This window comes from Macaca nemestrina, chromosome 8 (assembly GCF_043159975.1).
Source record: "Macaca nemestrina isolate mMacNem1 chromosome 8, mMacNem.hap1, whole genome shotgun sequence".
Classification (NCBI taxonomy): domain Eukaryota; kingdom Metazoa; phylum Chordata; class Mammalia; order Primates; family Cercopithecidae; genus Macaca; species Macaca nemestrina.
Genome location: NC_092132.1, coordinates 128,055,471 through 128,199,649, shown reverse-complemented (window position 1 = coordinate 128,199,649; position 144,179 = coordinate 128,055,471). Strand labels below are relative to the sequence as shown.

The 144,179-nt window shown below is 39.8% G+C and overlaps 2 protein-coding genes and 1 pseudogene across 5 annotated transcripts; 2 read left to right on the top strand and 1 right to left on the bottom strand.

Annotated features, from left to right (window-relative positions):
- The first annotated feature begins 27,022 nt into the window (after nucleotides 1-27,022).
- On the top strand, nucleotides 27,023-108,473 carry LOC105482032 (protein phosphatase 2 regulatory subunit Balpha). Of its 3 annotated transcripts, none has more exons than XM_071068481.1 (10): nucleotides 27,023-27,172; nucleotides 29,021-29,095; nucleotides 77,123-77,217; nucleotides 92,598-92,763; nucleotides 97,913-98,025; nucleotides 98,717-98,894; nucleotides 100,236-100,400; nucleotides 101,286-101,455; nucleotides 103,878-103,969; nucleotides 107,471-108,473. In XM_071068481.1, exons 1-10 carry the CDS (start codon nucleotides 27,166-27,168, stop codon nucleotides 107,748-107,750), a joined length of 1,341 nt encoding a protein of 446 aa, XP_070924582.1. In that variant the 5' UTR covers nucleotides 27,023-27,165; the 3' UTR covers nucleotides 107,751-108,473. The 3 variants fall into 3 exon arrangements, with proteins under 3 accessions (XP_070924582.1, XP_011740195.1, XP_070924583.1); XM_011741893.2 differs by having other exon boundaries at nucleotides 27,042-27,172; nucleotides 77,120-77,217; XM_071068482.1 differs by lacking the exon at nucleotides 27,023-27,172 and adding an exon at nucleotides 27,771-27,789 and having other exon boundaries at nucleotides 77,120-77,217.
- A 7,346-nt stretch (nucleotides 108,474-115,819) lies between these two features.
- On the bottom strand, nucleotides 115,820-119,955 carry LOC105482030 (protein SDA1 homolog; annotated as a pseudogene).
- Nucleotides 119,956-120,143: 188 nt separating this feature from the next.
- On the top strand, nucleotides 120,144-141,596 carry LOC105482031 (BCL2 interacting protein 3 like). 2 transcript variants are annotated; one of them, XM_011741891.3, is made up of 6 exons: nucleotides 120,144-120,276; nucleotides 128,215-128,398; nucleotides 132,193-132,265; nucleotides 138,664-138,767; nucleotides 138,889-139,038; nucleotides 141,026-141,596. In XM_011741891.3, exons 1-6 carry the CDS (start codon nucleotides 120,177-120,179, stop codon nucleotides 141,072-141,074), a joined length of 660 nt encoding a protein of 219 aa, XP_011740193.1. In that variant the 5' UTR covers nucleotides 120,144-120,176; the 3' UTR covers nucleotides 141,075-141,596. The 2 variants fall into 2 exon arrangements, with proteins under 2 accessions (XP_011740193.1, XP_011740194.1); XM_011741892.3 differs by lacking the exon at nucleotides 120,144-120,276 and adding an exon at nucleotides 127,384-127,489.
- Nucleotides 141,597-144,179: the final 2,583 nt, after the last annotated feature.

Genomic DNA, 144,179 nt, shown 5'->3' with positions numbered 1-144,179 from the left:
TTATTTTACATACATATTTTTCAAGGTAAAAATTTATATACATTAGCCTGATGTGGTGGCTCACGCCTGTAATCCCAACACTTTGGGAAGCTGAGGTGGGCAGATTGCTTGAGCCCAGGAGTTCAAGGCTAGCCTAGGCAACATGCCAAGACCCCATTTCTATTAAAAAAAAAAAAAATTATATGCAATAACATGCACAAATCTTATCAGGATCCTTTTTTTAAAAAAAATTCCCATCTTGTTTAGGAAAAATCTGGATCTATTGCCTCCCAAGTGTAAATGCTATTGTCGGATTTCCTGCTGTTTGCTACCCTGAGTTGAATCATCCTTCCCCTGCTTTAGGTTTAGCTGGGAGAGGAGGAATGCTTTTGTTCTCAGTCAGAAAGCATTTGGGATGTCAAGTCTGGCTGCCACATTGTTATGCACTCACAGTGAGATCCAGATCCAGGTATGCCTCCTTCAAACCATCTCTGTGGGCAACAGTCAAGAGCCTCCTTCCAAAAGGGAAGCTCAGAACCCCTTAGCCATGTCCCACTCCCCAGATGACCTGGCAACCCCCACCTGAATGCTCACTACTCTTGAGTCGGCTGATTGGGCCATTGTTAGTATATCCAGCTCTCATTTACTTAGTACCAATACGTGCCAGGGAGTTGCCGAGACTTGATCTCATCTCAGAGAGATCCGAACTTATAAGACTCTCATTTCCCTTTACAAGCTGGAAAACAAAATATAAACTTGTCTTCCATCTCATGGCAGGAGATGAGTCAGCAGAACAGGAAATTCTCCTTGCACAAGCCCTTCTGATCCCGTGGGTTGGGTGTGTGTGGTATCGAGCAGGGGCTGGGAAGGGAGCCGGCTCCTCTCCTGGAACCACTCTGAAAGGTGAACAATGCGAGTTGGCCGGTGAGTTCAGAACTGTTGACACACAACTTGTCAATTAAAATTGTCCCAACACGTTTTGGGGAAAGCTCAGTTGCTTCCAAATAAGGAACAGGGCAAATAAGGAAACTGGTTGTTGCCAATATCTAGGTGGCTTCAGAATGCAAGAGGTTAGAGGAGTTACTGCCTATGAAACTCAAGATGCACTTGAGCGGCAAGCCCAGTTTTGGCAGATGCTTAATGAAAGATGCAACTTAAGGTGGGTTTCAAGGAAGGCCTTTAATGCCACAAAAGCCCTGGTAATACAAGTATGCACATGCAGCGAATTGCAGAAGGAAGAGAGCTCTGGGGTCTGGAAATGTCTACAGATGTCTACCACTCCTGGCCCAACCTCTAACAACCCTGCAGTCCCCCGAAGAGACTAGTCTGGTGTTACTCCTAAGGAGGTGAAACTTGGGATAAGTCGTTTAATTTCCGTAGACCCTCATTTCCTCATCTGCAAAAAGAAAGCATTAAACACGATGAGCTCTTCCATTGCTGAATCCTGTAGCTGCATTGCAAACTCGAATCAGTTTATCATGACCCCACTTTTTCTTTTCTTCCATGACTTTGCCAATGAGATGATGAGGGAGAAATAGCTGAGGCTGGCTGTTAGATCAAGCAGGACTCTTTAAAATAACTAGTCTGTGGGAATCAGGCATTGGAGAGGGAGAGAGAGAGAGAGAGAGAGTGTGTGTGTGTGTACACATTTCCATTAGGTGGGGCAAGGAAGCGGTTTTTGCAGTGTAGAAGGGGAAGCATTCAGTCAGCTCTAAATGTTTCAGCTTTGCAGAAAATTGCACGCAGCCAAGAGAAAGGATTCAGATTTTTGCACAGGAGAAGGAGGTGGGGGAGGAGTGCATGAGCTGAGATTCCAGCTCTGAATTCAAAAAAGGATAAGAATGCAGTTAGAAGAGTAGGCTGAGAATGAGGCAAGAGGTAAAAATATGCCAGGGCTTTTAAATAGGGTGTAGCCAGAGCTGGTTCCATCCTACTCTTCCACTCTGACTGGCTTTTTACATTCAACTGGCCTTCCCCTCACCCCACCCGGACCCATTCTAAATTCTTTCAAGGCTCCGATCCCCCTCCCACCTCCCCCACAGAGAAATTATATAGGAGCCAGGGAGGAAGTGACACATTTTCCTGCCTGAATGGAGCAAGCCCCTGAAGCAGTGTCTCGGCCTTTCTGCAGTCTTATCTCACCCTGGCCATCGCAGCCGCCTGGTTCCTCACACAATGCTTTCCTCTGGCTGAACCCCACTGATGACTAGAACAGGGAGCCTAGGGAGGCTCCCTGCTAGAGGTTTGGGGCATCCATACAGGGCTCCAGTTCCTCTCACATGCAACTTCCAGTCAAATATCAACGCATAGAGCTTTGTTAGACCAACGAACCACTCAGAGCCCTGCCCCTGCCCCTCGGCGTGTGCTGGATTCTTGGAAGGTAAAGTAGGAGAATCCCCAAGTTGGCAATCCTCGATGCGGAATTTCCATGCCAGATCTCTCACTTCTTAGCTATGTGACCTTGGGCAAGTTACCCAGCCTCTCTGAACCCTTGTATCTTCATCTGAAAGGAGAGATTGGTAATAACAACTGCTTTGCAGATTCTAAGGAGGATTTAATAAAGGAGTGGATAAGATGTGCCAGAAGCATTGGAAGTAGTGGAGAAGTTTTGCTCTGTCACCAAGGCTGGAGTACAACGGCACAATCATGGCTCACTGCAGCCTCGAACTCCCAGGCTCAATCAATCCTCAGTCTCCCGAGTAGCTGGGAGTACAGGTGCATGTCACCACACCCAGCTAATTTTTGTGTTTTTTGTAGAGACGGTGTTTTGCCATGTTGTCCAGGCTGGTCTCGAACTCCTGGCCTCAAGTGGTCTGCCTGCCAAGCCTCCCAAAGTACTGGAATTACAGGTGTGAACCATCATGCCCAGCCCTTTATGGCAGTTTTTATCAGGACCTTCACACTTAATTTTATGCCACTGTATCGTAGTTCTCCCAGTGGCACCAAAAACTTAAACCAGCATTCCAGTCTAACACCTCATTGGTAGCTCCCAAAATGAACAACTAAATGAGAGTAACAGAGTAACAGAGTAACAAAACTACCTAAAAATGAAGACTGAAGTTAAAAACATCATGGGCAACAAGAGCTTCTAGTTCTCTCCAGTACTGAACTGTTTTGCTTGGTTTTTTTGAGACAAGGTCTCTTTTGTTGCCCAGGCTGGTCTCTAACTCCTGGTCTCAAACAATCCTCCTGTCTCAGCCTCCCAGATAGCTGGGACTATAGGTGCATGCCACAGCACCCAGTGTTTTTGCCCTGCCTAGTATCTCTACTACATAAAATTTATCTTATTGGGCTGGAATTAAATGTTTCCATACTGTCTCTTACAAGACTAGAGTCTATCCTGTTCAAAACATGGTTTATTTCATAGTTCGAAAATGCATATCTTTCTTCATTTTCTCTCAGAATATTAAAATATCATTCCTCCACCCCACCCCCACCTCTAGCACTTTCCCTACCCCCTTTTGAGGGAGCATGGTCCTGCTAACACCTTGATTTCAGACTTCGGGCCTCCAGAACTGCAGCAGAATGCTTCTAGAAGGCAGGCACATGCCTCCTTTATCTTTGTATCTCCAGAATTTAGCCTAACAGAATACCTAGGGGGTAGGTCAACATTGGCCTCTTCTGTTCACTGGTGTAGTCCGTGCATGTGACATGGTGCTGGCACGTGTGCTGCCTGAGCACTGTGGGATTTCAGGGCCTCAAGCTCCTCATCCGTGTCAGAGTGTTTCACTGGGGTCGGTGGACTGAGTGCTCTAATCCTGGCTCTCCAATGGGTCACAGCAGAATTGGGCAGATTTGAAAAGATAGATTCCAGGCCGTGCACGGTGGCTCACGCGGTGGGTAGATCACCTGAGGTCAGGAGTTTGAGACCAGCCTGGCCAGCGCGGTGTAACCCCGTCTCTACTAAGAATACAAAAAATTAGACGGGTGTGGTGGCACACTCCTGTAATCCCAGCTACTCAGGAGGCTGAGGCAGGAGAATCGCTTGAACCCGGGAGGCGGAGGTGGCAGTGAGTCGAGATTGTGCCATTGCACTCCAGCCTGGCAAGAAGAGCAAAACTCTGTCTCAAAAAAAAAAAAAAAATAGATTCCTGAACTCCATTCCTGAATAATTCAATAGGTCTGTGGTAGGGCCTAGACTTTTGTACTTAAGGAAAAAAAGAAAAAAAGGAAGGCTGGGCGCGGTGGCTCAAGCCTGTAATCCCAGCACTTTGGGAGGCCGAGGTGGGCGGATCACAAGGTCAGGAGATCAAGACCATCCCGGCTAACACGGTGAAACCCCGTTTCTACTAAAAAATACAAAAAACTAGCCAGGCGAGGTGGCGGGCGCCTGTAGTCCCAGCTACTCGGGAGGCTGAGGCAGGAGAATGGCGTGAACCCAGGAGGCGGAGCTTGCAATGAGCTGAGATCCGGCCACTGCACTCCAGCCTGGGCGACAGAACGAGACTCCGTCTCAAAAAAAAAAAGAAAAAAAAGAAAAAAAGAAAAGCTTTCCAGATGATTCTGGAACAGGACAAAACTTAGACCTCACTGTACAAGATGTTTCCAACAATTTTGTAAGTAACATGATTATATATGTCATTTTGACTGATTTCAAAAGACTCCAGGCCATCAGAGTGTTTTTCTAGGCTGATATGTGAGTATATAGAGCTTAATTTAAACAAATGGTGCCTCGGGAGGATTAGTGATCACGCACCCTTTAAACCAATGTAGTTTTTAAATCTTGTACTTAGCAGGGTTACAGAAAAACTGATTTTTTTTTTTTTTAATCAGAAGTTCAGGAGAACTGATTTTTTAAATTTTTATTTATTTATTTTTTTGAGACAGAGTCTCACTGTACCACCCAGGTTGGAGTGCAATGGTACTATCTTGGCTCACTGCAACCTCTACCTCCCAGGCTCAAGCAATCCTCCCGCTTCAGCCTCCTGAGTAGCTGGAATTACAGGCAGGCACCACCACGCGTGGCTAATTTTTTTATTTTTTGTAGAGATGGGGTTTCTCCACATTGCCCAGACTGGTCTCAAACTCCTGAGCTCAAGGGATCCACCCACCTCTACCTCCCAAAGTGCTGGGATTACAGGGGTGAGCCACTGCTCCCAACCCAAGAACTGATTTTTTAAATAAATAAATATTCATACATATTATATACCTCTTTATGTTCAAAATAAAAAATGTATTTTTTATTTATATTTTAATTTTTTTTGAGATAGAGTCTCATTCTGTTGCCCGGGCTAGAGTGCAGTGGTGCCACCTTAGCTCCCTGCAAACTCTGCCTTCCAGGTTCAAGCAATTCTTGTGCCTCAGCCCCTCCGACTAGCTGGGATTACAGGCACCTGCCACCACGCCCAGCTAATTTTTGTAATTATAAGTAGAGTGGAGGTTTCAACCATGTTGGCCAGGCTGGTCTCAAACTCCTGACCTTGAGTGATCCACCTGCCTTGGCCTCCCAAAGTGCTGGGATTACAGGCGTGAGCCACCACACCTGGCCCAAAATAAGAAATTTATTACATATTTTTTTCTGAATTGCTGAACCAGACTTCTCAGAAGAAAACATAATTTAAAACAAATTTTTTTTGTAATTGGGCAGCCTCCCAAACCAGAATCAATTTAGAGAGACTCCTTTGTAATTTCAAATTAAATAAAAGTAAATTGTTCCAAATAAAGAACACGGTGTCATCCATTATTCAGGTAACTGTCAGCTAGGTGCCTTCAAGGCAGGACCTGAATGAAGCTGCACCTGGATCCTACATACATGTGTCACAAAATGCTAAAGGGCAGGGGGGTGGGGGTGGGGGATGCCGGGGGACGCACCCCCCCTACAGGGTTTTGTTTTTATTCAAGGGTAATCTCTACTTTGGTGATAATAGGACCAATTTAGATTCACAAATTAGATAAGAAACCTGAATTAACTCCCTGGGGTTGTTTGACTTTATTCCAGTGCTGGTTTTGTTTGTTTGAAGACAGGGTCTCACTCTGTCACCCAGGCTGGAGTGCAGTGGCACGATCACAGCTCACTACAACCTCGACCTCCTAGGCTCAATAGAGTCTCCCACCTCAGCCTCCTGAGTAGCTGGGACTACAGACATGCTCCACCACGCCCAGCTAACTTTTGTATTTTTTGTAGGGTTTCACCATGTTGGCCAGGCTGGTCTGCAACTCCTGGGCTCAAGCGATCCTCCTGCCTCAACCTCCCAGTGCTGGGATTACAAGTGTGAGCCACCGCATTCAGCTCCAGCAATGGCTTAACACATCTTTTAGATTGATGTCCCAGGTGGCCACTGGCCTGCCTCTTTGCACCTCAAGTGCTAACTAGATAACAAAAGGTCACTTCTGCACCCTCATAAATATATTTTCTCACTCTCCCAGGTCAGTGTTTTAGACTTGATTGTACAACTGTGCAGGCTGGGGAAGAGGTCAGGGATGGAGGAGGGAAGTGGGTCTATTTTGAACTGCATCAAATTCCCTCCCAAGTGACTGGGGGAGGAGCCCAATGGAAAGCTCTAGAGAGTCTGCTTCTCTTAGTGGGGAGGGTGGGGGCCAAGGGAGAGTCCGAAATATGTGCACAAAGGACGACAAAGCCTGCAGGCGGACGCACCGCCAAAGACGTGGATGACAGCCAGGCACAACACCGGCCAAGTCGGAACGGGACAAAGGAGGCGTTGTGCTCATCTGTTGAATTATCCCAGCATGTTCATAGCTATTCTTTGTTTTTCTTTTCTATTTTGATGAAAAATGTTGCAGTTTTTTACCTTGTCACTGAACAATAACAAACTTGTGACATTTTATAACACACAGGCGATTTAGTAAATTTGTGACCATTCTAGGGTGTTTCTGACACTTACAGAAACATGTTTTGGTCTTGTGGGGCAGCAGGGTGTTGCTTGTCTGCCTTTCCGTGTCCCCATGCTTTGTTTATGTCACTGTGTGGCTTCCAGTGCCAACATGGCCAGATAAGATCAGTTACATGGCTGCAAGATCCCCAAGGATGGTCTCTTTGATGGCAGTGGAGGGCATAGACTTCAATACTGCTGCCCACAGGGCTTCCCGAGAGCAGCTTCCTAGCAAGTCACTGGCAGAGCAATTGCCTGCCACCCAGTTGCAGGAGAAAGCTCAGGATTTAACAGTGCACTAAGTTACAAAACTTTGGCTGAGGGAAACAATGAGACAGGCACAGATACCATGCTTTCCGTCCCTTTTTAGATGCTGGAGTGATAGGATGGAGATCACAGATATTTTGAATGTGTCCACAGAGTTTATTTCTCTGGAACGGCCAGACGTTTGCCCTGAAGGACATCCAAGTGCCTTCCACTTTGAGATCCAAAGCTGCAAAGCGCATTTCCACACGTGGCCTAGAGGAGATGGCTCCTTCTGTAACAAGGAGGACTCAAATTTAGACGGAACTATTTCTGCAGGGCCCACGGATGGGGATGGTATAAAAGGACACAGGTTTCATGATGGTACTTGCAGACTTTCTTCAGAGGGATTCAGTCCAATCACAAGAAGACTGGGGGTGAGACTGGGCATGGTGGCTCACATCTGTATTCCCAACACTTTAGGAGACCAAGGCAGGTGGATCACTTGAGGTCAAGAGTTCAAGACAAGCCTGGCCAACATGATGAAACACCATCTCTACTAAAAATACAAAAATTAGCTGGGTGTGGTGGTGTGCACCTATAGTCCCAGTTTCTCAGGAGGCTGAGACAGGAGAATCTCTTGAACCCAGGAGGTAGAGGCTGCAGTGAGCCAAGATCACACCACTGCACTCCAGCCTGTGTGACAAAATGAGACTCTGTCTCAAAAAAAAAAAAAAAAAAAAAAAAAAAAAAAAGACTGGAGGTGAGTTAGTCTTCCAGGTAAAACAAAAGCTGATTGCTTGTCATCATCAACGTGTAAACCAAAAATAAAATTCTAAGCGGCTCAACTAACAGACTCCTCTCGGCCAATGGCATTCGAAAGTTAACCTGAAACACTGGTTCAGGCCATAACGGGATAGGCTGGGGTGTCGAACTTGCCTCATACCCTGTTCCCTTTTGGAATTCAGGCACAGTTGACCAGCATTAATATTAACACAGAGACCTTAAGACTGACAAGACACACTCTTTATAGCACTAAGATACCCCCAACATGAAAGAGAGCAGGCCCTGAAATAAATCGAAGCATTTTACCTCAAAATATATTTATTTAATACATTTAGAAATGACCCTGCCAAGCTGTCTCATGGGGAAAACCTGCATTCTGTAGAGAATTCCTTTCCCTTTCTGGGTCATTTTCCTGGTCCAGGAGAAAATTAACTGAGTCTGGCACCTTCTAAAGTCTGATTAGAGACATTTACTGGCCGGGCGCGGTGGCTCAAGCCTGTAATCCCAGCACTTTGGGAGGCCGAGACGGGCGGATCACGAGGTCAGGAGATCGAGTCCATCGGCTAACACGGTGAAACCCCGTCTCTACTAAAAAATACAAAAAAAACTAGCTGGGCGATGTGGCGGGCGCCTGTAGTCCCAGCTACTCGGGCAGCTGAGGCAGGAGGATGGCGTAAACCCAGGAGGGGGAGCTTACAGTGAGCTGAGATCCGGCCACTGCACTCCAGCCTGGGCGACAGAGCGAGACTCCGTCTCACCAAAAAAAAAAAAAAAAAAAAAGAGACATTTACTATGGGTTCCCTCTGAAGCCTGCTACCTCGTGGCTTCATCTGCATAATAAGATGCATAATAAGAACCTTGGTCTCTAAATCCTTTATCTTTTTTTTTTTTTTTTTTTTTTTTTGAGACAGAGTTTCCTCTTGTTGCCCAGGCTGAAGTGCAATGGCACGATGTCGGCTCACTGCAACCTCCCCCTCCTGGGTTCAAGTGATTCTCCTGCCTCAGCCTCCCGAGTAACTGGGATTACAGGCATGCACCACCATGCTTGGCTAATTTTGTATTTTTAGTAGAGATGGGGTTTCTCCATGTTGGTCAGGCTGGTCTCGAACTCCTGAACCTCAGCTGATCTGCCCACCTCGGCCTCCCAAAGTGCTGGGATTACAGGTGTGAGCCACCTCGCCCAGGCTTACAACCCCTAATCTTAACCCAGGCACTCCCTTGTATTGATTCCAAGGTCTTTAGGTAATAACTTAACCCTTTCAACTAACTGTCAATCAGAAAATCTTTGAATCCACCTATGATCTGGAAGCCCCCCTCCTCCCACCACCCCTTCTTCCTACTTCAAGTTGTCCCACCTCTCCGGACTGAACTGCGAACCAATGTACTTCTTACGTGTATTGGTTGATATCTTACGTCTCCCCAAAATGTATAAAACCAAAAGCTGTAGCCTGACCACCTCGACCATGTTCTCAGGATCTCCTGGGGCTATGTCACAGGCCACGGTCACTCATATTTGGCTCAGAATAAATCTCTTGAAACATTTTACAGTTTGACTCTTTTCATCAACAAAGGTTTGGAGTAACAGTATCACTTTTCTTCAAAATCATGTCATCCTTGGCCACTTAGGAAATTGTTCATGTTCTCAGCAGCAGCTTTGCAGTGGTGTGATCATGGCTCACTGCAGCCTCAAACTCCTGGGCGTAAATGAGCCTCCTGCCCCAGCCTCCTGAGCAGCTAGGACTACAGGTGCACACCGTCATGCCAAGCTAATTTTTTGAATTTTTTTTTTTTTAATAGTAATGAGGTCTTGCTATGTGGCAGAGGTTGGTCTTGAACTCCTGGACTCAGCGATTTCTACCACCTCAGCCTCCCAAAGTGCTGGGATGACAAGCATGGGCCACCACATCTGGCCTGGCAGTAACTTTTAAGTGAGGGGAAAGAAGCCCTTTGTAAATAAACAGAACACATTTCATTGCATCTTATTCCAGTTCTCTCAGCTGGAGTGTTGTCACCTTAATTTATCCAATTGTATTGTCATCCTAAATTTCTAGCCCAGTAATAATGGTAAGGAGGATGAAAGGTGGCACTTCCTCTGCAGCAGTGACATTTTTTCAAAACATTCATTACCCTTTGGCCAGCCTGTCATCTCACTTTTGTGATGTTTAGTTAAGGATGGACCCTGGAGTCAGACTATCCAGGTTTGTATCTGATGTATCTGGATTTGTATTTGATGTCTATTACTTGAGGGACCTTGTAGAGTGCCTTACACTCTCTGTGCTGGTTTCATATTCTTCCCAGGAAAATGAGGGTGATAGTACCTACCTCATAGGGTTGTTTTGAGGCACAAGTGAGAATGTGCGTGAAGGGTTAGATGTGCTAGCACCGTTAGAAAATGCAAGGGAGTTTTTTGCTGCTTGTGTTGCTGCTGCTGTGATTCCCAATCCACCTAGTGAGCACCAGGAGCAAAAACTGGCCATGCTGGGCCAGTCACGGTGGCTCATACCTGTAATCCCAACACTTTGGGAGGCCGAGGCGGGTGGGTCCCTTGAGGCCAGGAGTTCGAGACCTGCCTGGCCAACGTGGTGAAACCCTGTCTCTACTAAAAATACAAAAATTAGCCAGGTGTGATGGTACGTGCCTGTAATCCCAGCTACTTGGGAGGTTGAGGAACGAGAATCGCTTGAACCTGGGAGGCAGAGTTTGCAGTGAGCCGAGATTGCACCACTGCCCTCCAGCCTGAACAACCGAGCAAGACTGTCTAAAAAAAAAAAAAGAAAAAACTGGCCATGCTGATGCTTTACATAGCCCACCTGTGGGATAGGATGGACATATTAATCCTATTTAATTAGGGAACAAAGTCTAAGAAAAATGCAACACTTTACTGCAAGTGAACTTTTAACAAGGAGGACTGATTCACAGGGACTAACCTTAAAGGGCCAGTATTCTACCAATACTAGGGTATTTGCCATCCCAAATACATTATCTTATATGATTTTTCTCTTTCCAGTAAATCAGTGGTTCCTAATATTTTAGGTCATGGACTCCTTTAAAAAAATCTGATGAAGCCAGGCATGGTGGCTTATACCTCTAGTCCTAGCTACTTGGAAGGCTGAGGTGGGAGGATTGCTTGTGCCCAGGAGTTCAAGACCAGCCTGGGCAACACAGTGAGAAGTGAGACTCTCATCTATTACCCACCCCCCCTCAAAAAAAACGTTGATGAAAACTATGAACTATGTGCCCTCTGCTCAGAGCAGTGCATATTCACATATGCACAGATTATTTTGCATGCAATAGCATGAGGTTCACTGACCTCAAGTTAAGATCCCACCGCTATGGACATGGGAGAAGTAGAAAAAGAAAGTTCAGGAATGGACCTTCTTTCCAAAATTCTTTGAGGCACATCTCCATGGTGGTTGTTTCAAATGTCAAGTTCTAGGGCCACACTTTCATAAGATGAACCTTGGGATTCAATTATTTTTTCCATTACTTTTAACTTATTCTCTTGCAGTGGTTCTCAGCCTTAGTTCTATGTTAGAATCACACATAGAGATTTTTTTTAAAAACCCCAATACCCAAGCCACACCCTAGATCAATTAAGTCAGAATATCTGGAGGATGGGACCAAGGCATCAGTAATGTTTAAAGCTCCTCAGATGATTTGAGTGTTCAGACAAGGTTGAGAAACACAGCTCTACTGCCTCTCCTTAATTAAGAGAATAATTCAGTGGATCTGGGCCTTCCAGCCCCCTACAAATCCCCGTTTTTCTTTCCAAATCTTTTCTGTGTGGGGTATGCCATATTTCTCTTTAAGCTAATAACTGGCTTTCATCTCCTGTTATTTAGTATGTCACAAAGACGTGTATTGTTCAACTACCACTTAAGAAAGACTTCGTTTAACTCCGAGCTTATGATGGGGAGAAAAAGAAGCAAAAGGAAAAGCACATGCTGCTCAGGATTGTTAAACCCCATCCAATCTCATAAGTATGCTTTACCAAAAGAGCCGAAGACAGAGAGGAGGTGGTGGCAAAAATAAATAAATAAATAAAGATGATTTTGAAGAGGTAGATGACCCAATGAAAGCTGCATGAGTGGAGAAGTCCAGAGAGACGAGGCAGAAATATCTAAGGAGTGATGTTCCTTTCATCATAGGAGGTGAAGATTGAATAGGTGGGATTTGAGTAGCCCCCAAATCAATTCTTTTTTCTGGTAGAGTCATAATTTTAGAGGCAGAAGAGACCACTGAGATACACTAGTCCTGTGTCTTTCAGTCCTCTTTATCCCTGCCCTAACCAGCTGAGGCCTCAGACAAAGACATCACCAACCTGAGAAAGCAATCCAGGTTGGTGATATCTCTGAGGTCTCGGCTGATTGGGGCAGGGATAGCGCCAGGCATAGTTAGGTCTCCTGAATTTAGGGTGTTCTCCCACCTTCCACAGTGATAGGCTGACAGAGGCTCCTATGGCTAAGAGACACTAGGTGAGCAGAGAAAGCTAATAGAACATATTAATAAGTTGACCATAATTTTTTGTGTCTAAACCTAGACACTTTTAAAGGTAAAGGAGATGTGTTAGTTCATTGGGATGCTATAACAAAATACCATAAGCTGGCCAGCTTATATGCAATAGAAATTTATTTCTCACAGTTCTAGATGCTGGGAAGTCCAAGATCAAGCACTGGCCAATGTGCCATCTGGTGAGGGCCTACTTTCAGGCTTATAGATGGCACCTTCTGTGTCCTCATATGTAGGAAGGGGCTAGCTAGCTCTCGGGGGTTTCTTTCATAAGGGCATTAATCCCCTACATGAGAGCTCCACCCTCATGACCTAGTCATCTCCCAAAGGCCTCACCTCATCATACCATCATTTTGAAGGTTAGGATTTCTGCATATGAAGTTGGTTCTGGGTTGGGGTGCAGAGAAGGGACACAAACATTTGGACCATAGCAGGAGACAACAGGTAAACCTGGACTTATTTCTCTCTAAATCCATTTGCTGTCTTTCTTCATTTTTACATAATCGGTCACCTCACTGATACTTCTACCATCAATACTACTTCTATGAAAGAGTGACTCTTAGTAGCTGTACAGTGACCTTGTACTCACCTGTGGGTTCTTCCAGGGGAGAATTCTGAGCTGTCAATCAAAATAAAAGTGTCCTGGTTCTGACTCCCGTTACTTTCCTCTCCATTTCCTTGCTTCCATCTGGATCCAAGCATTCTTATACGGTAGCAATATGGACTCTTGGGAGAAGGGCTTCACAAACATACTTGCAGTGGTATTAAGGTCTCAGATGTGTGTGTTCTGCCCCCTCTCCACTTTCTTCCTTGTGGAAGCTTTCTGCTTGTGAACCTCCATTCTGCCTGGGGCCTCTCTGAGCTGACTTCCCTCTTTCCCAGACAAGCGGTGTTGCTTCCCAGGTGAGCACAATATTTCTCCTTTCCGCAATAGATTTTTCCTTGTTGAAAAGGCAGTGCTTTGATTTCTGTGACTTTTTTGCTTGTTAAAAGACAGGTCTGTCCTCTTTTCACACAGGGTCCAGTTTAGCTCTGACTGGATTTAGTATCCACCAAACGTTGATCACCAGCAACAATGGCACCTCTAGTCAGTTTTCTGTAGGTGCTGTTCTTAAGTTCTTGTGTTAACAATGTACTCTTCTGGAACCTTCTAAGAACAGAGTATCATTTCTTTTTCTTTTTCTTTTTTCCTTTTTGAGGCAGGGTCTTGCTCTGTCACCCAGACTGGAGTGCAGTGGTGCAATCATGGCTCACTTGACCTCTGGGCTCAAGCAGTTGTCCCACCTCAGCCTCTCAAGTAGCTGGGACTATAGATGCACACTACCACGCCCAGTTAATGTTTACATTTTTTGTGTAGAGGGGGGGTCTCACTTTGTTGCCTAGGTTGTTCTCAAACTCCAGGGCTCAAGTGATCTGCCCGCCTCTGCCTCCCAGAGTGCTAGCATTACGGCTATAAGCCACCGCACCTGGCCTGAGTAGCATTTTCTTAAATGAAAGGAATGCTGTTTCCAAATGGGCTAGTTAAACATCTCTCCTGTAGCACCTGTTTTTTTCCCCAAGGAGTGCAAGGTAGTTACCAGACTCCAAGATACTTGGTAAGCCCTTTTATGATTCTTCTGATATGAAGTGAATTCCTGCTATAAAACTCTTGAGATAGTGGTTTTGGCGACTCCATTTCCAAATCAAAATAGGGACCAATCAGGAACAGGATTCAATTAAGGTTACACAATCCCTATGACATGTATATATTTCAGTTATCAATACTTTCCTATTCACTTAAGCGATGGCTACTTCATCTTCAGCTCTCCTAACATGGCAGCTAACTAACTCAATCTTCTGAGTTCTTTGTGGCTTACTCACCATTGGCACTCCTCGGTCTGCTGTCACTGTAGGCTCTTGTGATGTGGAAGTACCTTATGCCCATTTATTCTTGGACGTGTCGGTACCTGAGCTACAGTACTGTCTCCCCACTTCGGTGGAAATGTTACTGCCTTATCATGTGGTCTTGATGTTTATTAGTCTCCCGTCCCTTACACAAAGCAGTATTTTCCCCTGGATAACTTTCTTGAGGCCACGAAACCTGTTGTGATAAAAGAGGTTACATTATGGAAGTGGGTACCCGTGTCAGAGGGAAATCTTAGCTTTGGAAAGAACTCTGGCAGGAACATAGATGGGACACTCTAGAGAATCCTCATATGACCTTCAAAAAGAAATCGTACATTTTTCCCTCTGCAACTTGGTAGGGACTGAGAACTTTGCTGTGGTGGAGGAGGTTAGATTGTGGAGGTGGGTGCTTCAAATAGCATTTGCAAGGTGGTGTCTCATCTAATTTCCCTTGCTGAAAGCAACTTGAAGTCTAACTTTTGTTATAGCTTTATTGTCTTCCAAATTAAGAGGTTATTACATTTAAATTTTTATTGCAAAGCTACCATGTCAGAGAGGTTTCTGCAGATCTGTTAGGTGTAAGCTGGATTTGATTCATTAAGCTTTCAATTTTCTCTAAGGCCGTGTTCAAGTGTTTCTGGAAGCATTCATAACCTTTTTTTCGGGGAGGGTGGGGGAGTCTGTTCTAAAGATGAGGGTACAGTAAAGTCATACTAAGACATTTGGGGTCCTCATGGGTGAGTTTACATATTTCACCCCCAAGGAATTTTTACTTTGCCAGTTATGGTTTATTTTTAAAATGTGTTTGAAGACACGTCTTCTGGATCAGAGTACAGTACAAAGATAAACGGTATGGAATAAGCAGCTTGGTGGGATAATGTAAGAAGCATTAGATTGAGTGGATTGAGAGCCAAAGACTGGCTCCCAGCTCCCAGCCTCTCCTCCATTTAGCTGAATGAACTGCATGCAAGCTACCAGCCTTTAATAACAAATGCCTTAATCTCTTAAAACCCCCATTTCCTCGTTTCTCTTATGAAGGTCTTTGAGATCATGCACATGACAAACAAAGTTAATATACTGGCCAAATGCAGATTATTATTGTTGATTTTGTTGTAATAATATAATATTTGAAACCTGAATTATGGTAGAAATGGAAGTGGGCAGGGCTTTGGCTCACTCCAGAATTTGGAAGACGAACTGAGGAAGCTCTGCGTTGACATCCCTTTTCTCCATATGTCCAGGGGCTTCCAGTGCTCAAGGCAGCCTCAGTCAACGTTGGACCAGGCTTGGTATTCACAAGTGCTGTGGTTGAGATAGGCCTTTGTGAAGTGTATGCCAACATCAAAGGCTAATTTCCAGACGGTTAAGTGGCCATTGAATTTTTGTTGCTCTGAGGGGTCTAGAAGCAACATGGGCTGAACTTGGATATGATGGAACAAGATGCAGTAATCCATATTAAAGAACTCATAGGTTCTTGAGTTTATCAGATCCAATAGCTAGTGCAAAACTGATTTAGAAGGTCAGCAGAAGCACATCATAGAATCTAGTATTTAGGATTGAATGCCCCATAGCTAAGACTGTGTGTACATAAGGTATTGGGGGTCATGGAAGTATTGTTTCATCAGTGTTGTCAATGAGTCCAGTGGAATAATGAAGGACAGTGCAGAATCTCCAGTCATGGGGCACTGAGGAATTGCCCATGACTTGCCACAGAATGCCCTGAGCTAGACATAAGTGAATAATGGCAAGATACAATAAACCTAATGTAATGGATGTCCAAAATGAGGTCAAAGCACAGAAACAATAGTTTAAGCAAGTCCCAAAGTGCATTATCAAGCATTGGGGCAGAGCTGTGGGCCAACTTCTAGGGGAAATATGGGAGCAAATACTAGCTGGCAGTACAGTTAGAAATGCAAGGAACAGTCTGTAGCATGTCCAAATAGATCTTCATTGCAGCTCAAAAGCAACCTTTATTTGAAATCATAGATTTGTTTTGATGTCGGTTGGTTGGTCTTCATTCATGACTACACATATTCTAACATCACTATTTCAACATCTCAATAGGAAAAAGGTTCACAACCAATATACAAGCATATTTCAGGGAACATCCTAAAATTGAAATTTTAAATAAAATGGTTAGAGTTATCATGGAAAGGAAGGTAATTGTACATGGAACATGTCAATGAGAGGAAATGCTTTAGGGTAAAAATACACTAATTAGAGAGGAAGGCTGATATAACTGTGGGCAGAGATTTATGTATGTGGAAGTCAGTGAATCCACAGGTGGTAGTGTGCTGGTAAATGTTTGATAACCAGCTTTCTGGGAGTGTGGGGGACCCCCAATTTCTAGCATTTGTTGATTTCTGAGATATAAATGTTCCCTTTGTAACCAATTTCCATCATACAGATATAATAGATGTGAATAACCCAAGAGCATAGATAACAGTAAAATATAGTAAAATAATTAGTGATGAGTTTTGAATATTTATTACCTTTGTTTATAATATAATTTAATTATAAGTTTATATAATTTAATCTGTATTAATGTCTTTTTTTTTTCTCTTTTTTTTTTTTTTTGAGACAGAGTCTCGCTCTGTCGCCCAGGCTGGAGTGCAGTGGCCGGATCTCAGCTCACTGCAAGCTCCACCTCCTGGGTTCACGCCATTCTCCTGCCTCAGCCGCCTGAGTAGCTGGGACTACAGGCGCCTGCCACCATGCCCGGCTAATTTTTTGCATTTTTAGTAGAGACGGGGTTTCACCATGTTAGCCAGGATGGTCTCGATCTTCTGACCTCGTGATCCACCCACCTCGGCCTCCCAAAGTGCTGGAATTACAGGCGTGAGCCACCGCGCCCAGCCTAATGTCTGTTTTTAACAACAAACTCACAAAATTCCTAAAAATTTCACAACCATCTCTTTTGAGCTAGTATGAACTAGCTCCAGCACACCACTGCCTGTGAGTGAAAGGACATCGGAGCATCTTTAGGGAAAGATGGAAAGGGAAAGGGACCAGGTGTGGTGGCTCACGCCTATAATCCCAACACTTTAGGAGGCCAAGGTGGGTGGATCACTTGGGTTCAGGAGTTCAAGACCTTCCTGGGCAACATGGTGAAAACCTAGCTCTATCAAAAATATTTAAAAAATTAGCCAGGCATGGTGGTGCTGGCCCGTGGTCCCAGCTACTCAGGAGGCTGAGGTGGGAGGAGAAGTTGAGCCTGGGAGGCAGAGGTGGCAGTGAGCTGATATCGCAGCACTGCACTCCAGCCTGCGTGACAGAGTGAGATTCTGTCTCAAAAAGAAAAAAAAAAAAGACAGAGAGAAAGGAATAGCCATGAAATATTTTGTTACTTACAAGGAAGAGACAGAGAAAGGTGGGTTCAGATTCTTCTTCATATAAGTTAATGCATAACTGTAGAATGATTTTACTTAAATAATGCTCATTAATGATCAATGTCTTTTGTCCCACAGGCATGGGAAATGCTTCATATTATAGCTCATCTGCCGCAGATTTACCATGTACATTAAAAAATCACATAGTGAAGAATCTGTTACGCCTAGTGTTGCCCAACTTTTTTGACTGTAAAACGCTTTATTCCCCACAGAATACTTAATATCTCATGGCAGATCAGTCAAGAAACTGCTCAGTAGGTTGGTTGTAAGTATCCTGTCCTTCAACCTTTGTTATTAATGACTTCAGACAAGTTATAGTGTGTGGATCAAATCTTTCGTACCATAGGAGATAGGCTAAGTCAGTGATTCTCAAATGTGACCACACATTAGATTCCCCTGGAGGCTTCTTAAAAGACTTAATGAATCAGAATCTTCAGAGTTGGGGCCCAAAAAGATCTCTCTTTAAAAAGTTCTTCCCATTATTCAGCTGTGAATATAAAATAAAATATGTTAAAAAAAATTCTTCCCATCAGACAAGGGTGCTACTACCCATAACATTTTTGGCAATACTTTTTTCTAATAATTTGTCAATGTGTTCTGAAAGAGTGCAAATTGATTGATTGATCGATTGAGACAGAGTCTTGCTCTGTAGTCCAGGCTGGAGTGCAGTAATGCAATCACAGCTTACTACAGCCTTTACCTCCCTGGTTCAAACTATCCACCCACCCCAGCGTCCCAAGTAGCTGGGACTACAGGCACATGCCACCATACTAATTTTTAAAAATTTTTTGTAGAGATGCGGTCTCCCTATGTTTTCCTGGTTGGTCTTGAATTCCTGGGCTCAAGAGATCCTCCTGCCTCTGCTTCCCAAGTTGCTGAGATTACAGGCATGTGCCACCGCACCTGGCTGCCTATAAATTTTTGAGCATGTAGTGTGACTGATATTAAATTGGGAATTCAGGAAACTTTAAATATAAGAACTTATCAATATTTTAAGATTACATATTTGAAATCCTCTTTTTTTTAATAATTTTTTTTTTTTTTTTTTTTGAGACGGAGATGGAGTCTCACTCTGTTGCCCAGGCTGGAATGCAGTGGAGCGATCTCGGCTCACTGCAAGCTCTGCCTTCCGAGTTCATGTCATTCCCCTGCCTCAGCCTCTCCAGTAGCTGGGACTACAGGGGCCTGCCACCACGCCCAGCTGATTTTTTTATTTTTAGTAGAGACGGGGTTTTACCGTGTAGGCCAGGATGGTCTTGACCTCCTGACTTTGTGATCTGCCTACCTCAGCCTCCCAAAGTGCTGGGACTACAGGCATGAGCCATCACACCCGGACTTAAATAATAATTTTTTAAATTTTATCATAAAGACAGGGGTCTCACTATATTGTCCAAACTGGTCTTGAACTCCTGGGCTCGAGTGATCCTCCTGCCGTGGCCTCCTAAAATGCTACAATTACAGGCATGAGCCACCACGCCTGGCCAGAAATTCTCTCTCAAAAAACATTTTGCCACTAAATTTTAAACTGAAGTCATTAATTCTCTAGAAAGAATTACAACTACATGGCTTTTTAGATATTCTGTACAAATTGTTTATATTGAATAATAAAATCTCAGTGATGAAGGAAATAATACAGAATAACATAAAACTTTATCTGTGTTTGTTCAAGTATTTACCAAGTTCCTACTATGTTCTGGGGACTATGTATCCATAAAAAAAAAAAAAAATGACCTATTGGGAAAAAGATTAGAGAGATGTGTGTTAACAGATGTGCATGGGAAAAGACTCGATCGAAATATAGGGAGGTGCAGTCTGTGTGATTGTCAAATCCAAGGAAGTCTGGTTTGTAGAAGAGAACAGGTATAATCATCAGGCCTGCATCATTATATTTAGTTCTGGGTATCACTATTTGAGGCATTTGGAACAAGTACACTATATGTAGAGGGTATGAGATACAGATGAGATACAGAGATTAAAGATGGGCTGATAAACAAGCTTGGAAAAAGCTCATTGATTATTGTAAAGAAGAGAAAACTTGGGAGATGTAGTTATATTCCAAGATCTAAATGACCTTCATGTTTACACTGAAGAGGGCTCAGATGGGAGAGCCAGGGTCTGCTGTTTAAAGTTGCAATGAACATTCATACCATGATATTGAAGGTATTCATTTCTGTACAATGTACAATGTAAGGCAGAATTACTCTGTGATTATAGCTCTCTAAGAACAGAATGTGTCTTAGTTCTCAGTTACTTGCAAGTTTTAAGCCTAGGCTGAATGAGCACTGAAGGACATGTTAAATAAGGAATTTAAGTATCCATTATGACAATTGGGTTAGTTAACGCCTGAACTACCTCCCAACCTTAAGCCTGTGTGTTTCTGTTATACATGCATAAAACACACACTTGTGTCATGGCTAATAAACTCAAATGCCACCTAAACAATCTGCAGCATGGGCCTAGTGTGGTGGCTCATACCTGTAATTCCAGCACTTGGGGAGGCCGAGGCAGGTGGATCACATGAGCTCAGGAATTTGAGGCCAGTCTGGGCAACATGGCAAAACCCAACATTTATGAAAAATACAAAAATTAGCTGGGTGTGGTAGTGCACACCTTTGGCCCCAGCTACTTGGAAGGCTCAGATAGAAGGATCTCTTGAGCCTGGAAGGTCAAGGCTGCAGTGAGCCATGATTGTGTCACTGCACTCCAGCCTGGGGGACACAGTGAGATCCTATCTCAACAACGACAAAAAATCTGCAGCATGGACATACACTCATTCTTCAAACAAATAGGCTATTTCTATAATAGTTTAAAATTATAGGACATTTATGATCATTCAGTAAGCAACACTGAAAATACATTTCAGAGATAATATTTACTTTCACAAAGTTTGCATTTTATACCAAAGACATATTCAGGTTATACATTTACAGGATGTACCTGCCACAAAAGTATAATACAACATTTTTGGTTGCAATTTACAAACAGAAGGTAATTGCATGAACTTACTAATGTTTCCTTCGTTAAAAGACACTGTTGCAATGTACATTGCAATGTAATCATGAAGTAATTCTGCCTTACATTGTACACTGCACAGAAATGAATACCTTGAATATCATGGTATGAATGTTCATTGCAACATTGCACACTGTTAAAAGACAAAGACAAAATGTTTCTCTATTTTATACTAAAACCATGGATTAAGTCACATCTGTGCATACAGTTATAATGGACTACAACTTTCACTTTAAGGTAGAAAATCGGTAGCATAGATGTTATCAAGCTCTAATACCAGCATTAGAATGAATTTTCATAATTAAGTTTATTCTTTCCCTTTAATATATATTAATTATAGAATATTTAGAAAAACGCAAGTGTCAAAGGAGAAAAAATTACCCATTGTGTCACTTTACTGAGAACACCTTGGTGTATTTCCTTCCCTTCTCTTTCAGCTGTGCATATTTTGTGTTTGTTTGTTGTACATACTTGTGATCATATTGTATCTATATTTTGTATCCTGCTTCTAAGGCACAAGCAATGTCCTCTGTTTTTACAAACATTTTACTACATGGTAATCCACCTGGTAGATTCTTCGTTATTTTATAATGAGTTCTATACCTTGAATATCATGGTATGGATTGTCTTTATTGTCTATTGGGAAACTGACTTCCAGGCCAAATGTGTAGCTATTAAAAAAGTAGGCCAAGAACGGTGGCTCACGCCTGTAATTCCAGCACTTTGGGAGGCTGAGGCTGGTGGATCACTTGAGGCCAGAAGTTCGAGACCGGCTTGGCCAACATGGTGAAATCTGTCTCTACTAAAAATACAAAAATTAGCCAGGCGTGGTGGCACATGCCTGTAATCCCAGCTACGCAGGAGGCTGAGGCAGGCAAATCGCTTGAACCCCAGAAGCAGAGGTTGCAGTGAGTCAAGATTGCGCCACTGCACTGGGCAACAGAGCAAAAACTTCATCTCAAAAAAAAAAAAAAAGTATATAAAAAACTGACAAGTGCTTATAACTTTCCCTGTAAAGCCCTTGCAATTGCTTCAGGTGAGAAGGCATAGCTATGGTGGGTTTGTCAAAATTCTAAACTGCAACCATTTTTAATCAGGGACCTCTCCTCTTTCTCTTGAATTCATGGACTTTCCTGGATACCCCTCGGTCTAACTACCTAGAGGAGAAAAGCAGCTGAAAAGTGCCACTTCTCATTTAGTGTGTGTGGGGGTGGGATGGGGGCGTGGGTTGCGTTCCTCTCAACTCCAAACATGCTTCATCGAGGAAAAGAGTAACTTTCAAATGTTTCTTCTTTGGTCATCTACTATACTTTAAAAAGCTGTCTTGCAGTAACCCATGGCTAAGTCCTGCTGGCTCCATCCTGCTGGTGAGATTGTGAGGGTCTTTAGTACCTTTCAGCTCAGACCCAAAGCAGAGCACTTCCAAGACAAACAGTCTGTCTAGAACCTCACCAGGAAATTCCAGAGGGTGTTTTCCACCTGTTTGTGCCTAACCTGAACTCAGTTCTGCAGGAAACTTGAGTTTGTGCATCTTCTATGTGGCCAGGTGTTGAAGTTCTGGCTAGAGGCTCACATGAAAGAAAACTGGGATGATAGCACGTGGATGAGGGAATGGTGTCCTATGGGATCCTCTTGGATAATATGTATTCAGGAGACAAAGGACCAGGTGGAAGTAGTTGGGATGAATCTATCGGTAAGCAACTTACATATTTGAACAACTGTTGCCTGACAAATGTAGATCGGGATGACTGAGATCACTGTAAAACATCTTTCTTCCAGAGTTGAGGGTGAGTGACAACATTTATGATATGGCAAGCATCGAGGAGTCAACATTTCAGTGCTTTTCTTTAAGCCAGAGAGATTTATTCATTCATGCATTAATCCCACAAATTATGTGGCTGGTGATATGGGAATGAATGGCATACTTCCTACGCTCAAAGAACTCAGTGTAGTAACAGACAAATATTTAGATAATTTGAGTGTGGTCCAGAAAGACAGAAGTGCATTGGATTTTATAAGAATATTGAGTAAGGGTGCCCAGCCCAGCTTAAGGTGGGTAGGAAATGGAGAACAATGTCAGAGAAGCCTTCCTGGAGGAAGTTACATTGGAATTGTTTTTTAAAGAACAGCAGTTTTACTGGCTGAGAAAGGAAGAAAGATGGCTGCGTGGGAGTGTTGGGGCGGGGGTGGCGGGATGTGTGGGAGTGTTGGGGTGGGGGAGCAGGCTGTGTGGGAGTGCTGGGGCGGGGGGGGGTGGGCTGTGTGGGAGTGTTGGGGTGGAGGTGGTGGGGTGAGTGGATAATGGTGCCCAGGAAAGGGACAGCATCAACCATGCTATGGAGGGGATATGGAATCAAGACTTGTGCCTGGCAGCACTATGTTTGAAACGCTAAATGGACATCTAGAAATGTCACATAGGCATGTAGAGGTGTGTGTCTGCAGTTCTGGGGTGAAGGCGCAGCTGGAGATCTAAATTTAGCAGTCCCTGGTATATACATGGTATTACATGGTATTTACGTAAGACTAAATGAGGTTGCTCAAAGAATGCGTAGTTACACAAGGGACCCCAGTTTGGAGGCTGAGGAGACAGATCACCCTAATATTTATTTATTTATTTATTTATTTATTTAGAGACAGGGTCTTGCTGGGCTGCCCAGGCTGCAGTACAGTGGTGCGATGATGGCTCACTGCAGCCTCGACCTCCTGGGCTCAGGTAATCCAGGTAGCTGGGACTACAGTCACGTGCTACCACACCTGACTAATTTTTTGTACTTTTTTTTTTGTAGAGATAGGGTCTCCTTTTGTTGCCCTGGTTAGTCTCAAAATCCTGGGCTCAAGTGGTCCTCCCACCTCAGATTCCCAAAGTGTTGAGGTTACAGGTGTGAGCTACTACTCCTGGCCACTACTCTAATATTTAGAGGGTAGTCTAGGAGGAGGAGCCAGCAAAAGAAACTACAAGGAATGGCTAGACAGGTGGATGGGTTGGGGGGGTGACAACAAAGTGTCAAGGGGAAAAAAGAGTCTCAAGAAGGAGGGATTGATGGATGGTTTCAAATGCTGCTGGGAAATAGAGAAAAATTAAAACAGAGAAGTGACTATTGTAGTAACGTAGAGATCATTAATGACCTTGACAGAGGCTATTTAAGTGTAGTGGTAAGGTCAGAGGACAGAGTGGAAGGTAGAGCTGCGTATGGTGGCACATGACTATAGTCCCAGCTACTAGGGAGGCAGAGGCAGGAGGATCACTTGAGCCCAGGATTTTGAGGCTGCAGTGAGATATGATCATGCCACTGCACTCCAGACTGGGCGACAGAGCTAGACTGTCTTTAAAAAAAAAAAGGTTTTTTTTTTTTTTTTTTTTTTTTTTTTGAGAGGGAGTTTTGCTTTTTGTTGCCCAGGCTGGAGTGCAATGGCTTGATATCAGCTCACCGCAATCTCTGCCTCCCTGGTTCAAGTGATTCTCCTGCCTTAGCCTCCCAAGTAGCTGGGATTACAGGCATGCACCACCACACCCGGCTAATTTTTTTATATTTTTAGTAGAGACGGGGTTTCTCCGTGTTGGTCAGGCTGGTCTTGAACTCCCAACTTCAGGTGATCCACCTGCCTTGGTCTCCCAAAGTGTTCGGATTACAGGCGTGAGCCACCATGCCCAGAAAAAAAATGTTTTTTTAAGTGGAAGACAGATAAGGAAGTGAGATGGACAAGAGCAACCCTTGACTCTGGGCTAGCGGGTGTTCTGGCCCCTCCTCCTAAGGGTCATTCTGATGAAAGGGAGGTGGCTTATGGTCCTCTGAAAGGGCTGGTCAGGGCCCAAAAAGAGCCAGGTCACTTATACCAGGGTGCCAGGGTGCACTGGCCCTTGATTATCAGACTCATGTCAGCCCATTCCACAGGCATGCAGTACCCTCAAGGCTCCACATAATGTTCTTAAAACAGCACCTGGCACATAGTTGGTGCTATATAAATTTCTGTTATAATTATACCAGTTTCTAGGCAAGCTTTATCGGCTTCTAAGAACAAATCATTTATGTAAACCAAATCATTTTCAGGGTATGTAAAGTCTATATTCTCTTTTTCTGTCTTCCTTTCTCTCTCTCTCCTTTCGGGGTTCTGGTTAAGATGGAGAGCTCTCCCTGGAGAGTCTGGGATTGAACCACCAAAGAAGGGTAGAGCAAACAAAAAGGGAAATAAATGAAGGCATATCCAGAGAAATACATTTATGGAAAACACCAGCATTGAAGAAAATACAGCATGCAGTGCATTGAAGTATTGTACCTGCTGTACAGGTAGCAAAAGATAACAGATAGAGGGTGGATTTTTAGTTTTGGTTAATTCATTGGTAAAGTGGGAAATATTCATGCAGAAATGGAGGAATGATCATGCAGTACTGCAGTGGTTCCTTTGGAGGAATTTTGAACGTTGCATTACAGTTCAACTGTCCTGGAAATGAAAAATATGGTAGAAAGCAGAGATGGTGGGGAGGATGTGTAAATATCTTTAACTCCCCCTTCTTGGTCTCCAAACACCTTTATCATTCCATTCAGCCTTAGGCCAAATTCTGGATGCTTTTACAGGTGTTTTTCATGTGTAAAACGTGCATATCTATCTCCTAGGAGCATCGTGGAGATGGAATGAGATATGTAAATTATGCTGTATATAGCAACTGCATCATTAGAGCATCTTTCAAGAGAAGTGCACATCCCCTCATAGCTGATGACTGGCATTTCCTGTTCATTTTTTTCCTTCTACCTCTTAACCTTACTGACGATGCTTTCAATACAAATCTAATAACAACGGCAGCTAACATTTATCATGTGCTCAAATTAAGTCATTTCATCTCCCCAACAATCCTATCAGGTAGGACTGTCATCTTCATCTCCTGAGCTTTGGAATCACATTAGGCAGCCTGGCTTCAGAGTCCAGCACTTTTTGTGTTTTTGTTTTTGTTTGGACAGGATCGCATTCTGTCTCCCAAGCTGGAGTGCAGTGGTGTGATCACACAGCCCACTGCAGCCTTGACCTACTGGGCTCAAGCAATCCTCCAGCTGCAGCCTCCTAGTAGCTGGGACTATAGGCACGCCATCATACCTGGCTAATTTAAAAAAACTTTTTTTTTTGTAGAGATGGGTCTCCCTATGTTCTCTAGGCTTAACTCGGAACTCCTGGCCTCAAGCGATCCTCCCACCCCGGCTTCCCAAACTGCCGGGACTGCAGACGTGAGCCACTGCTCTTAAACGCCCAGCTCTTAAGCACGCAGTACACCACGTTTAGCTGGAGAGACGCCAGGTCACTTCTTGGGCCATACCCTTCTCATCACAAACTCAGGTTTCTCTTACAAACCACCCTTAGTGCCTGCAGTGCCCAGGACTCCTGCCTTGGTTCCTGGGGCCCACGCGAAGGTGACTTAACTTACCTAGATGGAACCAGCCCAATGGTGTCCCTCTGAACACCGTGAACTTTCACCCCGGCTGAGCAGTAAGTCTGCCCCGCTCTCCCTTTCTTTGCGGCCTCAGGGCTGACCCAAAGTGACAGCCCTTTTTACTTACTCTTCCTTTTTACTTACTTTCCTAAGTAGTAGTGCGAGTATTTTTTTTTTTTTTTGATGCGGAGTCTTGCTCTGTTGCCCAGGCTGGAGTGCAGTGGCGCGATCTCGGCTTACTGCGACCTCCGCCTCCCGGGTTCAAGCAATTCTCACACCTCAGCCTCCCTCGTGGCTGGGATTACAGGCGCACACCACCACACCTGGCTAATTTTTGTATGTTTTTTTAGTAGAGATGGGGAGTCACCATGTTGGCCAGGCTGGTCTCGAACTCCTGACCTTGTGATCCGCCCGCCTCAGCCTTCCAAAGTGCTGGGATTACAGGCGTGACCCACGGTCCCCGGCCCTGGTATTCCTAAAAGACGTAGGACCCCACGAATCCCTGCAGGCGAGGACGTAAACTGGACTGCTGAGCCCGCCCCAGAGCTCCCGCGCTAGTGCGAGAGGCTGGGACACTGCCAGGTGCATACAGCCGCGGCCTGGCGCAGGCGGAGCGGGCAGATGGGGTGCCGTGGCCAGACGCGGGAGCGGCGCAGGCCCCGCCGGTCCGGACGCGGAGGGCGGGGCACGAGCGCAGCAGGAAGGGGGCGTGGCCAGGAGCAGGCCCGGCCGCTCCCCCGCCCCTCCCCCTCCGCTCTCCGCCCCAGCCTGGCAGCTCCGCCCTCTGCGTGACGTCACTGGCCAGGCCAGCCGGCGCCATTTTGAAAGTGGAGTCGCCTACCCCTGCCGCTGCCGCCGCCGCCGTCGCTGTCGTAGCCGCCGCTGCCGCTGCCGGAGAAAGAGCACGAGCGGGGAAGCCCCAGAGTGAAATCTAGCATCCTGCCGGCTGGTCTGCCCGCCCCTCCTTCCTTTTCCCCCGGCCCCCGTCCCCTCCCCCCGCAGGTGCCATCCGCCGCCATCCGCCCTCTCTACCCCCCCATCCCCAGGTGAGGGGGGTGAGTTCAGGAAGCGGAGACCCCGAGGAACCCAGCAGGGTCACCATTTGCAGCGCAACATGGCAGGTAAAGGAGAAATCCCCCTCGCCCCCTGACAAGGCACCGCTTCCTTCTTTCTCCCTCCATCACCCCCTAGCGACCGCCCGCGCCTCGCGCGGAGCCATAGGACGCCCCTCGGGTTTGAGGGAGTAGGGTCCAGAGGGGTGGGGTGGGGGCGGGGAGGGCTCCCAGGAGGCAAGTGGTCACAGTGAGAGTCACTGGGCTTGGAGAACGGGGCTGGCGCCGTGGCGGGGGTGGGGGTGGGGTGTGCCGGCGAGCTTGGGGTGAGGCGTGGGTGGGGCGGGGTGGGGGCGCGTGCAGATTTGTCCCTCCCGCTCGGGAGCCTGGTGGGTCCTCTCCCACCTCCCCACCTCGCCCCTCGCCTTTATTTTTTTTTTCCTGCAGGTCTTCATTTAATTTGTATTTTTTCCCCTGCTGCAAGTCGTCTTGGGTGTATATACACATTTATTTTGCACCGAGAAGGAAGAGCGCTTTACAAGTTAAAATACAATGGGGGCATATGTGTATTTTTCCCCCCACTGTGGATGCCAGCATTTTTGAGACTGGAAGCCTAAATTTTTTGTTTCGAACCATTTCGTTTCCGTTTCTTCCCTCTTACCGCCGAAGAGTGCAAGGCCTTTCATGTACAGCAAGTTGCATGAAAATAATTTAAACTTTCCGTTTAGTATGTTAGCTTTTTTGCAGATGTCCTTTTCCCAAAAGGGTTTGGTAGAGTTAGTTAAAATAGTTGCGGAGTTCAGAGATATAAATAGCATGGAGGAGAGAGATTTAGGTAGAAGCTTTGAAAGGGAGGGGAAAGGATGTAGAGAGAAAATCAGTTTAGGAATAAATTTAGCAAGGAATAGGGGTGATAGGGGAGAGAGAAGTAATGTAATTGCTTTGAGAATTCTTTTTGTACATGTTGGTCTTGCTAAATCTTTTCCTTCATGTAGTAGAATCAATTCCGGATTTAGATTCAGTTTCTTTCTCCCTAGAGCCCCAGGACATTTTCACGATTTCGACCTCAGTACTTGCACGTGAAATAGAAACATTCCGCGATGAGACCAGTTTTCCGTGCTATTATATTCATTATTTAGATAATTAAACCTTTTGAAAAAGTTAACGTGTCGGATTGACTTGTTTGCTATAAATAAGTTGCTTGTTGGCCTTGTTGAATAGTGAAATGAGATTAAAATTGTTTTGCACGAGATGACATGTTAGCGAAATGAATTCTTTGCCAGGTCCTTTGGAGTCGAGGGATGAGGTGAAGGGAGGCAGAACAAGCTTCCTTTGACAGTCTCTTTAGCAGCATTCATTTCGGTTTCTTTTCCTCTCTGTCTGGAGCCAGTGATTTGCTGGTAATGAATGCAAAGAAATGGGTGTAGTGTTTGCTGTGTGTGCACTTTGGTGATAGGGTTCATATGAATCATTACTTCTTACCCAGGCAGTAATGTTCCCGAAGTTTTCTCTTCGTTCTATGTTTCATGGTAGTTAACCTTATTAATTCTTCTGCAGGCTTTTTGTACACTTAAAAAGAAAACTCTTTAACTCTTGGTATTTACTTTTTTTCTGGTAGGTCTTGCCTGAATGTAAGGCTTTTACTGTATTTGAGAGGAGGTTTGTGAACAGATGTATAATGACCGTAGATCATGTGCCTTTAAATAATTTCATACCTGGAATGTTTGTTTTTTTCTTTTTAATACAGTACCAACTATTGGGGTCTCATCTTTTTCCAAACTGGTGCTCTTGGTGGTAGTTGTATGTGTGGGCAGAACTAGGCTGTTAGTATCATGCCAACCATGGATACCATCTCTGTGTTTACGAGAGTCAACATAAGCAGAACTCGGTTTTAATTGGTATGTTTTCTTTTTCCAGGAGCTGGAGGAGGGAATGATATTCAGTGGTGTTTTTCTCAGGTGAAAGGAGCAGTAGATGATGATGTAGCAGAAGGTAAGAAAGCGTTTAATAATGCAAATTTTGGATATATAATTTTTTCAGAAATGTTTCCTACTGAGGGATTTCCTTGAAGCCGAAACGACTATAAATTTAAGATGATTTTGTGTTTATTGTCCAAGAAATGTAAGAACAGTTTTAAAAGTTACCTTTCTGAGAAACAGCCTTAAATTTCATTTATTTATGCCTTGTTTTTATTATTTTTTCCTCTGAATTTATATGAAAGGTGATGAGACATACAAAATCCTCACGTGAAAGCTGTGAGCTGCATTTAAGGGTTTCTTTGTTATGTAAATTCCACATACAAATAAATGGCGATGCGTTTTTATGTTTGTACATTGTTTTAGATAAGTAAATTGAAATAGGTGCCATCAACATTTGGTTCAGAAACATTCTTAACAGCGTCTTTGATTTTTATGGGAAGATTTTTAACTACTTTTGAATTTGTCCACTTTGGGAGTGTGATGCTGATTGGCATATTCTGTGAAGAAATGATAGCTCAGGTTATTCGTTTTGTTGTCTTTCTGGTATTTAGGTGGATAAGACAGTAACAATGCTATGCATATATCGCTTGTCTTCTAGGAAGCGTTATTCTTGTGCAGGTAGAAACTGTGTTTGATCAGTTGAAGTGCTTACGTCTAATTTTCTCCCCATATTTGTTTACTAATGTGTTTCAGAAGTTTAAGTTTTGGAACTTCAAGGTTTTGCATTCATTTGAGATGGTCTTAGGCAGCAGAGGCATTTCCCACAAAGTTGTTGCATTGTTTCATTCCTCAGAAATGTTGACGTTTTTTAATGGTATTGTGTGTCTTGAATTACAGTAGGAATTTTCCAAACAAAACTCATAAATTTAAACATGTACTTTTGAATTTTAAAAATTTGGTGAAAATTCATAAACCTTTTTTCCCTAGATTGTGTTGTCCTCATATTTCTGACCTGTCTGTAGGGTACTCTTTTGGAGGTTTTTTTTCAGATGGTGGGTGGTAGCCGAATGCTTTTATTTGCTTGTGTCAGTGTCATTCTTAATGAAGTGTCTGTTTTAGAGTGTGGTGAATCCTATGGGAAGCCAACTGGCACAGGTTATACTTGTCATATTTTACAGAGCTCGCTCACGTTCCTTTTCTTTTGAATCCTTATCTGTTTCTTAGATGAGAAACCAGAGACAAAAGAGACTGACTGATAGTCATGCAAATAGTGTAAATCAAGGTTTTCTGATGAAGTCAGTAGTGTTTGACTTGTTTAGAGAAATAAGTCCTAACTTCAAGGGAGGAGTTGTGTATTACTCATGTTGTAACTATATTACCTGTTGAATAGTAGACACTCCAGTATTGGATCATTAGTTCTGTGCAGTTGTGTAACACTCACCAAGTTATGAAAGTGCTGTATACTTGGAAAATATTCTTTGGTTGAATTCCATTTATTCCCTTAGGAAAGTTCCCCTAAATGCTGAGCGCTGAGGGTGCTTGGTGTCTAGAACATAAACTCTGCCCACAAGGAGCTCATAGTCTGCTTGTTAAACATTAGGCAGAAAGACCACATGGCTTTATTTAATGAGAAGAAATTGATATTTCAAACTGAAGATCATTTACCTAACTAAACCAAATAGCTTGTGATATACATTAAGTCCTCCCTTAATGTTCTGTGACTTTAAGCAAAGAAAGCAAGTTCTATAACAAAAGATGCTGAGCAGAAAAAAAAGTCAAAGTTTTCAAGAACATATTGAGGTGAAGTTAGGAGATAAATCAGTTATAGTTCCCCTTTGCTGATACTTAGGTGCATTTTTCTACTGATTCATTAAATAATTTTCTTTAGAGGTTAAATATTTTAACGTAAGCATATTCTTAGCATCCTAAAACGCTGATACTTGGTATATATATTTTAGTAAAATAACATATAGTAAAAATATGACTTGTTCTAATAGGTATCATTATACAAATGTATTAAGTATAAAAATCCAATTTTCAAGTGACACCACTTTAATTTGGGTTTTTCTGCATACTAGAGTTTGAATATTATAGTCTTGTTTGTTTTACTAAGGGAAGATTTGCTTTTCTGAAGTAAAATAAGATTATTAACACATTCCCTACCACCCTACGTTTAGACTTGATTTCTTAAACAGGTTACATGTAGCTCAACTTTTACTTGCCTGTTTTCTGTTAATGATACATCTTGATTGTCTCCATATTGCCTACCTTTCTCCCGTCTACATGCGGTCAGCTGCCAGGGCATACCATTTTTACTCTGTAATGCCTTAATATTCTTTGCATACCTGCTTTCACCTCTGTTCAGGTTTCCACTCTCCCTCATCCGAGTTGCAGTAAGTTCCTAAATTATTCCCTGCTTCTTCATCCTACGTTTTGCTTGAGAGTTAATCTTAAATGCAGTCCTAGTTTTGTCGTTTTCCTCATAAGTCCACGGTGGATCACTGTATCCACTGGATTAGGAATTAAGTTCAAACATCTCAGTCTAGAATGTGTGACCTTTGTCCAATATGGCCTCTCCTTCTCTCAGTTTATTTGCTGCTATGGCTGATGACCCAGCTAAACAGATACTGTTCTTCAAAGGCGTTCTATGCTGTCTTACTTTAGGGTCTTTGTTTTTGCTGCTTCCACCTTGGAATGCCTGACAGTCCTCCCACAGTTCTCTTACCAGGATCCTGTTCATCCCTCAAATCATGCCTTTAACCTTTTTGCTAATTCTGTCTTTTGGAAATACCTGTTTTTAAAATCTTCCTTTATGGCACTTTATTACATAGATATCATATAGTACCCCACATCTCTACTGTTACGTACTACAAAGTTTAGTGCAGGACAGATTTATCTTCGTACCTTATGCAGGCATGAAAGTGCTCTGTCTAGAACAATGCCTGGCACACAGTAGTTGAATATTTGTTTGAATGAAGGAACATAAATATTACTGTTCTTAGGTTTTGAAAGGGGATGAGAAGTGGTAAGAGGATGATTGAGATGTACTTCTAGCAGTCATGGATTTAGTTATTTGGTAGGCTTTTTAAAATAAAAATTTAAAACGCTGTCTGCAGAATCATTGGTAGGCTTTTTATAACCAGATTGATGATATACAACCGTATAATACAAAGAAATCAGGAGACCTTGGGTTTTTACCCTAGCTCCAGCACAAACTAGTGTGTGTCACTGGGGATAAGTACTCCCCTGGGTTTCTGTGTGTTTAGTAATGGAATAATAAGAATGGATTAGGTGATTTCTGCTCTTCCTTGTACTTTAATCTTGTTAATTTCCAAAAGCATCTAAAAACAGCCCAAATTCTTTTTTTTTTTTTTTTTTGGTGAGACAAGAGTCTCACTCTGTTAGGCTGGATAGCAGTGGCGCAGTCTCGACTCACGCATCCTGCGCCTCCCGGGTTCAAGTGATTCTCCTGCCTCAGCCTCTTGAGAAGCTGGGACTACAGGCACACGCCACCATGTCCGGCTCATTTTTGTATTTTTATTAGAGATAATTTTGCCATGTTGGCCAGGCTTGTTTTGAACTCCTGACCTCAAGTGATCCACCTGCCTCGGCCTCCCAAAGTGCTGAGATTACAGGTGTGAACCACCAGCCACAGAATTATTACTACTGATAATTAATACTACTGGTATTATTTGAGATGCTGGACTCTCTAGAGGCCTTAAAAATAAATTATTGCTAGTAATGTATTTTATATTTTTAATTTTTCTTTTATTGAAAACTTTCTGTCATGAGACAGTAGGTAAGAGCACAGACTCAGGTGCTAGGCTACATGGTTTGAATCTTGCTCAGTCATTTATCAGTTGTGTGGTCCTCTCTTTGTGCCTGGCTGCCCTCTGTAAAATGAGGATAACAATGAAACCTGTCTTTTTTACAGTGTTGTTTTGATGATTAAATGAGTTTATACACATAAAACAGAACAGTACCCAGCACAAAAGAGCCTTATGAGGATTTAGATATTATTACTTGAACCTTCATATTATTGTTACTTTGGAGGAAGAGTCTTTGGAGTATGAGTAAATTGGGGATTTGTCTTTAAAGCCTACTAAAAATTTCTCAAAGTGAAGGAAATAGCATGTATGTGTGTTTTATACATACTCTTTGATTCCACTAATAAATTACCAAATACATTCAAAACTAACCTATAGATTTAGAGACACATATGAAGCTGGTAAAACTATGAAGAAAAGCTATGAAGTAAAAGGAAAAAAAGTACTGTAAAAAGTACTATGAGGCCGGGCGCGGTGGCTCAAGCCTGTAATCCCAGCACTTTGGGAGGCCGAGACGGGCGGATCACGAGGTCAGGAGATCGAGACCATCCTGGCTGACACGGTGAAACCCCGTCTCTACTAAAAAATACAAAAAACTAGCCGGGCGAGGTGGCGGGCGCCTGTAGTCCCAGCTACTCAGGAGGCTGAGGCAGGAGAATGGCGTGAACCCGGGAGGCAGAGCTTGCAGTGAGCCGAGATCTGGCCACTGCACTCCAGCCTGGGCGGCAGAGCGAGACTCCGTCTCAAAAAAAAAAAAAAAAAAAAAAAAAAAAAAAAAAAAAAAAAAAAAAAAAAAGTACTATGAAAGTCAGTATAGTGGCTACCTTTAAGCTGTTGGAAGGGAGTTGTGATTGGGAAGGGTAGGGGAGGCCCTTGGGTGCCATCTTGACTGGAATGGTGGTTGTACAGATGTTTGTAAAGACTAACGTGGGCATTTTTGTTTCAATTTTTGTTTTTCTTTATCTGTTAAATTTTACAATAAGAGGATTTTAGAAATCTAATACAGTACTAAAGGGTTTAGGATGGAAAATGGCAGTCCCCTACCTCCCCACTCCCTAATCCCTAGTCCATCTCCTAAGAGCAGTTGTTCAGCTCATCTGCTGGATTCCTTGGTGCATCATTTCCTTTTTGGGTATAAAATGATATTTCTGTATCTTGTCAATTTTAGCATTTCCAGCTGACTTGCTCATCTAGTAGGTGATAACTAAGCTGTTCACATTATCACCCCCATTTCTGTCCCTATTGTGCCCCAATGTTACATCACACACTATGATTAAATTGGACGTCAGTGCTTAAGTTGTTATGACCGTGCACACGTTCTCTACTGAACCAGTAGTGCTCTGCAATGTTTATTTCATCCTGAAGGTAATACAGTAATTGCTTGTTTGTTAAGTTGGCTACTATTTGTTTTTTTAAAAAAACTTAATCTGGAAAGCATGTGGAATAGTATAATGAACTCCTGTCACCCATCATTGTCAACGGCCACTGCTGCCCCATTTATGCTTCCATCACTTGACCCTTTCCCATCCTTTTGTTATTTAATAATGTAATATTTGTTTTTAAAATCTGGATTTAACAAAATAGAAAGCAAGTTCATTTTTTAAAGTCAAGCAGTAAGAAATTTTTTCTAATGATTTTGATAATGTGTTTAAATTTTGCTTGTGGAAATATTAAAGATTCAGATACATGTGGATAATCTGAAGTGTGTAATATTTGGTCAAAATAATGGAACAGGCCAGGTGCAGTGGATCACGCCTGGAATCCCAGCACTTTGGGAGGCCAGGCAAGAGGATCTCTTGAATCCAGGAGTTTGATACCAGTCTAGACAACGTAGTGAGACCTTGTCTCTACAAAAAATAAAATATTAGCAGGGTATGGCGGCGTGCAACTGTAGTCCCAGCTACTCAGGAGACTGAGGCTTGAGCCTGAGAGATGCGCTATAGTTAGACTGTGATTGTGCCACTAGACTCCAGCCTGGACAATAGAGTAAGACTCTGTTTCAAAAAAAAAAAAAAGGAACAACTTAACCATTCAAGATAGTTATTTTAATTATTTTAATATACATTTTGATTGTTTAGTAATCTTAAAATATCAGATGTTATTAAATATTTAATAATGAACCTCATCTCCATATTTGATAGTCTTACACTTTCATAGGAAATTATTTTAGGATATTATCTTATAAAGTCTGATTTTATGAAACTTGGATCCAAGTGCATTGTGTGTTTTCAACTGTTTGCTTTCTGTTTACTGTTGGTAGGATTTAGCCTTGTGGACTGGGTCTTGAAAAATATTTTTTAAATGGTAGAGGCTAAAATATGCCCAAATAAGGACATAAGTAAAAATTTGAGAAATAGTCCATATTTTGATATCACACACAATTTAATGGTTTTAGTCCATACCATATGTTTAATGCTATAATATGAACAGAATTTAAAATCATGTCTCTTCTGCATCTTTTTTTTGTTAAAGACAAAGTCTTGCTATGTTGCCCAGGCCGTCTTCTGTGTTTCTTAGAGTAGTATGCATGTTAGATTTAGGCAGTAAGGTAAGTTAGTAGAAAAAAATAGTAGAACCCTGTTGTTTTGTGGATTTAAAAATAGTGGCACGTTAGCTGTATTCCGAAACCTAATGACCTATGGTGAAGGTCTTAGTTAATATCCTTACCTTGTATGACATGTGACACTTCTTTTTCTTAACACTAGCATTACTACTGACTGAAGTCTAGTAGACCTCACTCAGTACAGTCACTTAAAGTAGTAGTGTCAATTTACCCATTAAATACCATGAATGGTAGTATCTGTTTAGCATAAAATAGTTTTCTTGCTTTATTTTGAAATACTAAGTTTTTTCACATTCATTTGACAAAAGATTATGAGAGATAAAGGCCATTGAAAACATACTGCTGAAATTTTGTCTTGTTATTAAAATAAACCAAAAATTAGTCTTGGATGTTTCTTAGTACTCTGTAATAGTGAATGACATATTAAAGTCAAGTTATTGAAAATTGTAGAATAAGCAGAATGATGAGAGGTTGAAGCAAAAATTCATAAAATCAGTGAAGAGGTTACAATATGTTACATATTTACATATAAATGTTTGCCTAGTTTATCTTAAAGTTGAGTTGTAGGAAGAAAGGTAAGTTTCTTAATGCTGTTAAATAGGAAAACTGAAGGACTGGAAATAGCTAAAAAATTTTAGCTAATATCCTCAACTATAATCTTGTTGCCCTTTAAGGCGATGATGGAAATTATAATTAAGTAATCAAGTATCCATAAGGTGCTTCCTCAGCAGACGGAAAGAAAAGTAAAAGCTGGGCCGGGCGCGGTGGCTCAAGCCTGTAATCCCAGCACTTTGGGAGGCCGAGACGGGCGGATCACGAGGTCAGGAGATCGAGACCATCCTGGCTAACACCGTGAAACCCCGTCTCTACTAAAAATACAAAAAACTAGCCGGGCGAGGTGGCGGGCGCCTGTAGTCCCAGCTACTCAGGAGGCTGAGGCAGGAGAATGGCGTAAACCCGGGAGGCGGAGCTTGCAGTGAGCTGAGATCCGGCCACTGCACTCCAGCCCGGGCTACAGAGCAAGACTCCGTCTCAAAAAAAAAAAAAAAAAAAAAAGAAAAGTAAAAGCTGGCCGGCCGTGGTTGCTCACGCCTGTAATCCCAGCATTTTGGGAGATGGAGGCAGGTGAATCACAAGGTCAGGAGTTTGAGACCAGCCTGGCCAATATAGTGAAACCTAAAAATACAAAAATTAGCCAGGTGTGGTGTCGTGTGCCTGTAGTCCCAGCTACTCAGGCTGAGGCAGAAGAATGGCTTGAATCTGGGAGGTGGAGGTTGCAGTGAGCCGAGATCGTGCCACTTGCGCTCTAGCTTGGGCAACAGAGCAAGACTCCATCTCAGAAAAGAAAAAGCCTGGGTGCAAATTAGATTTTCTATAAATACAGTGCTGTATAGTCATTGTAAGGAAGGCATGGCATGGCCATCTTGAGTAACCTAAATCTTTTGAGTGCTTAACTATGTACCAGGCATTGTTTTAGGTGCTTTACATCTATTAATTTACTGTTCTTCACAAAAACCTTGTGAAATAAGTAGACTGGTGGGAAAGTTAATTAACAGTATAATCTTGAGCAGGTGATGAAGCTGGGATTCTTACCTCAGACCTTTCACTTTTCCTAATATAATTTTATTTCAAAACTTGATCTCCTTTTAGTTCAGGTGAAAGTGTTTGATGTTGTTGAACTGCAGCTCTTGTTTATAACAAGGTTTATTTGTAATGCCTAGTAGATAATTTTTATTTTGAAGTAATCAAATATAATTTGGAGATTTATTGAATTTTCTGCTAATGGCATTCTTTTGAGACAGGGTCTTGCTGTGTCACCCTGGCTGGAGTGCAATGGCATGATCACGGCTCACTGCAGCCTCAACCTCCCAGTATCAAGTGATCCTCCTGCCCCAGCCTCCTGAGTAGCTGGGACTACAGGCACAGGCCACAACGCCTGGCTAGTGTTTAAAAATTTTTTGGTAGAGACAGGTCTCAACGTGTTGCCCAGGCTGGTCTGCTAATGGCATTTGTTAGCTGAGATGTGCTGTCTATAGATCGGTTATAAGGGCTTTGTTAACCCTCTGATGTGTGTGAAATTGTATAATTGTACATATGTGCATTTCTCTGGTCAGAGTCCATAGCTGCCATCAAAATTGATATCATGTAGTCCAGTGGTTCTCTAAGTGTGGTCTGGCAACCCCTGAACTCATTCAAACTGTCTGTGAAGTCAAAACTATTTTCACAGTAGTACTCAGATGATACTTGCCTTTTTCAGTACACTTTGCAGCAGTGGTACAGAAGCCATCTTAGCATGAGATCAAGACAGTGGCACAAAAGGGTACTTGTAGAGGTAATCATCATCACCATGTACTAGCAGTTTAAAAAACTGTCAGTTTTAAGAATGTCCTTGAAGCAGTAAAAACTTAATTTTATTAAATTCTTCTTGAACACATATCTGTTCAACGTTCTGCATGACAGAATGGGAGGTATACCTAGAGCACTTCTGCAAGGGGGCAAAGTACAGTGGTTGTCTGGAGGAACAGCATTGGTGCAGCTGTTTGAGTTTCAACTGCTGTTTTCATGGAACATCATTTTTATTTGAAATAACTGGTAAACTATGGTTATTCGGACTTGGATATTTGGTGGATGTTTTCTCAAAAGAACAGTGAAACTGTTGCTTCAGTAGACAGTGTTTGTTGCCCATGATGAAATTTGAGCTTTCAAGCAAAAATTAGAATTTTGGAAAACACGTATCTGTAATTGTGAGCTCGACAGCCTCCCAGTACTTAAAAGATTTTTTCAAGTAAAATCAGTAGTCATATTAATGAATGTGATTTTTTGATAAATATGTCAACATTTGGAAGATCTGTGGAACTCAGTGAATCAGTCTTTTACGAGTGACCAATGCATGTGATGTTAAACAGTCATATATCAGTAAAAGTGCATGCTAGAGCATTGAATTTTAATGTGACAGACTACCGATATGTTTTCACATTCCACAAACCTTTAAGAATCTACCACTGAGGAGTTTTGGTGTCGTATCAAAGATATATCCATAACTACCTGAAAAACCTATTAAAATGTTCCTCCCTTTGTAACTACATTGTCTGAGTGAGGCTGGATTTTCTTCACATATTTAATCGACAAAGCATATTGTGGTACAGTATATTGAATACAGAAACAGTTAAGAGAATCTTCATTCTGTTAGGCCAGATATTAAAGAGATTTGCAGCAGTGTAAAGCAGTGTCATTAATTTTGTTGGTGGGGAGGTGGGGGGTATAGTCATTTTTCATAAAATTTTTGTTAATGTGTGAGGTTTATTGCTATTTTACAATGAAGAAATATTTTAAAGTTTAAAAGCTCTTTGTTGTTCTAAGATTGTAAGAGTTAAGGGGATCTATCATTCAGAAAATTTGACAGTTGTTGGTTTAGTCTGTTCATAGATTTCATTTTAGTAATAATGCTTTACAAGTCTCATGAACCACAAGATAAGTGATCAGAACAGTGTACTGCTTTTGTGCATGAATGTCTTAAAAAATTGCATATGAAAGTAGTTTCTGTGACTTGAAATTGTTTCAGTCCCCTCCCTCCCTGTTCTTTTAGATACCAAATTAGATCTGCCTTAAGCTCTTTCAGCTGGTGATCTTGGTGAAGGAAGAATACCTTCAGGACGTTAAAGTATCTATTTTTAAACTTACTCTCCCTTACAGAGATTAAATACCAGTAACAGATTTGCCAGAATAAAATAATTTTTTACGGTTTTCCTCACAGTGTCTGCTCAGGTTCAACTATCAGGAACACTGAAATTCTCACAGCCTAATTTAGTGCCATCCTGGGTTGCCTGCCTCGTCATTAGAAGTGAGTTGGTGACCTTGACATTGTGTTTATTTTGAGCCCAACATGTAGCAGTTTGGTGATGTGTGGTCTGTTCTAGGAAAGAAGGCATAAAATGGGCTTGGTAACTGTTTCCCAACTTAACATTAAAGGGAAGTGAGAGAGGGAACAATGTTTTTCTGAAAATCCTAAAGTGAACAACATAATTCCATTTTAAATAGTTAAATTTCCCATTCTAAAGATGTAATATCAACTATTGCTTAATATTTTCCGTATTTTTGTGGCTGTTTTCTATGCTTGAATGCCAGAGCTTGTAGACTTTAACAGTTTTCTGTCCAGTTTTAAACACAGAATGTAATTTTAAAAAACTCAGCAAATTTTTAAAAATTAATGTGAATGTTTTTAGTTAATGTTGGCAGTAGTTGATTACAATATCATCTAGATCTTTGCTCTTGGCAAATGTGGAATCCTTGGCAAGTCGTTGAATACTTCTATATAGCACATTGCCGGGAGTTACACACTTGCAGCTTTTAGTTTCTATTGGTTAAATCCTCTCTGTATGTTCAAATACCAGATGGAGTTTTCTCTTCTGGAATCTTTGAATGATCTCTTTTTATCCAGTTCACAGGGTCTGTGGACCAGTGATCTGGTTTAAGAACTTCTGCTCTAATCTTATAGTTATGCCTATGTTTACACACTTACTGAAACTTATTTATTGGACTCTAAATTTGGAAGAATCAAGGATATTTGTATGGTAATAATGGTGTTTAGACTATTCAGGAGGGTATTTTTTCTTATCAATCCTCTTATTACTTTTTCCTGAGATGATATGGGAGGGATTAATCTTCTCTAAAATACTGGACTTGACAGATTTAGTGCATTCTCATCTTTTTTTTTTCCCACCCTTTATTAAAAACTGTCTCTCATTGGTAAAAACATTCTTAGAGGGATATATTGGATTTTGAACCAGTTGCTTATTTTATACTTTAATCAGAAGGAAATTTAAGTTCTTCAGTAGCTTGTGTTAAGAGAGAAATCAAAGTAGGTAAAAAGGATTGGGGGCAAAATTTTAAAAATTTTCTAAAGATCCAGAAGAACATGGTTAGATCTGAAACAGTGTTACTTTTCATAACCTGCCATTGCAGGCTCGTCGTAGGTCTGCTCTGCATGAAAGTAGAAATAGTACCTTTTTTTGGTGTTACCCTGTGTGTCTGTTTTTTCCTGCTTACCGCAAGGTAAGATTCTTAAGGGTAGATGACTTTCTAAGGTAACATAAGAGGAATCTTTCCTTTTGGCTAATAGAGTGGGAAGACTAATTCAAGAGAAACAGGCTATTGTAGGCAATAAATAGTTCTGAACAAATTTCTTATCAAGGCATGCAACATGCAAAAATGGTTGTTAAAGGAATTGGTAGTAGCAAAGGCATTGCTTGTTCTGTCTTTTTTCTCCTTGACATAAAGTGAGCATTATTTTTTTTTTCTAGCAACAGAACCAATTTTTAGTGAAAATTTTTAGCTACCTAATGTTTTTATGCATATTATAGAAAACACATAACATAATAAAATTTACCATTTTAACTTTTCAAATACACCATTCAGTAGTGTTAACTCTATTCATACTGTGAAACAGATCCTCAGAACTTTTTCATCTTGCAAAACTGAAACTCTATACCCATTAAACAACTCCCTTCTTCCCCTCCCCTCAGCTCTTGGCAGCTATCATTCTACTTTCTGTTTCTGCAAATTTGACTACTTTAGATTCCTCCTCCAAGTGGAATTATACAGTCTTTTTGTGACTGGCTTATTTCATAATGTCTTTAGGGTTCATCCCTGTTGTAGTATGTGACAGGATTTCCTTCCTTTTTAAGGCTGAATAATAGACCATTGTGTGTATATATCCCTTTTGTTTATTCATTCATCCTTTGATGGACATGTTGGTTGCTTTCATGCTTTAGCTCTTGCTTAAAGCGAGCTCCTAGTCTTTTTATATATATCGGGTTCTGTGGGAAGGAACGAAGTAGGTACTTTCTGTAATTAATTTGAGTAGTCTAGGTAGAACATTGAAAGTGTCAGTTTAAAGGATTTAGACATTAGTGTAGTTTTATTTTTAAAACTCCTGTTTGATTGAGTCTGCATCTCTGATTTTTATGGGGAGGGGATAGAGCTAAGGTGAGACTTTGTTCAGCCGCAAGTCAACAGGTATCTGTTGAGTTCCCAGTGCTGTGGAGAATGTGAAGGAGATAGAAGATATTGTTCCTTCTAGGTACACTGGAGCTCCATTTTATTGAAATAAACATTTCCCATAGCACTTGGCTTTTGGTATTACTCCTATTTATGGTACTGTGAAAACCTCTAATCCCATGTAAAAATTTTATGGATAATACTAGAGTCTGAGTAGTAAATTACTCTCCCTTTTCTAAGTTGATTTTATGCTGCTTGATATTGAGATGGGGATGTAGTACAAATATTTACTTGTTTCTTGGAGTTAAATTTTTGAAAGTCCCATGTTGCAGGTCTAAGACCATAAATTTGTCTTTTACTGCTTTCGAATAGACATGAGTTGGAGTTTTCTAATTAATATTTTTAGAGACTTCTTTAGGTGAATGTTTATGGTAGCCTCCAAGCTACCATACTGTGATTTTTACTGTTCTATTAGTACCTTAAACACTGAATTACTTTGCGACCCAGCAGTTCTACTCCCAGGTGTGTATCTAAGAGAATTGAAAACATATCCACCCAAAACCTGGTATATGAATGTTGCTAGGACCCTTCCTCACTCATGATAGCCAAAAAGTGGAAACAGTGCCAAGTCTCCATCAACTGATGAATGGATAAAGGTGGTGTATCCATACAAAGGTATGTTACTCAGACACTAAAAGGAATGAAGTGCTGATGATATGTTTCAACATGGATAGATTTTAAAAACATCCTAAGTAAAGGAGCCAGTTACAAAAGACCATAGAGTTTATGATTCCATTTACATGAAATGTCCAGAATAGGCAAACCTGTAGAGACAGAAAGTAGATTAGTGTTTGCCAGGAGCGGTGTGAGGGAAAGGGAGTTGAGAATAAGGGCAGTGATTGCCATTGGGTGCAGAGTTTCTCTAAGGGGTGATGGAAATGTTCTGGAATTAAATAGTAGTGATGAATATATTAAAAAGCCACTGAATCGTGCACTGATTTTGGAAAAAATACTAGTAAAACAAAAATTAAATGGGAGAAAAGTGGTAGTATTTACTCTTTTCTTAAAAATGAATTTCTAGGCTGGGCACGGTGGCTCACGCCTGTAATCCCAGCGCTTTGGGAGGCTGAAGTAGGTGGATCACCTGAGGTCAGGAGTTCGAAACCAGCCTGGCCAACATGGAGAAATGCTGTCTCTAGAAAAAATACAAAAATTAGCTGGGCATGGTGGCACGCGCCTGTAATCCCAGCCACTCAGGAGGCTGAGACAGGAGAATTTCTTGAACCCAGGAGGTGGAGGTTGCAGTGAGCCGAGATCATGTTACTGCCCTCCAGCCTGGGCAACAGAGCAAGACTCTGTCTCAGAAAAAAAAAAAAAAGAGTTTCTAGCCTGGGCATGGTGATTCACATCTGTAATCCCAACACTTTGGGAGGCCAAGGTGGGTGGATCGCTTGAGGTCAGGTGTTCGAGACTAGCCTGGCCAGCATGGTGAAACGCCATCTCTACTAAAAATACAAAAATTAGCTGGGCTTTGTGGCGCTTGCCTGTAATCCCAGCTGCTCAGAAAGTTGAGGCACAAGAATTGCTTGAACCCAGGAGGCGAAGGTTGCAGTGAGCCAAGATCGCACCACTGTACTCCAGCCAGCCTGGGTGACAGAGCTAGACTCTGTCTCAAAAAAAAAAAAAAAAAAAAAAAGGTTTTCTACAGCCAATAAACTGCATTTACAAAAGAAAAACATTCATTTTGCAGCACTATACTTCTAAGTCACACACAGACTACATTTACATCTAACTTTCCCCACTGTATTAATCAAATCTAGTTTGTACATCTGTTTTACAAACCAAATATAGGTAAAGGTTTTTGTTTTAATAACTAGGTTAAAAAAATCTAATAAAGGATGGACATGATGATGCACGCCTATAGTCCCATCTACTCAGGAGGCCAAGGCAGAAGGATTGCTTGAACCAAGGAGTTCGAGGTTACAGTAAGCCATGATCGTGCCACTACACGCCAGCCTGGGTGACAGAAAAAAAAAATTAATACATATATAGAATGGTAAATCAAGAGGAATACAACAAATGTATGCTTCCCTCTTCTTTGTCCCAGTTTCTTTGTCCTCTCACCAGAGATGCCATCACAGGTTTCTTATATATCACCCAGAAGTGTTTTATTTTGTATTTGCATATGTTTTTAACAGCACATCTTTATCATTTTGGACTTGAAAGTAGGAAAATGTATTCTAGGAATCCATGAATTATTAGGCAAGGTCTATAGGCCCCACCTTAAAGAGGATCTGATGAGTTGCCTGAGAAATTAGCATTTTCTTTTAACCAGTAGATTAAAACCATACAGATTTCTATGTGGAGAGTTACTGAGAAGGTTGTACACATTTGAAATTTACATCTAGATGTGCAATTAGTGGCCTCTAAACAAAGCTAAGTAAAATCTATAATGTCTAAGATATCCAAGTCTTTAAAAATAACAGTTTGGGTTCATAGATAACAGTTCATAGATAACTTTAAAAATAACAGTTTGGAGTCTTTGGGTTGTAGACCTCAAGTCTTTCTTCTTTCTCCACTTGAATCTGATTGTTCCTGGCAGTATGTAAAGTGACCGGTTCATTTTGGTGATTTATTTGATTAAGACTATACTACACATTATAGAATAGGCTAGATCCTAAAAATATAATGTGTGTTCTTAACTGTTCAGTTAACACGTAGGCCTTTTTGGTCACTTGTCCACCATGTCTAATTCTCAACCTAATTTCTTGGGAGTTTTGTTAATATTCCTTAAAATGCCAAAACATCATGATTTGTATACTGCTCAGATTGTATACTGCTCAGATTGATTAGAATAAAGCTTTGTTAAATTTTTGCTCTGCAAAAGTTTTTTAATCTTTAAGAATTATTATTTGTTAAAGGAAAAATAACTGATTATAAATGAGAAATTTAAAAAATAAGTGCTCAAGAAACTGAGCTGCCTATGTGTATAAGTGCTTTATATGTATTATCTCATTTAATCTTCTCACTGTAAGGATAAATTATTACTTTTATAGATGAGGAAATCAAGGCTTAGATAATGTAACTTGCCCAAGGTCACGTAGTTGGAAAGTGGGGGAGTGAGGTGTTGAACGTTGTTGGTTCTTCTCACAGCCCATGTACTATATGTAAATGAAAAAATCAAATCAAATACAGGCGTACCTCAGAGATATTGCTGCTTTGGTTCCAGATCACTGTAATAAAGCAAATATTGCAGTAAGATGAGTCACAAATTTTTGGTTTCCCAGAGCACATAAAAGTTATGCTTACACTATCCTGTAGTCTGTTAAGTGTACAGTAGCATTATGTCTGAAACAGTGTACATGACAATTAAAAAGTACATTATTGCTAAAAAATGTTAATAGTTGTCTGAGCCTTCAGCAAGTTGTACATTTTTTGCCCCTGGAGGATCTTGTCTTAATGTTGATGGCTGTTGACTGATCAGGGTGGTGTCTGCCGAAGGTTGGAGTGACTGTGGCACTTCTTAATGAGTGCCAAATGAAGTTTGCTGCATCAGTTGACAAAATATTTCTCTGTAGCATGCAATGCTCTTTAATAGCATTTTACCTGCAGTACAAGGTCTTCTAAAATTGGAGACAATTCTTTAACCCTACTGCTGCTTTATCGACTAAGTTTATATAATATTCTAAATTTTGTTTGTTTCATTTCAACAGTGTTCACAGCGTCATCACCAGCAGTAGATTCCATCTCAAGAAACCATTTTGTTTAATTAAAAAGAAACTGGTCATCTATTGATGGTATCATGAAATTGGAACAATATATCTTTAGGCTCCATTTCTAATTCTAGTTCTCTTGCTATTTCCATTACATCTGCAGTTAACTTCCTACGTGGAAGTCTTGAGCCCCTCAGAGTTATCCATGAGGACTGGAATCAGCTCCTTTCAACTCCTGTTTGTGTTGATATTTTGACATCCTGACATGAATCATGGATGTTCTTAATGGCATCTAGAATGTTGAATTCTTTCCAGGAGGTTTTCAGTTGGCTTTGCCCAGATTTAAGAGGAATCACTGTCTATGGCAGTTATAGCCTTACAAAAGGAATCACTGTCTATGGCAGTTATAGCCTTACAAAAATATATTTCTTTTTGTTTGTTTGTTTGTTTTGGAGACAGTGTCTCACTCTGTTGCCCAGGCTGGAGTACAGTGGTGTGATCATGGCTCACTGCAGTCTTGACCTCCTGGGCTTGGGTGATTCTCCCGCCTCAGCCTTCCAGGTAGTTGGGGCTTTAGGTGTGCACCACTGGCTCATTTTTTAATTTTTTGTAGAGTCGGGGTTTCAACATGTTGCCCAGGCTGGGCTTGAGCTCCTGAGCTCAAACGATCCACTCACCTTGGCCTCCCAAAGTGCTGGGATTACAGGAGTGAGCCACTACGTGCAGCCTGTATTTCTTTAATAATGCTCACAATTGTCTTGTAAGTCAGAATCACACCTTGATCCGTGGGCTGCGGAATGGATATTGTGTTAGCAAGCATGTAAACAACACCTCCTTGTCCCTCTCTATCAGAGTCCTTGGGTGAGCAGCAATATTTGGAAATGAGTCGTCTTTCTGAGCAGTAGGTCTCAACAGTGGGCTTAAAATGTTTAGTAAACAGTGCTGTAAACAGATGTGCTCTCAACTAGGCTTTTTTCTAGAGTGCAGGCAGAGTAGATTTGGGCCCTAGAATTCAGAATGGTCAATGAGCATTGGCCTCAACTTAAAGTCACCCAGTTGCATTAGCCCCTGACAGAAGAGTCAGCCTCTTCTTTGAAGCTTTGCAGCCAGGCATCAGCTTCTCCTTTCCAGCTATGAGAGTCCTAGGTGGTATCTTCTTCGAATACAGGACTGTTTAGTCTACTTTGAAAATCCATTGTTTAGGGTAGTCACCTTTATCAATTAAATTATCTTCCTTTCACTTGAACACTTAGAGGCCGGTAGGGTAAATGGCCTGATTTCAATATTGTATCTCCAGGAGGCCGGAGGAGGGGGAGAGATAGGGATAGGGGAACTGCCAGTAGGTGGAGCAGTCAGAACATACAGCATTTTTAAGAATTACATTTGCTGTCTTATGGAGGTGCTTCATGGCATTCCAAAACAATTACAGTAGTAATATCAAAGATCATTGATCACAGATGACCATAACCAGTATAGTAATGATGGAAAATTTGAAGTTTTGCAAGAATTACGAAAGTGTGACACAGAGACACAAAGTGAGCACTTACTGGAAAAATGGTGCATTTCCGCTGGGCGCAGTGACTCACGCCTGTAATCCCACCTCTTTGGGAGGCTGAGGCGGGTGGATCACGAGATCAAGAGATCTAGACCATCCTGGCCATCATGATGAAACCCCACCTCTACTAAAAGTACAAAAATTAGCTGGGCATGGTGACACGTGCCCGTAGTCCCAGCTACTCAGGAGGCTGAGGCAGGAGAATCATTTGAACCCGGGAGGGGGAGATTGCAGTGAGCCGAGATTGCGCCACTGTACTCCAAGCCTGTGTAACAGGGCAAGACTCTGTCTCAAAACAAAACAAAAAAAAGTTCCTTTCTAGCAAGGTTGCCTCAAACTGTCTTCTTTTTTTTTTTTTTTTGAGACATAGTCCCACTGTGTTGCCCAGGCTGTAGTGCTGTGGTGCGATCTCGCCTCACTGCAGCCTCTGCCTCCGAGGTTCAAGTGATTCTTCTGCCTCAGCCTCCTGAGTAGCTGGGATTACAGGTGCCGACCACCACGCCTGGCTAATTTTTTTATATGTTTAGTGGAGACGGGGCTTCATCATGTTGGCCAGGTTGGTCTGGAACTCCTTATCTCAGGTTATCCGCCCACCTCAGCCTCCCAAAGTGCTAGGATTACAGGCGTGAGCCCCTGTGCCTGACAACAAACTTTCAGTTTATAAGAAACAGTGTCGGCTGGGTGCGGTGGCTTGCGCCTGTAATCCCAGCACTTGGGGAGGCCGAGGAGGGTGGCTCACGAGGTCAGATTGAGACCATTCTGGCTAACATGATGAAACCCTGTCTCTACTAAAAATACAAAAAAAATTAGCCGGGTGTTGTGGCAGGCACCTGTAGTCCCAGCTACTCGGGAGACTGAGGCAGGAGAATGGCGTGAAGCCGGGAGACGGAGCTTGCAGTGAGCTGAGATCGTGCCATTGCACTCCAGCCTGGGCGACTGAGCAAGACTCCACCTCAAAGAAAGAAAAACACAGTGTTTCTGAAGCACAATAAAAGTATGCCTTTATAATCTCACCATTTTTATGTCACATCTGTTAATATTTGGGTATAGATCTTTCCAGCATATAGTTCTTTTTCCACTGCAAATATATATTTTCAAAATTGTTATCAGACATACAGTTTTGTATTATGTTTTTTTGCAGTTAACATATGTGAGAAGAAGATAAATGGCTGTATATTTAATTGGATCTCTAGTGTATTTCATTTAGACATTTTGGTTGTTTATAATGTTTGCTATTATAAAGATCATGATGAACATCCCTGTGAGAATCTTACTGCTTTAGGATACATTTCTGGAAATGGGATTGCTGGGTCGAAAGGTGTGATTTTTTTTTCTTTTTTTTTTTAAATGGCTTATGGTATTTATTGCCAAATCACCATAGAAAGTTGGTGTTGATTTTTCACTTCCTCCAATAGTGAATGGGAGTGGCCATTTCCTGACCTCTTGACAATACCTGGCACAATATTCACCATTCAGAAAAATCTTTTCCAGTTATTTGTTTGAGCAAATAACTGTGTTGGAGCCTTTTTGTGTTCTTTGTCTAGTTTTCTTTGGTGATGCTTTTTAAAATTTATTTATTTGTAGTATCACAGCCCTTTTCCCCTTTTGAATCATACATCGTAGTGGAGGAACGTTGGAGGGAAGCTCAAAGAAGAAATAATTTGGATCTGCATTACATGGGAAAGACTTCCTAAATGAAGTGGATTTTTTTTTCCTTTTTCTTTTTTAGACAAGCAAAGGAAACCAGAGAGTAAGGAAACAAACATTTGAGAATTGCTGTGTTTTAGTTTTCTTATCTGTAAATGGGAATAATAGTACTTGCCTTTTTGTTTAGAAGATTAAATGTACATGAATGCTTAGTTTTGGCACATAGTAAGCCTCAGAAAATTTAATTGATATAGTTATTTTGCTGTCTGATGCCCGATTAACAGAATTAACAGTTTGACAGCAGAAGAATAAAAGCCTGTTCCAGTCCACAAATTGAGATCAACTAGTTTTTGAGGTTTTGGGCACATTTTAGGCACTTCCAATAAATATACGTTACATTAATGACTAACAGTTCAGCTTGGTTGGGTTAGGCATTTGGCAAAAGCTAGGGAGAGTTTAGTTTCCCAGCTTTGTCAGAATTGGGATTAGTTTAGGGTCTGGCACTTTGACTATTAATTTGACTAATTTAAAATTATTGTGCTGAGCCGGGCACGGTGGTGCGAGCATGTAATCCCAGTTAATTGGGAGGCTGAGGTGGGAGGAGCGCTTGAAACCAAGAGTTCAAAGCTATTGTGCACAGTGATGCCTGTGAACAGCCACTGCACTCCAGTCTGGGCAGCGTAGCATGACCCTGTCTCTGAAACAATGAATGAAAATTAATGTGTGGCAACAGAAGTTCAAGCTTCTTTTTTTTTTTTTTTTTGTCTTATTTTCCCTTTTTTCTCAAGTTCCTCCAGTGTTTTATTCTTCCCTATAGTTATATATTCTGCATCTTCTCCCAAGAGTAATATAATTGGGTGGGGTGGGGTGGGGTGCACCTAGAACATGCAGGAGGGTCCAAAGCACCCTTCCCTGTTGGTGTCTGTTTCTCATAGCAGGAGGGATGGAGTTTGAGAACATCTGAAGGGATGGTGTCAGGCACACTGAAGGCTCTAAAGCATCCTGTTATTGGCTACCCTTGCTACCTAGGGCCACGTTGTAAATAGTATATTCTTTATGTTATAAATATTTTCTCTTTCTCCTCGTTCTTTTACTCAGTTGTTTGTATCATGATCTGAGTCTTTTATCAGAGTCTCAGGTAGGCTGACAAATATATTTAGAGCCCTTGGAAAATTCTACAGAAGTCTGAATAGAAATAGAAAGCAAATGTTATTGTACCAGTGAACACGCTTAATTCCCCTCAATTCCTTATTCAGAAGTATGCTGTTTTGTTAAAGAAGAGTTGTATTGGCCTGATATCAGCACTTATCTAGCTTTATGTGCATATGAATGTCCTGGGCGTCTGGTTAAAATACAGATGATGATGGTGCATTTGGGTCTTGTGGGGGAGCCTGTGATTTTTGCATTTCTGATAAGCTCCCAGTGATGCTGATGTTGCTGCTGCTGGTCCCCAGACTACACTTTGAGCGGCAAGGCAGCTTATAGCCTCTTTTTAAGGGTAAGAGAGACCTAGTATCTTGATTTTTTTACTCAGCATTTTTGACAGAATAGATAGATCTATTGTGCTGTTCTCACATCAGTTAACGTTTGTTCTGTAAATGAATTAAAACACCTCCTTGGGAGTTTTGCACTAGCTCTTAAAAGAGCAGTTTGCATCATACTGCTACATGTTAGCCCTCTCTAGTTGTTATTTTAAATTTGTATTTGAATTTCAAGTTTGGCTCAGGCTAAGACCTTACCATACTTAGCAAAGGTGTGCTTTTTGCTAGTAATTTGCCTTTAAATTTTTATCTTTGTCATTTTTCTGTTTGGTTCCTTAGCCTTGAGGCACCTGTTCATCTCAGATCAGGATTTCTCTCCCTTACCAGCTATCTAAGTTTAACGTTGTTTTAGGTTGATTTTTATTTTATCCATGTAGCTCATGTATATAGTTTTTTAAAAGTCCGTATTTCAAAATACTTGTAAGGAAAATGAATTTTCTGTTTCTGTCACCTGTCCTCATCTTGAATCCACTTTAGCTATTTCTTCTGGTATTTTTTCATATTTCTTTTTTGAGACGAAGTCTTGCTCTGTCCCCCAGGCTGGAATGCAGTGGCACCATCTCGGCTCACTGCACCTCCTGGGTTCAAGTGGTTCTCCTGCCTCAGCCTCCCAAGTAGCTGGGACTACAGCTGTGCGCCACCATGCCTGGCTAATTTTATGTATTTTTAGTAGAGATGTAGTCTCATTATGTTGGCCAGGCTGATCTCGAACTCCTGACCTCAGGCGACTTGCCCGCCTTGGCCTCCCACAGTGCTGGGATTACAGGGATGAGCCACCATGCCCGGCCTATTTTCGTATTTCTAAACTAAGTGCTCATACAGCTCTTTTTTTTTTTTTTGAGGCGGAGTCTCGCTCTGTCGCCCAGGCTGGAGTGCAGTGGCCGGATTTCAGCTCACTGCAAGCTCCGCCTCCCGGGTTCACGCCATTCTCCTGCCTCAGCCTCCCGAGTAGCTGGGACTACAGGCGCCCGCCACCTCACCCGGCTAGATTTTTGTATTTTTTAGTAGAGACGGGGTTTCACCGTGTTAGCCAGGATGGTCTCGATCTCCTGACCTCGTGATCCACCCGTCTCGGCCTCCCAAAGTGCTGGGATTACAGGCTTGAGCCACCGCGCCCGGCCATACAGCTCTTTTTAAAAGCAATCCACACATGGAAATGGTAGCTAAGAACTAACATCCCCTAGGCTCTTCCTACTGCTCCTCCCAGCATTCTCAGTATTGTTACACTGTGTTGATTGTTTAAGCCAGTGTTCAGAGTTGTAGTAGACTGGATTATGGCCCCAAAAGAAATCTGCGTCCTAATCTCTGGAACCTGTGACTGTTACCTTATATGGCAAAAGGACTTGCAGATGTGAGTAAATTAAGGATTTTGAGATAGGGCGATCATCCTAGGTTATCCTGGTAGGCTGTAAATCTGTAAGCACAAGGATGCTATAAAAGGGAGGCAAGAAAATCAAAGGGAGGAAACAAGAGATAGGAGTGATTGCAAGGAAAGGGTCACAAGCCAAGAAGTGCAGGTGGCCTCCAGAAGCGAGGAAAGGCAAGAAAATGGATTCTTCCCTTAAAGCTTCTAGAAGGAACCATCCCAGCTGACAACTTCACCTTAGCCCAGTGAAACTGATTTTTGACTCCTGGCATCCAGAACTGTAAGAAAAAAAAATTAATGATGTTTTAAGCCACCACATGTGCACTAGTTTGTTACAACAGCGATAGGAAATGAACGCAGGAGTGGACATTGTGCATATGGCTGCTGTATAATAAATTCTGATTTTTTTTCTATTATAACATTGTTTTCTTTGGGGTTAATAATTACTTTATTCATTTGACTTTTAATCTCCCATCACTGTTTTCTTTCTGCACCTTTCAAAAGCCTTCTAATGTAGTTTTCCACATGATCAGGAAGAATCAGATTATGTTCTTCATGGAGTTCTCCATCATGTTTCAGTCTGGAGTACTTCGTTTCGTTTTCTGTGAATCTATCACTAAATCATCCTCAAATCCTCTTCGGAGAGTAAATCCCCTCTTAATATATTGAAGCACATCAGATGTTCTATCAGTTTTACTTTTGCCTTAAGCTATATCCCTCCAGCCTCTTGCTTCAGTCTGGGCAGTCTGTAAGTCTGGTGCACAGCTGTTGTCCTGGGATTTTCCTTCATCATCATCATCGTGATCATCATCATTGTGGGAATTCCTTTTGCCTCTCCTATGTTGGAGCTCCTTGTTCTTGGATCCCACATCTTTTTCTTTCTTGTTTCATGCTGTTATTTTGGGATGGTACACAGTGTCCTGTGCTTTATGGGAAAGATTTCATAGGAGGTAAAATTTTTGAGATCTTACCTGCCTGGAAAATATGTCTTTATTCTACTTCACACTTTCAGGTTTGGCTGGTTAACATTTTCCCTTAGAATTTGGGAGGTGTTTCTTTTGTCTGTTAGCTTCCGGTGTTGCATTTGAGAACACTAATGCCCTTCTGTTAACTGATTTTTCCTTTCTGGATGATGTGCTTTGGTGTGGGTCTTTTTTATTAATTGGACTTGTACTCATTGGACCCTTGCAGCTTATAGATTCATTTCCTTCCGTTTTTTTCCTTCTCTGTTTTATTTGTTCTTTCTGGAACTTAACTGGATCTTGAACTTTTTGTGCTGGTCCTCTTCCCCGCCCACCCCTCCCCCACTATTTTCCATTTCCTTTTTGTTTTACTTTCTGGGGGAGTTCCTCAGTTTTGTTCTCAACTCTTTCATTTATTTTTACTATTGTATTTTTAAGAGCTCTTTTGCCCTTTGGAAATAGTGTGGATGGTGGTAGTTTTAAGCAGCCCTGGTTTTATAAATGGAGTATCTTGTCTTTGAGAAGATTAATAGGTTTTTGGGTTTGTTTTCCTTTTCTAATCTGAGCATCTATTTCCTTTGAGTTTCTTTTTTCTTATTCATATTGGTAGACTTTGGTATCTGGTGATCCTTGGTTGTCTGTCTTAGTTCTTAAGAATGAGGTACTAAAAGTAAATTAGAAGCTTTGTGTCCACTGGCAGAGATATTCAGCTTCTCTGTAGGGTGATGAGCCAGGAACCCACAGGTCAATATCTCAAGATGAGAAGGAACTTCTAGTGTCTTATCTCAGGGGGAGGTGGGGAGGTGGGATGGGTCACATCTTAAGCCTGGCTGCTGACATTCTGGGAGCCAGTAAGATCACCGAGCAACTCATGGATTAATATGCAGCCTTTCACTTAATCTTATTTTTAATTTGACCCCTCACCACCAGCTTCCTCTCAAATTGATACCTTTCCTAGGTCAGGTTCAGTTTCTCCAGGAGGTAGTCTTGTTCTCTATTTTAGAGTCTAGCTTCTCTGCATCTTGCATAGATATTTCACCCAATAGCTGTTTTGAATTTCATGCCTCACTGCAGCCCTCCAAGGTGCCTGGTGCTTCTGTGTCCTGACTTGGCAACCACTTTTGCATGCTCAGAGGTTTCACTTTATTTTGCTGAGTTTTTTGTTTTTCAGCACATTGTTGTTACCTTCCTTCTGCTGTTCCCTTGCATTTTCTTTGTTCTTATTTTAGACTGTTTTTATTAGTTTAGTGTCATTTTAGTGCAATTTAGAAGATAAATGCATGTTTTACATCTACATGTTTAACAAGTGTATCAATAAAATGTTTATAGTTTCTTTTCATTCATGTCTAGAACACTCAGTAATCACTTTCTATACAATAGAAAAGGGGAATTCACAGAATTTATATAAAAGTAGATTTGTTTTCTTAAATCTAAATTCTGATATTGTGTACTTTTCTTTTTTTTTTTTTTGAGACTGAGTCTGGCTGTTGTTGTCCAGGCTGGAGTACAGTGGTATGACCTCAGTTCACTGCAACCTCCGCCTCCTGGGTTAAAGCAGTTCTCCTGCCTCAGCCTCCTGAGTAGCTAGGATTGCAGATGGCTGCCACCATGCCTGGCTAATTTTTTTTTGTATATCTAGTAGAGACGGGGTTTCACCATGTTGGCCAAGGTGGTCTTGAACTCGTGACCTCAGGTGATCGACCCGCCTCAGCCTCTGCGCTGGGATTACAGGCTTGAACCACTGTGCCCAGCTTGTGGACTGTTTTTAATGGCCTTTCCTTTCTTCAATTAATAGCAAAAAATGATAAAAATTAAAATAGCTTTTGTCTAAGATACTAACCTTCATTTTTAGACCTAAATTTCAGGCAGGAAGCAGTCAGCCAAAAGCAGTGAGGTTTTAAACAACTTAATATATCAGAGAAAACTTTAGCTTTCTTAGATAAAAATCAGTTTATATTTTTTTACTCCTGAAATAATTTTAATTAGTACATACGTTTGTCTTAGAATGAAGACATTTGTCATAGACCTTTTGGGCTGCTGTTAACAGAATACCACAGACTGGGTGGCTTACAAACAAACAACAGACATTTGTTTCTCACAGTTCTGGAGGCTGGGAAGTCCTAGATCAAGGTACCTGCAGATCTGGTGAGGACCTGCTTTCTGGTTCAGAGACAGCTGTGTCTTGACATGGCAGAAGAGACAAGGACTTTCTCTTAGGTCTCTTTTATAGGGACACACTTATCCCATTCATGAGGGCTCTACCCTTATTACCGGATCACTTGCCAAAGACCTCCCCTCCAAATACATCATATTAGGTATTAACGTGTGAATTTTGTGGGGGACGAACATTTAGTCCATAGCAACATAAGGTAGAACATAAGATTATAGTCAGTTACTGATTGCAGGGCAACTAAAATATCAGTTTTCTATTGGGAAGATCATTTGTCTTGAAACTAAAACACAGGATTAAGGAAGTAAGGGCTTTCTTTGTTTTTCATCAGGAATACTCAGACCCTGTTACTAGTAATATAACATTTGTATTGTAGATTTAGTACTATGCTCCCTCTGCCTACCCCGCAGGTCCTTCCTGTCATTCTCCCCTTGCTCGCTGGTAGGTCTAGCCACAGGAGCTTTCTTGAGGGCTTTGAACTTGCCCCTTTTATTCTGAAATAGACCTTCCTTCGTAATCTTGACTACCCTGTGTAAATTAACTCATTTCCATTCCAACCCCAAAAGAGATGTACATTTAATGTTACCTGTTTTTAAAATATCTTTACTATTATTTGAAATGATCTTATTTATTGTTTGCTTGCTTATTGTATGTAGGCTTCTTTCTCTCCAGTTTGTGAGTTTCACATATGAGGAAATCCTGATTTTTTGTTCTGAGATTTTCATTCTTAGCATCTGTAACATTTTTAGGCACATGACAGTATCTGGCATTTAGTGGGCATTTGTTGAATGGATAAATTCTGCAGTGTGTCATTTCATTTTAAAATATATGATAACTTAGTTTTTTATTTCACTAAATGTACACTTTGTTGTTTAAAATAGGGAAATGGATTAAGCTAACAATTAGTAGCGCTTCCCAGTTTTTTGAACCAGTAAAAGGAGATCCAGACAAATCCCCACAGTCACACAAGCTAGTATATGTATTATAGACCAAACTATTTTAAAGACCCACATACATAGTGGTTCAAAAAATTAGCTTGTTTCTTTCTCATGTGACCATCAGTGGTAGAGAGGGGTCTGAAGTGGATAAGCTGCTTTTGCCAGAGATCACCCAGGATTGCAGGTTTGTTCTGCTCAGGGTCTGGGTGTATTGCTCTTGTGTGCATGGTCAGATCTGGCTCAAATCTGTGTTCTAGCCCATGGGGCAGAAAAAAGAGAGAAGGGCAAGCAGCTACTTTTTAAGGATGTGACAGAAATTTTATTCACAACCCATTGTTTAGAACTTCGTATTAAAGAACCATGCAGCCTCTAATTTCCTGTTAAAACTCTGTGTGTGTGTGGTTTTTTGGGTTCTGAGGGTGAAGGTGCCAGGATGTACCATTACTAAAGGAGACAGGGGGAAATGGCCACTCTTAGGGACGATTAGTCTCTGCTACAGCTAATAATTCTTAGAACTTATACTCAGGACTTTGTTCGATCCTCTTTCCTTTCTCCTCCCAATGTTATTATAAAAGCCTTATAGGATCCTAATTCAAATAGTTTAATGTTTTTTATGACATGAGACAATTGGAAATTTGAACAGTTACTGGATATTTCATATTAAGGGAGTGCTTTTGAATTTTTCAAGGTATGGTAAGGGTGTTTGGTTATATTGAAAATGGTGGTCTTTTAGAAATCTTTCCTGAAATATTTATGGGTGAAATAATTTGATGTCTGGATGTACATGAAATAATGTGGCATGGGTTTATAGATGAAACAAGACTGGCTGTGAATGTATAATTGTGGAAGCTGCATGATAGGTACACAGGAATTCCTATGATGCTCTTCTACCTACTTTTGTATATGACTGAAATACTCTGTAGTGAAACTTTTAAAATATCAATTTATGCTGATACCTCCAATTTAAATTGATACCGCGGGGTTATTCCTTACTTCCCTCATTCTGTATTTGTGCCTTTTGGCTCTCACGGTGAGAACCTTAGTTCCCAGCCCTGTAACTATTTTTTGTCAGAATATTAAGATGGACAGAACCTGGATATTTGATAACATTAAGCCAGTGAATTAACTAACCCTGGGTTTATTTGCCATACCTTGGGACTTTTTATGTGAGATGGCAGTTTTTTTAATTGTGGTAAAATACATATAAGGTTTACCATTTTAAAGTGTATAGTTCTGTGTCATTAAGTGCATACAAATATGTTGTGCAGCTATCACCACCATCTATCTCCAGGACTCTCTTCATCTTCCCGTGCTAAAACTGTATACCCACCAAAACATTAACTCCTCATTCCTGTCTCCCCAGCACCTAGCAACCCCCATTCTACTTTGTGTCTCTATGAATTTGACTCCTAAATATTTTATATCAGGAGAATCCTATGGTATTTGTCTTTTGTGGCTGTTACAGCGTATGTCAGAATTTTTTTCCTTAAGGCTGCATAATCTTATGTATGTACCACATTTTGTTCACTCATCTGTTGATGGACTTTTGGATTGCCTTCACCTTTTGGCTGTTTGAATAGTGCTGCTATGAACACTGATCCTCAAGTATCTGTTCAAGTCCCCGCTTTGAATTATTTTTGGTATATACCTAAGAAGTGCAGTTAGTGTAGCATATAGTATTTCTATGTTTAACTTTTTGGGAACAATCATACTGCTTTGCATAGTGGCGGCACCATTTTACATTTTCACTAGCAATACACAAGGGTTTTAATTTCTCATTAACACTTTCTACTTTTTTGTAAGAATTTTATGCTTCTAGGTCTTTAGCTCTTTGATCCACTTTGAGCTAATTTTTAGTATGATGTAAGACAAGGGTCCATTTTTTTTTTCTTTTGTGTGTGGATAACCAGTTTTCCTAACACCCATGTTTTGAAAAGACTGCTTTCCCCATTTGTTGGTCTTGGCAGCCTTGTCCAAAATCATTTGACCATATGTGCAGGGGTTTACTGAGCTCTCTATTCCTTTGATAGAACCCATTAGGGGGGATTTTTTTTATTTATACAAAAAGTGCTTTAGGGATTTTGTTAGGAATTAAGTCTTCCAATCCATGAACATGGAATGTCTTTTCATTTATTTATGTCTTTATTTTAGCTGTGTTTTATAGTTTTAAGTGTAGAAGTCTTTTGTCTCCTTGGATTAATTTATTCCTTAGTATTTTATTCATTTGAATGCTACTGTAGATGGAATTGTTCTCTTAATTTCCTTTTTGGATTGTTCATTGTTAGTGTATAGAAACAACCGATTTTTGTGTGTTGATTTTATATCCTGTATCTTTGCCAAGCTAAGTGATTTTATTAAATAAGTGCAGTGCTAAAATGTTTTGAAAATCGCCTTTCTTTCAACACCTCACCTGGAAATCTGGTGAGATCAGGTTTGACCCTTAGGCACTGTGTCTTACATGTGCTGTACAGGATAGCTGTTTGTGTTGGTTATATCCTGTACAGTCATATGTGGTAGACGTATGTGTGTGTCAACTCTCTTGTTCTCTTGAGTATTCGTCAGCAGAAGACAAAAAAACAGAATCCTGATTATTTGGCAGAGTCTACACTTTGTACTCCAGGGTATCAGATCAGAAAATATGTTGCTGCCTGATTCAGTTTTGGTTGATTCTTCCACTCCAATATCATCATTATATGTTCTCAGGAGATAGAGTGAATAAGCTATTGGGAGACGGTAAAAGAGATACATGATGTAGGGTAAGTTTTTTTAATTGTTAAACCAGAAGTGGGTATATTTTGGTTTGTGAGTTAAAATACTGCTGGTATTCTAACTTATGATTAGTCTTTAAGTATTATGTATGTTCCACAGTGCCAGGTGCCCACTGCTGGGCATGCAGTTTTAGGTACTTCTTTATAACTCTTGTTAGTTTATCCTCTCTGTGCGATTAGTTCCTACTACTGAGCAGCTGTGTCTCCCTGCCTTTTGAGATTGTAGGTATATTGTTAGTGTTGCTGTGCTTACTAAGTTTTCTAATGTTTTAAACGGTACCAAGTTTGGTGGCATTATTACTTTTTTTTTTTTTTTTTTTTTTTTAAAGAAAGCAGCAGTTACTTAAATTAACATGGTAGAAAATATCCTGGGGATTGATGGTGTAGATTAAAATATCTTTGTTTTACCCAACAATAGAATTGAATTATATGGCTAGAATGCCAACAAGCACTTCCTGTCACGTTTATCAAAACAGTCTTTTAAAGAATGTGTAGAGGGCCTTACTTAAACAAATAGCTTGTATTGACTTTGGGAGGAGGATGGTTACCTAAGTCCATGTGTTAAAACAGACAGATGACACACTGAAATGACCAACGAGCATAATAAGGAGAATTCAGTATCCTTGGAAACCCTGGAAGGGTGCCATAACTAAACTAAAAAAATTTAGCAGGAAACAGTACAAACAAGAAACATTGTGAGGGAGGTCCTTAGTGTTCATTTCTGTGGTTGTGAAGCACGGGTAGAAGTAAGTGACAGGACCTACTTTGAATAGCCAGAGTTAGAATTGAAGGGAGAGCCACTGGACAGTTTTTTCATGTATTCTGTACTTCGAAACTGGGATTAAAAACTAAATGACTCTTACCAAGAGAAGTATGACCAGCATAGAAGGAAGAGACTGGACCATGAAGCACAAAGTTGAAACTGCCCCCAAGCTGCCTTCTTTGTCAGGCAGCCTCTTAAGGTGGCCCCAGTGATCCCTGGCTTCTGGTGTTTATGTCTCTGTGTAACCTCGTCTCTCTGAGTGTTTCTGGACCTCTCGTGACTTGCTTCCACAAGTGGGGCAAGATGCTGGGATGCTGCTTCAGAGGTTAGGTTACAGAAAGGTTTTGGCATCCATGTTGGGCTGCCCTGTTTCACTTGCTGAGGGAAGCCAGCTACCATGTTTGTGTGGTTCCCTGTGGAGCTCACGTGTCAAGGATCTGTTGTCTCTGGCCAACAGCTAGTGACCTGACATCTGTCAGCAGCCAGGCACGAGCTTGGAAGTAGATTCTCCTCCTCCAGTCAGGCTTTAGGATACCTGCAACTTTGTGAGAGACCTTGAACTCAAGGCCCCCTGGCTGAGTCACACCCAGATTCCCAACCTGTTGTGAGATAATAAGTGTTTGTTGTTTTAAGCTGCTAACTTTGGGACAATTTTTAAGGCAGCAGTAGAGAACTTATATAGAAAGTAACAATGTCAACATTTCCCCTCCTAGGTCTGAGATTTGAACTTGGTTCTAAATGTGTTTTCTGGTTGAACTCAACACAGTTCCCAACATTACATAAACAGGCCTTTTTCTTTAAAGATGCATACAGAAAATGATAGACACATACAGACTCAGTAGGTACTGTAAAAGAAGTTGACCAGTGTGAGCAATAACTTCCCATGAAATAGACTTAGTGCAGGAAACAAGAGAAACTGTTGAAGTTTAAAGAGCAACTAATTAGTTGCTCTGGGAAACTGATGAGCATTTGAAAGAATCAGAGAGCAGGAAGGAGTTCTTAAGTGAAATCTGTGACTCTTTGGAGTGAAGTAGCAGCAGGGTTTTAGAAATATTCCCTCAATGCAGTGGGGAAAAGAAGTTGAAAATTGTAACAAAAATACAAGGAACACAGCATTTGTTTTCATTCATTTTCTCAGTTGCATTGTGCACATTTCAGGTGCTCAGTAGCTGTGTGTGACTAGTGGCTACTGCACTAGACAGTGCAGAATGGAACATTTCTATCATAGGAAGTTTTGATGGACAGTGCTGTGGTAGAGTGTCTTCCAGAGAACTCTGAGGAAAAAACTATGATAAACTAAGAATCCTAAATGGATGAAGTTATCCTTTACATAGGCAGTGAAACAAGATGACTTTTTATAGGTGTGCAGGAACTCAAAGTATATCACTCTGACTACTTGAGGGCGGAAAAAAAAGACTTAAACACACCTAGCTGAGTAGTTAGCATCTCAAAAGCATGATAAGTCAACTTCAGCATTGTGTAACTCTGTATCCTATTTCCCAGAATAACCCAACAGTTACGTATAAAAGTAGGGGAACATCTTCATCTTTGGTATCTGTTGAGAGGATGCCCTTCATAAGCCAAACTTCACACTGTCAGAACGGTGGTTTCAACTTAGTTCAACTCCAGAGCTTCTCCTCTCCTTTTGACAACGATAAAGCCACAGGAAGCAGCAGTTTTTAAAGACATTAATCCATTGAAACCACTTTTGCTGAAATCACTAAAAAGTCTCCAAGTCACCAAAACCAAGTTTCATTCTCAGCCCTCACTTTACTTGATCTTTAAGTACCTTTGGATGCAATTCATCACTGCCTCCTTTTAAAAACACAGTCTTTGCCTAGCTTCCAGAAAACTTCTTCCTACTCACCAGTAGTTCCTGTGCAATCTCCTTTTTTACCTGGTCTCAAGGCTTAATCCTTAGCCCAGACCTCCGGCTTTCTTTATCTATACTTATTCACTAGGAAATCACATTTAAGTGTCATGTGACTTTAAATGTCTTCTCTGAGCTGACGATACCCTAATTATATCTCCTTTTCCCTAATCTGCTGTCAGATCAATCTAGCTGACTATGTATAAAACACACACAGTTTCTTGCACAACACACTTCTGACAACATATATTAATACGTAAGTTTTTCTCTGTACATCGAGCAAGCAATCAGTTTTGCAGCAGACACTGGCTGGATGTCCTCCAATTCAGTTCCAACACTGTCTACCTGGAAATAGCATCATATTCCCCAGGTTGAGGGGGTTCAGTCCCACAAGACTGCCCCCACTTTTTCCAGTGCCAGTTGGAAGCCCCAGGTTGTTTACCTGTGCTTCTGACCAAGTGGCCATACATAGAGGTTACCAAGACCTCCTCCTTGGGTTCGATTAATTTGCTAGAGTGGCTCACAGAACTCAGGGCAAACATTTACCACTTTATTATGAAGGGCGTTTTAAAGGATGCAAATGAACAGCTACATGAAGAGATATGTAAGACAAGGTCTGGAAGGGTCCTGAATGCAGGAGCTTCCATCCCCGTGGAGTTGGGGTGCACCACCTACCCAGCTCCTGGATGTGTTCTAGTTTACCTTCCTGGAAGCCCTCCAAACTCCGTGGAGACTTCATTATGATTAAGTCATTGGCCATTTGTGATCTGCTCTGTCTTCAGCCCCACTCCCTTCCGCTTCTCTACGGCTACCACCTGAGTTTTGACTCTACTTTTTCTTAGGCTACTGCAGTAACATAGGAACCATTTCTTCTTTCTTCCAGTTTTCATACAACAGATGTAGAACCTCTCCAGTGACTTCTTATCACATGTTAGGACAAGTCCACTGCCCTTCTACCGTGGCCTACGAGGCCAGTGCCACCATTTTTCTTACAGATTCTACATTAATCCTACTGACTTTCTTGTTTGCATCAAGTTTGCCAGCCTCTTTTCTCATTAGACCAGGCCCTCTGGGATGCTTTCCTTCAACAAGTTTGGATGGCTTATTCCTATATCTTCATTTTGGTTTCTGCCTGAGTCACCACCTCAGAGAGGCTTCTTTGACCACCCTACCTGAAATAGTATTCGCCACTCCATTACTTTTTATTCTCTTTTAGGGCTTCATATTTTTAGACCACTGAGCACCACCAGATATACATATATATATATATATATATATTTTTTTTTTTTTTTTTTTTTTTTTTTGAGACGGAGTCTCGCTCTGTCGCCCAGGCTGGAGTGCAGTGGCCAGATCTCAGCTCACTGCAAGCTCCGCCTCCCGGGTTCACGCCATTCTCCTGCCTCAGCCTCCCGAGTAGCTGGGACTACAGGCGCCCGCCACCTCGCCCGGCTAGTTTTTTGTACTTTTTTTAGTAGAGACGGGGTTTCACCATGTTAACCAGGATGGTCTCGATCTCCTGACCTCGTGATCCGCCGGCCTCAGCCTCCCAAAGTGCTGGGATTACAGGCTTGAGCCACCGCGCCCGGCCCACCAGATATATTTTATTTATTTGTTTATAGTATATGTTCATCATAAGAATGTAACATCCATGGGGGCAGGGATTTTTGTTTGTCTTACTCTTCTTGTACCTAGAAATAGTGTCTAATACAGCTTCCACATGGTGTTGAGCCTGTGGGTGCACAGAAGTCAAGAATTGAAGTTTGGGAACCTCTGCCTAGATGTCTGATGTGTGGAAATGCCTGGATGCCCAGAGAGAAGTTCGCTGCAGGGGCAGGGCCCTCATGGAGAACCTCTGCTAGGACAATGCCGAAGGGAAATGTGGGGTCGGAGTCCCCACACAGAGTCCCTACTGGGGCACTGCCTCACCGAGCTGTGAGAAGAGGGCTACCGTCCTCCAGACTCCAGAATGGTAGATCCACCAACAGCTTGCACCATGCACCTGGAAAAGCTGCAGACAGTCAACGCCAGCCTGTGAACGCAGCCAGGAGGGAGGCTGTACCCTGCAAAGCCACAGGAGCAGAGCTGCCCAAGACCATGGGAACCCACCTCTTGCATCAGCATGACCTGAATGTGAGATCTGGAGCCAAAGGAGATCATTTCAGAGCTTTAAAATTTGACCGCGCTGCTGGATTTCAGACTTGCATGGGCCCTATAACCCCTTTGTTTTGGCCATTTTATCCCACTTGGAATAGCTATATTTACTCAATACCTGTACCCCCACTGTATCTAGGAAGTAACCAGCTTGCTTTTGATTTTACAGGCGTGTCATAGGCAAGAGAGACTTGCCTTGTCTCAGATGAAACTTTGTACTGTGGACTTTTGAGTGAATGCTGAAATGAGTTAAGACGTTGGGGGACTGTTGGGAAGGCATGATTGGTTTTAAAATGTGAGGACATGAGATTTGGAGGAGTTGGGGCAGAATGATAAATGGTTTCGCTGTGTCCCCATTCAAATCTCAACTCGAATTGTACCTCCCACAATTCCCACATGTTGGGGGGTACCCATGGGGAGGTAATTGAATCATAGAGGCTGGTCTTTGCTGTGCTATTCTCGTGATAGTGAATAAGTCTCATGAGATTTGATGGGTTTATCAGGTGTTTCCACTTTTGCTTCTTCCTCATTTTTCTCTTGCCGCCACCATATAAGAAGTAACTTTCACTTCCCACCACGATTCTGAGGCCTTCCCAGCCATGTGGAACTGTAAGTTCAAGTAAACCTCTTTTTCTTCCCAATCTTGGGTCTGTCTTTAACAGCGGCGTGAAAACGGGCTAATACAGTTGTATTCCCTGTTTAGATGCTGTTTAATAATATTTCATGTAAGATAAATATCTGCCTATTAATGATATTATGTGCATTCAGCTGCGTAAGTACCTGGACATTATTCTTGGCTATCGTCTGTAGCTGTCCACACTTTATCAATTATCAAGCCTTGTTTTATGTACTTTGGAAATGTATCTTAAAGTTTGTTCATGTATGACCCTCTTTGGCCTTGGCACTTTTCTTTATTTATTACATGGGTATATTGATACAGCCAACTTAATAGGTTTGTTGTGATGATTAAATAACTTACATATAGTATGTAAATTTTACTAATTTTTATTTTTATTATTATTTTTTGAGACAGGGCCTCACCTTGTCACCCAGGCTGGAGTGTGGTGGCATGATCTTGGCTCACTGCAGTCTCAGTTTTCTGGGCTCAAGCCATCGTCTCATCTCAGCCCCACAAGTAGCTGAGACTACAGGTGTGCACCACCAGTGCCTGGCTAATACTTTGTATTTTTTGTAGAGATGGGGTTTCGCCATGTTGCCCAGGCTGGTCTTGAACTTCTGAGCTCAAGTGATCCTCCCGCCTTGGCCCCCCAAAATGCTGGGATTACAGATGTGAGCCACCATGTTGGCTTGTTATGTAAATGTTACATGTTGCTGTCTAATAATAACCATATTTTACTATTACTGGCTCGGGTCACTATCGTTGCTAAATCGGGATTTCTGGAGTAACTCCAGATTGGTCTCCAGTTTTCCCTTTGCTTAGGTTCCTCCCATTTCTCAGTCTCCTTCACTTCAGTTTGAGCCGTCTAAGGTGTATGTCTGACTGGATTGCTTTTACTTAAAATTCCCAAGTGGACTCCTTTTTGACATTGGAATAAAATCTGTAAAATGTTTTGTAACATACCTTGAAGACTCCAACCATTTTCTCTAAATATTCTGCCTCTTTGTTTTCAGTTTGTGGGTGCACTGGAACAGTTCTGGTAGGAAATAAACTGTATTGGATGTGACTCTACCAAGACAGATGGACAGTGAAGTGCTTTCTGATTCTTATAGCATGGCCATAATAATCATACTTTGTAATGATTTTAGGGAGATACTAATAGCCAGATACCCATTCTAATTATAAAAATACCTTAATCAGGCATACATAGATGCAAGAGTTTCATGCTGTACTACATGTTTGTATAATCTCCTTGAGAAACTATTTACATTATACTTAATAAGACCACTGAATGAGGTGGTTTGCTTTTGTGAAGTTAGTTAGCCAGTTGGGGAACATCTAATGAAGATGATAACTAATTTGAAGTCCAGAATGCTCAATTTAGAGCTCTTCTTTCTAACATATATAACAGTTATATACCAAGGCTTATTGTCTGTTTAAAAAACCACAATTCTAGACTAAATGTATTAGCAAGTGTTTATCTTTCTGTTCTTGGTTACAGTAGGATATGGTTCCCTTCCATTTTATGCAAACAGGATATCAGATTATCCAGGAACAAGTTACAAAGAAGGGAAACTGGTTCCAGTACACGTCTTTGGAAGTTACCTTGTGGACCCTGAGAATGTGTTACAGGTGTGCCAAGATCCCTCAGCCCTTGTTAGCTGGTGCCTGAGTGGGGTCTTAGGTGACTAGAGTGCCTGGGCAGACAAGAGCAGCTCCGTCTTCTCTTTAGAGTGTGTTACGTAAACATGAAATCGAGGGTGTGCCGTGACGTGAGGAAAGTAGAAGCTCACCTGCCTACTGCACTCACGTAATAAGCGAGAGGGAGCATTTGCTACTCCGTGTCTACTGCCTCCCTGCCCTTCAGCCTCAGGTTACAGAAATAAATAAGTTAATTAATCCCAAGTGGGGAGAGAGCATTTGAAGAGTATTGAAGGGAGAGGAAGGAATGGTTGGAACCTGTTCAGTCAGGAACAGATGAGTAGGTCAAGCCTTATTCACTTTTAAGGAGGAAGGGATTCCTAAAGGACAAACTGCACTTGCTCTTCAGGGCGTTACAGTGAAACGTTCTTAAATCCTGAATATCACACATTGCTGGGAGGAGTGTCCTGCCCTTTGGGAAAAATAGCAAGAACTTCAAGCTCCCTCTAGAGGCCAGCGGTGATAAAAGAGCGTCATAGTGGTCTGTAGGGAAATGATTGTACCTAAAGCTAAGCTACCTTTCAGCAAGAAACTATTATTTTATAGATGTATTATCCAGTAAAATGTTTTCTTGTATTGGGAAGAAATTGGTACCTTTGCAAAGAAATTTGGGTTAATCATATTCTAATTAGCTATGGGGGACCAATTGTAAAGTTCATTTACTGTGTAGAAATACAGCTGAGAAGATCATGAAGATGGGTCATGTAACCTAACAAAATAGTATATTCTAACCATTGAAACAAACCAGATCAAGATGAGAACCTGATTGCTGTGCTGTTTTGGGCCAGAATGTTTTACAGTAGACCCTTGAATTGAACAGAGGTAAAGGTGATCTGTAGTACCAGCTGTGTTCTCACCTACTCCTCCCCTTCATCTGAACAAAACCAGTGAGTACCAGAAGATTAATATTAGGAAATGCAAGATGCAGGCATATGTTAAAACCTCTGAGTAAGCTGACATATACAGTTTCTTAACTTTTTTAGAGCCTCAGTTTACCAAATGATTCATCTATTATTGCAGGATAGACATTTTAGTCATAACCATGTATGTCAAGGAGTTAGTTATGGGTTTAACCCTTTGTTGTATTTAGTCCTTTTGTTCTCAATATATTTATACTTCTTTATAGAACTCACTGAGAGAGTTCAATTCTAAAAACTTAGTATGAACTATAGAATGACAGAGAAGTGATTTTGTGGTAATATTAATATGTAAGAGTTGCATTCCCAGCAGAAATATGTGAAAGTAATTGCCTAATACCTGCACTAAGTATTGCCTCTTTCTAAAAAATCTTAATCATTGCAGTGGTGTGTAGTGGCATATCATTTTTCCATCTCGTAGAAATCCATCTATTATCAAAGTTTCCATGGTTACTTTTATGCATATGGCTGTCACATATCTGTTACCTGGTTTCTCTTTCCAAGTTCTGGTAACTATTCCGTAATTCCTTGATTGTTTAATTTATACAAACGGGATCAAACGTGCTTTGTAACTTTTTAAAAACTCGGTGATACATCGTGGACTGTGTTCTTAGAGATCTGTTATTTTTTTTGTACTAGGCATGTGCAAGCACACATGGCCGGACAGCAGAGGAATATTTACTAAAATAATAGTGGTTCCCTCAGAAGTGGGGCTGAGAGTGATGATTATCCTTTTTCTACAAAGTAGTTTGTGAGATTAAAAAATGAAGTTAATTTTAATTAAAAACCTATGTTATGATAATCTCATTACAACAAGTGATCTTTAAAAATCATATTGTATATAAACACATCTGATACATAATTTGCAGTTTGCATGAGTCTGCTAAATGACTCTTCCAGTGGTGGGATTTCAGGGTTTCCTGCATTTTATTTTTTGTGAGTTGGTTAGTTTATAGTGATCATCGTATCATTTTTTATGAACGTAATGCTATCTTATTTACATATTTAGATTCCTATAAAACTTTTTAAAGTACCTTTATTGCAGTACTAATTTTAAGGTTACTAAGTAGTTGATTTAATCATTGGCTGTTAATCTTTAGCTATTTTATTGTGGTTAGACAGTATGGTGTTTATAATTTGATTTCTTAGAGTTTCTCTGTGACTCGGTGTATGTATTTAATTGCATACCTTTTTAGAAGAAGTATATACTTTTAATTTGGTATAATTTTCCTGTGTGTGTATTTGTCAGTTATATTTTTTAGGTGTTTATCCCTTCTCCCTCCCAGCTCCCATCCCTGTTCCTATCCTGTCTTCTACTACATTTTTATCAGCTCCATATTCCTAGTAACCCTGAAATTGTTAAAATCTGCGTTGGGCATAAAAATTTATGACTGTTACATTTTCACCATACCTTTTATCTACCTACCTACATAATATAAAACCCCTTTTCCTGTTTAATTCTTTTTTAAAAAATTGGACCAGACACTAGGGACATCATCTGTATCTATTAGGCATGGGTCAAGTATGCTAGCTATTTGGCAGTTTGCAGGACAGTTTTGAACAAGAAAAATTGTTCCATGGTCTGCATAGCTTAGAATATACTGCCAAATATTCATGATGCTGGAAAAAAGCTTGGTTTTTTTCGGGGGATAGAGGCCACAACTTTTTGTACCAAGGGTTACTATGTAAATCAAGGGAAAGTTATACTTCGAAGTTTTGGGATTTTTTAAAAGAATTCTTCAAATTTTGCAAAATCACATCACTACTGCAATGCTGCTAATGGATTTTGAGTTGTGGGTACTATATAACCGAGTAAGTCTACATTTATCACTGAACCCTTTGTGTTGAGTACTCTGCATACAGTGTCATCATGTCTTGAGTATTTACATTTAGTCATCATGTTTTCAAGTAGTCCCGCCCTGCCCCTTCCCAGGACTGCAGTGATAGTTACGTTAGAACACTTGATGTTATCCCACAAGTTAGGTCCTGGTTACTTTTTTCCTCCCTCTCTTTGCTTTATTTTGTTTTGATTATAGGGTAGTTCTTCAACCTCTTGATACTTTCCACTACAGTATTTAATCTGTTAGTCCTAGCCAATGTATCTTTCACTTCAAATAATGTTTTTTATTTTTAGTCACATTTTTGTCTTTCGTTTTTTATTTCTCATCATGTTGATTTATTCTTTTTTCTTTTTTTGAGACATAGTCTGGTTCTGTCGCCAAGGCTGGAGTGCAGTGGCACAATCTTGGCTTACTGCAACTTCCTCCTCCCGGGTTCAAGCGACCCTCCCACGTTCAGGCAATCCTCCCACCTCAGCCTCCTGAGTAGCTGGGACTACAGGAGCACACTACTGCGTCTGGCTAATTTTTTTTTTTTTTTTTTTTTTTTTTTTTTTTTTTTTTAGTAGAGACAGGGTTTCACCACGTTGGCCAGGCTGCTGGTCTCAAACTCTTGACTTCAAGTGATCCACTCACCTCAATGCTGGGACTGCTGGCGTGAGCCACCGTGCCTGGCCGATGATTTATTCTTGATTATACGGAGCATATTTACAAAAGCTGTTTTTGGTCCGTGTCTGCTAGGAGCTTAATTCTTTCATTTTTGTCACTTCTGGCTCTGTTTCCATTGGTTTTTCTTCTGATTATGGGTTGTATTTTCCTGCTTGTTTATATTCCTGGTAATTTCAGATTGGAAACCAGACAGTGTGAATTTACATTGTAGAGTGTTGGATTTTGTTCTAGCACATAGTTAAGATACTTGGGGTAGATTTGATCCTTTCTAAGGATCAAATGTTTGTTTTTAAATGTTGTTAGGACAAGTTTAGTCTTTAGTGCTGATTTAGCCTGATTACTAAGGTGTGACACTCCTGAGAACTCTGCCTGCTGGTGGGGATTTCTCTTCTATGGCTGGTGGGGACCCTAATTTTTCAGAGCCCTCGTATGTCTCTTCATAGATGCCCAGATCAGTATTCAGCCAAAGATTCTAAGTGAGCTGCCTGTGGATGCCTTTTTTGGGGTACTCTGCCTTTACCTTTTAGCTGCTTTAACTTTCTGGCCTCTGGATTCCTCATAACTCTCACTATGCTGTCTTGGTCCTTCCAGTCAGTAAGCAAGAGCTATACAGGGATCACTTTCTTTTCCTTTTCTAAGAGTTAACAGTTCTCCACCCGACACATCATCATTGTCCGTTGTCTGAAAACCAGTTTCATATACTCTTTTCAGTTTTCTAGTCTTTCAGAGCAGGACAATAAATTCAGGTTATCTTAACTCCTTCGTGGCCAGAAACAAGACCAGTTACCAGATTTTTAATTTTGATTTTTGTCTTTAACCTCTTGAAAGTAGTAGTAGTAAAAATTACACTTTTTTATTGGGTACTTTTTCTGTGTACCTTTGTTTATATAGTCTTAGTGTTCTTTGTTAATTTTTGTCTTTTTACTGAAATATAACAAAAAGTAGAGGAGACTGATTACCTCGTAGAGCTTTTTGGGAAGTCAGATGTTATTTGTGGAAAGATAAGATACATTATAGCCAACTTGATAAGAGCATTTCCTTCCAGGTATGAACATTTAATTTCTTATTAGAATACTACATTGGCAGCCCCGTTTGTTTGCAGATACTTGCTCTTTACACAAATGCAGCACTTTGTGACTGTATTTGGAATACAGAATTTTAAGAGATAGTGGTTACTCGTAGAATTTTCGCGAACCTCATGGTTATCTTAAGATTTATGCTATCTTGTGTTGCATGAAACAGATGTTTCTGGATTTTCAGTGTTCTTTATTTGCTACAGCAATGTTTAGAGTGTTTTATGAGTTTTAACCTTTTAAATTGTTACTGTTTCACTGTAAAGCCTAATCATATTGAGGGAAATAACAGAATAGGGTTTGTCAGCATCTTAAGGAATGGAGCCTAGATCAGCTGTTTCAAATGGCGCTTTCGGGAATCTGTAAATCTATAAATCAGATGGTTAAAAATACTTAAAACAGGTCAGACGCAGTGGCTCATGCCTGTAGTCCCAATACTTTGGAAGGCTGAGGCGGGAGGATCACTTGAGGCCAGGAGTTCAAGAGCAAGCTGGCCAACATAGTGAAACCCTGTGTCTACTGAAAATACAAAAAAATTAGCTGGGTGTGGTGGTGCACACCTATAATCCCAACTACTCAAGAGACTGAGGCAGGGAGAATTGTTTCAACCCGGGAGGCAGAGGTTGCAGTGAGCTGAGATCCTGCCACTGCATTCCAGCCTGGGTGACAGAACAAGACTGTCTCAAAAAAAAAAAAAAGGTACAAATTGATATCAAAGTATCTTTTGAAAAAAGAAAAAAATACTTAAGCAATTCCTCTCAGTTGTTTCCTCCCCTCCTTTATTTTTATTTTTTAAAAACAGGCATTTACATATTGACTTGGTCTTTGTGTCTTGTGCTGTAATTGTTTATTTTGCCTTAGGATACTCTTTGGTTTTCTTAAACATTTACTCAATCCTTTATTGGTTAATGCTTCATCTGTAGGGGTTACAATGTTTTCTCTTAGCCACATTAGGGGTGGAATTTAGAATGTGTATCACCCAGTGCCTTGAATGTAGCAGGTGCTGAATAAATATTTAAAAGTTTGGTTATAGGGACAAGCAGTAACTGTAATGTGGTCATTAATAAGTAGTATAAAGTTGATGTTGTTTGGCTCTAAATATTTTACTTGACACAGACATTTTGACAATGAAAAAGAGGCAATAAACTGAATACTTACACATTATCCCTTTTATTCATCATCCAGAGATTTATAGAATTCTGTGCTTCCACCTTATCCCTATGGTGCTAAATTTGAACCCCGAGTCTGACAGTTGATCACTGTGTGATTTTTCTTAGGCAGGTTAATCACTCTAATTTGTTCTTCTATACATTCAAAATGATACGCATATTACAGTGATGTTATAAGGATTAAGAGAATAAATGCCCACTTAGCACCGTGTTCGGCACATTTTGGTTGTAACCTCTGTATATGCTTTGGCATTAGTTTGATATGACTTTGTGTTATTTTAATGCCGGTATCCAGTTAATATAAAGCAGAGTTTGGCAAACATTTTCTGCAAAGGGCCAGATAGTAAATATTTTCAGTCTGTGCCGTCTATTCAACTTATGGGCATGGCTGAGTTCCAATAAAGCATTATTTACAAAAACAGGTGGTGGGCCATAGTTTTCCAACCTGTGACTAGAGGTTACTTTTGTATTTCTTTGTCTTTTTTGTGTGTTTTTGTTGCTGTTTTCATTTGGCAGCTTTGGTACAATGTATTTCTTAACTAGAGTATTTCAAATACCTTCAACTGTATTAAAAAAAATATAGGTAATGCAGTTATAACCCTCTTTGCATTAACTTTAATTTCTTTCAAATCACTTGAGACATAGTCCTCAAGCGGAATTATGAAATCAAAGAGAGACTCCATAAAGTACCTCACAACACAAGAGCTGAGGTATTTAGAGAATGCCAAGGCTACTAAAATTATTAATTACATCCATTTATATATACTATTTGAATTTCCCCTTGCTAATTTTTATCCTGAGAGTTACATTTTTGAACCTTTGGCTGTATGTGTTCTGTTCTGTTTATTATAGTACATAAGAAACAGAAGAGAGGTGACAATAAGGAAACGGCCTTATGAAGTGAAAACCGACCAATGACACTGTTGTCATTCCCACTACCAATTGCTCTTCCACTCACAAAAGAAAGCAATTATTTCACCTTCTGAGAGTGAAACCTGCCTGGTTGCTGACAGTTTAGAAAGAGGAGGTGGAAAAAGTCAGAATTTCATGCTGTGTAATTACCAATCCCTTGATTTGCATTAGTAGTGTATAAATAAAATTTAAGAACATTACAGTACTTTTTTTTTAACAAAAAATATTCTTATGCATTTTAAATACTGCCTTTATGTTGCACAATTTGGAAATCAATGTGTGTCTAAAATTGCTGGGTTGACTTAATGCATAGTAGGGCAGTGGACTAATATTCTGAAAGGTCCTTCTTTTTATTAACTATCAGAATTTCTTTTGTAAGATTAATACAGGCATTTTTCATTGTAAAATAACATTGTAATTGGTTATAGGACAGATTCTTTTCCTTTTAAAGAAGTGGTTTGTTCTTTGGCATTTTTGTGGTGGTGGTTTGTGAGAATATAACTCAACTGAGGTACTATATACTAAGCCATGTACAAATTCAGTATGATAGCTCTGACAATGATGTCAGTTTTTACTTTTAAAAAACATGATAGAGGGCACTGTTTAAAGGTGCAGAATTCTCTTAGTTCCAGCATTCTTGGGGTTGCAATAAAAGTCAGTATCCAGCTGGGCGCGGTGGCTCATGCCTGTAATCCCAGCACTTTGGGAGGCCGAGGCAGGCAGATCACGAGGTCAGGAGATGGAGACCATCCTGGCGAACACTGTGAAACCCCGTCTCTACTAAAAATACAAAAAAATTAGCTGGGCATGGTGGCGGGTGCCTGTAGTCCCAGCTACTCAGGAGGCTGAGGCAGGAGAATGGCATGAACCCGGGAGGTAGAGATTGCAGTGAGCCGAGATTGTGCCACTGCACTCCAGCCTAAGCAGCAGAGCGAGACTCCATCTCAAAAAAAAAAAAAAGGCAGTATCCACTCTGTAATGTTTTAGACTTGTGCTGTCCAGTCTGGTAGCCGCTAGCTACATATGGGTATCAGAACATGAGAAGAATATTTTCTAAGAGTAGATTATTTTCTAAAACCTGGATACCAGTATTTAGCCAGCCCTGTTTGGGTATAGCATGAAATGGTACCCCTGTTTGCAGGACTGTGCTTCCTCACTTTTTGCATGTCATGGCATTCCTAAAAAGCAGTGATGTTTGTGTGGCACACTGGGATACACAGCGGAGGGTGCTTATAACTAGGGCTTACAGATCTGGGTGCTCTGCAGCACCAGGTAAGACCGTACCTCATTCTTGGCACGCCAGTATGCAGTGGCACATATGGTACAAAGCTGCTTCAGAGTGCTCCCTGTAACTCATTCCTGGATGTTTTTCTTGGTTTATGAGCGGAATTTGAATGCATTCTTCCTTCTTATTTCATCATTTTTATGTGTCATATTCCCAGTGAGACTGTGAGACAATGGCATTTCACAACTTAGAAAACCTTTCAAAGCATCATCCATAAATTTAGAGATTTAGTGAGTAGCTGTGTATATGATCTTTCTTTTCTTCTCTTTTGTTTAAGGGAGAAAGGAGGAAGGAACACCATGATGTGGTGACATATTTAAATTCTGTTTTACAAACCAGGAAAATACTTTTCCTACCAGAAATATGGTTACATTAAATATATGCAGTATAAAAATCTCAGCAAGGAGACCATGAATCTGTCCATCTACCCCTCCCCGAAATAAAATTACACTGTTCAGATAAAAAGTGACTTGGTTGGCTGTTTCTAAAACTTTCTGTTTATTGGCTTTTGGCAAGATAAATAGTAACAAACACCAGTGTCTTAAGAAAATCTAAAAATTGGTAATCCATTCACCCAGTATTTATTTCCTTCAAGGATTTTATAGTGAGTTGACTTTTATTGTTTAAATCTTTGGTTCTTGTCCCTTTCCTGATGTCCAGCCACTTGCTGTTTGGGCCAGTTGTTTCTAGGATTCCTCACTCTTACACAAGGGCCCCTCTTAAAATTCTTTACCCTTGCTACAAAACTAGTTCGCTGCTAAACACATACCACATCACTTTACGCTAAAAATGTCATCATAAAATAATTGTTCCTTCCATAAGAAGTGATACATTATTGGAGCAAATGTCTTGTTTCTGTTGCATCTTGCAATCAAGTCTTTTTCTTCTCCCCATACACCCTTCACCTTTCTCTTCCATTCGCATGTTCAGTGATTACATTATAACTGGTTGTGTGAGTCCTGTCTTCAGTTTGGAATATTGTACCTACTGCTTTATTACTTGATTCTTGTTCTGTCTTATAATAAAATTGTTAAGGGCAGGGTGTTGTGTTTTGTGGTTCATACCTGTAATCCCAGCACTTTGGGAGGTCAAGGCAGGAGGATCGCTTGACGCCAAGAGTTCAAAACCAGCCTGGGCAACGTGGCAACACCCTGTCTATAAAAAATTTAAAAAATTAGACTGGCATGGTGGTCCACACCTGTAGTCCCACCTACTTGGGGAGCTGATATGGGAAGATTGCTTGAACCCGGGAGGTCAAGGCTGCAGTGAGATATGATTGAACCACTGCATTCCAGCCAGGGCAACAAAGCAAAACCCCATCTAAAAAAATAATAAATTGGCGTGGGATGTGCCTTCCCACCCCACCCTTCAGTCTGAAATCTCAGTTGTTTTACTGTAATGCTGTCCTTACTGACTTAATCATCTCTAGGTTTTCTGTATTCAGTTCACTTAAGGAATATTAAGATTTCTTCCTTAGTAGAAATTGAGCCCAGCTAGGTATGGTGGCTCTTACAAACTTCCCGCAGTTTGGAAGGCTGAGGTGGGAGGATCACTGGAAGCCATAAACTGAGACTACCCTGAGCAACATAGCAAGACCCTGTCTCTACAAAAAAATTTTTAAAATTAGCCAGGCATGGTGGTGCAGGCCTGTAGTACCAGCTATTCAAGAGACTGAGGTGGGAGGATCACTTGAGCCCAAGAGTTCGACTTGATTGCGCCACTGCACTCCAGCCTGGTAAACAGGCCTTTTTTTTTTTTTTTTTTTTTTAAATCCTGCACCAAACCTACCCATCTAACTTTACTGCTTAGCAGAGAGCATAGTCAGGCTAGTCATGCCATGGTCATTGACATTTCCCTTACTAAGTGATAGTTGTAACAGCTCATCAGCCTGATGAGGAGTTGAGGTTAATTTAAGTGGATGCAACAACTTGGACCTGGGAAAGAGATAAAATAAGTAATGGGCAACTCGGCCCATTATTCCACTGAGTTGAACAGGAGAATGAGTCTGGTATTGGTTTCAGATGTGAGCATTTCACCAAGCTGAGAGCATATTCTAGAGATCAAAGATAGGTATTTTTGGTACAGCATGGTTTTATATTCAAATTAACTAGTTCATTTGATGGTTAGGCTGAAAAACAGCAAATTATCAATGCTGTAGGGAAAATTGTCTGAGCTGTACTTACGGGAAAGAATTTGTGTCTTCAGAGTGTCTGTGTGAGGGATTTGAATTTAAAGATAATCTTGACTCTGTATGTTTGTATTCTTTGATTTTTTTTTAAATTTATTTATTATTATTATACTTTAAGTTGTAGGGTACATGTGCATAACGTGCAGGTTTGTTACATATGTATACTTGTGCCATGTTGGTGTGCTGCACCCATCAACTCGTCATTTACATCAGGTATAACTCCCAGTGCAATCCCTCCCCCCTCCCCCCTCCCCATGATAGGCCCCGGTGTGTGATGTTCCCCTTCCTGAGTCCAAGTGATCTCATTGTTCAGTTCCCACCTATGACTGAGAACATGCGGTGTTTGGTTTTCTGTTCTTGTGATAGTTTGCTAAGTATGATGGTTTCCAGCTGCATCCATGTCGCCTAACACTCAAATAAAATTTGATTCAGTATTTTTTGTCTGCTACTCTTTGCTCCTACTTATCTCCCCAAGTTGTACTCTAATGTGCTTTAAGTGCAGGGAGTTTGTATATTTTTAATCCTTTATTTGCTGTAGAAGTCAGTAGTACAGTACAGAACTCCTAATCAAACGACTTCTCAGTACTTGTGTTTGCTTTACTTACTAGCCTGGTATATTCAGTTTTACGCCTTGTGCGTTAGGTAAGCAGTGAACACATTAAGTTTATTCTTTCCTGGTAACCACTGTGATGTAGCCAGGGGTTTTTTAACCTGGTGGTGAGGTATTGTCCAAACAGTCTGAGATAATATGCACATTTTTATGAGCACTTAAATATGTGCAGTTTCGTGGGAGAGCATTTGTAACTTTTGGTAGATTCTGAAAGAGTTCAAAAAGATTAAATGCCTTGGACCTAAACAACGGAGGAAGCAAAGAAACCTTTTCAAAATCTGAACTTTAAAAAATTGCTAAAAGAAAATTATGAAATGCAGTGCTGGATAGGTTATTGGTAAAATACATGTCAGTAAATTTAAAATTTTAAAGTATATATATCGTCAGATTCTTAAATTCTTAACAGTAAGCTACTGTAGACCAAAGGATGGCTGTTCTCTTATAAAACTGACTTATTTTAAATGTATATGATAGGAGCTTTTCTAATTCAGCTTAAAGCTTTGTAGTGAAGAACTTGTTAATAACACAGTGATGAATTGTACCGTGTTATTGCTTTATCTTATGCCCATTTCTGTAATTTAGACTTTTTTTCCTTAGGAAAAGGGCTCTAGTGTGAAAAAGCAAGAAAAAAACCTGACAGTTTTATTTGATTGTGACTGTGAAGTCAGCACCGAGTTGGTAGAATCCATGTGACATGCCTGATCCTAGTGGCCCTGTAGTGTGGTGGAGCTGGAGGAGCCGTGCACATTGCAGGCACATAGCACGAAGCATTTCTGCCATCAAAAAGCGGGATCCATTTGCAAACATTTGTTTGAAGCCACGATTTTGAATTTATGACTTAAAATTCCATCTGAAAGTATTTATACATTTAAAATTCCTTCCCCTTGTTAGTAATATGTGCCTTTATTATAGATGATTATTTGCATTTGCATAAACAAGCTTATCAAAAGTATTTAAGAAAATTAGGATGATGTTTAAGGGTGCTATCAGAATGTTTCACAAATTGTTGATTTCTTTGCATTCACAAATTTAGTGAAATATTAATAAGCTATTATTATTTGTTGTATTCTCTGCTAAAATAGTTTCATACTGGTTTATTCTGAGGAGAATTTTTTTAGTGGATCAAAATATGAAAGAACTTTAGATTCATGTTATTTCTGATGGGTGGTTGATGTACTTCAAAGATACACTTCATAGACTTGGAATGTTTGGAAAACATGCTAAGTTCTGAAACTAGTGAGTCAGGAAAAAAACTAATCTTTTTTGTTTTGTCTCAATTATACAGCAGATATAATTTCTACAGTAGAATTTAATCATTCTGGAGAATTACTAGCAACAGGAGATAAAGGTGGTAGAGTCGTCATCTTTCAACAGGAGCAGGAGGTAAGTGTTTAAAGTTTATTGTCTAAATTTCGGTTTGATCGTGGGACTAGAGCTTGGGTTGCACTGGAGAATCTCATCAGAGTATGTTGGAATTTTTAAAGAAGTGTGTGTTTATTGAATACAATGTCCAATATATAGACAGCTCTGGTTCTCTTAGCTTTGTATGTGTGCATGTGTGTACATGAGCGTATGTTGTTTTGGTTTAAAAACATAACACTAATTGTAAAAATACTTGATTAGAGAAGGGGGTGGAAAGTGATGGAAGAATCCAAGATTTTAACGGTTTTGAAGTCTTGGCCCTTCATTATAATTTTTCCTTTAAAACTCCGTAAAGCAAAGTTGCTTTGACTTCTTCTCAATGCTTGGTTTACTTTGTACAATTGAGGGGTGAGAGGCTAGTTTAAAGAAAAAGCAGCTCAATTTTTTTGATGACAGTTCATACTAATACTGTTACAATGATTTAAATGTAAAGGTTTAAGTGACAGTTGCATGTACATGCATGTAAAGTAACTTAAAAATGCAGTGTTATCTTTTTGAAGAAAGAGAAAATTGCAGAATCTGTAATTAAAGTGGGCTTTTGTTCTGTTTTTCTTACAACTTAGGCACACTTCTAAATTTAATTGACCAGATTTCTCACTAAAAATTTTTTGCTAAACAAAATTTGTCACACTTGGTTTTTTCTTATTCATTCTCTCCTTCCATTTGTAGATCAGAGTTTAACCATTAAAATCAGTTGTTTTGAAACATTCTGCCCCTATTTATAATATATTTTAAAAGTTTAATGTGGATAAATTGCAGGGTTTTACAAATACATGTCTAAATCATAACACGGAGTTAGGTTTTAAAGGATTGTGAAATTCCTTAAATAAGCAAAGAATCTAGTAATAATACTACTACTTTGCACTTCTATAGCGCCTTTGACCTGAGGATCTCAAAGTGCTTTACAAACACTAATGAATTAATCCTCACAACACCCCAGTGAGGTAGGTAATTTAATTTTAAAAGAAATGGTTAATAGTGTCTGATTAGAAGATGCACAAACACTAAATATGTCTTTTATTATTTTTTATTTTTTATTTTTTGGTTGGAAGAAAATATGAAAATAAGACTCAAGCTTTGCTTGACAAAGAATGGTCTCGTGGGAAGGGGGGGCTAAATCAGTTTTCTGTTTTTAAGTAGCCAAAAACTTGACCATAAGAATCTTGACATACTTAGAGTTGACATGGAAGCTTACATTAGAATTTCATTATAATTTCCCTTTATTTACTAATGGGAAAGCCAAGATATAAATAGATTATTACTTAGTGGCAGAACTAACAAGCAGCACCCAGAACTTTTGACATGTCGTTTTTCAGTGTTCTTTGCTGTTTTTCATGCTGGATAACCAAAATGTGAATGTTTTTATCTGGAGTTTAGCACAGACCTTCCCATAGGTGTTCTCTGCCCTTGAATGTATTTTTTCCTGAAAGTTAATGACTCTCCACACTTTACTTTTATTTTAAAGAAAAGTATTTGAGAAAAACTTGTAAAAATTGATTTTGCCCTAGGCATAACATTCTGAGGCTTTCAGAAAGTCTTCATTTTTAATGAGAGCATTGTATCATTGTCACAAATACAAGTGTGTCAACTAAAAGCTAATTTGGAAGTATTTTACCTGAGAATGAAGTCATTTTCATCTCCTGTGGTCGTTGTTGTCCAAGTCAAAATCAAGTGTGGGAAAAAATGGCTGAAAATTTTTTTAATTGAGGGAAATGTTTGCTTTAATATGGGTTTGGTAATGTAGTCAGAGTGTTAGTATTTAGTATTTTCCTAAAGGCTGTTAGTAATACATTAATTTGGAATTAAAGGTCTAACATATAGTTACTGAAATTGCTCATTTTACTTGTATTAGAAAATAAGACAAAATTATTTTAAAGATAATCATTTCCCATGATTCTTTTCTGAAATCCCACTGAAGATTCTAAAGTGCTAGTATTTTAAATACATATTCTTGTAAGGAGAAATGAGCAGAATAACTGTTTGAGAAGGGCCATTGGTAGGAAAAAACAGGACCTCCTTTTCATGTGTCATTCTTCTTAACCATATTTAAGAATTCAAAACGGAGAATTTTGTAAAAACTCAGTAACATGTCTTTTGAGAATTACTTAGTGGTGTAAATATCAGTATGTTTTTAAGTGATAAAGTAAGAATGATGGTGGTGATTGACTTTTCACTCCTGAAACCTGATCTTGACTATGAATTTGGTATGTTTTGCCTATTTAATTTTCTACATTTTAAAGCCCTGTCTTACATTAGAGCTTCTAATATAGTGTTGTCTTCAGGATCTATGTCACTGGTGATAAATATGTATACTTTACACTTAGAGGCACCTTTATTTCAATACCTAATGTAATTGGATGAGATTTTATGAATTCACATCTATGTATCTATAAGATAGTGTTACAGTTTGAAAAGTGAAAAATAGTCTTTTCCTAATTTGTAGATAAAATCTCAGAAAAAATTATTTAACAAAGTTATATTACTTCATTTAGTAGCAAAAATCAGATTAGGATTTGGGTCTCTGATTTTCAATCCAACTATTATATGTTCATTCCAGAGTACACTGGTGCCTAATGTTTCTTAGACTCTGATAATGGTGCTAGCCTTGTTTGCAGAACACACTGGCATTTGATCTATTGTAGCTTTATTCTCTTACATAGTGGCAGGGTTTCTTCTTAAACTTGACTTTACTGGGGACCAAAATATCTCCACCCACTCGTTTTTATTGTCTTTACTTGGAAGAAGAAAAGATCATATAACAGCAGGAGAGAACTTGGTACGTCAGACTTTGACATCTGTAAACCCTCATGTCTGCTTCATTTATTTTACCCTTCAGAAGTAGCTAGTCTCCTTGCTGGGGATCCAGGCGGGTATCTGTGTCCTCTTGCTGCCTGTCCATTTATTCCCCAATCATAACATGAAGAAACTGAGTAGTCATTCAGAGGCTCTTCATTTGGTTTGAGTATATTTTGAGACTGATAATTGTTGAATATTTTTAGCATCATTTAATAGCATTTTTTATAACTAATATATTTGTATAGGTATTCTGCTACACAGAATCTCTGTTGTAGAATCAGGGCACCTAAAGAACTTGAGGCACAAAAGTAAAGTGATTTTCCTGATGTAATCACAGCTATCATGTGGTCAGTAAGACTCTAAAATTCTGATAACAAATCCAGTGTTCTTTATAGCATGACCTGCGATAAGTGACCCATGTTATTTTTACAGCTTCTAATAGCTTTCGACAGCAAAGTGAATGATAGGGTATATTCTTTTTGTTAATGAAAATATTAATACAGGGTTTTGAGGGGAAGTCCGAACAGCTATTAAAGAGGATAATGATGTTCTCTAGGTTTTAGGGTCTTTTGTTGTTTCCATGGGTGCTCAAATCAGGTGATTAGTGGTTGTCAAAGTAGCTGGTTTCCTACTGACTTTGGGTTGTTCAGACCTTCAGTTTCTCTGAGACTTTGTGATGTACCCTGTAAGGCAGTGTGGGGGCATGGGTGCTCCGTTAAAGGGACAGCTAAAGCGTAAGGTGAGGAGGGAGGTTGTACCTCTTTCCACTTCTTCTTATAATCTTTCTAGATTGGTATGGGGCCTTTGATTTTTGTTTTCTAGGGCTGCTGGTAAGTTTCTTGGATTTCAAACCCTCGGGCTTTTTTTATTCTTAATGTGGTATTCCCAAAACTCCTTAACAGGATACAGAAGAAACCTTAAAAAGCATGCTTTTCACAAAAGAATGGATAGTATTGCTAATATGATGGTATTCTCTTTCTAAATTATATAGGGTTCAAAATGTTTGCATGTATTTAAAATGCAGATTCTGGGTTGGGGGCCACAGCTGATGCCTGTAATCCCAACACTTTGGGAGGCTGAGGCGGGTAGATCACTTGAGGGCAGGCTGGCCAACATGGTGAAACCCTGTATCTAATAAAAATACAAAAATTATCTGAGCCTGGTGACACATGCCTGTAATCCCAGCTGCGTGACTGAAGTATGAGGATCACTTGAACCCGGGAGGCAGAGGTTGCAGTGAGCCGAGATGGTGCCTTTGCACTCCAGCCTGGGAGACAGAGTGAGATTCTGTCTCAAAAAATAATAAAAATAAATAAAATGCAGATTTCTATCCTGCTCCTCAAGAATGTGTATGTATATGGTGCATTCATAGAATGTAAGAGCTAAAATTTATAGGGCTTTCTAGGGATTCTTAACTTTTTTTGTTGTTGTTGTCCCACGAATTCCTTTGATAGCCTGGCAAATCCTGTAGACTTCTCTGAATGTTTTTTGTTTTGTTTTGTTTTGTTTTGTTTTTGAGATGGAGTCTTGCTCTGTCGCCCAGGCTGGAGTGCAGTGGTGCGATCTCAGCTCACTGCAACCTCCGCCGCCAGGGTTCAAGCAGTTCTCCTGCCTCAGCCTCCTAAGTAGCTGGGACTACAGGTGCACACCACCACACCTGGCTAATTTTTGTATTTTTAGTAGAAATGGGTTTTCACCATGTTGGCCAGGATGGTGTCGATCTCCTGACCTCATGATCCACCCACCTCAGCCTCCCAAAGTGCTGGGATTACAGGCATGAGCCACCGTGCCCTGCCAGAATGTTTTAATTGCATAAAATATTTGAGATCATAAAGGTTGAAATAATTTACCAAAATATTCATAATTGAGTAATGTATGTTTTAAGCGGATAACAGCTGGATTATGATATTAAAATGTCATTTATGTGTGACAAAGTCACAAGAATTGCTAATACTGTATGCAGTTTGTTACCTGTGCCCATAATCAAAAGAAATGCTGAAATTTAACTGGAAGTTAGTGAAAATAAATGTGTACATTCTCTGCCCTCCCCCATCCCCCACCTCCATCCAGGCTTACAACATCCCTGGGTTCTGTCGTTGGACCCTTGTGTCCATGAGCCCCCAAGTTATAACCCCTGGCAGTGCAGTTTCCTTTTGCCAGCTGGGGGCCCAGGTACCAGATTACCCATCCAAAGTCATACAGTTAGTAGGGAAGTGATCCCCTACTGCAGAAGCCACATATCCTGATTTCCACCCCATGGCTTTGCGCACTCTGACCTGGATATAGTAGCAGCAATTTTATGTGCTAGACCCTCTGCCAGAATCCCTCAATCTTACTTAATTGTCACAGCAAAATAACAAAGATGTTTGTATGTTTACTATATCCTGATGTATTACAAATTTATAAATAAAATGAGACTTAGAGAGGATACATAACATTTCCAAGATCACCCTGCTAGGTAAGTGGGTAAAAGCTAATTTTGTATAAATTGAGATGAGTATTCACAGTGCTGGCTATTGATTTTAAAATGAAAAAATCTTTAATCCTGTTTGGTGTAATGAGTCTAATTGTTAAAAATCACCCAGGAAAATCAGTCTCATTACTTTATACCTAATGAGGAAAGTACATGATCTTTAGACTTTTTAACATGAGCTATTAATGAGTGATCTGTTTTCTGTCATAGGCATTAGAGGGGGAAATGGACTGAGAGTTGAACGAACCGCCTTGGTTCTAGTCTTGGTATTCATTCATGCATTTGCCCAGCCATCTCTTCTTGTTCAGCCTAATTTTAGTGTCCAGATTTCTGTCCAGACTGCCATCAGATTCTTGTCAGCTACCTGTTAATCTTTTGGGGCTCCTTAGGGTATTACATTTTCCAAAAGCAAAATGTCATGTATTTTAAATATTTAAAATACCTGCTCAGTGGGTACCTTTTACCCGTTGAGCAGAAATCCGAATTAACCGTGTTTCTTGTACAGGTTGAGTATCCCTTATCTGAAATGCTTGGAACCAGAAGTGTTTCAAATTTCAGTTGTTTTTGGATTTTGGAATTTGCGCATGTACATAATGAGATATATTTGGGGTGGGAACCAAGTCCTGAACACAAAATTCATTTGTTTCATATACACCTTATACACATGACCTGCAGGTAATTATACAACATTTTAAATAATTTGTGCATGAAACAGTTTGGACTGTGACCTATCACATGAGGCCAGGTGTGAAATTTTCCACTTTTGGTGTCATGTTGACAGTAAAAAGTTTCGAATTGTGGAGCATTTTGGGTTTCAGATTTTCAGATTAGGTATGCTCAGCCTGTCCCCAAGAAATTCTCCACCAAAAACAACTCCAAATCTATGAAATTAATAATGGCCAGTGATTTTGGAATTATTAAATTAATTAATAAATTTGGAATTTATTTACCTTTCCTCCTTCTTCCCCTGCTCTCCCTAGCCTCACCCATATAAAACATTTCATTGTATTCTTCTTCTTAATAATTTTTCCCTCTTAATTATAAATTCATTATGCTTGATGTGGATAAATTAGTAAATATGGATAAGTGGCAAAGAATGCATGTATAACTCTGCCAAACAAAAATAAGAACTTTTGATATATACCAAAGGCGTATCTTTCTAAATATCTGATTATAAATTTAGGGTTGTATGATTTTTTTCTCACATACTGTATAGTGAATACCTTTTCATGTCATTAAATTTTCTGTATCATCATCTGTGCAATGAAATGACATGACATAGTTGTTTATTTGATCTCATCTCTGTTGTTAGATTCCTAGATTGTTTATTTCTGCTTCTTTTTTCAGGGTCGGGAGGTGAGAGACTGCCCCTTTGCGGTTACTGTGTTTTTCCCTCTTTCTAAAGAAATAAAAGTAGGAACTTGGTGATTGAAAATACATTATTTCATTGGATTTTGGTTTTACTTTACCCTTTAATACTCCCAATAATTAAAGCATCTTGTTCTATTCCCTTTTTTTCTAGTGGTGTATTTATTGAATTTGGATGGGCCACATGTTGTGAGAGAGAGCGTCAGCTCTTCTTCTCGGGCATTATGTTTTTCAGCTTTTTTGATTGGCTGCCTTTAAATTTTATTTTACTTTTTGTTTTTCTGCCCACAGGTTATTTAAACATTCTTTTGTTCCCTTTTAAATTTATTATTTAGTTAGACTTTATTACCCTAAGTCATGTGATGAAGTGATTTTCTTCTCTTCCACCTTCCCCACCCATTCTCAGATTGCCAGGCAGGTTATTGTTGTTAGTAGTAGTAGTAGTAGTAGTAATAGTAGTAGTAGTAGTAGTAGTATTTTATTTTTAGAGAGTCTCGCTCTGTCACCCTGTCTGGAGTGCAGTGGCACGATCTCAGCTCACTGCAACCTCCGCCACCCCGGTTCAAGTCATCCTTATGCCTCAGCCTCCCGAGTAGCTGGGATTACAGATGTGCACCACCATGCCTGGTTAATTTTTGTGTTTTTAGTAGAGGCAGGGTTTTGCCATGCTGACCGGACTGGTCTCAAACTTCTGGCCTAAAATTATCTGCCCACCTTGACCTCCCAAAGTGCTGGGATTATAGGTTTGAGCCACTGCACCCAGCTGGTTATTACATTATTTATTTAAATTTTTTCACACAGATTTAAAACGCTCATTAGATCAGTCTCTGCAGAGTTGTGTCTAGACTTCACTGTGTTTTAGCTTTTCAAAGTCTTATTCAAGGATAATGAACTCTACTAGTCTTTCTACTTTATTTGTCCCTTCTTACAGTTGAGTTGTGTAGATAAGTTTTGAAATGTATTGAAATTGGGTTCTTTCTCAAATATGTCTCTGTACCCGTTCAAAGTAAATACTTGATCAGAGTAGAGGTTGTTGCAGGTTTCTTAGTATCTAGTTATCAAGGATTTGACTTGTGCCTTTGCAAAGGGGAATTTTCTAGCGAACTTCATCTGTAGTCAATTTATCGGGGGTAGGAAGGCCTTTCTTATTAGAATGTTAACCAGTGGAAAGGACATTGAAGACCATCTGGTCCAATCTTATTTGTTATTTCTCCAATTTGAGGCACAGAAAAGAGTCTGAAATCGGGCGCCTCAAATGCCAGGGCGTCATGCATTTACCTGCATCATGTTGTTTCTAAATGATAGAATGTGCACTGATTGGGCTTGATCCTTGTCTGAAAGAGAAATTAATATTTGAACTTTACTTGCTTTTGCATTAAATTCCCAAAACTATCCTGTCCTGAGAGAATAAATTGTATTTAACGCATGAAGAAAACAGGATCCAGGGGATTGTTATATTTTATGAACTTCAAAAGGAAAGAGACACAAGTAGTAAAAAGACTTGTTGTTGTTGTTGTTACATCTAATACCATTTGGGGTTCATCTGAATCTTCTGTCAGAGAGAAACCAACTCCTTAAGGGTCCAAGTTACATTGAAATTCCATTTTGAGAGAAACAAGGTTGGAGAGCCTTGAGATCTGCCTCCATTCCTTGGTTGCTGATAGAACTGGGAAGAGCACCAGCATCTGAGCAAGGCAGTTTTCGTGTGGGGTGTTTGTGTGTGTTCACGCGCATGTGCATGGAGGGTTTGTTTTTTTTTCCATTCCTTTCAGTAATGTGTAAAATGTAGAATAAGCATTCCTCCTATGTAACTTTATCACTTAATCTGTAGCATAGTCTGAAACAGACATTCTAGCTAGTTTGATAATCTGAGTGAAAGCACATTAACAACTTTAGGTTTTAAAACATTATATTAGTTGTATTTTATGCATTTCCTTTAAATTTTATTTGACTGTCTTGTAGACAAATAATAATGCTGTTGATTTGATTCAACCAGGTATCCTTCATTCAGATTTCTCTCCCACTATATTGTTTTTTTGATAGGGTATTGTGACTGATATGCTTCCAAATTGCACTTAGTATATAATACATAGTAGGCACTCAGTGAATGAGTATTAGCTTACTGAATATAATTTATAATAAGGCCTTGCAAAATCTTGAAGTGCTCCATGACTATCATTAGTTTAGAGAAAGTTTTGAGATTTCTTTTCCGTTTATTTCATCGAATGACTTGTGTTTTGCTTTATTCTAGAAAGTTCCCCATATTTTCTGAATGTGTTGAGAGTAGTTATCAGCTATCATTTAATTTTGTTTTGTACCATTTCTGCCTCTATCCCTGAATGGCCATTTCACAAAACACTGACTCTTTTAAAATACTTTTATACTGCTGTAAAATATAAAACAAATGACTGCTTACACTACATAGAAGATGAACATTAATAAACAGTAAGTTTTAGTAGGGTTCTATTTGGAGGCTTAAAAATATTCATTTATTTTCTGTTATATGAGATCAAAGTAAAATACATTTAATATTTTCTTAAATTTTTAAATTTTTTTCATGGAGCAAAGTAAATATGTCCTACATTTTTGCAGAGTTTCATTTAAGGAAGGAGAAAGTTAGGACAGGTTGAACATTCCTAACCCCAAATCCAAAGTATTCCAAAATTGGAGACTTACTGAGTGCTGACGTGATACCACGAGTGGAAAATTCCCCTGGCCTCATGTGATGGGTCACAGTCAAAACTTTGTTTCATGCACAAAATTAATTAAAATGCTGTATAAAATTACCTTCAGGCTATAATGTATAAGGTGTATACAAAACAACTGAATTTCATATTTAGACTTGGGTCCCCTCCCTAAGATAATATCATGTATATGTAAATATTCTAAAATATGGAAGAAAATGTGAAATCTGAAACACTTCTGGTCCCAAGCCTGTAAAAGCACAGTGGAGTTACTTACATTTAGAAGTAGCTGTTGCAAAATGTTAAGTGAAATTTTTTCAGAAGTTGCCTTTAACTCTTGACTATTCTTAGTATGTTTAATGTAGAAAATATGAAAAATGTGTATCATTTTCCACAAAGAATAAAATCAAAATCATCCCATAACAGGAATGAAGAATGAACACCTGTGTGTGTGTGTGTGTGTGTGTGTGTGTGTGTGTGTGTGGTTTTCTCAGGGATTTTTGTTTTGTTTTACAGAATGAGACTCATGTTGTACATATCACTTTGTAATGTTTAGTTTTATGTACTGTCCATGTTTTCTCAGGTTGAAATATTGCCTCCCAGTCAGGGAGATGAAGAGACTATTGGAACCACTGAGTAGAAAGGGTTACTTGAATAGTTGGGAAGAACATATTCCATCTTATAACTTAGGTGACAAGGTTCAGTAAACTTTTGGCTTGTGGGAATAGCTTATACTTCTACCAGTAGTATGTGACTTTGTCTTTTTGTCACTAAAACAGTGGTCATTACCACATTTTTAATTTTTTGTTCATTTAAGAGGAAATATTATTGCTTAGTTTTGGTGGTGAGTGGGGGGAATGTATGTGTGTGTGTGTGTGTGTGTGGTTTTCTCAGGGATTTTTGTTTTACAGAAGGAGACTCATGTTGTACATACCACTTTGTAATGTTTAGTTTTATGTATTGTCAGTGTTTTCTCAGGTTGAAATACTACCTCCCAGTTAGGGAGATGAAGAGACTGTTGGAACCATTGATTGGGTTACTTCCACCTTTTGGCTCTTGAGAATAAAGCTGTAATGGACGTTGCTGTACAGACACCTCTCTGAGGTCCCATTTTTCAGTTCTTTGGGATAAAATCTGGAAGTGGGATTGCTGGATTATATGGTAGTTCTATTTTTAGCTTTTTTGAGCAATCTCCACATTGTTTTCCATAGGGGCTGCAACATATGTGTGGTATATAGTTTTAAATCTTTATTTAAATATACACTGAATAGTACATAAAACACTAGCAGATTATTACATAGCACACATTTATTTAGGTCAAGAAATAGAACTTCCCACGCTTCCACAAACCCTTCTCTTTTCCCTTCCTCTCCTTTATGAGCCTGTCTTCTTAAAATTATTTTGGCCTGTAGTTTTAGAACTTTGAATAAATGGAATCCACAGTTTATCCATTATGAATAATGCTGCTGTGAACATTCTTACTCATGTTTTTTGCTGTACAGTCATGAGTAGAATTATTGTGCCATAGGATAGGCATTCACTGTTAGCAGACATCACAGTAAAAAGTTCTGCTAATTTTATTCTTGTGAACAGTATATAAATTTTATGGCTGTTCTACATCTTTGCCGGTGCTTTGTGTTGTATTATCGGTCTTTTAAAATTTAACACTTTGTGGGTGTGAATTAAGTTTGTATTTACTGTTTCTTTTTTTGAGACTAAGTCTTTTTACTTTGTCACCCAGGCTGGAATGCAGTTGGTGCAATCTTCGCTCACTGCAACCTCCTCCTGCCATCAAGCGATTCTCCTGACTCAACCTCCCTAGTAGCTGGGATTACAGGCATGCACCACCATGCCCAGCTAAATTTTTGTATTTTTAGTAGAGACAGAGTTTCACTATGTTAGCCAGGCTGGTCTCGAACTCCTCACCTCAGGTGGTCTGCCCGCTTCGGCCTCCCAAAGTGCTGGGATCACAGGTGTGAGACACCACATCCGGCCTTATGCTTACTTTCATGATTCACATTGAGATTGAGTTGTTGTTGTGTTGTTTTGAGACAGGGTGTTTCCGTGTTGCCCAGGTTGGAGTGTGCAGTGGTACGCTTACAGCTCACAGCAGCCTCAAACTACTGGACTCAAGTGGTCCTTCCCACTTCAGCCTCCCCAGTAGCTGAGACTACAAGCATGCACTGCCACACTTTGACTAATTTTTTTTTTCTCTTTTTTTGGTAGAGATGGTCTCACTGTGTTGCTGATCTTGAACTCCTGGCCTCAAGCAATCCTCTGTCTTGGCCTCCCAAAGTGTTGGGTTACAGGCACTCCTGGCCAGAGCTGCTTTTTATATTGGCTATTTGGATATTGTCTTTTGGAAGTGACTGTCGAAATCTCTTACAATTTTCTACTGTGTTGTGTGTCATTTTACTTACTGATTTGTAGACTTTCTTCACACTTTTTGCAGATGAACTCTTTTTCAGTTACATTTGTTGGAGGAGCCAGGGGCAGTGGCTCACTGTAATCCTAGCACTTTTGGAGGCTGAGTTGGGCGGATCACTTGAGCCCAGGAAGTCGAGACCAGGCTGGGCAATAGAGCAAGACCCCATTTTTTTTAAAAAAAACACACACGCATTTTTTTAGAAGTATTTTTCATTCTGTGACTTGCCTTCTCATTTTTTTGAATAGTATATTTTTATAAATAGAGATTATTAATATAATACGGTTGATCAGTATTTTTCTTAGGGTTACTGGTTTTTCTGTCCTGTATAAGAAATACTTTTCAACTCCAAGGTCCGGGAAATTATTCCCATTACGTTTTAGAACTGGATGATTCGTACTGTAGCCACTAGATCCATGTGGCTATTTAAATTAATGGGGAATCGTCTGTTCTCTCTCCCCCGCTGCAAGACCCTGTTGCAGTGGTCCCTGTCTCCATGGCCCTCTTTAAATAAAGTCAGCCTTACCACCTTATAAATAAATAAATACATTTAAATTGTTAAAAATAAATTGTAGAATTAAGTTCCTTAGTTGCAGTAGCCACATTTTCAGTGCTCAGTGTGTGCCTAGTGCTCAACTTGACTAGTGGCAAAACCATACTGGACAACACAGATACAGACGATTTCTATCATTGCAGAAAAGTTCTCTTGGGTTGTGTTATCCTAGGACTTGATTATTGTACCTTCACATTTATATCTCTTATTCATCTGTAATCACTTTACGTGAGTGGTTTAGGGAAGGGGTCGAGCTTCATTTTATTTCCTATGAATAGTCAACCTATTCACTAGTCAACACCATTTAGTGAAAAGACCATCCTTCCCCCATTGCCCAGCAAGGCAACCTTTGTCATCATTTAGGCCTGTTTCTGGGCCATCTGTTCTGTTTCATTGGCACATTGGTCTCTCCTCGTGCCAGTACACAGTCTTTATGACTTTGCTTTAAAACTTGGTTATGATGCCCTTTAGTGAATTCTCTTTGCATCTGTGTTGAAAATGTGTGATACTGGTTTTGTGTCCTGTGTTTGTAATGTATGTAAAGTTTGTGACATACCTCATTCTAAGTCCTGCTTTGAAAATCTTTATTGAATGCCTGTTACATGTGCCAGGTACTGTTATAGGTGCTGGGGAATAAAGCACATCTAAACTTACCGTAGAAACTTTCATGCAAATAGATTGTATGGTTAGGAAGATGATTCTTATAGTGATCATAAAGGCAAGCAAGAAAAGAGAGGGAGGTGAAAATGCTGTGCAGGTAAAGCCAGTATAAATTGTTGAAGGATGTGTCACAATTCTGTATGACTGTAGGAGAGGTTTTTAAAACAAAAACGTTGTTTGATTTTGGTGCATTCTCATTTGAGTGGCTCAGTGTTAAGTATCTGGTTATGTTTCTTTTATTTCAGGCTTGCTCACTGTCCTTTGTTCGTGCGGGGAACAATGCTATCATGGTCATTATAATCTAAACATCCCCTCCCAAAGTGTTAGGGAAAATCTGTTGCAGCTTTCTGCAGACTACTGTCAGTTACCACTTGTACCCATGTTTTATAGCCTCTTCTGTTTTGTTACTGCTGCTGTCATTTCTGCCATTACTCTTTGTCCTGTGGACTTGTTTTTAAAAGTTCTGTTATGATAATTTTAGTAAAGTTTCAGAGGAGAGGGGAGGCTAGTGCATGTGCTTAGCCTGGCATCTTGAGCTTTTTAGACAGAATTTTCTCCTTTTATGATACATATATTTATTTCCTGTTGCAAAGAGATGGAACTTCTTGCAGTCTATTGAAACTGCCATATATCTCTATGATTTTGTTTTTGGATTCTGTAAGAGATCATGTTTAGTAGACTCATGTTGTTGTCCATGAGTCTACAGGAAGATGTTCATGTTCTGTTTCAGAAAATATTTCTGTAGTTTTGTGCTTTTCTTAACTCATCAAATACAATGTGTGGCTTGCCCTTGGCCCTTCATACTGCTTACCTTAATTGTGTAGACCGTAACCAGTTTCTACTTTGACTGAAGTTTGACGTACACAGGTCACTTGAATGTGGGGATTCTGTCTATCCCTCTACGCCCTAGTGTACAAGGTGCTATATACTGTAGTCTCTTTAAGTGTTAGATGAAAAACCAGTCTAAAACGCAGGGTTTATATTAAAAATCGAGTTGCCTGCTTAATGGTATTGTGTTTTCCTTGTAGAGTGTAATGATAAACTTAGTGAGACTGGGTGAGTCATTTTAGGTAGAAGATATGTGGAGCTTTCAGGTGACACTGGAGTATTTATATATGTTAATGGAATAGGCTGTCCATTTGGTGTGTGGGTATGGTGATGAGACCAAGGCTCTGAGTCTGATTTTTACCCCTTGTGTGTCCCCAGTATGTGGATCGTTTTGTGGGACACTGCATTCTTAACACTGGCAGACTTGCCCTCTAATAACTGATACTGCTGTCCAAAGGTTTAAATACAACCATCCATGAATGAACAACCCAGATCGTCAGGCTGCTGGAAAAAACAACCCAAAACTAGACTTTCAAGATGATTCGGTGAAGTTTCCTTTTGATATGGAGAATAGTAATAGGCTAAGAAGTCGTAAACATTTCACTGGATAACTCACTTTTACTTAAAATAGTTGACAATAATAATCTCATTCTTTTATTTAAACTTTTTCCATAGGTGGTTCTCTGAACTAGTTTTAAATTTTTTTATGAAAATGTTTTTAATCGTGTGATAAAAGATGAAATTCTGAATATTATAATTCTCACTTTTGCTGAGATATTAATGCTAACCAAAGTAGTTCATAAGTAGTCCCTTTACGAGATAGCTTAAATTATGTTCTTTCAAAGTAATACTAAATGAAATTAATCATCAGTGTGTGCCAGGTTCATAAGATGAGAAAGCAAATTAAAGGCGAGTAAGTAGTAGTTGATGGGGTGCATGGGGCTATTGCTGGGTGGTGCTGAATATGGACTTGATTGGTGACAAAGCTGTCTGGAACAGCAGTCTTGGGGTGGGAGGCAGGGGTCAAATGGGATCCCTTCATTTATAAGAGCCCTTTTTTTAAGCTTTCAGCAGCGAAATAACCAAAAGGCAGGCATCAGAAAGGAAAAGGAGACAGTACATCATATTAAGTAACAGATTGGGGAGTTGACCCTAAAGTGGGCAGAGAAAGAAGGTGTGCCTCATCTAGCTCTTTCTGGGCAAGCCTTTCTTTAGTCATTACTCTTTAGATGAACTCCCTTATTATGGGTGCTCAGTTTTTTTCATCGGTATGCCTCTATACCATCAGAGCAATCAGATTGATCCATATTTAACATCATTATTTCCCTAATGAATCGAGCTTATTTATTCAGTGTTATTTAGCCTTTTTTCCCCTTTAAGTTTTCTCATTTAATCCTTGAAGGCCTTTAGAAATATAAAAAATAGAATATAATTGTATAAAGACATAGCTAATGGGCTATCGAGAATTTGCAGGGTCCTTTGGAATTGATTACATATTTGATTATTTTGAAATATTTTTCAACAATGGTCCATATATTTTTGTTTTCATTTTAGAACAAAATCCAGTCTCATAGCAGAGGAGAATATAATGTTTACAGCACCTTCCAGAGCCATGAACCAGAGTTTGACTACTTGAAAAGTTTAGAAATAGAAGAAAAGATCAACAAAATTAGGTGGTTACCCCAGAAAAATGCTGCTCAGTTTTTATTGTCTACCAATGGTAAGTATATGTATTTTCTTTCCATGTGCCCACTGTGTGTACTTGTTGCACATAATCCTGTAGACTAGGAGAGGAATCATTTAACAGAGATAATTTTAAAAAGGACTTTTTTTCTATACAGAATATAAACTCTACTTTTTTACTGTTCACTTGCAGTTTTTAGATTCTCTGAAAGATTCTCAGATAGCAATTTTTTGTTTACTACACCCCCAATTTGTAGCGAAAAGAATGGGCTGCTATACCATTGGATTTAGGTCAGGTACTATTTCTGCTATTTCTCAGTCTCCTAATCTTGGGCAGGTTACTAACACTGAATTGAATTTTCCTCAGCAGCGAAGTAGAGATAGTAATTTTTTATTATAGTATTATGAATATTAAGTAACTCTTCACATATGTCATGAGTGCAAGTGCTCAATAAATGTTAATTTATTCCTCCTTTTTAAGTGTTCCTGAACTCTACACAGAGTATTTCTAACTGCAGATACAAAATAATACTCAAAGGATGGTCTCCATTCAGAGCACTCTTCTTACTTGACTACCTATTAGCATATTGCCTTCTTCCCAGCAATCCACATCGCTGGAAGGAGATTCCTCTCCTACTGTTTTACTTGCCTAGGGAGAGGTTTTTGTTGTTTTTTGAGACAATGTCTGTCGCCTAGGCTGGAGTGCAGTGGTGTAATCACAGCTCACTGCAACCTCGATCTCCCCACCTCAGTCTCCTGAGTAGCTGGGACCCACAGGTGCATGCCACCACACCAGGCTAATTTTTTTAAAACATTTTTTGTAGAGATTGGGTCTCCCGATGTTGCCCAGGCTGGTCTTGAACTCCTGGGCTCAAGCAGTCTGTCCCCCTCCTCAGTCTCCCAAAGTACTGGGATTACAGGTGTGAGCCACCATGCCTGGCCCAAGAAAAGTTAAGTGAGGATTAAAAGTTAGTAATGACTCTACCAGAATTTGAAATCCTTTATGATAAGTTGGGTTCTTTTTCTTTGTTCTTATAAAAAACTTTTCCCGTGAATTGTTTGGACTTCGTTGGAGTCTTGAGTCTGAAGGGAATCATTAGAGTGACTGAGGAGATACTTTAGTTTCTTGGTAGCTGTAGTCTATAAAAATGTGTGATTAAAACTTTTTTGAGGTTGGTGCCAGGGTGAGGGGAAACCTCCTCCTATTTTCTCATTCCCTCACTATTAATTTAAAAAGCAAATTTTAACACCTAGACCATAACCATTTGCAGAATATAAACTTAAATGACTTTGGGGATGAAATAGGGGAAGAAATTCAGCACTTCCTCCATCTAATTGATGCCCTTGGTCCACAGTATGAGTTCTTAAAAATGCTGTTCACAAATGTCTGATGCCATCAGTGTTGGCCGCCTCTTGGATGCCCAGTTTTCTGATCATGAAAGCTCTCCCCAGCCAGTCCATTGGGATTCGTACCCTCTGCCTTCTCTCTTTCCACAATAAACTGCATTCCCCTCTCTTGTCCTTATTAGAACAACAATAAACAGAAGTAACTATTTAAAGCCTGTAACTCAGCAGCATGGGTGGAGGGAACAGTTTACTCCTATCATGTGCTAGCTTCTAGTCTGGGCTCAGTTTTAATTTATATGGTAAACTAAGTTACTTCAAATAGCTTCAAATATTTTGTTCTTTGACATCAGATGATATATAACTAAACCATTTATATAATTTCTACTTAGAGAATAAATGTTCCTAGGGAAGTGTGTTGTTAACATTTTATATATTGGAATGTTTCGTGGCAGTTTATTTCTTACAGGGCTATGTCAGCTTTTTTATAAAGAGGACTTTTTAAATGTAGGCTGAGGTCAAGAGAATAGTATAGTGAAGCCCTGCATGCTCATCATCCACTTCCGATGCTCCTCAGTTCACGGTCAATTTGTGTCTCAAATCCTTCTCCTTCTTCTTCTCCTCAGTGTTATTTGGAAGCAAATCCCATTTCAACTTGTGTGGATTAAATCTTATTTAAAGACATTAGAGAATGCATTGTAGATTTTTGTCTTTTGTTTCTTAACACTAAGTAAAATACAACTAACTGGGGGCTGCATTTTTTAATGCTAAAAATAGTGCTTAATAATAGGGTCCAATGTGGAAGGATAGAGCAGATTATGACAATCGTAGGAACTGTTGTGTCTGGGTATGATGGGAAAAGGATGGGAGGAGTAGGACTTTAACTATATTTGAAAAACTAGAAGGAAATTTAGAGAAAAATGTCAACATCTGTTGATTCTGAGTGATATCTTTTATATTTTGTGTATTTTTCTCTGTGAGTTTTTTCTGTAAGCATAGTACCAGCACCACCCTCCGCTCCGCGTCCCGCACCTCCCCCCTCCACCAGTGTAATGGGGTCTATATAAAAACTACGACTACCAAACTTTCCAGGTTTGATTAACCAAAATTAATCTTATAAAAATCTTTGCATTGGCAATATAAAGTACACTCATAAATAGGATGTGTCTTAACTGCTTGATAAGAAGTTTTCAGGGTCTTACATAAAGCTGCATTCCCACAAAGGAAACGGCAGCGTGGTTTTCCCTGCTCATACCCTCTGCTTGTGGTGAGAGGAACTCTCTTCTGCAGCTTCTCCAATGCCTTTAGTTATTATTGTTGATAATTCAGGGGAACACCACAGAGTGGTCGTTTTGGAAGGAACAGATCTTGAGAATCTAATAACCCCTCCACTGAAAACTGTGTTTTTACATAATCTTACATACAGTTTTATGGAGTTTGATTATTCTCACATACGTTGTCTTACGAGCCAGTAAAACATCACTGCTATAGAACATAAGGATTCAGATTTTTTTTTTTTTTTTTTTTTTTGAGACGGAGTCTTGCTCTGTTGCCCAGGCTGGAGTGCAGTGGCGCTATCTCAGCTCACTGCAAGCTCCGCCTCCCGGGTTCACGCCATTCCCCTGCCTCAGTCTCCCGAGTAGCTGGGACTACAGGCGCCCACCACCACGTCCGGCTAATTTTTTGTATTTTTAGTAGAGACAGGGTTTCACCGTGGTAACCAGGATGGTCTTGATCTCCTGACCTCGTAATCCGCCCGCCTCGGCCTCCCAAAGTGCTGGAAATACAGGCATGAGCCACTGCGCCCAGCCTTAGGATTCTGATTTAAAATTTATGTCATATTTGTTAACATACTAATTTATTTCCTGCCTGCTTTGTCCCCCCTGTACTGAAAAATGTATCCTAATTCGTTATGTGTCCTGTGTTTGTGTTAATGGAAAAAATATTTTTTAAAGAGCTTTCTTCCTGTAAACAATATTAGGTACCACAAACCAATTTCATCTCATCTGAAAGTTTCATAAGTACATTGTGGTTTCTTTATTTGGATCTTTAATAAGGAGGATGGATTTAAACAGGCCACAAGACAACTGGACGAGGGGGTGGGGGTGTTGTCATCCTCATCACAAATACTTTGCAAGTATTTAGAACAAATACTTCTCAAAATACAGATTTAGGCTAGGCTCATATCTATCTATAAATTGTATACATATATAAACACACATAGAACATGTATGACTGAAGTACAAGAAAATTATAGGCAAGATCACATAGGGCTTAGAAGAAATAGTAGATTACAGATTATTAAAGTTAGCAGCTTTTCTCTGTGTACATTTCAGCATTGGGAAGGGCATCCTTAGGGGCAACTATCATTCTTCTCTACGATACAGAGACTACCAGGCTAGAGTCACTGGCATCTCTCTGAGTTGTTTTTAACTGTTTTTATAAAATGGCTTTATATACTGTTTTAAACAATTTTGTTATACCATTTTGCTTATGAAAGATCATTAGGAATATGATACTTTTCTGTAAGAATGTTATTTTACGATTATAACAGTTTTAAATCAACGTGCATGAGCTTATAGTGATACAAATAAACAATTGAATGGATAAATGGAGAGAAGGGATGCTTCCTGCAGGAGAATTCTAAATAAGACGTGGATACATACTCTTCCCTACAGGGAGTATAACTTACTTCTCCCTTTAAGTACAGGATGGATTTAGTGACTTACTTCTAAAGAATAGAATATGGCAAGGCTGAAAGAGTCATTGTATAGTGGAGAAGCCTGGCAAACATTGTCTTAACCAAATGACCAAAGTTAACAGCACCAGCTGTAAGTCATGTTGATACTGCTGTATCCCCTTGAACAGTGCTGTGAGAAGTCACTTCACCTCTGTGTTCTTTTCCTGAAAACCCATGGTCTCAATCTGATCATGAGGAAACAGCAGGCAAATCCAGTTGAGGGATATGCTTTCTAGAAAGTACCTCACCGCCAATACTCAAAACTGTCAAGATCAAGAAAAACAAGGAGAGCCTGAGAAACGTAAAGGCAGAGAGACTGAGGAAACTTGATGACTAAATGCGGTGTTGTTTCAATTCTGGAACAGAAAAGGAATGTTAGTGGAAAACCTGGTTAAATCTCCAAATGAAGTCTGTAGTTGAGTTAATAGTAATATACAAAGTTGATGTCTTAGTTTTGACACACGTACCACGGTTGCGTAAGATGTTGACAGAAGAAACTGGGTAAAGGATATATGGAACACTACAATTCTTGTAACTTTTCTGTAAATCTAAACTTAATTGTAAAACAAAAGTTTGTTTTTAAACAGATGCCATTTTATATATCCTTGATACCTAGGAATTTGGTTTCTTCTTGAAGGACTTGGGGATATATGCTTTTAATCAATTTTCTTCAGGCCCTGTTTCCTACTTCTGAACCCTGATACGAAATTCAGTACTGAGCGTATATGGAGTGTATGTGTACATGTATGTACAGACATACATGTGTTTGCATACACCACACATGCATATCAAGTTTTTCCTTCTAGCTTTAATTACTTTTAAGGGATAGGGATAGAGACCTGTGACTTGATTTGACTATCACATGGAATTTATATGAGTGCCACTAATGTATAAATTTGTGATCTTTGTACTTTATGTGTGTGTGGTATTCAGCTGTTAATAGGAAATTTTTTAGTAAGTCAGCTTAGGGTTTTTGTTTTTTTTTTTTTCCATGGAATCCTTTTAGATGAAATGTGAAATAGCATATTTTAAATGCCTTAAAATGTTTTTCTTCTTCAGTACTACCCTTTTATTTTAAGGGCTTGCTTTATTTTCTTCCCAGATAAAACAATAAAATTATGGAAAATCAGTGAAAGGGACAAAAGACCAGAAGGGTATAACCTGAAAGAGGAAGATGGAAGGTATAGAGATCCTACTACAGTTACTACACTACGAGTAAGTACATAAGAATAAAATGTCACAGATAGTGTTTGTATTCATATTATATAGCCCAAATCCTGAGCAGAGCTTGAATAGGAATAATTATAGTCTGTCTCCCCTTTCCCAATAATTCTGTAATCAGGTAGAATATTGAGTAACTCATTTAAACATAGAAACTGACTTACATAGAGGTCTCACTTTGACCAGGGACAGAAGCAGGACTCAAACACAAGACAGTGTTTCATGCCAACAGACTTCATCTCTGGTTTGTCATGTTAGCTACTACAAGGTCAAGTTTCAAGATAAATTTTCTTTGGAAATCAAAAAAGTAGATATAGATCAAATCTTCTAGTTGTAGCTAAAAAATACCCAAAGTTAGATGTTATGGGTTAATTTTTTTTTAGCCTCTTTAATTTGAACCATAAACATTTATTAACTTGGCATGTCTTTCAAGCAAAATATTGGAACTAAGAACTGCAAATTGTAATAGTATTGCTACCAGTAAAAGAAGATATATTATCCACATTGTTCATTTTTCTTCAGCATTTTGAAAGGATCAACATCAGTTCCTTTTTAAAACTAAATCTATGTAATATTGTTCTATTTTATGTTCTCAAAAACTAAAATAATGAAGTTTTGTGAATCTTAATTGCTATTTGAAACTGAACCTTTTGTAACTTCTTTTTTTCATGTGTCTTATTGACAGGTGCCAGTCTTTAGGCCTATGGATCTAATGGTTGAGGCCAGTCCACGAAGAATATTTGCCAATGCTCATACATATCACATCAACTCAATTTCTATTAATAGTGATTATGAAACATATTTATCTGCAGATGATTTGCGGATTAATCTTTGGCATCTGGAAATTACAGACAGGAGTTTTAGTATCCATTTGGTTTTCTTTGGTGTTTGGTGAAGAGGCATGTTGTGCCCATATTGGATTTATTTCATCTCTCCTTAATGAATGTGATTCCTTCTTTTTATAGTCTGTATACATATATGTATGGCAACTTACTTTTTCTTTGTATATGAGTAGTGAAATACTGGAAAGAGTTATTTGCTAAACATAGAGGGCATAATGTATTATTTTAAAATTGGATTCATGGAATTTTAAGGAATTTGTCTTGTATCTATGGAAATAGGAATTTTTAAAAATCAAATTTGTGAGGTCTGTGCATGGTAGCTCATGCCTGTAATCCCAGCGGTTTGGGAGGCTGAGGTGGGAAGATCACTTGAGGCCAGGAGTTCAAGGTTACAGTGAGCTTGATCTTGCTTCTACACTCCAGCTTGGATGACAGAGTAACACCCTGTCTCTAAAAAAATTTTTTTTTCTTGTAATCAAATTTATGGAGTATTGTGTTTGAATTTTTTATTGTAAAAATAGTCTCGGCCAACCGCGGTGACTCAGCCTGTAATCCCAGCACTTTGGGAGGTCAAGGCAGGTGGATCACCTAAGGTCAGTAGTTCAAAACCAGCCTGGCCAACATGGTGAAACCCCATCTCTACTAAAAATACAAAACATTAGCTGGGCGTGGTGGCGCATGCCTATAATCTCAGTTGAGTTAGGAGAATTGCTTCAACCTGGGAGACAGAGGTTGCAGTGAGCTGAGATTGTGTCATTACACTCCAGCCTGGGCAACAAGAGTGAAACTCTGTCTCAAAAAAAAAAAAAAAAAAAAAATATATATATATATATATATATATATATAGTCTCATTAAGATTAGAAAAAGAAATTCACTCAAGTCATGATGCATGATTGGGTCAATAAAAATACTCTATTGAGGCCGGGCACAGTGACTTTGGGAGGCCGAGGCGAGGCTGGTGGATCATGAGGTCAGCAGTTCGAGACCAGCCTGGTCAATATAGTGAAACACCGTCTCTACCAAAAATAGAAAAAAAAATTAAAAATTAGCTGGGTGTGGTGGTGTGCGCCTGTAATCCCAGTTTCTCAGGAGGCTGATGCAGGAGAGTCGCTTGAACCTGGGAGTCGGAGGCTGCAGTGACCCGAGATTGTGCCACTGTACTCCACCCTGGGTGACAGAGTGAGACTCCGTCTAAAAAAAAGGTTTTAATCCCTTTGGAATTTATACTCATAAAAACAGTGGAGTACAATTCAGAATTAATACTTTTGCTTAGGTCTGTGAATGGGTTTTAGGTTTGAGAAATGTAGAATTATATTTGCCCTTTTTTCTAAGTGGAAATTCCTTAATAAAATGTTATCTAGACATTGTGGATATCAAGCCTGCCAATATGGAAGAGCTGACAGAGGTGATTACAGCAGCAGAATTTCATCCAAACAGCTGTAACACATTTGTATACAGCAGCAGTAAAGGAACTATTCGGCTATGTGACATGAGGGCATCTGCCCTCTGTGATAGACATTCTAAATGTAAGTTTATTGTATCTTTCCTTAAAATGATTACATATTCTGTTTGTCTGAAATAAGCCTCAGATGTGATAAGTACAAACAGAGGTTTACAAGTCTTAAACCTGTGTGTCCAGAGCCACTTGTACCCTTGGTAATCTGCCTACCTCCTCATGAGGCCTTCCAGGTTATTCCCTGGAAGCACGTATAGTCAAGCTCTCTTGGGGGGCATGTCTGTTGATAATATAGACAAGGAATGTATTTCTCGTGGAATGCTGCTGTTCTTTGGTAACTTGTGGTTGGGCTCTCTAACCTTGTGTTCAAGTAGAGCTGCTCCTTTCTTTCCCATTCTCCCTTCCTATTTTGAGCTTCCTAGGAAGATTTCTTCTGAGAAGAGGTTTCCTTGGCTTAAAAGAACAAAAACAACTTTGGTTTAAAAACTTCAGGATACAGTATTCTTGTCTTGTTGAATATTAACTCATGAAAATTGATACATGCCTGTTAGCAAAATAATTTTACCTGGCTACTGGAAAATAAAATCCTGGTATGAATTTGGGATGGGCAAGGATGGTGTGTTTCTCATGGTGAATATAGGCAGTGAGTGAGGCATATTGCAGGAATATACCAATAAACCTGGTGCACTGAAGTCAGAAGTCCCAGGTGAGTCTGGTTCTAAATTAGTCATGACTGGAAGTATACTGAATACTTACACATCTTCAACTTCAATATTCAATTATCCTAAGAAGCTTTCAGGAGAAAACTAGCCAGACAGATGTTTTTCAGTTCTTTATTAGCCTGGTATTTTACCTCACTTGTAGGGAGTTTGTGAATGGTTGTTTAGGAAATGCTTTGTCCAAGCCAGAATATTGTACACCTTGCCCTTTTTGTGTTGTTTTGTTTTGTTTTTAGTGTTTGAAGAACCTGAAGATCCCAGTAACAGGTCATTTTTTTCCGAAATCATCTCCTCTATTTCGGATGTAAAATTCAGCCATAGTGGTCGATATATGATGACTAGAGACTATTTGTCAGTCAAAATTTGGGACTTAAATATGGAAAACAGGCCTGTGGAAACATACCAGGTATTTGCAGTTTTTTCTTTCAATGAGCATATACCCTGTTTACTTTGAAGTGTTTATAGAGAAGGATTTTGTTACTAGGTTTTAATCCCTGTATGGTGTTGGTTCACCATTAGGCCTTTTCCCTCAGAGATCTATGAGTATGTTGCTTTTCCTTATGTTAAATGTATGTATACTTACATAGGTTGTGTCTTCTCTTGAGTTTGCAGTTAAAGTGTGATTTACCCATTTGGTTCAGTATTGACATTTTTTTTTTCCTGCCGCTATGTACATTTAAAGTGAGAAAGGAAGAGCGAGCACCCCTCATTAAGGTCTGGGCAGGAAGAGGATTGGGGAAAATGACCAGTCCTAGTAGAGGTGCATCTGCTCAGGTTGTGGGAGTAGTTCAACTAGAGATTAAACTTGGTGTGCCAAGTCAAATGGACTGGTGTTCTGCCTTTTGGCAGATAACTGTTGTCTTCAGCTAAAGGAGAAGGGCTTGAAAGCCTTAGCAGGTGGCTTTAGGAGTTGCCTATCCGTTGTTGGGTATCAGTTCTTGATTCTCTTATCAGCCAGCCACTACTATTTATCTGTGTCCACTACATCAAACAAAAGAGAATGAAGTACACAGTCTGGAACAGGGTGAGGGCCAGCACAAACCTGTGCTAGACCCTAGACTGCAGTGTTGAAATCACTTAACTCTATTTTATACATACACTTTCTTTATGTTATATATTCTCAATAGACTTGGAAGTATGTTTCTCAAACTTTTAAATCCTCTGACAAACATAAACCAAGATTGTTTTTGATATGTGAAATTTCAAAATAAATACTGCACTGAAACAAAAGCCAAAAAGACAAAATCCTGCTTTGCTTTTCAAAATACAGTTCACTATTGAGCAACACGGATTTGAACTGCATGGGTTCACTCGAACAGATTTTTTTGTTTTTTTCAACCAATGCACATTTGAAAATACAGTATTTGAGGGATGCAGACCCCTCAAATATATGGAGAGCCAAAACTTCATGTGTGGATTCCGCAGGGCTAACTGCAGATTTGGGCATCCCTGGGGTTCCTGGAACCAATCCCTCGTGTATACTGAAAAAAGACTTATGTTTGTGTAACTGCCAAGATTGATACATCTCCTAGTTACCCTCACCACCATTTCATTCCCATTGAGAATTGATTTGAACCTTAGCTTCATACTGATGTATAGGGAGAAACCCTGTAACATGCATTCTAAAATGTTGCTAAATTATGATCTACCTAATTTTACCTGATTTGCTACTTTTCTACCTATAATCAATTTGAGTGATTAAAAGTAGTCACATTATAGGCAAACGTATCTTATATAGATAAAACTATTTTTATTGAATTTGTACCAGCGTCTTCCCAAGTTTTGTGTGATTGAAGGGTATTTTTTTCTTACTGATTTTTTTGTGTTACATGCTCAGTTTTGGTCCTGACCCCACATGAGTTGCTATTCCTCTGTATTACAGATTTTCACTTGATGTCACAGAGACATGGCCTGAATCATTCCTCTATATTTAAAGTTAAAATGGACACTGAAATAAGTTTAGATTGTTTCATATAGAATAGAGAATTTTAAGCATTTAGAAAGTACCTACTCATTTCTGTCATTTCTCGTTAAGTAGCTCCTTAAAAAAAGAGGGTGAAATATAGACACTTCTTTTTTCCTTTGAGTTACAACAAATACTTGGGAACTTTTCTTTGTAATTAATATTAATGTTTAAATATGTCATATTTCTCAGGCTATTTTTTAAATATGAGATTTATTTCTAGTTTATCCTTTTTTGACATTAGTAAATACAGAATTGTATAATTCAAAAAACAGGCACAGCTTTATTTGCTTTTGACATTGTATAAGTAATATATGATACTATCAAATTTTTAATAATATATGCCCAGGATAACCATATAATTTATCATCAAACCAAGGCATGGTTACACTATGCATACATGTGCATTTATAATTGGAAATAGAGGCTTCAGTCAAATTTATGCCCAGAAAATGGTATTTAAGAAAGAAATAGGCACAGTTTCAGTGTTGTTATCAGTAGTTAATGGACTGAAAGCCAAGAATAGTGATATTGAGATATTGCTGTAATGTTCTTTTATTAGTCTCTTAACTGTGCCATTTTCAAGTGTTTTTGGCCTGAATGTTTTACTCAGGCTTATAAAGGTTATGTGTGCTGTGCCCAGAATGGAGTTTTCCTTTGTCATACCAGTAGGAAAATGTGCCTCCCTGAAGGGCTTGTGTGTTTTGTAAAAGGACAAAATGCCTTTATTGTTACTGAGAAGATTGAGATTAATAGGTTTAAAAGGTTTGTTTGTCTGTATATGCCCATTTTTTCTTTTTAAAAAGACGGACTTGTTAAATCATTTTCCTAATTTCAGTGTAGTGTATTTGTATTTTTTCCCCAGGTGCATGAATACCTCAGAAGTAAACTCTGTTCGCTGTATGAAAATGACTGCATATTTGACAAATTTGAATGTTGTTGGAATGGATCTGACAGGTAATTGATTTTAAGTCAAACCTCTCAAATATGAATTTTATAAAGAAAAGAAACTTAATTATTTCATTCCAGGTCCTAACTTCATTTGTCTCTAGGGATTCCTTGAAATACATTTACTAATCTTAGATATAGCACGGCAGTACTGGCAGATAAAAATTAAGCATTGTATTTCACTAGTAAATATAAAAGTACACAAATTCTAGGTAATCTAAATTATTTAAACGTCTAGAATTTTTTTTCTTACATGAACCAGATCACATTTCTGACATGCTAACCATTAAAACCGTGAAGCTTCAGCTTGGTTGTTATTCTACCATTAAACTGTTTTAGAAACATTCGGGCGGCAGATAATTCATTTGAATTGTTAGAGACACCAGGTTTTCCAGATGCTACATTAACACCTCATAGAAGTGGTCTTTCATATGTATGTTATGTATGATGTTAACCATAATATATATGGTTAAAATATTAGGAGTAGTTTTCCTTTGCTTTTTGTAATTTCCAGTTTTGCTGTAGTGTAATTCCTTTTTAGTATACATTTTTAGTAAAATGTTACTGTTATTTAAAGATAAAGTAAGTCTTTGAGTCTTTTAGTTGTCTATTTGCCACTATGTTCCAGTAGAACATAAAGTAGTAAAACATAATTTTTGGAATTAAACTGACATTTAAAGTAATTAGAGATGCTTTAACAGTTTTATCACAGAGCTTAATATGATTCCGATTTCATGGTGTTACGTGTTACAAAGGATAATAGAACTTACAGAATGTCTTCTTTCGTCTGGCTTTTAAAATTACCTGATTTTTGACATGATGAGAGGACTAGTAAACTATTACTACTAGTAAACTAGTAGAGCTCTATTGGTAGCAAACATTGCCTTTGAGTGCCACTACTAAACCTGAGGCATCAAGAAAGAAGGAAAGGGAAGAAGAAAGAAGGAAAAGGAAGAAGAAAAAAAAAACATTAACAAATTTGAAGAGTAAAGAGATACTGAACTAGGGTGTGGCACACAGCTACAACTAGTTCTTCCTTGTATTGTTTAAGCAGATTATTAGCAGTTGTATGTTCTATTATCAGAAAGAAACTATTTGTTTTCCTTAATATTAAAAAATTTTTTTAAATTATTTCAAACTTGGAGAAAATTTGTTAGAATAACACAAAGAACTCTTGGCCAGCCTTGACCCAAGTTCCCCTGTTGCTGTTTGCTGTATCACGTGGTCTATCCTCTGTTTGTTTATAGCTATATTTGTCCACATAGGTACATGCGCACGTGCTCACACACACAACTTGTGTGCTACATGGGAAAATACCCCGTTTACTCTAGATGTGATGCCCATAAGCCTAAATTCTTGAATGAGTATTTCCTGACAAAAACACTTCCCAACATAGTGCAGCATCCAAAGCAACATTCACAGCGATGCAGTACTGCCCTCTAATCTGCAGACCCACTAAAACTCACCAGTTACTGTAACTGTGTCTTTTATGGCACAGAACAAAGTCAGTCTGGTTCAGTATCCAACATTTAGTTGTCATCTCTTGTTAGGCTCCTTTATTCTGAAACAGTTCCTCAGTCTCTCCTTGTCTTTTGTGATCTTGGCATTTTGAAGAACACAGGCCAATTATTTTACAGAATGTTTCCTCGTTATTAGATTCAGGCTATACATTTTTGGCAGGAATACCACAGAAATGCTGACCTAATGATACCTTTTTAAAGTTTCAAATAGCCACAGACTAAATGTCCTAACCCATTAAAACACAAAGATGATATGGGGATGTCAATCTAAATTACATGAGCCATTTTTAAAGAAATAACAGTTTTATCATGTTCAGGGGCATGCATTACCTTGAGTTTGATTAAAGTTGTCGTCAAGTGTTCTTTGGGAATTGACGTTACTAAATAGATAATCATTTGTACTCAGTAGGTGGCCTTTGTATGTAAGTATTACTTTGAACAATTCCCCAGTATCCTGTAATCCTTATTTACAATAATAATTTGAACCATGTGATAAGCAGTGGTAGCAGACCCTTTCCAAATTATTAAGAGCTTCAAACTTAGGAAGTTTTGTTTGTGAGGATACTTAATAAATGTCGAGCAGTAATGGCTGGCAAATAGAACTGACAGGGAAGTGTCTTGGGCAGCTTAAAAATTTTGCCACCCCTTTAAACTGATACTTCTACAAATATTTGCTTAAAATGTTTTTAGTGGTGAAAGTAAAATGATGTTCTGTTAATAAAATATTACAGCCTGGGCAATGTAGCAAGACCCTATCTCTACAAATTATTTAAAAATTATATGGACATGGCAGCGTATGCCTGTAGTCACAGCTACTCAGGAGACTGAAGTGCAAGGACTGCTTAGCCCAGGAGGTCTAGGTTGTGGTTGCTGTGAGCTGTGATTGTGCCACCACATTCCAAACTGGGTGACAGAGTGAAACCCTGTCTCAAAAAATATATATACACACACACACACACACACACACACACATATTATGTACCACTTCTCAGGAGCAGATTATAAGCCTTTATTAAATGTGATTATCTGAACCAGACAACACCCTGAGAAGATAATTGTTTATTTATTTATTTACTTATTTATGAGACAGTGTCTCACTCTCACCCAGGCTGGAGTGCAGTGGTGCGATCTTGGCTCACTGCATCTCCGCCTCCCAGGTTCAAACGATTCTCCGGCCTCAGCCTCCTGAGTAGCTGGGACTACAGGCACGTGCCACCACGCCTGGCTAATTTTTGTATTTTTTTGTCGTCGTCGTTTTGTTTTGAGATGGAGTCTTACTCTGTCGCCCAGGCTGGAGTGCAGTGGTGAGATCTCGGCTCACTGCAAGCTCTGCCTCCCGGGTTCATGCCATTCTCCTGCCTCAGCCTCCCGAGTAGTTGGGACTACAGGTACCCGCCACCACGCCCAGCTACTTTTTTTGTATTTTTAGTAGAGGCAGGGTTTCACTGTGTTAGCCAGGATGGTCTCAATCTCCTGACCTCGTGATCCGCCGGCCTCGGCCTCCCAAAGTGCTGGGATTACAGGCATGAGCCACCGTGCCTGACCCAAAAAATGTAAATCATAAGATAAAGCATTGGTTTCTTGTGAACAGCTACAGCTACTTCATGCGGGGTTCTTTCATTTTAGAACCTGTGAGTTCCACGGATAGTTGCTCCTTTGAGAAGCTGCCTGACCTGGTTGATCACATAACCTGTAGTTGCAAAACTATTCAACAAAGATAATTCTGCACTACTAAGAAGTTTTACTTGAGGATGCTGTCAACTTCGGTGATAGTTTTGGTAGCCATGAAAAGGAATAATAAGCAGAAAACTCAGTTAATTAGTACCATATTTTGGTTTATTCCGGTGATTGAGTTGATGTCAACAGCCATGTCCCTTACTTTAAATCTGCTTGAAATAGCTGTTTCCTATGGTTTAATCACTGAATCATTTTACTTAAAAACAATTTCTTGTTCTGCTTGTTTGACTGAGTGTACTGTCTATTTTCACAGCGTTGTCATGACTGGATCTTACAATAATTTCTTCAGAATGTTTGACAGAAACACAAAGCGAGACATAACCCTAGAAGCATCGCGGGAAAACAATAAGCCTCGCACGGTTCTGAAGCCTCGCAAAGTCTGTGCAAGTGGCAAGCGAAAGAAAGATGAAATAAGTGTTGACAGCCTAGACTTCAATAAGAAAATCCTTCACACAGCCTGGCACCCCAAGGAAAATATCATTGCCGTAGCTACTACAAACAATCTGTATATATTTCAAGACAAAGTGAATTAGGGTTGGCATTCCTAGCAGAAGAACCCACTTCCTGCTTAGTTGAGATAGTTGAATCTAGCATTCGTTCCTATAAAAGAGAGAGGTCCATTGTGGCGCCCCTTTCCAGTGTTTGACAGTGTGCCATTCGACAACACATTGTTATAGCTACATGGAGAAAGCTCTGTGGATTCATCACTGTGGTGTTCTCCATGTCTGCTAGCCATTTAGGTAAGGGTAGGGCACTTTTAATTTAAATGACTTCTTGCACCATCTTGCCTAATGGACTAGATTGGACTGTATCAACATTGATTTACTCCACTTTTTATGCCTTCCATTGTGATGACGTCAAACACAGTGAAAGCCTTCAGTCATGCTATGGGATTTAATTGTGTATCCTCATTACTGTATCATTTGTGGGGTACACCCCTTCCCCCTTTTTTTAAATTAAATACAGCTCATTCTTACTGTGGCTTGTAGCATTCCTCCTCTTCTGGCCTCCTGGACTCCTCCCCTTCATCTCTCTTACCCTTGCCCCCTCCACCCGGTCTTGGTGGTGGTATATTAAAAAAAGAAAGAATGAAAGCACACAAAATGAGTCAGTTTGGGGTCAGTGGTATAAAGGGGGTATATGTTGCGAACAAATGTTTTAATAACAGTTGGCTGTAATCACTCCTCGCCGTGTCTGGCACTGAAAATAAGGAAAAAAAAACCTACTACTGAATAAAAGTGACAAAGAATGGAGAATCTGGTTTTCTTTTTCTTTTTAACCTACCTCTTGTAGCCAATATTTTGTGTCATACCTTTGGGCACAGTGAAACAAAATGGGTTTTCATTGTTTTATTGGTATTTTTGTTAATTATTTTTAACAAGTGTTCTTTTACATGCAGGAGGAGAGGTATTGGTTCTCTATGAACATGTTTTGAATATATATTGGTTTTATTAAGGATTTCACAATCTATAAATGCTACTAGTTGTTTTTTTTCTATTTACCGTCATCATGAGGGTATTGGATACGTTGTATCTCTATTTAACTCATTATCTGTTAATGAAATTGTTGTAAATGGGAACCAAATTTGTAGAACTTAATTTCTACTTTTTACAGTGCTTAATTTCATTTTTGCCTTACTAGTCAAAGACTTATACAACATTTTTAACAAGTTAGAACTTTTTTTGTCATTCAGTCATATAAAATAGCAGAAAACTAACATCAAGTGACGACAATGCACTAAATACTTTTTTTGTATTTTACTGCTATCAAATCAGAATGAAATATACTTTACCATAGATATTTTTCTTCTATTTTTGGTTTTCCAAAGCTATATTAAAGACAAATTTTTAAAGGTACAGCATTCAAAAAGTGCTTAATGAACTCCAACAGCTGCCTCAAAAATCTGTATATGAGTACATTTTCCCTAAGCAGTGATACATTATCCAAAGATGAAGAGTGCTCCTATTTTTAATAGGTAGAATGTACCTTTGTCAGTCTTGCAGAAGCTTTAATGGAGAAGAAATGGACTTTATTTTTGAAAGGTGAAATGAACAGGCATTTATATTATTAGAGAATGGTAGTTTTATTTTGGTTGAACGTAATGTAACAACCTTGAATTTCAGAGGACTCTGAGTGCTTCTATGTCCACTACCTATTGTTCTATTCTTCAATAATGAAAAAGAATTCAACGAGCCGACCGTGATTCCCTCTATTACAAATATTATGTCTTGTAAGTTAGCATTTTTAGCACACAGGAGAAATTTTATGTAATAAAATTACTGTATCTCTTGGATTTAACAAATTTGTATTTGAACACATTCTATGTCTGATAATTCTTAATGGCACTTTTACTAATTTATTTGGGGATCTTGGGTACATTCTTAATTTGTGTTATTTATTCTTCACACTTGACTTGGAAGTGGGATATTCCCCTGTCACAAGTGTCCGACAGTGATAGACTTCCTGTGTTGTGACTGGACAGTTTTCCAGATCTTTTTTGGGAGATTTTCCTACAGTTTGGTTGTATGTCTTGAGATAACACCACTAAACAGCTCTCAAATTCTTTTTTGATTGATCAGTAGCTATGATGATTCTCCTCCATGACACTAAGGATTAGTTTATATATTTAAGAGAAATAATTGCTAAAATTAAAATGCCTCTATCAAGGAATGCTATTATAAATTATTGTTAACATTCTCAAGTATTAATTTTTTAATCTCATTGGTGTAGCAAACTCTAAGCCCAGCCACTCATTTTACATGGCCATGGTTAATCTTTTTATTAATAAAAATTATACTTAGAATAAACTTAGTCTTGTCAAGTTGCTTGTATTTCCTATTCTCTTGCCACTAATACATGCACATACTCCATCTCTTAACCTTTTAGAAGAGATTGTGGTAGGAAAAGGACTTTCATTCTATTAACCTCTTTCGATCTTTACTTAGTGGCTGGGCAAGAAGAAGAATTATTTTATAAACCTATCTAAATACATGTTTATGCAACCATTAACTGCTGGATGGTAAGCTTCTGTGCAGCCCTCTGTCTCTTGGGATTTAAGAAAAAAAAAAAAAAAAAAATGCGTCCAGTCTGGCGCGGTGGCTCACGCCTGTAATCCCAACACTTTGGGAGGCCAAGGTGGGTGAATCACCTAAGGTCAGGAGTTCGAGACCAGCCTGGCCAACATGGTGAAACCCTGTCTCTACTAAAAATATAAAAAATCAGCCAGATGGTAGCACGTGTCTAATCCCAGCTACTCCGGAAGGTGAGGCAGGAGAATTGGCTTGAACCCGGGAGGCGGAGGTTACAGTGAGCCGGGATTGCGCGACTGCACTCCAGCCTGGGCGACACAACAAGACACCGTCTCAAAAATACATCCATGCACTCTTTTCCTTTCAAAATGAAGAGAATTTTAAAGCCTTAAATGTGAGTTATTCTGGTTAGAGAAATGTCTACAGAAAGCCAGAGATAGGAAAGCAGCTTCTTTGATTCAGTGTGTGACTATTTTTTGAGTAAGGTGTTAAGAAATTGCACATAGGAAAGCTATGCAGTACTGATAAAGAATTTTTAGTGATACTTAAACCCTTCTAAGGGAATATTGCTTGAGCATCTTTACCACACATAAATTCAAATGTAGATAGTATTGTGCACTTCCAGAAGAACAAACCCATCTCCCCCTGCCCAAAAGATGGAAAAGATAGGCATATGCAGTGTAGTCAAGAATCAAGTCAGTTTACTTGTGCATTTGAGAGCACCTGTATTTTGGTATCTTATCTGTTCAGATGGTGATAGTTTAAGCTCTGCATGTATGTCTTACTGTGGTTAAAAAGGGGGTTTGACGCACCTCTTCCCCCCAAAAAAGCCTTGAAAAATGACCCTGCTTCATTTTGTAATTATGCGTGAGGTCAAAACATTACAACTCTTTTAGTATTAATCAAATGCTTAGTGATTCTGCGGTCTTGAGGTGTTTTCAGATGCCAAAGATACTGTTTGTAACTGAGATTGTCTCAACATTTTATTCCATAGTGGTATTAGACTGGAACCTCTTACCTCTGTATTAGAATGAAGAAACACCCACTTTATAGGCTTAACATTAATAAGTCTCTTGCTAGCTCAGTGTATCAAAGAGAAGGCACTACAAAGCTTAGTTTCCTCTAAAAGGAATTTGGCAAACAAACTGGCATAAGGGGAAAAGCTAACATTTGTGTTTTTTCAAATGTTCTACTCATGCTCCTTTGTAATCTGAATAGCAACAAGTTCTTCGAGGACTTTCCCACTAGAGGGCAATGGTGGGGAGCATTGGGTCATGCCTGTAATCCCAGCACTTTGGGAGGCTGAGGTGGGAGGATCACTTGAGACCAGCCTGGGCAACAAACCAAGACCCCATCTCTACAAATAAAAGATGTATTTTAAGAAATATATTTTAAGAAACCACTAGGGGGTGATCGTTAAGTTTTGAGCAGCAATGATGGGGTATTTTTAAGAATGTAAAAACGGGAATCTTTCTGTACTGGAAGAGCTTCATTATTAAAAATAAAATCAGGGACCAAATACAGGATATTGTGTGCCCCAAACCACTGTTCACTATGACCCTCGAGTAAATATTTGAGAAATCAATGATGGAGGGGAACACAAATGCCAACTGTGAAGTCATTACTTACATTGTACTACAATAAAGTCATACAATATACAATAAAGTAGTACAACATAAGTAATGACATCACAGTTGGCATTTGGGTACGCCCAGCTAAGTTTTGTATTTTGCAAGTGTTTTGTTGAGTAGTTTGCATCAATGTTCGTGAAGGATACTGATCTACAATTTTTTTATATTTTAATGTCACTGTCTAGTGTAACGCTGATCTCATAAAATGAATTTTCCTCTCCTGTATTATTGAAGAATATGGACAAAATTGGTATAATTTCTTCCTTCAGTGTTTGGTAGAATTCACTAGTGAAAAATTATTAAATACCATTCTATCAAAGGTCACATCACTGAGTCACTCTGTAAGGAGAACAACATTTGTCTCTTCAGAATTGAAATGTATTTCTGCTCTATTCACTAAATCGATTGCCTAGCAGTTAACAGAATGAAGCATCGTAATTTGAGTTTGTCAAACACCATTTTGCTTTCTTACAGTATCTTTGAAAATGTTAATTTGTTAGCCCAAATCTGTATCAAACTTTTGTTGCCCAACACTTGACTTATCAATGCCTAAAAAGTTTCACTGATCAGGTAATACAGTTGTTAAGTAACACAGAGCAAAGTGGTTAGGATGTGCTGGACTGCCACACTAGGAATCCTGTGAGTTTAAGAAAATACAATGATGATAATCGCTTTTTGAGTCAGGGTCACACTCTGTCACCCAGGCTGTAATGCAGTGGCCTGATCATGGCTCACTGCAGCCTCAACCTCTTGGGCCCAGTCCTCTCATCTCAGCCTCCCAAGTAGCTGGGACTACAGGTACCTGCTACCATGCCCAGCTAACTTTTTAAAAAAGTTTTTGTAGAGATGTTGCCCAAGCTAAGCCTGAATTCCTGGGCTCAAGCGATCCTCGCGTGTCCACCTCCCAAAATGTTGGGATTAGAGGCATGAGCCACCCCTGTGCCCAGCCTAGAAAATAGAAACCTCTCTCCTCGTCTCCCCTTCTTCCCTCCTCTCATCCTTACTTCTTTCTGTCCACTGGCAGCCAAGTGCTGACCTATTGGTAGACAAGTTTATCTGGTCATTGGATGACAATGCCTCTCAACAGTCACTCCACAACTCAACTACACTAACTCCCCTTCCTTCTGTAACCATTTGAGTTTGTGCCTCCTCTTTTGCTTTAAAATTACGACCAAACCAGGCAAAACTACTTGTAATTGGATGTGGTATTATGGAATCAATGCTCAAAAATTTAATATAATTAATAGTAAAACATATTGCAGAGCACAGCATCGTTCCTGTTTTTCTTTTTTCTTTTTCTTTTATTTTATTTTTGAGACAGTCTTACTCCATCACCCAGGCTGAAGGGCAGTAGGCAGTGGTGCAATCACAGTTCACTGCCACCTTAATCCCTGAGCTCAGGTGGTCCTCCCACCTCAGCCTCCCGGGTAGCTGGGACTACAGACGTGCACCACCACGCCCTTTTGTATTTTTTGTAGAGATGGTGTTTCACTGTGTTGCCCAGGCTGGTCTCCAATGCCACTGCACTCCAGCCTGGGCGACAGAACAAGACTCTGTCTCTAAATAAATAAATAAATAATTGGTAGGGCAAGTATATTACCTTATTTCTTATCAAAATTAATCATCTTAATAAATCAAGAAATAGTATTTGTATCCAGTAGCTATTGCCACAATCAAGTAAGAGAAGTACAACTATATCTAAAATGAGAAAAGTAAATATTAAGTGGGGATATCAGCTGGGCATGGTGGCTCATGTCTGTAAGCCCAACACTGGGGGAGGCCAAGGTAGGTGGATCACGTGAGGTCGGGAGTTAAGACCAGCCTGGCCAACATGGTAAGACCCTGTCTTTATTATTAAAAATACAAAAAAGCTGGGCATGGTGGTACATACCTGTAATCCCAGCTACTCAGGAGGCTGAGGCACAAGAATCACTTGAACCCAGGAGGTGGAGGTTGCAGTGAGCTGGGATCCTGCCACTGCACTCCAGCCTGGGTGACAGAGTGAGAACCTATAAAAAAAAAAAAAAGGATATGATCAACTAAAAAATGGGTAGTAGAGGTAAAGGTGGAAGAAGAGGAATTATACTAATTTCATTACTGTTCCTTGCTGGGCATTAAAAGAAACTAAGGAAGAGAAGGATTAGAAGGATTATATAAATATATAAAGGTAACTAACTGAACAAAAATTAAAATTTCATCAGGCGAATACAACTAAGCAACAATAATAATAGTAAAAACCCAAACCATGATCTTAGTATTGAGATTGAACTGACGACAAAATTATGACCACTTTATAGTGATAAACAGGGATAATTATGAATATCTGTGCATCAACTATAAGGAATGAAGATACAAGAAGAAAGAAACAGGAGTAGCAGATACTAATTTACCTCTTGAAATCCATGACATGTAAAGGGAGGAAAATAATTAACTATATGAAAACTTAAATGACATTAAGGTGGTTCCAGTAGATACATCAAACCTGATTTTGTGAACACAAACTACACCTTCTTTTCAAATATGGAATAGTCACCAAAAGGAATCATAAGTTAGGCCCCAGAGAACACCTTAAAAAAAAAAAAATCCCAAACTAGAAATGGTACAAAAACCAAATCTGACCAGGGAAAAATTCTTAAATACCCAAATTAATAAAGAATGAAATAAGTATCAAAGATACAAGAAGCTAGGAAAGGATGAGGGTGACTGCAGTGAGTACAGGGTTTCACTGGGGGCGGTGGGGGGCAGTGTGACAAAAGTGTTCCAAAGTTAGACTGTGATGGTTATGTAACTCTGAATATATAAAAAACATTAAATCGAACTTTAAATGGATGAATTGTATAGTATGTGAATTATATTTCAATGGGGCTATTAAAAAACAAGAATTAGGAATAATACAACTAGGAAGCAGGAATTCAATTTAAGAGTCAATAAAATAAATGATTAGGTAATATAATCAAGAAAAAAACAGAGGACAAACAACATAAAATAAGAAATAAAGGTAACATCCTATAGAAATAATCTTCCTAAAAGCACCAGGCCCCAATGTTTCCATAGGGGATTACAACATCTCCTTAAAGAAAGTAATTTCAGGCCGGGCGCGGTGGCTCAAGCCTGTAATCCCAGCACTTTGGGAGGCCGAGATGGGCGGATCACGAGGTCAGGAGATCGAGAGACGATCCCGGCTAACACGGTGAAACCCCGTCTCTACTAAAAAATACAAAAAAATAGCCGGGCGAGGTGGCGGGCGCCTGTAGTCCCAGCTACTCGGGAGGCTGAGGCAGGAGAATGGCGTAAACCCTGGAGGCGGAGCTTGCAGTGAGCTGAGATCCGGCCACTGCACTCCAGCCTGGGTGACAGAGCAAGACTCCGTCTCAAAAAAATAAAAATAAAAATAAAAATAAAAATAAAAAAAAAAAAAAGAAAGTAATTTCAATGTCATCTACGTAAGACCAAAGAAAAGGAAACCTAACTATTTTCAGTAAAATGAGTATAGTAAGCTGGGCGAGGTGGCTCATGCCTGTAATCCCAGTAGTTTGGGAGGCTGAGGCAGGGGGATCCCGTAAGACCAGGAGTTCGGGACTTGCCTGAGCAACACAGGAAGACTCGGTCTCTACAAAAAATACAAAAAAATAGCTGGACGTGATGGCAGGCACCTGTAGTTCCACCAACTGGGAAAGCTGAGGTGGGACAATCACTTGAGCCTCGGAGGCTAAGGCTGCAGTGAGCCGTGATTGTACCACTGCACTCCAGCCTGGGTGATAGCGTGAGACCTTGTCTCAAAAAAATAAAAAAAATAAAATAAAATAAAATAGCATATGATTAATAAAAAACTTTTTTTTTGAAAGTTTAAAACCTTTTAAAAGGAGCACCTAAAAGGAAAATAGAACAAAGTGGGATCTCGTAGTCCTGACTGGGAAGACAATTCTATAAATATGTCAATAATCCCCTCAATATTTTTTTATTTGGCGTTAGAAACCTTTTATTGAGACAAGGTAAACAGTGGGCTGAAAATAATACAGGGTGAAGGAAGGTTGAGGAAACCAGTATGAAGTCATCTCAAATGATGAACTAAATACATTCCAAAAAGTGAGGTCTTAACCAAAAAGCTTTTAAATGGCATTCCAAAAAGAAAAAAAAGGGGGGGGTCATTTAAATCTCTTGAATTGACTAAAAGAGCTAAATTATGTACCCAAATTCTGTACAGCAGGGGCCTGTTTTCAGCAGGTAAGCCTACATACAAGTAAGAACCTCTTACTCTTGTTACAATTGTCCTGTTTTGTTTTGTTTTACAGGAATATATAACCCCCATCCCCACAGTGTTAGTCCATAAGGCCTCAGTGACTGCATAGAAATGTGGACCTACCTCTACTAGAGAACTATTTACACTGCACTATAAATACATATGTATGTGTTCACCCCCATAACTAAGCTGTCAAGCCTTGAGTGAAGGGGTAGTTACAACTCATTCATTTTGTATCTACAGGGACAACAGGCATTCAATACTTTTGCATGACTAATAGTGACACAAATTAGCATTCTTCTTGGAATGGAAAACTTTCTGGGAAGTTCATTCTTTTTCTCTTTTTCAAAAGTGCATCTCGCAGCGCCAACTATTTTTCTCGGAAGGAACGCTTATTGTTTGACCAGACATTCTGGCTATACAGCATCATCATAAAGTTCTTCTGTTTTTTCTTCTCTTTATTTTTTGAACTAGAAAATGGATTTTGGTTTTCTTCCTCACAAATCCTTTTCAGTCTGTCTTTCTAGACATTGCAGTTGCTATTCTTGTCTCTTTGTCAGACTTTGGCTTTGGCTTTTTATGAAGGCGTTCAACGTCCCGAAGAGAAAGTAATTCACCCCTGGGCTCTTCGTCACTGTCGAATTCAATATATTTCCTCTTCTGGGATTTCTCAGGGGCCAGCATCAAGTTCTTTTCTCATTTAGGCAATGCGGATTTTCTGGAAGTCTTCCTGACTTAAAACTCGACTGGTGCTGATGGCTGCTGCTTTGGCTTTCTGCTCTTCCATGGGCATGCTGTTCAGCTTCTTGGAAATTTCTTGCTGTTCTTCATCGGAAGAGTGTTGAACATCAACCCATTCCCCATCGGCATCCTCCTCCTCACTGAGACTGGTACTTCCCCATCCATCTTCATCATTTTCAGCATTCTCCTCTTTCTCAACTTCCAGAACTTCTGCTCCTGGAATGTAATCTTTAGCATCTAATTCTCCATATTACTGTACTCTTGCTTCTACAGAGGCTTCTGTAGGCTTACCCCAGAATTTCTTCTGCAGCATCTGAGGATTCAGTGTTCGGAAGAGCTGAATCAAAGTTCTACCAGACATCATTACATTCTTATTCTTGTGTGGTTTATACTGAGCCAGGCCAGGTCTTGGAGAAGCTCTTCAGTCATGGCCAGAGGACACTGAGCTGTTATCTCTTTTATAGCATTGATTCCTACTGTCATGGCTTCTCCAGAGTTCTTGTCAGTAACAAAATTGTTGGCCACAGTCATAAGCAATGATTGAATAATCGCTGGGTGTACTAGGTGATGAGATGCTTGTGCAGCAAACAAGGATCTTTGTTACTTCTCTTTGGTGGGCTGCAGAAACCTTTGCAAAAAGTGACAGAAATTGAAGAGGAAGAGCTCATGAATTCCCACCAATCTGGAGATGAGGTTCATGAGCATCATCTTCACTACCAACCTCTCCTTACAGCATTCAAGCTGCTTTAGTAGTTTTTCTGCAAAATCTTGGGGATCATGAATCAAGTGAATAGCTAAAAAGTTAAACACCTCTGGTTTTTTCTTCTTCTTTTGTTTCTTGAGCACTTTTATTGCCTTTTCCAATGTTTTCTTGTTTTGGGAACTTTTCTTCCCTATAGCATATTGTGCTAGCAGGTCTCTTGCTGTTGGTCCGTCATCCTCAGATTCGGAGTCACTGTCCTGTATTTCATCTTCATCTTTCCCAAGAAAGAATGTCATAGCAGCAACTAATATCTTGGTGACCTTAGAGAAACAGGCAGTTGTGATAACACTGACAGTTTTGGTATCATTCCAGATGTTCCTTCTGTAGTGTTCAGTCATAACATCTAAAGACATCTTGGCTGTGGTTGCATTGCTATCTCTTAACATGGTGTACATGAAATTTTGCAACACTACATCCACTTTATTCTTGTGTTTTGTGTTTGCATTCTTGATATCAGTCACGATATGTGTGTATAAAGTCTTTTGCAGAAGCTTATCATGGCAACATAGAAGTTCACAGAAGAGCTCTGGTAGGCTTGATGGATTGATGAGATTCTTATTTCTCAGCAAGATCAAAGCTTTGCAAAACGTCATTCGAAGATCTGGATCCAATACGGTATGATTACAGGACAGAAGATCTTTCACCACTTGAGGAAAATTACTTAGATACCCTGTGTAGCAGAGACTAATCTGTAACAAAGCACAGGCTCTTCTGAAGTTTCTTTCTCTCCTATTATTCAGATGCACATATCTAGGATGTTCTGTGCCATAAACATTACCAGTTCTGCTAGTTCTTTGCTGGGTTTATTTGGTTGCAATTTGAAAATCTCCACACTGGATGTGTAGTGATTATACTGCTGTAGAAACTCCTCGATGTAGGGCGGTGGGTCTCGCTTGATCAGATTCTGTAACTGCGGCAGGTTGCTGGGCAGCTTGTTGTTGTTTCTGCTGGACATTTTGGCTGCAGACTAGCTTCACAGCAAGCAGTTTTTTAAAAACTCAGATGGCCAGCAGCCGCCAATCCCTACCAGCTGAGGCTTGAACTCCTGCTTCCAGGTATGACTGGAAACAGCACTCAATCTATTAATAGAGTTCATTTCTGACCAAAATCTTAAAATAATTTGCAAAGGGATTTGACAAATCAATCCTTAGAAAAAACCTTTTAGCATGGAATTTTTCAAATATATTTAAAAATTAGAAGAATAATGCATTACATAGCTTCAATAATTGCCAATACATGGTCAATCTTGGACAAGTCCATTTTTAAGTTCATCTGAAGAGTAACTAGTCATTAACATCTGAAAAAGACAAACGAAGAGAAACTTTAATAGTTATCTAACAGAGGTATTGTAGATAGCCCTGAAACAGACTCTCAATTTTGTGGGCATTCAGAGAGTGACAAAGGTACAATTTCAAATCAGGGTAGAAAGGATGGCTTAAAATTAATATTATTGGGTCAATGGGCTACAAAATTGAGAATTGAATTTAAATCATTTACAGCATATGGAAAATAAATTTCGGATGGATTAGAGCTCTGAATGTAAATTTAAGCCTATAAGAAAATTAGAAAAAGTTATAAGGGAATTATAGATTAATTATTTTGGTGCGAAAGTCTCCCCAAGTCATGTAAGAATGATAAATCTGATTACATGAAAACCTTACGCTTCTACACAGTGAAAAAAAAATTAAAAGACAAGTCAGAGACTGAGAGAAACATATGTGACTCATAAATCAGACCAAGGAGACAGGGCGAAGACATGGAGACGTGAAGTAGGAGGTGTGCTCAGGAAAATAGTTAAATGTCATCCACGTACAGGATAAACGGCTTCCCACGTCATGTCCCAGAAATCGATTAGTCGATGGGATTTGGGTGATTGCTTTCTTCTGTTTTTCCTGAATTTTTCTCTTTTTTATTTCTTTCCCTTTCTTCTCTCTTTCTTTTTTACAATGATGGTGTGTTTGTAATCGACATTTTAAAAATTCTATAACAATTAAATTTGGGGGCGGCCTTCCCTTGTTTCCCGTATGGAGTGTTGATGTTTCAGCAGCTTTATTTGGAGTTTACAAGTGGAAGCACCTGGGTTTGGGGCTTCCTTTGTGTCCCCAAGACACCTATTGCAGGAGTGAGTCCTAAGCAGTAGAAAACAGATGCATGTGCAGGGCTGGATGAAGCACTATGGAGCCTGTGTGAGAGGAGGCACGGGCGCTAACACAGGAGCGCACTTCCTCATTCCGCTTCTTCTCATCCTCTCTCGCAGTGCCATTGGCATCACTCATCCCATCCGGTCATCCCAAGTCACACGCAAGAGTTCGTTCCCGGCGCGCGCGTCAGCTTGACTCGCGCGTCTCCACGTCCGGGACCCGCAAGGGAACGCCGCCGCCCCGTCCGGACGCTTGTTGTGTTGTCATCACGTGGCCTGGGCGGACCCTGACGTCAGTGGCAGGGGAGGGACAGCGCAGGCGCAGAAAAGGGGGCGGGGGACTCGGCTTGTTGTGTTGCTGCCTGAGAGCCTGAGACGGTCCTGCTGCTGCCGGAGCCCTGCCAGCTGTCCGACGATGTCGTCCCACCTAGTCGAGCCGCCGCCGCCCCTGCACAACAACAACAACAACTGCGAGGAAAGTGGCCAGTCTCTGCCGCAGCCGGCCGGCCTCAATAGTGAGTGAGGGGCCGAGGGCTTGGTGAAGGGGATGGGGGAGGAGGAGCCGCCCCGGCCGCCGCCACCGGCGCGGCGCGGGAGGCGGGAGGAGAAGGCAGCTCATTGGCCCAGGCCGGTGATGTCCGGGTGACTGACAGCTCCCGTCACCTGTCAGGAAGATGGGCGCCTGCCTTGCTCCGGGCCTCTCTGTTGCATCCTGGGGTCATGGGCCGGGGCCGTTTGGGTTCGCGGTCCGGGAGCGGCGCGGGTAGCGCGGATCCCCCTGGTGCTGGGGGTGGTCCCCAGCAGCGGAGCCGGGCGGGGCGGGGGCGGGCCTGGGGGGCGGGGAGGCCAGGTGGGCGGAGCGGGCCGCGGAGGGGACGTGGGCCGGAATGGGGACGTGCGGCGGGGACGCCGGGGGATGGACGCGCGGGAGCGGGGCGGGGCGGGCGGATGCCGCGGGACGTGTCTGGGATCAGGTGTGCGGGGCCCGCGGGCGGGCAGCGTCTGGCGGGCTCGGGAGCCCCCAGCGAGCATTCCTTTGTTGCCACATGTTTGTCAGGAAAATTCATTTGCTGGTCTAGGGGCTTCAGTCACGTGTGGGGTGAGAGGCTGTGCCTTGCTTCTCCTTTTTCCTTTTTTAATTTTTTTTTTATTAGCTTTCTCGAAGTTGCCCAAGTGATTTTTTTTAAGCGATGAGGTTGTGCGCCCAGTAAACCTGAGAGCAGCCTCCTGAACTACCCGGGACTGCACACTTCAGGGAGTCTGGGGCCATGCATTTAAAGAAACGGAATTAAAAACGCACTCGGGCAATTGAAAGTTAACGGGCAAGGCTGATGGACAACCCAGGCCAGGGTCTTTTCATAACATTCCACTGCCCAGACATCTTGTCCTCAGATTGTTCCTGGTCGTGAGAACCGGGAGTCTTCTTGGAAGGGTTCTTGCCTAACCTTTCTTTAATTCAACTCTTGGGAAAGAGATAATGGGGGTAGCGAGCATATGGCCAGATGAAGGCTTTTCAAAACCGCTTGGATGCTTAAAGGTCATGCAGTATCTTTCGTAAGAGGGAGATGCTTCCAGCGTGGCCTGAAGATTATTCTAGGGAAGAGAGTTTCAGCCCTCACCAGGTAGCAACAGAGTTTGGAGATTTTAAGACGGATGCTGCTGCTCCAGGTTTTTTGATGGGTTAATACCCAAAACCTTTAAGTGTCCTACATTCCAGAATGTAAGATGGTTATGTTATTTCCCACAGTAAATTAGGATGAATGTCTGAGTCATTAAACGTTACTCGTATCACATATTCCTATGCAATTTTAAGTTATTTGCCCATGTTTAGCATACTGTCTTAGGTTTGAGAATGGGAAAAACTTCAGAGCTAGCTAACTGCCTCCTGTTGTTTACCTGTAGAGAAACAGGTCTAGAGTTAAGAGCCTGGTCCAAGTTCACAACTGGCTGGGAGCAAAGCGGAGGTTGTCATGTTCAGCCTGTCTACTGCTGTTTTCAGGGCTTTTTTTTTTTTTTTTGAGATGGAGTCTCGCTCTGTCTACAACCTCCACCTCCCAGGTTCAAGCGATTCTTCTGCCTCGGCCTCCTGAGTAGCTGGGACTACAGATGCTTGCCACCCGCCCAGCTAATTTTTGTATTTTTAGTGGAGACGAAGTTTTGGCATGTAGTTGGGATTACAGGCGCCCGACACCAACCAAGACTAATTTTTGTATTTTCAGTAGTGAGGGGGTTGGTCTCTCACCATGTTGGCCAGGCTGGTCTCAAACTGCTGACCTCACGTGATTAGCCCGCCTGGGCCTCCCAAAGTGCTGGGATTACAGGCTTGAGCCATCGCACCCGGCCTCTTTTCAGGACTTCTTTTCAGTGGTCCAGAACCTCCTGCTGGTCTGTGTGTCTTATTTTGTCAGTGTGTTATTCTACCTAATTCACAAAGGTGGCCCACCTTTCTGTTTCTTTTTAGTATTCTGTTTCTTAATTGTGCAATTTTCTTATGAGTGAAGATACTTGGTAGGTGTACATGATTTCACTGAAATCTAAGGGATTTTCATCTTCCTTTGACCCTTTAACAACAACAACAATAAGGGCTGAGCCAGGCAGGGCGTGGTGGCTCATACCTGTCATCCCAGCACTTTGGGAGGCCGAAGCGGGTGGATCACTTGAGGTCAGGAATTCGAGACCAGCCTGGCCAACATGGTGAGAGACCAACCCCCTCTCTACTGAAAATACAAAAATTAGCTGGCCTGTCGGGCGCCTGTAATCCCAGCTACTCAGGAGGCTGAGGCAGGAGAATCGCTTGAATCCGGGAGGCAGAGGTTGCAGTGAGCTGAAATCGGGCCACTGCACTCCAGCCTGGGTGACAGAACGAGACTCTGTCTCAAAAAAAAAAAAAAAAGGGCTGAGCCATATGTCATTGTTTATCTTGGAGTCTGACAGACCTATGAGGAGTTTGATGTCTTTGGCCAGTCGGTTCCTGCTTGGTTGACATCAACTCTTACAGAGGTGGAAGTACTCAGCCTGCATGGGATATCAAAATGTTGCTTTGGGAAATCTAGATAGAAAATATTTTACGTGGGATAGGGTGAGCTTTCTGAAAAGCTTTTAGATAATGCCATATTTAATTACTCCCCTCTTTCCTCTTAACTCTGTTCGTTTTTTTAGCTCATTACACAACACTGCACTGAACAAAACAAGAAGCCTCATTGATTCCTTGAAGTGATTTTTGGGCATTGGGCAAAACAACTTATTCAGGCGCCTAGTACTATCCAAATTGGGATAAGTTGAAGGACTTTGTTGGGTAAAGTTGCACAACTGAAAAACAGGAGATGAAATGTACAGATTTTCTTGGGTTTGGGACTTTTTATCTTTGGTTCAGGGAACAAAGCAGAGTTTCAATGGCAAATTATTGAAATATTTGAATAATGAAGTATTTCTGTGATTTTTCTTTTTTTAACTTTACCGCTGTGGAGAGACTGTTCACTTTCATTAAAAATTACAGGGCAAATACCCAAACTCCTTCCAAGTCAAAAGGATGTTGTCCAGTTTGTTTTATTGTTAAGAAAACTATCAACTTCCTTAAGAATATTTGAATAAGAGTCAATTGGTCGAATAAGGAAAATCAAAGTAGTAGTATAAGTCGTAGTGTAATTCTTGTTATTGAGAAATACAGCCTTTTTTTCTTTTGAAATTTTTTCTTTCTTTTTTTTTTGTTTGTTTTTTTGAGACAGGGTCTTGCTCTGTCACCCAAACTAGAGTGCAGTGGTGCAGTCATAGCTCATGGCAGCTTCGACCTCCTGGGCTTAAGTGATCCTCCTGCCTCAGTCTCCTAAGTAGCTAGGAGTGCAGGTGCACGCCCCCACACCCAGCTAATTATTTTATTTCTTGTAGAGTTGGAGTTTCACCTCGTTGCCCAGGCTGGTCACTAGCTAACTTATTTTTTGTAGAGATGGAGTTTCACTTTGTTGCCCAAGCTGGTCACAAACCTTTTTTTTTTTTTTTTTTTAAATAGAAACGTCTTCAAGCACGATGTCCTTGCTTTCCGGTTTATGAAGAGTGCTGTTAAGACCTTCATGTATTGTCACTGCCTCATAATGTTTTGAATACCTATGTAATTTGTGTGTAAATACATACTTCTGCAAAAAGACCAACTTTTTTTTTTTTTTTTTTTTTAAGAAGAATGCCAGTGACTCTTGGCCTGGTCTGGATTCCTTTCAATAATGAATGAAAAGCTTTGAGGAAAGAATGTAAACATAATGAAATTTGAAAAGAGTTACATGTGGGCCTTTAAAAGTTAGGGGGAAAAATGAGGAGAAATACTCTTCATTCTCTCTTCCCCTTGTCCCAAAGCTCCTCTCCTCTTCTTCTTGAGAGAGGATTGAACTAGTGATTATAAAACTGTAAAGATTATGCAACATACAGCAATGAGTATAATCACAATTATTGGACCACCCTTCACGATCTATTATATTAGAGAATGGAGGAGCTTTCACAGAAGTTTCTCTGAATCTCTTAGTCATTCCCAAAAACCCAAACCAGAAAATACCTCATGTCATTGCATATTATGTACAAATTGGCCTAAGGAACGGCTCTTAGTTTGTAAAGTCTTTTAAATAATAGAGAAAGCTTTCCAGCTTTTAGTTTTCAAGCTTGATTATTAGGAAGAGAATTCACTCTGTGGTTGTTTTCTACTTTGTGTTGCTTGGACAGCACAAACCTCTTATCTAGCCTTGTTTCCTTTGCAAGTAAAAAGGGACTTTGTGAGGATTGGTAGAGTTAGAACACTAAGAAATTCTGAGGCTGTAAATCAGGAACGAATCAGGTGATGGGAAACGGATGTGTTTTTCATCTATTGAGGAAGACATATTTGTTTTTTTGTATGTTACTCAAAAGATTAATATGTAGCCTCTTAATTAATGCCTATGTACATAACTTTCTCTGCACCCACTATGTATTTCCATAGATGATATTTTTGAAAGAGAATTACTGAGTTAAAGGAAATCTACCCTTTTAAGGCTGTTAATACATATTGTCAAATTATTCTCTAGAATGTTCACTGAAGCCCTGATTGTAATAACAAAGTATTAGAAACAACCATCTGAGTAGTGGTTAACCATTGCCATTTAGATAATGGTTAAAGTATGGTATATCTTTATAAAAGATGAGATGCAATGCAGTTGTTCGAAAGAATGAATGTCAGTATATATTGAGAGGGAAGACATCTGAAAAACGACTTACAGAATATGTCAGTATGTGTGTATGGTACAGTTCTATTTCTTTATAAAAACAAAAGCAAAAACAGACCTATATTTCATTGGAAAAAACTCTGCAAGTCTCCATGTGAAACTGTGAAAAGTGGCTCTTTTGGGAGAAGGAATGGGAGGTTGGGAGAGATGTTAATTTTTAATTTCATGTACTGATCTTTACGTTTTCTAGCAACACATTTTTCCAGTAAGGAATGCTTTTTCTATGATACAGAATATAGTTATAGTAGCTAAAACTTTCTTAGGGACCTTTCTCATTGTTCTGGGTGCTTTATTCATTTAATCCTCCTAACAAAGTCTTCGAGGTAGATACAATTATTATCTCTGTTTTATAGATGAGAAAACTGAGGCACAAAGTGGTTAAGTACCCTGTGCGAGGGTAACAGCTGTAACTGAGAGTGGGAGCCTGGCTTCAGTCTCAGCCCCTGACCAAACTATACCAGTGTATGCCAAGTACAAATTGTCTGCCTTAAGTAGAAGTGCTTTCAGTTATGCTACAGGGTGTGGAGGCCACAGCATAGATCACTTTTACTAAGCTCTTCTAGGTATGTCTCTTTCAAGTTCCTAAAGTATATATTAGATTATGATTGCTTATGTGTTTTTAATGAAGAAAATAGGATCCAGACATTGATTTGAAAGTCCTTCAAAAAAGTAAACACCAGGCTGGGAGCAGTGGCTCATACCTGTAAGCCCAGCACTTTGGGAGGCTGAGGTGGGAGGATTGCTGAAACCCAGGAGTTTGAGACCAACCTGGGCAATGTAGGGAGACCCCGTCTCTACAAAATAAATAAATAAATAAGTCGGGCATGGTGGCATGTGCCCTGTAGTCCCAACTACTTGGGAGACTGAGGTGGGAGGATTGCTTGGGCCCAGGAATCAAGGCTGCAGTGAGCTGTGATTTTGCCACTGTACTCCAACCTGGGTGACAATGCAAGACTGTCTCAAAAGAAAGACAAAAGTAAGGAACAGAAAACCTGATACTGTTTGTTACACCCTTTTTTCTCTTTGATCAGCTACTTCAAGTGAACATTAATTGTATTTTAGGGAAGACTGGCTTCCACAGAAACCCATCTGGAACTCCTGGTTCCTTAGCTCTGCTTCTGTCAGAGCAGCTCTGGGTTTTGGTTTGTTACTATTGTACGCATTAGGCTTCTATACAAGAAGAACTGGTTCCATTGGTTTAAAAATAAGTTTGAAAATCCTAGAAACAGTGAGAGTCAGAAAAAAACTGTTTTTATATACATATTATCTCCCCCACCCCCTTTCTCTCCAGTTGAAATATTTTGTAGAGCTCTAAATTTAGGGATGCTTTTGGCATATTTCTTATACACTCCAGAGGCACTCTAGATAATTTATCTTCAATGTTAGATCTCTCTTAGCTTTGCTAGTTGTATTTGTTAATCCATTTTGAGTTATCTTTAGTCTACGTCCATTTTATGTGTGTGTAAAATGAGGCCATGGAGATGTACAGCTCTGTCGTTTGGCAGCAGAGTCCTAAGGAATTGGTGGTGATTATGGGATGGTGGTAGCCACTGGGGCTGCCTCAAACGGAAAGAAAAGGGTTCTAAGGACTTATAAATGTAAATTCTAGTGTATAACTGAGCATCTTCCATTTACCAGCACTTGATACTACTAAATCCTCACAGCACCCCGGTGTTGTTATTATCTCTGTTTACAGATGAGGAAGCTGAAGCTCAGGTCACAAAGGTAGACAGGAAGTGATGGGGTCAGATTCCCGGCTGCATCTGCCTTGGAGCTTTCCTTCTTGTGAGGGTGATGTTGAATTCACTCTGGAACTGGTGTAGCCATCGCCACATTTAGAGTGCATTTTAGAGTTTGAGCCAGTTTTGATGATTTTACTTCAACTTACTGACGGAACTCCCTGTTCATCCCTGGAACTCTCGAACACTTCTGCTGGGAGTTTAGAGGGATGACCACACCAAGCCGCTTGGTTACATTTTCTAAAACAAAATTTATTGTAAGGAATGGAAATTATGAACAAAGTATACGACTATCTCTTTTTACTGTGAAGTTAGTTTATTGGCTACTGTTAACAATTTATTTATTTATTTACTTACTATTCTTTTGTAGAGACAGGGTCTTACCTTGTTGCTCAGGCTAGTGTCAAACTCCTGGACTCAAGCAATCCTGGTCCCTCAGCCTTCCAAAGTGCTGGGATTACATGTGTGAGCCACTGTACCTGGCCTCAACTCTTACTAAAATTAAAGCACCTTAATATGTTTAGCAAACTCATTGGACCAATAAATATTTTTAAGACCTATGCAGAATTACCAGTGGTACATCCCCTTTTTCTGTGGCTCCACCCCTTCAACTTTGTGTCCAAGAAAACTTTTCATGTTTGCCTGTAGCTGATGTGCAGTTGTTTCTGCCCCCAAATCAACAGGGTTTAGTGAAAACCCTGGAAAGTAGAAACTTGTGGGAGAGAAGAGAAAAAAGACAAGTTCACAAGGTATGCTTAGTGTATAAAAAAGGAGAAAGACTAGAAAGCGAGAGATACAAAGGAAGTGAAGAAACTAATCAGTGAGATAGAGCTAAAGCTTTTTTCTGAATTTTTAGCATTATCACCTGATTTAGTTAACCAGCCGCATTAATTTTATGCTCCTGATTTGTGTACAAATTGAAATTTTTGCTATTGGATTTAGGTTCCCTCTCTAGGAGTTTCTCAGTTGTTTGCACTAAGTAGGATATAGTTGCTAACTTACTTAGATGACCTTTTATGAAATTTGTAAGTGATGTATATATTTCATTTCTGGAGCAGATACAGCTGAGTAGCTTAGGTAGACTATGAAGAAAGTGTGTGTGTATATATACACCAACTAAAATATGAAAGGTAAGTTGACTAAAAGTAGCAATTTTTTTTTTGAAAAGCAACCTCAGAGTTTTCAGTAAAGTGTTATCATAAATTAAACTTTACCCAGAGAGAATATTGACTGGAAAACACATTTTCTGAGTTGTTTTAGAGTTCGAGCTGCTTCTCAGTTGATGGCATGAGCTGTTTCAGGAACAGAACTATATAGATATTTAGACTTTTATTCTTACTTATTTTCTTCAGAATACTTTTGCCTTTGGTTTGAGGAGAGTCAGAATTCTTATCTGGATTCACCATGTTCACATCTGTGTGCACATGACAGATTTCAGTTCTGCTGTGGTTAACTTATCTGACTTGTCCAACAGGTTCCTGGGTGGAGCTCCCCATGAGCAACAGCAATGGCAATGATAATGGCAATGGGAAAAATGGGGGGCTGGAACACGTACCATCCTCATCCTCCATCCACAATGGAGACATGGAGAAGATTCTATTGGATGCACAACATGAATCAGGACAGAGTAGTTCAAGAGGCAGTTCTCACTGTGACAGGTGAGTGAGACGCATGTTTTGGTGGAATTCAGGAAACGAATGGGTTATAGGGCTCATTCTCTCTAGGAAAAATGTATTTGCCTAAATCTTCACTTAGCAAAATATGCCTTCTGATACATTGCAGTGTAATATATATTGCACAGATATATATTGTGTTTATATGAGACAGCTAATTAACAGGTGCTTCAGTGCCCACTGTTTTTCCCCAGATTGTCATTTTTCTTACCCAGATTATATTGTTTTTAGCAGTTTATCAGTTTAAAAATTCAGTGGCGTAAATGCTAATTTATAGAATTAATATAATTTTCCCCCATTTTCTTTTGTATCCCTGTTTTACAGATAACAGACTGCCTTGAATTAGTTACCTCTGTATATATCTGTCTTCCCTTCTAGATCTTGACGTTTCAAAGGGCAATAGCCATGTTTCATTTTTATTAGCTTCATAGTAATGATGCTGGCCCATAGTAGACACTCAGTAAATGTTTGACTCATGGGACCTGCAGGTCGTTGCACGTTATAGCAATATTTGCACAGTTGGAAGCACCAACCAAGGTCTGTGAAGATAGTTTTGAAGGCTCTTCTGCTTTCTCAGAGGATGTTTTGTTTCGGACCTCATTTTTCTGTGTTTGACCTGAAGAAACTAATTCCATGGATTAAGGACTGCTTATGGTGAAAGAGTAAGAATACAACGAGATATGTGTGTGGAATGAAACCAGGTCATTATTTTTTAGTAAAAACTTTTCTGTTTTTTTCCAAAAGGGCTAGATATTAAATGACATTTAAAAAATTCTTGTTTCAGTGACAGCTCCACTGTTAGCGTTATGGGTCACTGGATGACCTTCTGGGTGGTTGTTAACTGATGTTAACCATTTAGAAAATGCAAACGCACAGGAAGCAGATTAAGGAAATGTAAACAGTGACTATCTTTAGGAATGCAGTATGGATATTTTTCTTCTTAACATTTTTGTATTTTCTAAAAATTGTGTATATTGCACATATTATTACTTAACAGAAGAAGTGAAAAAAAGGAGAAATGAGTTAAATCATGTCCAGCTTCCTGAGTGGCTTATGATCCACTCATGTTGCCAAGGCAGCGGGGGGACTGGCTTGTTGGCTCTGTGGCACACTGTGCACCCCCGCCACCCCCGTGTCATCCCTTACTTGTCCCTGTGTTTCTTAGAGCCTGGGATGGCTCTTGTCATAAGCGGAACCAGAACAGATGGCTCTCTTCTGAACAGCTTGCCCTTGATTCTAGTAGCTACAGCATTAGTCTGCCTTTCCGAATGAAGATTTGTATTTATATTATGGAACTCGCTGATGGGTTTCTCAAGTTTTCTGCTTGTTATGGCCTGTCAACAAGGCTTTCACTCTAAGGTCAAGTGTGTGGGCCTTGATCATTGATACCACGGTGCCCATGAGCCTGTTGTTCACATGGTGCTGTCAATGAGCAGAGAAAAGTCACCTGCTTACCTGTCTGTTCATCTTATTACATGTGACTGAATATGCCTTCACCCTCCCATGATCATGTTTCAGTTTAGGTTGTGAGAAGGAGGCATGGCAAGTGCTTTTGAACACTTTCCTACCCCTCATCTTATGTATCTCCAGGCCCTAGATTAGTGATCATCTTTCAGAGAATGCCTAGAACCTGAGTGTGCAACAGTACTCTTCTGGGATATCCGACTAACACGCTTTACCATTAAGGAATGTCTTCAAAACTCACGTCATTTGAATTGCCATGCGTCTCTGTATTTGAAAAGTCACCGGGAAGTGTTTTTTGTAGGGGGAAAAGTTTTGGGGTTGTTGGGTATCAGTCCTAGAGCTGATTTATGTATATTTTCAACTTAAAAATTATTGCATAGAAATATTTGTGTCGCTGCAGGCATTGTTAGCTGGGAACCCCAGTGCGCTCTGCTTTGCCTTCCGTCCTGTCACAGGGGTTTTCACCTTGACGGCACACGAGATTCACCCAGGAGCTTTTAAAAATGCCAGCACACGGACTGCATCTCAAGAACTTCTCATTTTGGTTGACAGGGGCAGGGTAGAGACATCACAATATTTTAAAAGCTCCCTAGCCGATTCTAATATATGCCATGGGTGAAGCGCTAATGCATTCCAAATTGTTAGGAGGAAATAAACAGTTTAGAGAAGAGGTTGGTGCCAGTGTGAAGAAGCATATGGAAGCAGAGCGATGCTTCCATAGGATTCTTGACTTTGTCACCCTGACTGCCTTGACCTGGTCAAGGCTGTGTAAGGCTGACCCTTAACTGGATGTGTAGCTGTGAACCCAACAGTGTTATGAGCACAAAGATAGTAAACTGAGGCCACCAGGAGTGCCCAGTTCTGGTTGACTCCTGTGCTAGTTCAAGACAAAAATTTTCTAAATATATATGACGTTTGTTTGATACAGAACCAGCTTTTCTCTTTTCCTGTCCCCATTTAAGAATCTTCTATGTCAGTTATACCAGTCTAAAAGACTCCTAGGCCTCATCTGTCTGATAAATTTCTGACGATCTTATTTCTGAGTCAGTCTCACCAACATTTCTGTACATTAATTAACATTGTATACATACTCTTGATAACTTTTATAGTTAATATCTATTCCTTTCAGCAAGTTAAGCCTCAAATATTTTTTATTTCTATTTTAGATTTTGGGGGAGGGTTTGTGTATGTAGTGAAGGATCCCCAGTGACTTTCAGTTTTTACACAAGGAATCATTGATAAAGCTGAGAAATTAACTTAACACATTCTGTTCATCTCTTGCATCAAGTGCAGTTTGTGACCATGTTGTTTTTGTCTAAAAACTTATTTGTAAATTTTTACAGTTCTAAGAATGTATTTTGTGCAATTATAAAGGTTTTATATTAATTTATAAGCTTATATAATTCACTCTGAAATATCTCAAAGCAAATATTTCTGAAATAAGTAAAATAGTGGTTCTCAAAGTTTTCGGTCATTATATACCTTTACATTCCTAAAAATCATTAGGGACCCCGAAGGACTTGTTTGTGGGTTCATATATTTTGATATTTACTATATTAGAAATTAAAGCTGAGAAAATACATATTCAAAAATAATACATTTTAACATAAGTAACTTTTTTTAGTGAAAGTACCTATTTTCTATAAACCCTCCAAGTTAATAAGAATAGTGGCATTGTTTTACACGTTTACAAATCTCTAACACCCAGCTTAATACAAAACAGCTGGTTCTCATCCACGCTTGCATTCTAACTGTTGTACTATCACACATCACGTAGCCTTTGGAAAACTCCACTATACACATGGGAGAATGAGAATGAAAAAGGCAAATAAATCCTACTAGTATTAAGAAAGGAACTTTAACCTCAAAGACCGTCTGAAAGTATCTTTGAAAACTACCTTATGCACTTTGAGAACTACTGGTGAATTATTTAATGATGAGGGAACTTTGAGAAAAAGAACTCTGAACTAAAGTTCCTGAATTTGAAGATTTTTTTACCTTTAATGGACAAAAGAGTAAATATAAGAAAATGTGACAGTTTGTGTCTGTAGGTAGTATTTCCTTTGCAAATTTATCATTTTGAAGGAATTTATTACTACTGAAAAAGTACAGAACATTTTGGGAGTAAGAATGCTCAATTTCATTTAGCCATTTAATATCACATACATTTTTCTTGTATGGGGTTATGATATATTTTCTGATTTGCTTTTTCAAAGCCATACTGCTGTAACTTCTAATTTTCTAATTTCTAGTAGAGACTAAGTCATTTGACAAAGTGAGAATTAAAACTGATAGCTAAATTCCTTCTCTTCTAGCCCTTCACCACAAGAAGATGGGCAGATCATGTTTGATGTGGAAATGCACACAAGCAGGGACCATAGCTCTCAGGTGTGTGGGGGGGATTCTGATTTATAGTAAACAAGAAAGATGGAAATTCTGTAACTATATTTTGCTAAAATAAAGAACATGAAGACTTTTAGGAATAGTTTGAAGCTATTACTGAATTTCTGATTTTGGAATTTATTTAGGATGGTATAGTTCATGTTGCACTCCTTTACAATTAAGGATTTGGGGCCCTGTCTCTCTAAAAGAATTGGAAAATTATTGCCCATAATGAATCATGCCAATACTCCAGGCTAGTTTCTTGAGTTTGTAAGTAGAAAAAACTGAGATAGATGCTTTAAGACCACAGAAAAAATGAAGATGAAGAACTAGACGTGAAGACTTTTTTTTTTTTTTTTTTTGCATCTGAAATCAAAGCAGTGACTTTTGAGATAAATTTCAAGAGGTAGACATAAAATTTATCTAAATTATGCAGGATTCCTTGAAGATAAATATTGTTTACTAGGAGTTGACAATGTTGGAAACAGGGATATAGTATTAAAATCTTACAAATGTTTGTGTTATAAAACTTAAAATATGGTAAGTATGTAATTGTTGCTAATGATTTAGAATACTTATAGCCAGCCTTTATTGATATGTAAGATCACCTGAAAGTGTCGTTAGAGTACAAATTCTTGAGGATGGGAACCATTTTCTTTTTCTCCTGTATTTAGGGTGCTTGAAAAATATTGAATGAACCTTTGAATGAGTTGCAACTAAAACCTTGTTTTGTAGGGTTTTCAATATGCTGTGTCCTGAGCACTAGAAATATTTTGTGTATCTTAGACCCACCCAGTATTCTTTCTGTTTCCGAAGGCCACAGCGTTCCTCCATACTTTACTATGCTCTATTTTTGCTTTTCTCTGAAATGTTGAAAATCTGTGGATTCAGCAGAAATTTATTTTATGATGATGAGCTTTATACTGTAGAGAAGCTCATAATAGCAGGCTGTCATGTAGTAAGATGATCTGACTGGAGCATTTGAGTTGCTGGCTTATGTATGTCAGTTTGGCCACATGCAGTAAGTGATAGCTGATGTAGAAGAAAGCATACAAAGTCTCCATAGCAGAAAGCGTACCAAGGAATCCAAGAGAGAAATCAAATTCTTTGCTGTGGTCTTTCCTGAGGAGGATTTCTTCAATCTATATCACCTTTTATACAGAAAGCTTAAAGTTTAGATTAGCATTTCCCAAAATGTGTTTTCAAGAATGTTTGTTCAAAGGGAATTTCCATAAGATAGTCCTGAAGTCAAATAAATGGAAAGTAATGCAGCCCCAGGCTCCCCCACACTCTCACCCTAGTAGTCGCATGAGTAGTTCTGACCAGTTCCTGCAGTAAAGAAATGATTATAGTTTAAGCTGGACATGGTGGCACTCGCCCGAGTCTCAGCTACTTGGGAGGTGGAGGCGGGAGGATCCCTTGAGCCCCAGGAGTTTTGAGTCCAGCCTGGGCAACATAGCAAGACTCTGTCTCTTAAAAAAAAAAAAAAAAGAAATGAGTTTAATTAAACCAAATGTTTCCCAAGCTTATTTGACCTTAGACTTTCTTCCTCTTCTCTGCATACATTTTTCCCTTAAGAACTTAATAACTCCGTGGAGCACTTTGGTAAGTGCTTTCCTGGCTCACAGAGTTGCAGACGTGCAATTAGGCTTAACTGAATATTGAATTTACACGGAATTCTAGAGCCGAATGCATCTCTCCTGGAATTCCAAAGGAATTCTTGAAATTCAGGAAAGAAAATGTCAGATTTTTGGCCTTTGGTAGGTTTGCCAGTGTTGATCCCTTTGCAGGACCAAATCCCTAAGAGAGCATAGGCTGTCATCAAGAGGAGGTACTTTATGTTGACAATCAGATCGGTCAGTTTCAACCAAGGGAAGAGTTTAGAAAGACAGTAACTCCTATGAGAGATAATTTAACGGTTGAGTAAGACTTAATAAGGGAGCTGTCAGTAGGTATAGTTTAAACTTTCAAAAACCTTTTACATTGCCTTTTTTTTTAATGGAAGAAACAATAATTTAAAAATTAATTTATTTAGGATTTGGGAACATTGATTTTCTTCCTGAATAAGAAGAAAGTTGAGGGTTAAGAAACTTAAAAAAACAGATTAAGGACTGTTATTATACTTCATCTTATAGAATATTTTTATATGTGTTTATAAGGACTATATATCATTTTCAAGCTTTTCTAAGATGAGGAAGGAAAGTCACTAGCATTAACTAGATATGTTCTAGTTGCTCAATTTCTTTCTTTTTTTTTTTTTTTTTTTTTTTTGAGACAGTGTCTCAGGGTCTTGCTTTGTCACCCAGGCTGGAGTGCGGTGGTGCAGTTATAGCTCACCACAGACTCCGATTCCTGGCTCAAGCAATCTCTGTGCCTCAGCCTCCCTAGTAGCTGGGACTACAGGAACACACTGCCATACCTGGCTAATTTTTTATTTTGTTTGTATAGACAGAGTCTCGCTATATTGCCCAGGCCGGTTTCAAACTCCTGGCCTCAAATGATCCTCCCACGTCGGCCTCCCAAAGTGCTGGAATTACAGACATGAGTTACTACTCCCACCTCTCTTTTAATGTTCTCAATCCAGTGAAAGCAGTGATATTATCCCCATGGACAAATGGAAAAAGTGAGGCTTTGTACTAATTACTTATCTAAGATCACAAAGCAAGTCAGTGTTAGAGCCAGGATTCAAAGCAGGTCTCAGTCTGTGGCCCTTGTTCTTTCTACTGAACTAAGTAAATGAATTCGATTAACAGGAGAGCTCACAAAGCCACGAGAATGAACTGAAAAATGTCTGCTGAGTTATAGTGTGGGGAATTTCCGCCTAAGGCAGTGTGCACTTAGGAAAAAGACCATGAAACTGCTTTTGGGATGATCATCCTCAAGAGTCTCAGTTTTGTATCAGAAAACAGACCATAGATTGTTTTTTCACTTGATCTTAGCCAAAAGTCCGAGAAGCAATATAGATTATTTATTGAAGACATTTTTGCGTTGTGTTTCTGGGACCAAAAAATGCCAGCACAGTGTTGAGTGTTACTGAAAAATGATCCAAACGGAAAGTGTCCTCCTTTTTCTCTCTTGTGAAACTGTGATTTTTATCCGTACGTGAATCATGGTATACAGCTTAATATCCATATTTAGAGGACAGAGTGACCTTGAGGTGGACCAGAGAAGGAAAACATAAGTGATTAGAAAATAAAGAACTCCATGTGAGAGAACAGGCTAGAATGATCAGAATCTTCTTTGTTTTTGTTTCTTGTTTTTGAGACGGACCTCACTCTGTCACCCAGGCTGGAGTGCAGTGGCTTTGGCTCACTGCAGCCTCTGTTTCCAGGCAGTTCTACTGCCTTAGCCGCCCAAGAAGCTGGGATTACAGGTGTGCACCACAACGTCCAGCTAATTTTTGTATTCTTAGTGGAGATGGGGTTTTGCCCTGTTGTCCAGGCTCGTCTCAAACTCCTGGCCTCAAGTGATCCATCCGCCTCAGCCTCCCTAAGTGTTGGGATTACAGGCAGGAGCCACAGTGCCCGGCCAGAATCTTCTTTGAATAGATGTAGGTATAGAGAGAGGATTATTGATTTTAAGAGCACAAATCTTACATAATTAGATTAAGTACATTTTTACCATATTCTGGAATTCTAAGAATTGGAAGGCAGTTTAAAACCTGAAAGTGGCAAATTTAAGACTAATAAAAGGAAGCACAGAGCGGTAGTAAATGGGGAAAGCTTACCACTCTTAAAGTGTTAGAATAAGTTGAGAAACTTATCTGGAGTTCTTTTTTGTTTTGTTTTCTTTTTAAAACACTTGTCCAGAGATAACTTTGCTTCACTCAACTGAGAAAATTCCATCCTCTTGAAAACAAAAATTAGAGCGTAAAATCTTACTGCGTTTTCATTCTGTCAGGAATTATGAAATACTTTGTTAAATTTCATAATTTAAATCTTTGAGCAGGTTTAAAGAGAGACCTGTGAGGCCAAAGCAGGAAACTAAACAGAAACCACCTGCAGTATGTTGAGTGTAGTCAGATATTGTGTGCACAGCAACTGATCTGCAAGTAAATTGTAACCGTTTATTGTTTTTGATTTGGGATGATTTCAGTGTTACTCCAAAGAGCCAACTCATGATTCTGAGTAATTTCAATAGCCAATGGAAAGAGCTTAATCCTAAATGCTACATTGTGTCATTCAGCGGAATTTGCCAAGTTCAGCAGAACTAGATAAGAATGGTACTATCAAGAGCAGTAGACAACGCACAGGGGTTTGACTTTGCCCCGTCTGAAGCTCCTGTCCTGGGGTAGCTATTTCACAGAGAACTAGACCTGTCAAAAAAGAGTCATGTGAATATGTCAGACTCTGCATTTCTTAGCTACCTACTGAAAAGAATGACAGCTTTGGTCAAAGAGTGAATCCTAGTCAAACAAAATAAAATGTCAAAATGCTTCTTAGTTTTGAGGCCCTTGGGTTTGGGGACATTCCTTAAAACTGAATATGGCCGGGCGCAGTGGCTCACGCCTGTAATCCCAGCACTTTGGGAGGCCGAGGTGCGTGTATCACTTGAGGTCAGGAGTTCGAGACCAGCCTGGCCAACATGGTGAACCCCTATCTCTACAAACAATATAAAAATTTGCCAGGTGTGGTGCCAGGGACCTGTAATCCCAGCTACTCTGGAAGCTGAGGCAGGAGAATTGCTAGAACCCAGGAGGCGGAGGTTGCAGTGAGCCAAGCTCACGCCACTGCACTCCAGCCTGGGCGACAGAGCGAGACTCCGTCTCAAAAAGAAAACTGAATAAATAATACTGAATCAATAAAACTGAATAAATAAATATTTTTAGGACTTTTTCCCTCCTTTTGGGTCTATTAAAAGGGGAGCTATTGGAAATGTTAATTGTTCTTGGTCTGAAACTTTAGATTATCATTAGCAGTTTTTTAAAATCACATTTTTTATTTTATGTGATATGACAGATGTTAAATTCTGACTCAACTTATTATGAATTATTCCAAAAAACTTTTGACTAACATAGTTTCGAAACCTTGGAAAATGTTTGCGTAGCAATTTGTTCTAAAAATATAATCTCCTTCCGGAGCGTCAACCCTGGTGCTTAACAGTAGGACCTCTCTATACAGTGTTCTTGGGTTTGAATACTGGCCCTGCTATGTACTGATTGTGGAACTTTAGGCAAATTATTTAATCTATGTCTCAGTCTCTTCATCTGTAAAATGGGATTTTAATAATTCCTATTTTTATAGGGTTGTTTTTTGCAAGGTGAAAGTTAATGCATGTGGCTGGGTGCAGAGTGTCTCACACCTGTAATCCTAGTTCTTGGGGAGGCTGAGGCGGGGGAGATCCCTTGGGCCTGGGAGTTCAAGACCAGGCTGGGCAACGTAGTGAAACACTGTCTCTTTAAAAAATACAAAAATTAGCTGGGTGTGGTGGCACAGACCTATAGTCCCAGCTACTTGGGAGGCTAAGGTAGAATTAACTGAGCCCAGGAGTTCAAGGTTGCAGTAAGCTATGATTGCACTCTGGCCTGGGTGACACAGGAGACCCTGTCTCCAGGAAAAAAAAAAAAAGTTAATGCATGTAACATGCTTGGAATAATATTTGCCCCTTTAAGTGCTCAGTAAATACTATTATTTATTTCCTCTTCATATCTCTCACTTATTTTTGTTTTACTTCTCATCATTTTATTTTTAGCATATCCTTTTATTTCCTTTTATTTTTTTAATTATGAATTTTTTTTTGAGACAGAATCTCACCCTGTTGCCCAGGCTAGAGTGTAGTGGCTGGATCTCAGCTCACTGCAACCTCCACCTCCAAAACTCAAGTGATTCTTCTGCCTCAGCCTCCCAAGTAGCTGGGATTACAGGCACCCGCCACCATGCCCAGCTAATTTTTTTTTGTTTTGTATTTTTTTAGTAAAGACGGGGTTTTACCATGTTGGCCAGGCTGATCTCCAGCTTCTGACCTCAAGTGATTCACCCGCCTCAGCCTCCCAAAGTGCTGGGATTACAGGCACGAGCCACCACACCCGGCCTAATTACAAAAATTTTAAGTGCATACAAAAGAGAATAATATAATGGACCTCCTTACAAGTATCGCCCAGATTTAACTCTTATCAAGGTTTTTCGTACTTCAGTTAGCATTACATCCCAAAATACAGTCTTTTTCCAGTTCCTGTGCTGTGCTTAGATATCTCAACAGTAAAGCTTACTCAGGTTGTTCTGAAGATATTACATACTCTGATCTTAGATTATTTTTCAACATTTTTTAGAAAAACAGCTTGTTTCTTATCTAAAATTGCTGAGACGCAACCTTATGAGTTTGGTATATTTCCTGTCCAGACTTGTCTTTGTATTAGGAGGAATTGGTCTTCCTTTTTTTCTTAAAGTTTGAATTATTCTTTACAGTCAGAAGAAGAAGTTGTAGAAGGAGAGAAGGAAGTTGAGGCTTTGAAGAAAAGTGCGGACTGGGTGTCAGACTGGTCCAGTAGACCCGAAAACATTCCACCCAAGTGAGTTTTCACATGTTTCTTGTCAGTGGACACAGTTGATCTGTACCCACTTATAGGCAATGGTTGGTAATCCCCGCGATATTTTCAGCAAATGACATCTGCCTCTGAATTTCTTTCTCAGGGAGTTCCACTTCAGACACCCTAAACGTTCTGTGTCTTTAAGCATGAGGAAAAGTGGAGCCATGAAGAAAGGGGGTATTTTCTCCGCAGAATTTCTGAAGGTCTTCATTCCATCTCTCTTCCTTTCTCATGTTTTGGCTTTGGGACTAGGGTAAGTACTGGTCAACTCTTGAAGTTTTTTCCATTCATTTTATCCTATTTTATTTTCAGATTGAAGAAATGTATGTGAAAGCAGTTTTTACTGCTTTACTTTTAATGTTTCAGTGCAAATAAGGCTAACTTAAGAATGATTAAAGTGGGTACACAATTGTTCTACAAATAAGCATTTTTAATAATAGTAGAGGTTTTTTTTCTTACTTGAAAATAAGATGTTTGGCCTGGCGTGGTGGCTAATGCCTGTAATCCCAGCACTTTGGGAGGCCAAGGTGGGTAGATGACCTGAGGCCAGGAGTTCGAGGCCAGCCTGACCAACATGTTGAAACCCGGTTTCTACTAAAAATACAAAAATTAGCTGGCCGTGGTCATGCACATCTGTAGTCCCAGCTACTTGGGAGGCTGAGGCAGGATAGAATCGCTTGAACATGGGAGGCAGAAGTTGCAGTGAGCCGAGATCATGCCACTGCACTCCAGCCTGGTGGATAGAACAAGACTCCATCTCGAAAAAAAAAGAAAAGATGTTCATATTAATCCCCTAAATGATCATTTTTAACTGGACTCTTCTGTGGTTGATTTTTCTTTTTGGGTTTTGTTGTTTAATATTTAATCTTGAGTAATTTATGAAGTAAACTAATCTTTAACATGTATATTTTGTGGTCAATGCAAAGACTTTTTTTCATATGGGAAAATACATGATTACATTGAATGGTTTTTTTAAATGAAACTGGTAGGTTGATTGGTGCTCATTTTTTCCTTTTTTAACTTGGTAGTATTTTCATTTATTTTGCTAAAATCGACCTCATATTTACGTATGATTCATTAGTTTTTCAGCCACATCTTTTAAATAAATTGCTTTTTTTCCTTGATTTAAACAATTAAGGAATTACACTTCTGAAAGATTTTAGGAGTTAAACAGTAGCTGTTAATTTTTTTCAAGACATATGTTGTGCTGTAAGCATGCCCAATGGGTCGTTTTCATATAAGATATGCAGAAGGTGGGTCATCATTTTCTTCCCTTTAAGGAGCTCAGCATATTGGAGAGAGATTCTCAGTCACGAGCTCAGAAACTTGCATACAGCTTTCCACACGCCCCTCTTGTCTCTCTTGGGTGCTTGATCTGCTTTTGTGAGGGTGAGGACAGTAATCACAAACAGCAACCTAGAAGAGGTTTGTGCAGAAGGGCAGCGTGTGACCGTTGCATGGGGGTTGATGTGGGGCAGGTATAGGAGTTTAATACGTTGCTACCTATACAGCAGTTCATTGCCCTTAAGCGGTTGGTTTCTGTACCTTGCCGTCTCTCTTTCAGTCATCTTCAGATTGTTTGTCTTGGCTGTAAGTGTAACTATTGCTATAGATAAATGTAAAAAGAGGGTTTAAAAAGTTGGTTGCTTTAGTTGCACTGGAGGTGAAGCTTGTTACATATTTTCCTCAACTTCCCTTCTGCTTTTGCTGTTGAAGAGGCCAAATACTTGGTTGGCCTGAAAAAGTATTGTAAGGCCCCTAATCCTTAAGAGTTATTAGTAAGAGCTGTCTTTAAAGCACTGACAGCTTTTAAGGGTTTTTTTTGTTTTGTTTTTTGTTTTTGTCCTACATAGAGCACCAAAATAATTTCACATATTACTATATTTTTGTGTCAGTAGAACCTTCTGTCCACCAAAGAGGAACATATTGAAGGAGTTGGGCTGCTTTATTTACTCTGTGGAGGGATCTGTTCTCTCTGGCTTTACTTTGTCTAATCACTACCCCTTTGCTGTGGAGCCCCAATTTAAAGAGTAAACAGAATCATATAAAACCAGTTTGGCTGGGCTGGTGACTGGTTTTAAGAAAGTCAGCGATGATTTCATGGTGTTTGGGGAGCGGTGCCCACAAATTTTTAGAGCCTTTTACAAAGACTGAAGAGTTTTAAGTAGAGTTCAGACTATGGACAGGCTGGTATAGAACTGTTGAAACAGGTGAAACATGATACCTCTGCTTCCTTTCAGCATCTATATTGGAAAGCGACTGAGCACACCCTCTGCCAGCACCTACTGAGGGAAAGGAAAAGCCCCTGGAAATGCGTGTGACCTGTGAAGTGGTGTATTGTCACAGTAGCTTATTTGAACTTGAGACCATTGTAAGCATGACCCAACCTACCACCCTGTTTTTACATATCCAATTCCAGTAACTCTCAAATCCAGTATTTTATTCAAACTCTGTTGAGGCATTTTACTAACCTTATACCCTTTTTGGCCTGTAAGACATTTTAGAATTTCCTAACAGAGTTTACTGTTGTTTAGAAATTTGCAAGGGCTTCTTTTCCGCAAATGCCACCAGCAGATTATAATTTTGTCAACAAGGCTATTATCCCTAATTAGTACCACCAGAGTAGACCTGTATCATTCATGGTATAAATTTTACTCTTGCAACATAACTACCATCTCTCTCTTAAAACGAGATCAGGTTAGCAAATGATGTAAAAGAAGCTTATTGTCTAGTTGTTTTTTTCCCCCAAGACAAAGGCAAGCTTTCCTAAGTTTGAGTTGATAGTTATTAAAAAGAAAAAAAAAAAAAAAAGCAAGACATAAGAAAAAAATATCCTGGGCAATAAAAAAATTATTTTAAACCAGCTTTGGAGCCACTTTTTTGTCTAAGCCTCCTAATAGCGCCTTTTAATTTATAGGAGGCAAGCTGTATAATGATAGGTATGAAATAGGATAAGAACTGAAATACATCAGCAGATTTTCATACTAGTCTGTTGTAATGCTGTCTTTTCTATGGTGTAGAATCTTTCTTTCTGATAAGGAACGTCTCAGGCCTAGAAATATATGAAATTGCTTTTCGAGATTTTTGTGTGTGTGTTTGATATTTTTTATGTTAATTAGCTGCATGTGAATTTTTCATGACTTTAAATTTTTTATTTTTTATTCCTTTTTTTTTTTCTCTAAGAAGAGGCTTTGGAATGAATTCCAATTTGTGATGTTAATACAGGCTTCTTGTTTTAGGAAGCATCACCTATACTCTGAAGCCTTTAAACTCTGAAGAGAATTGTTTCAGAGTTATTCCAAGCAGTTGTGCAACTTGGAAAAACAGACTTGGGTTGTGGGAACAGTTGACAGCGTTCTGAAAAGATGCCATTTGTTTCCTTCTGATCTCTCACTGATTAATGTTTACTGTACAGTCTTCCCAAGGTGATTCCTGCGACTGCAGGCACTGGTCATTTTCTCATGTAGCCGTCTTTTCAGTTATGGTAAAACTCTTGAAGTTCAGAACACTCAACAGATTCCTTCAATGATATACTTGTTCGTTCATTTCTAAAATATGAAGCTTTAGGACCAAATTGTTAGAAAGCATCAGGATGACCAGTTATCTCTAGTAGATTTTCTTGGATTTCAGAACATCTAGTATGACTCTGAAGGATACCACATGTTTTATATATAAATAATTACTGTTTATGATATAGACATTGATATTGACTATTTAGAGAACCATTGTTAATTTTAAAACTAGCAATCTATAAAGTGCATCAGGTCAACTTGAATAAAAACACTATGACAGCCAGGTTTGCCAGTTTGCAGAAACTATCTAACTCTCTCTGTCACATCAACATTTGTAAAATTGATGTGTTATAGTGGAAAATAACATACAGATTAAACAAGAAAATTTTTATCTTTTTTCAAGAATATAGCTGGCTATCTTTAAGAAAGATGATATATCCTAAATAGTTTTGCAAGTAATTTTCTTTTTTCTTTCTAGCATTTGATGTCTAAATAATTTTGGACATCTTTTTATTAGACTGTGTTTCTGTCTTACTCTTAAACCTGGTAACACTTGATTTGCCTTCTATAACCTATTTATTTCAAGTGTTCATATTTGAATTTCTTTGGGAAGAAAGTAAATCTGATGGCTCACTGATTTTTGAAAAGCCTGAATAAAATTGGAAAGGCCGGAAAGTTAGGAGAACTGACTAGCCAAACTGCTACAGTATGCAATTTCTATTACAATTGGTATTACGGGGGGAAAGTAAAATTATACTTTACCTGAAAGTGACTTCTTACAGCTAGTGCACTGTGCTCTTTCCACGTTCAGCAGCAGTTCTGTCAGTAGTGCCATTGAACCTCGGTATATTTATGATTTCTTTCAATGTTAAAAATAGACATAGTGTGGCCCTTTTTCTTAAAGCCTCAATGAAATTATGGAAAATTGCGTAAAACATGAATACATCATCACAGTAGAATGTATTATGAGAGCATGTAGTATGTATCTATAGCCCTAACACACGGGATGAACGTTTTACTGCTACCCCCAGATTTGTGTTGAACGAAAACATTGTGGATTGGAAAGGTGAATTCAGCAATTAACAGTTGAAGTTGTGAGATTAATGTTTTAAAAGCTTTACACCTGTTTACAATTTGGGGACAAAAAGGCAGGCTTCATTTTTCATATGTTTAATGAAAACTGGCTTAAGATATTTGTAAATAGAATCAAGAGCAAAACTGCACAAACTTGCACATTGGAAAGTGCAACAACTTCCCGTGATTGCAGTAAAAATACTTACTATTCTAAAAAAATGAGAATTGAAGACTTAGCCAGGCAGATAAGTTTTTTCATGAACCCGTGTGGAAATTATTGGAATTAACTGAGCCAAAGTGATTATGCATTCTTCATCTATTTTAGTTAGCACTTTGTACCGTTATATACAGTTTACAATACATGCATAACTTGTAGCTATAAACATTTTGTGCCATTAAAGCTCTCACAAAACTTTCCCTGTCAGTATATCATTTTTCTGTCGTATGTGTTGTCTGGGAGTTTCGGGCGATGAGGCCTCCTCGCCTGCACACAGCCTTCCAGTCATCTGGCTCCTCAGCAGTGGAGTTGCTGACAGTGCTCAGGGTGTGAACGGTGTTCTCAGGGTGGGGACGGTCACCGCAGTGTGAGCATTTGTGAGTGCCTCGGGACTGTGGCATTCAGAGCGTTTGCCTCCAGGTGGTGGCAGGAGGGTGCTCACGGGGGGAGTGCTCAGGATGTACAGGAGGGATGGGAGTGTGCCCTGATGGGAATGGCGGTGGGGACACCTGCGAAAGTGGATCCAGAAGGAACTGGAAGTTCCATGTGCCTGGAAAACAGGATGGATACAGAGAAAACTGAAAAATGTAG

Bases quoted from the DNA above. Each gene is read 5' to 3' on its own strand.
- LOC105482032 (XM_011741893.2), top strand. The intron at 77,218-92,597 runs GTAAGTGTTTAA...TTTTCATTTTAG, and splicing joins TCTTTCAACAGGAGCAGGAG to AACAAAATCCAGTCTCATAG. The intron at 100,401-101,285 runs GTAAGTTTATTG...TTTTGTTTTTAG, and splicing joins CTGTGATAGACATTCTAAAT to TGTTTGAAGAACCTGAAGAT.
- LOC105482031 (XM_011741891.3), top strand. From the start codon at position 120,177: ATGTCGTCCCACCTAGTCGAGCCGCCGCCGCCCCTGCACAACAACAAC. The intron at 120,277-128,214 runs GTGAGTGAGGGG...CTTGTCCAACAG, and splicing joins GCAGCCGGCCGGCCTCAATA to GTTCCTGGGTGGAGCTCCCC. The intron at 132,266-138,663 runs GTGTGTGGGGGG...TATTCTTTACAG, and splicing joins GCAGGGACCATAGCTCTCAG to TCAGAAGAAGAAGTTGTAGA.